General features: G+C 37.9%; 5 protein-coding genes, 1 long non-coding RNA gene and 1 other non-coding gene across 10 annotated transcripts; 3 read left to right on the forward strand and 4 right to left on the reverse strand.

Annotated features, from left to right (window-relative positions):
• Positions 1–877: 877 nt before the first annotated feature.
• On the reverse strand, positions 878–6,396 carry LOC137725526 (probable E3 ubiquitin ligase SUD1). The gene is made up of 9 exons (XM_068464245.1): positions 5,958–6,396; positions 4,520–5,212; positions 3,463–4,230; positions 3,159–3,370; positions 2,685–3,047; positions 2,222–2,382; positions 1,980–2,143; positions 1,742–1,888; positions 878–1,618 (listed from the first exon to the last, which is right to left on the reverse strand). The coding sequence occupies exons 1-9, from the start codon at positions 6,264–6,266 to the stop codon at positions 1,112–1,114; spliced, it is 3,324 nt and encodes a 1,107-aa protein (XP_068320346.1). The 5' UTR covers positions 6,267–6,396; the 3' UTR covers positions 878–1,111.
• Positions 6,397–6,652: 256 nt separating this feature from the next.
• TRNAM-CAU (transfer RNA methionine (anticodon CAU)) lies at positions 6,653–6,737 on the forward strand. Its single transcript is given in 2 exon segments — positions 6,653–6,690; positions 6,702–6,737. It is a non-coding gene; the product is annotated as a tRNA-Met (tRNA).
• Positions 6,738–14,799: 8,062 nt separating this feature from the next.
• LOC137725347 (filament-like plant protein 7) lies at positions 14,800–19,825 on the forward strand. 3 transcript variants are annotated; one of them, XM_068464001.1, is made up of 6 exons: positions 14,800–15,114; positions 16,123–16,233; positions 16,498–16,657; positions 16,801–18,802; positions 18,904–18,961; positions 19,078–19,825. In XM_068464001.1, the coding sequence occupies exons 2-6, from the start codon at positions 16,135–16,137 to the stop codon at positions 19,561–19,563; spliced, it is 2,805 nt and encodes a 934-aa protein (XP_068320102.1). In that variant the 5' UTR covers positions 14,800–15,114; positions 16,123–16,134; the 3' UTR covers positions 19,564–19,825. The 3 variants fall into 3 exon arrangements, with proteins under 3 accessions (XP_068320102.1, XP_068320104.1, XP_068320103.1); XM_068464003.1 differs by having other exon boundaries at positions 16,498–16,651; XM_068464002.1 differs by having other exon boundaries at positions 16,504–16,657.
• Positions 19,826–20,064: 239 nt separating this feature from the next.
• Positions 20,065–36,619, reverse strand: LOC137726728 (wax ester synthase/diacylglycerol acyltransferase 11-like). The gene is made up of 6 exons (XM_068465683.1): positions 35,753–36,619; positions 22,985–23,057; positions 22,728–22,795; positions 21,335–21,544; positions 20,407–20,544; positions 20,065–20,300 (listed from the first exon to the last, which is right to left on the reverse strand). Exons 1-6 carry the CDS (start codon positions 36,617–36,619, stop codon positions 20,145–20,147), a joined length of 1,512 nt encoding a protein of 503 aa, XP_068321784.1. The 3' UTR covers positions 20,065–20,144.
• An 8,352-nt stretch (positions 36,620–44,971) lies between these two features.
• Positions 44,972–45,481, forward strand: LOC137724942 (uncharacterized). The gene is made up of 2 exons (XM_068463577.1): positions 44,972–45,085; positions 45,245–45,481. The coding sequence occupies exons 1-2, from the start codon at positions 44,972–44,974 to the stop codon at positions 45,479–45,481; spliced, it is 351 nt and encodes a 116-aa protein (XP_068319678.1).
• Positions 45,482–65,709: 20,228 nt separating this feature from the next.
• On the reverse strand, positions 65,710–66,639 carry LOC137724342 (uncharacterized). Its single transcript, XR_011067370.1, has 3 exons — positions 66,287–66,639; positions 66,140–66,179; positions 65,710–66,048 (listed from the first exon to the last, which is right to left on the reverse strand). It is a non-coding gene; the product is annotated as an uncharacterized lncRNA (long non-coding RNA).
• A 43,774-nt stretch (positions 66,640–110,413) lies between these two features.
• LOC137725332 (wax ester synthase/diacylglycerol acyltransferase 11-like) lies at positions 110,414–112,958 on the reverse strand. Of its 2 annotated transcripts, XR_011067516.1 has the most exons (6): positions 112,086–112,958; positions 111,839–111,911; positions 111,688–111,755; positions 111,253–111,603; positions 110,913–111,141; positions 110,414–110,803 (listed from the first exon to the last, which is right to left on the reverse strand). XR_011067516.1 is itself a non-coding variant. In XM_068463977.1 (5 exons), the coding sequence occupies exons 1-5, from the start codon at positions 112,836–112,838 to the stop codon at positions 110,986–110,988; spliced, it is 1,401 nt and encodes a 466-aa protein (XP_068320078.1). In that variant the 5' UTR covers positions 112,839–112,958; the 3' UTR covers positions 110,414–110,985. The 2 variants fall into 2 exon arrangements, 1 of the variants encoding a protein (XP_068320078.1); XM_068463977.1 differs by having other exon boundaries at positions 110,414–111,141.
• Positions 112,959–144,179: the final 31,221 nt, after the last annotated feature.

Raw genomic sequence — 144,179 nt, forward strand, 5'->3', positions numbered from 1 at the left:
TGTAAATTTAAAATAACTGTGCAAGGGAGAGCAATTTTTATGACACGCGAACACCATCACGGTTGCTTACGTGTTAGTGATATAAGAACATGGGGAGACTAACGCATGTCTTTGTGTTATTGGCACGAGATGTTGTGTTAATATTGCACTCGTGTCATAAATCATTTATTATGCGAGGAGTCATAAATTCAGCTATCTTCATTTTCTCGATCCATTTTTGATCTATTGATTGTTGTCTTCATTTTCTTGTTCAGTTTTTGGTATATTTAGGGGTGGGCATAAGTATTCTTCTGTTGTAGTTCATCATTTATGAATGGTCATGCATGTATTTCGTTGTGTGATTCAATTACTATCTTTTAGTATAAAAATCCGTTTGACATTTTTTTTGTGCTCTAAATATATGCTTGCAAGATTCAAACAATTTATTATTCAGAACCATGAACTGGCGTGAACCGAACTGTAACCGTCCTGAATCGAACAATACAGTTTCAGAAATAAATTTAAGTGAACCACACCAAGCTGAACTATTGATATTTCTCGATTTCAGTTCAGATGTGAGGATGAAACCGGACCGAACCGAGACGTGCCCATATAACGACTGTTATCATTACTGTACGCTTGTATTCCAGTGAAGAAAGTGCGACACAATAAACGAAGAGTACAATACCAAATTATTACAATTAAACCTCAGATAAATTTCTATATTTTATGAAAAATAATTTCAATCCCAGTATTTTAGAAACGCATTGTCGATGTTTGTAATGCGAGGGGCAACAAAGCAATTTCATAACTAAAAATCAATTAGAGCATGACAGGCGAATAATTGATGGGTGTTAACACCTAACAATGGATGATAACTAAACGCGAGGTAAAAACATGAGTTTATAAGACAATTTTGCATTCATGTACTCTAATTTACTATTTTAAGAAAGCATTATATGCACAAACTCGAAGACAACTCTAACAACAGGATACCTGAATACCGTTTGTTACCATCCACATCCCACGGAGGCGACGTTCAAAACCAGTACTAAATCGGGACGTTTATATCTAAAGCTTCATAAACCGGCATCGATTAAGACCAAGGCCTCCTACTGATTTGTCTAAGAAATCAGGCATCAACTCGGTTAACGTGCCTTAGCCGGAGTCCTATATCAACTTCTCGGTCGTACCGGATTAGCCCGTTGGTCTCCAAGTTAGAGCCCTGCACTTCCGAGGATGTCCCTGCTTCGTTTTGCTTCTCTTCGACGGCTTCTCCAAAGTTATGAAGCCTACGACCAACCAGATACCGGTCGTCACGTATTGAGTTGTGAAGGTTGGTGAACCAGACATGGAATCTCTTGGCGCAAAAGCACAACAGGCTAAAGCAAAGGCATCCCAGCCAGGCAAACCGATAAACTGCTGAATTCACCACTAATGGGTAACCGAGAACAGGAAATAGCCCTCTGGCAAGTACGTAAGGCACACACAGGGCAGTCAACAACTTCATTATGATTGGGAATACAATCTCGCGAAGCACCCAAAGCCCTTGCAGCCTAGAGAAACCGTCTTCCCTCACCCTTTCGAACTTTACTCGCCATGTTTCATCCACCAGTGGCATCATGTGATCCAACATAACCTGCAGAAGTGCATAACAAGCACCAGCGATAAAAATAAAAACCAAACTACTTTGCGATAGAAAATCCTCAACGTAAAGAAGTTGCACAGATTATGCAACAGGTTATTTTATAAGACCACGTACCAGTCTAGTCCATATCTTGAGAAAAATAAGGCCCAATGCCCAGTCCTGGTAAAGCAAGAACACTGGGCTTTCATCAACAGGCACACGCATTGGCACGATCACCAGAAGCTCAAAGAGCAGCCCAATCAATACCGGAATGACAAAAATCTGAAACAATAAATGTATGTCAGAATGAAAACACATACGAACCTGATATAAAACACGGATTTATAGGAGTAAAAAACCAAATGATTCTTACCCATATTGACAAAAGTGCGGAACTCTTGATAACAATGGCACACCACTTCCAGATCTGGCCTAACAGAACTGCAACCCTCTTTGTTCGAATATGCTCAATTGAGTATCTTACTCCGGCCACAGCAGTCCATATTATGTAGCTTCCAATGATGAAAGCATACAAATCTAAAAAAAAGAAAGGGTATGAAAATTCAGCAGTTGTATCTCAGATGTATGAAACGTAATGTTTAGAAGAGAAATTACCATTGCACTTGATTCCATGTGTTATAGGGAGAAAAGGAATGACATTGAAAATTGCCCTTCCAAGTGAGGTTGGTACGACTATTAAGGCAGAGTTGAAGACAAGTAACGTCATCCAAGCCACAACCAACAAGAGTACAATGCGAAGCACAAAACTGTACCTTCTGAAAGACAAAAAGAAAAAGATATTAGTAACTAGAAGACGTAAAACTGGTTAACAAAATCAATTAAAACAACACAGTTCAAAGATGCAAGCAGGAATATGAAAAAAAAGGATGTCAAGACGTAAAATTGTTTAGTAAGAACAGCTGCAATTTTTTTACAAGTTTTCTATCTCAAAGCAGGAAAGCAAACCAAGAAAATTAGATTCAGGTAGGCACAATAAGGACAATTCTTGAAAATCAGCCTGCAATAATAAAAGATAGGATCCGAATGAAATCAATTTGTAAGGATTCTCTAAACTTACTCAGAATCAGATTGTTCATCTGTGTCATCCTCTTCTACGACAATTGAGTCCCCTGATGCAAGAATGCCCGCATTAGGATCATCAGCACCTGGAAGTGCCACCAAAGCCTGATCATGTACCCCTAGTTGAACCTGTACTCTATCCTGTCTACCTGGCTCTGCATTTCCATTTTCCTGAGCACCATTGTCCTCAGGTCTGGGCAATAAGAAATCCGTTAAACCAAGTGCCCAACCAACTGCCGTAAACCAATAACGGAGGAGGGATTTAATCGTTGTCCTTAATTTGAAATGCTCAATGGCGAATGGAATACATATTTGAAAAAGAAGCATGTCCGCAGGAATTTCAGTAAATGGGTCCGACACCCTGCCAATGGGAAAAAAGTAAGGCACAAGTTAGAGAACAATATAAAATATCAAAAATATCACAGCAGTTAGAGAATAATAAGTGACAAGGAAGAATAGAGGGTCATCTTACGAGATGTCAAGAGGAAAAATGGAAGGTGCCATCCGCATAGCTAGTTTAACTGGTAAAAACACCAGCATCACAATTAAACTCCCATACACCGCAACAGATAACAGGACCCTGCGAGCATGTTTGTGCACCGGATCATCAATAAGATCGCGGAAGGGATTGTAGTTTGGATCAGCTGGATCTCTAAGGAAATAAAGAACTCCATTACGCAGAACCTGCAGGAAGAACATAGGACAAAAAAATACATGTAAAACTGGTGTTTGGAAAAGCAAATTAGCCATACAACTAAAATGGCAAAGAACAATACCCCTCGAAGAAGACTGACGAATATGCTTATTTGTAGCATGTATACAATTCCAACAACCCAATGGACCAGTGAACTGGCTAAGGGAGATGCTGAGAAGAACTGAACCCTGTGAGACATGGACTTCCCAAACATCCTTATTGTGCAAACATCTAGCCACCATCCACACATCAATGGAAATACCCCCAGTTCAATGACTAGAAGAAATGCAACCTTAATCATAGTCATCAAATGCCTCATTGCTGCCAAGAACTGCCTGAAGAGAGATGGAATTGTCTCTGCCATAGAAGCAATACCATAGAACCTTCCCAAAGTCAATGGCTCACCCCTAGTGTACCGAATCAAAGCAACAATGCCAAGGTAGAAGAAAACTAGGGAGAATATAAACATGTATCCAATAGCAAGAGTTGTAACATCAGACAGCCTTGATGTCCCAAGCGTTGCCCCTTTCAGGAAGTCTGCTGAAAGTGGTGAACTTATATTGTTTGCTACCTCATTTAGTCCACTCATGTTTGCTTTCAGGGTCTCTTCAACCTGGCCGACCATACCGCTTTGTTGGCTTTCAGATGATAAATTTGTTACGGCCGTTAATGCATTCTTCAATGTCACATTTGCCAAGGAAAGGGCTGACTCTGTGAGTGGCATGACCGTTGACAATACTGGACGAGTAGCAGTGGAGAAAAGCCAAGACAAATGATAGAGTATTATCCGACCAATTGAGAAAGGCACAAAGATTACTACGCCAAGGAATATCATATTGCTGGCCAGAACCTGAAGAAAGAATTGGAACCATTCAATGTATTAATACAAATTACATAAAAAATCCTTAAACAACATAGACTCCTAAATGAGCCACTACCACTGAAAATTGACCTCAACCAATTAGCACACACAATACAGATGCATAAACAAGCTATAGTTGCCAGAGCAATCAGAAACAAAACGAGAAAGACAATAAAAAAGAGAGAACAACCTAAAAATAGAAATATAAGAGCATTAACTAATTATCAGAAAACATAATCTAAAGAAGAAGGAGAAAAAGAGCAAAACGAAAACTTACAGTGAATGCATTTTCAACTAAATGAAATACAGGTCCCTGCATGCCAACGAGCTCATCAAACGGTACATCCTCAGCGCCATCAGCATCATCCAGACCATCAAACATCTGTTCCACATGAGCCTCAAGACGAGCTGCCTGCATCTCCCACCGAGCAGCAACATTTTCTGCATTCCTTCTAATCATTTGACCTGCTCCAGCAATCCCTTGTGCTCCAGCAGCATCTTCCCCATTCACATCACCAACAAAGTTCCTGTTAGCTTGTCCAGGAGCTCTCCTTGCAGGACGGGCACCATTTCTTTCCCCTTCATCTTCTCTGTCAGCATCCTGTCCTCCTAGCTCACGTAAATGCCTGAAGTAATCCCTCAGAGAAGTGGCCCCGAGAAAAATAAACACAATGCTAGCAGAAAGTAGGAACCCATGCAGACAATCGGTAAGGATTACTGTAGTGGATAAATGACTAAGGAATAATCTCTGAGCTTCACCAAAACTCCTCACAAAAGCCAACCGCCATATCCAAAATGTAATAAAAGGTATAATGAGGAGCCAAACAGAAAGCACAAAACCAAGGCGCAGAAAGAATTGCAGAACATGGCAAGTTTTCATTGCCATCCCAACTACAAACTCTTGAAAAGGAAGCCTTGCAGGGGCATTCTCAGCATAAACCGGAGAGAACGAAAATGCATGCTTGCAAACCTGCAATGCATGTAAAGTAATCATGAGCTCCCGAGAACATAAAAATTATATCACCAATAAGCTTAAGCACAGATAGAATGACAATTTGAAAAAGATAAGAAACAATGTTGGAGCTCCCAATGAAATCCAACGCAACTTGTATCTTGATTAGATGCGTCATTAAAAATTATTCAAGGTCCAAGATAAATGATATAAGCTCAAAACAGTTCACAAACCTCCGCTAGGATATTAACACGTAGCAACTTCTGCCCTTCGAACCTGGGCGTAATGCTGGAGTTTAGCTTCTTACTAACACAATGATATTTTTTCTTCTCTAAACCATTGCCTCCCACCACACAATCCTAAACAAATTTCAAATATATCTTGCTCTTTCGTTTTCGTTTTCTATCTAGTAAACGGAAGCACTCCCATGCACACTAGCATACAATAATCTTGTGGTTCTCATATCATATGGTTGAGTTAAGACCCCCATAATACAATGATGAACTAACAGGAAAATGATTTCAGAGTTGAATAAAAAGCTCAACTTCGTTTTGATTACTCAAAACGACACCGCTTGACTCCCTTACCAATATCATAAACAAAAGGGGTAAAATAAACCCTAGAACCCTAATCTAATCAATTCCAAACTCTTATCTGAAAATTTTAGGGATTGCAGACACCAATTCAATCACCCACAGAGACCGAAATGGACAAAATTCAACAAAATCCAATCACAGAGAGAGAGAGAGAGAGAGAATTGAACCTCGCATTGGCGAGCATTGCTGTGATTGAGCCACTGCAGGAGGCAATCCTGGTGGACAAATTTGATGCTTCCGCTACAAGCGCACGGGTACCGGAGCGGGTTATCGGCGTCGCCCGGGTTTCTACAGATCCGGCACACGTCCTCCTCCTCTTCCTCATCGTCGTACTTGACCGCCACCGACGAAGACGAGGTCGTCGTCGTCGCCGCCGCCGCGGCGCTCGCTTCGTTCTCCTGAGACGACGACGTCTTGCCGGTATCGATTGGGATGTCCCGGTCAGCGGACGGCGGCAGGGCCGGGGCGATCTCCATGGGTCGGTCAGGGGTGGGTCGGAGTCCGCGTTGGGTATTGTCGATCGGTCCTCGGTGGGGGCGTTTGAAATGATGACGAAAGATGGGTGGGTTTTAGGGTCGTGGTGGGAAAAGATGGCGATGGGTAATCTTAGCGGGGAGTATATTTTATGTTCCGGCTTTGCCCCTGCGGGCCTTTATTTGATTTGGGGGTATGTCGGTGATTTTACGTTGGAGGTGTTCGTGGGGGTGACGTGGACGCGTGTGGAGGTAGAGGTCGTTTGGTACCGGGAAGTTTCGACGGTCCCCGAAACACATCACGTCAGGAGTGACGTGATTAACTTTGAAGGTTAAGGTTAACTTACAACAGGGTTGAAATTGGATATGGGTAGAAGATTGACAACATCGGGGTGGTGGCGCAGTTGGCTAGCGCGTAGGTCTCATAGCTTCTGAGTTATCCTGAGGTCGAGAGTTCGAGCCTCTCTCACCCCATCTCAACTTTTTTTTTTTAATTTACTTTTTTTAGCAAATTATATTTCATTTATTCTAGAAATCCTTCTGAGCTCACCCCCAATAAACTCACAAAAGATTTTTTTCTAAGGGGAGGGGGTGGGATTAGTCTCATAATGAACTAGCAATACTGTAGTTCAAATTTGCCTTTAGAGATAATCAAACCTAAGCTTCTCACTTACAAGTGAAGAGGAATATCACTAGACCATAATTAGGCCTGGCAAACAGATCGTGTTATTTCATTTATTCTAGAAATCCTTCTGAGCTCACCCCCAATAAACTCACAAAAGATTTTTTTTTCTAAGGGGAGGGGGTGGGGCTAGTCTCACAATGAACTAACAATAATGTAGTTCAAATTCGCATTTAGAGATAATCAAACCTAAGCCTCTCACTTACAAATGAAGAGGAATACCACTAGACCATAATTAGGTCTGGCAAATGGATCGTGTTCGTGTCATTTTTGTGTAACACTTGTTATCTTAACGGGTAAAGTGACTTGACCCGTTAAGAAAAATATATTTTTTTTCTTAAATTTGCACATACCACACATTGCCACATAAATATTACTTCAAAACATTAAAACACATTTATCGTTTAAGTACTATATCTACACTCGAAAATAACAGCATAATAAAAAAACATTCATACACTACTAGTCTATTACAAAATATTAAATGTGCAAGGATATGCAAAATGAAAATGTTTTTGTTTTTAAGGTTGTGAAGTCTTTCTCAAAAGTTTAAACCTTGTCAATGGAACTCAAAACTTGCATATTTACAAAATTCTTAATTTTCATCGATCATCATGAGAAAATTGTTTTGGAACTTTGGTTTGATCTATTGCCTTCAAGAGTTATGTTGATGAGGTTTTCAGTAAGGTTTTCCCAAGGTTCTAAAAAAATCTGGGCGCTAGTCGGGTGACGAGCTAGCACCTAGCGCCTAGGACGGATCTAGGCGGATTTAAGTTAATTTCTTGTATATGTTGTAAATAAATGTATATTACACATAAAAAATTATACTTATATGAAATTCATGGATAAGATAATAAAAGAATGATAAAGTAAAAAAAGAGTATCCAACAAGTCTAAAATTTAAAAACACATTAAGCACATATGTCATATAACTTAAGACATTTTGAATGATTATATCAAATTTTTTAAAAATAAAAGTAAAAATCTGAAGTAATGGCTTGGGTGGTTAATAATGAAACTACTAGAAAGCCATGCCAGTTATCCCTTAATGAAACCACGCCCATTGGTATCATCCCCGAAATCCTCTCTCTTTTATTTATGATTTTATTGGTGTCCTACTTTGAACTTTGGAGCCAAAACCGGTTAGAGCATGGGTCTTTTATTTATGATTTTATCTGGGTTGGTGACACTTTCAACTTTTGAGCACCAAAACCAGTCAGAGCATGCATCCTTCCCCATTTCATATCAATCAGTCTCATCTCTCTCACATATTTTCTCTCTCTCTCTGACACACAAACCCTAGGTTCTCGTGCACTTTCCACTCTCTCACATCACTCTCTCCCTCTCTCTCTCTAAACCTACACATTCAACCACCAATTCTTATCATCACTCACACATCACCATCATTTTTGTTTTTGAAAACCGGTTCTCTTCTCTCTCTCTCTCTCTCTCTCCCTTCGAACTCTCTGCCTTCTTTCTAAACCACCATAGCCAAAGAGAGCTCCAAGCACCATCACCACAAATTCCAATTAAATCGAGACCCCAAACCACCAAATGCAAGACTTGCGCAACCTGGGGATCCCTATGGTACCTTTGCATGTTAAATTCTGTGATGGAAAGTAGGAGAATCCAAGCAGGGGTTCTCGGTGAGAGTTGCTCTAATGGAATCGAGCTACAACCTTTGAAAATTGAGCTTCTGGCGTGGAGCTCCGGTGAGGGACCAGTCGAACTTGGGGTCCCATGAACTCGAATTAATCCCGTTCGAAACTCAGGTAACTTAACCCATGCTCTGCATGTTAATTTCAAGTTTAAATTCGAGTTTGTGATTTTGGGTTTCTGTTTGGAATTTCTTCCCAGGAAACCATTTCACTCTGCTTGGATAGCTACTTAGACCGCCTAGGCCGCCTCAGAGCGCCTAGGAGGCCGCCTCAGAGCGCCTAGGCGGGCGCCTAACAGCTCCCCGATTTTTCTTAACGATTCGAACTTAATCGCATCGGCACACCTCCGCCTAGCACCTAGGCGGCCGCCTAGGCCGATTTTTAGAACACTGGGTTTTCCACGTTAGAACTCTCTTCCGCATAAACTAAGTATAAAAAAAACCAAACATTAAAAACCATTCAAATTATGAGAAGTTTACCAAAATAATTATGAAAAGAAATAAAACAATAGTACTATACCATATAAAAATAAATTAGCTCATTTTCCAAATAGCCAATCTCGCGTGCACAACAAAGCTTGAACTGTTTCTAGTAACAATGAACAATGATATGGATCTAGTACTCTACCCCCAATACTAAATGCAAATTCTGATGCAATAGTTGAAATGGGAATTGTTAGCACACCTCATGCTAACTAAGAAAGTATCAAATAATAAAAACACTCCATTTGCCACCAAGAAAGAACATCTATGTCTACTTTTTTTATCTATTCTTTTATCCTCTAAATACTTCTGAAATTCATTTTTTTCAATCGAACTTGAACCATCGTAATTATTATCTAAATCCTACATCATAAAAAATAAAAACGAAAACGTAATAAGAATCATGCTTCATGTCAATTTCAAATATAATATCAACACTTTTTATAGTACTACTATTACAAATATATAAAGTAAATAAAAACAAACTTAGGTTACCTCAAAGAGAACATCTCCATATTTTGTTTGATGATAAGACACTGAATTCATTAGAGTATTTGAATTATCAAGATGCGAAAGTTTTTTCAAGTACACACCAAAAAGAACACTCAATTTGTCATTAACTTTTGTAAATTCGACTGAATTCACACCATGAAGCTTTGTGTAAGCCCAATCCACAGAATGCAATTTATAACAAGTGTCTAAGATGATTGCAATTGCCAAAATCAAACTGTACTCTGACCAATACTTCTCAAACTCCGTGTACATGTAAGTTCCAATCTTATTCATGAAACTTTCAGAGTCATCCATGGCTGCCTTAATTTGAAGTTGGATTACGAACACCTTAGGGAAGAACAATTTGTAACGGGAGTAAGTTTAGACTGGAGAGATTAGAGTGAATGAGAGAGAAGAGAAGGAAAGCCTCCAACCTAATGCACAATGGACGGCTGAGATTAAATCTCAGCCAATCCAATGGTCACCAATTTTTTTTAATTTAATATATATATATATATATATATATATAATTATTGTATTTTTTTTAGGGGTATAAAATTAATATTTTGCTTATTGTGTATCGTGGTATCCATGTGTATACCCAAACCAACTCGTTATCTTAATAGGTGCTTATCGAGTTACCTGATAACGACCCTATTCATTATCGTGTTGACCCGAACACCTGTTAATTTCGTGTCATGTCGGGTTATCGGGTCATGTCAGGAATTGTCAGGCCTAACCGTAATACTAAGTGGCAACTCCCAAAAGATATTATGCAACTGATTTTACAACAGCTCTCTATATCAGATTCCCTTTGATAATAAAATAGAGCATGTCAAATCCTAGGTGGATATATGACATCAAAAATCCTTCCAACCGAAATGTTATTTGCTGACTGGATTTCAAGCCTTCATGTTTAGGAGCCAAATTTGGCATCAACGTCAATTTTTTTTTTTTTTTTGTTATAATTTTATAGTGGATCCTTTATTCCACTAACATTTTAACCAATAAAATTTTCTTTCAACAATTTTTTAAATAAATATAACCATTTAAAGCTCTACATTAATTAAAAAAAAAAAACTAATATTTGACAACTCGGTTGGAGAAACACAAAATTTGACATAAGATTTCAGATTGCCACATCAGCCATTAATTGAATTTGACTCGAAGGGGGCTGTAGTCAATATAGGATAGGAGGATTTTAAAAGATTTTAAAAGTAATAGATTTGATAGGATTTGAAAACTCCTACAAACTCCATATGAATTTTTAAGGATTTCTATGGACTTGATTTATTATTTTGATTTTTAAGGATTTCTATGGACTTGATTTATTATTTTGATTGATTTTTATTGGTTACTATCAAAACATACTGAGATTTTGCATCAAAAGAAGGTCAACTTGTTGTTTGAGTGATTTTTCTTTTGTTTTTTTTGTGATCAACATCTTTCCTCCAACTTTTCTTCCCCCATTATTCGTAGCCATTTTTTTCCTCTTCAACCATCTTCTGCCGCTGTATATTTGGCATCGCCTTACTCCTCATTTTCGTGTTTTGTCAACCCACATCCAGTGGAGACCAACCAAATCTTAATTTATTGACGCATATAGATAATTGAAGAAGGAAACCACCAATGCCCATTCCTTGTTTATTATTTCTTAGAGAAAGACTATCATATATAGCCATTTTCTAACCAACACTTATTGAATTGCACCTAGCCAAATTAGTGCATACATTACTTTTCTCCTTCGGAGACAACTTATACAAGGTGTGGATACATTGCATAACTGAGATACTGTAACGACCCAAAATTTATTCAGAAGCAAAACACAGTGATAGGCCAAAAATGCAATCATGGTTAATCTTTACTCTATTATTCATGTTAAATCAACTTACTTGACAATTATGCAAACATTAAATTGGTTACTTTATGGCTGCATCTAACCTCCTTGTTAGACTGCATATGTACCCTTAAAGGGGATCAAACCATTCGTAGTTCACCGTTATACTTAAATCGTTTATCCTTTAAATATTCAAGTGGCGGACGTTACGATATTAGATTCAAAAAACCAAATCACATCAAACGAATGTCAAATATGAAATCAGAATATTGAATTTAGCTTAAAAAAAAAAAAAAGCAACAAAGGGAATAATTTTCATACATGGGTCATAGTGGCAGTTTCCGATGAATGGATACCCAATTTTCCGACTAACTCTAAAAAATGTCAAATTTCACATAATTGTAGTACACAACAAGGGGAATAATTTTCATAAATGGGCTGAAGTCCAATTCGGCCGAGAAGTGGCCTGAAAACACCACAATCCGACGGAAAACCCAAAAAAGGGTGAGCTTCGATTCAACATCCAACGGACTCTGACGCCTCAACCAAGGCTTGGGCCTTGATCCTGGGTTCATACGAAGTTCCTTAGTGGTGGTGATCAACTACGAGGCTTCCAGAATTGGAGGATCACCGTCGCTACACTAGCTAGTGCGCCGGATTTGGTCATCGGGAAAAGAAAGCTAAAACGGCTTGGGTTTTTCGTGGAACTAGGAGAGAATAGATCGGGGATGAGTTTCCAGGTGGTGGCTCGGTGCAATTCGAATTTCATGGCTTCCGTCGGGTCGGGTTGTGCAAGTAACCGGGTCGAGGGTGGATCCGCTTCCCTCCTTCTCCTTTCCCTCATTTCTTTTCTTTCTTACTCTTCCTATTCGCCTGTCCACTCTCTCATTTCCTTCCTTTCTCTTCTCCTCTCTCCACAACAGCCACACACGTGGCACCCCATATGACTGCTCAGCAAAGCTAGAGCCTTCTAAATAAATGGTCAAATGACCATTTTGCCTTTACCTTTTCTCGTTTATATCTCTTTCGTTATAACTCTGTTTGACGAACGGTTTTCGCCTACGCACTCATAGGATCGACCTCTATCCAAATATGCCAAGATATACAGCAAAACATATAAGGATAAAGTACATCCACGTATAAGGATAAACTAGGGGCATTTTCATCCTTTTAAACTTATCGAAACAATTATACGCCGTAAATATAAATGCGTTGTAACCCAAATACGACTACAAAATATTTAATGTTAAAATCCAGGAATGAGATTTCACATTTCTCCTCGTTTAAATTTCATAATCGTCAATTAATTTGAATTTCATAACTGTATCACATATTTAAAAATAATCAGAGTATTACAGATACCCTGGAGCTACATATTGTTAACTGAACTGAATCAGTTAAGTTCTTCTTATGAGATTACAAGTAAATATTGCAAATAAATGAATTTACCACTTTAACATCTCCTATATTCCTTGAACTTTGAAAGTAGATGGGTATACTGCCCTTTCTCCATTATATCTATTATTACTTCATAAGCTAAAGCAAGTTTTCCAGCATTTTGCAAATAACTTACTAAGTTGTTGTACACAATAAAATTCGGATCACAGCCTCTGGATTCCATAACTTTGAGCATGGAGCATGCTTCCTCAAACTTTATTGGCATACAAAGATCACGAATGATAGCATTGTATGTAAATACATTTGGAGTTAGCAAAACTATATCTACCATTCTTATATTCTTTTGTGGGTTGTATTTGACGTTTGATTGTGTTTCTGGTACTGGTTTGGAGAAGACGGGCTGTAAGTTAACATGGTGTTGAGACATGGCATAATTGGACTCAAAGAAGATAGGATTAATGACAGTGACGGGTGAGAAGTGAGGAATGAGGAGAGAGGGTTAGAAGAACATATAGATATGAAATCCTAGAGGGTGAGATGTGATTATTTTTGGTCGTTGTTATATACACTTCACATAAATTTATAATCACTCTAAAAAAATCAATAAAAATCTCAATTGGCTACCCATAAATTTGGATGTAATTTTAAAATCCTCTTAAATCCTATTTTGATTACACCATGATTTCAATGTCTTTTAAAATCTTCTTTTAAAATCCTAATTGACTACACTTTGATTTCAAAGTCCAATAAAATCTTATTAAATCCAGTATTAACTAATAATTTGATATTTCCATTAGAGATGGTCTTAGGTGAATGAATTTAAATTCTACCAAAATGTGTAATGTCCCAAGTGTATTCACTTCTTATAATTTAAAGTTCCAATTCAATATACTGGTCAAATTCAAGTTTGGCTTGAACTAATCTACATACTTCATTTTAATTCACACACAATTACTATTAATTTATGTCGTTTGATTCTCTTTAATTAATATAATTCAACAACAAAAGACGAAGTGGTGTATGAATAACACCAATTCATTCAAATTTTTGAAGTTCGAGGTCCCCTTCAGCCATTAATAACAATAAGAAATAACCTACACTCAAGAACCTACATATTATATCTTGAATTATCTTATAAAACAAAAATCACATTAACAACACAAAAAAATCTTAGTGGCAATGTAAGAGTCTAAGACAAGCTCAAAGCATTATATTAAATAATCATAAGTTTACCGAAATAAATGCAAAGATTATTAATTAATTAAATTTGGTAGGGACAAAAACAAGTAATGATTCGTCTAAGGACATCATCATTGTTCAAAGGTTTTGTACCTACTTTTGTTGCCTCACACATCCCACTAACTTAATAGCACGTACCAACTCCATACATTCACAAACACACAAACACACACACACACGCACACACAAACAATTGGATTGGATCCACCAAAACCTGGTAATCTGTTCGTGTCTTATTCTCCTTTAATTTGTCTTCTTCCCACCTCCACCATGCGTGACACTTGCCATTAATTTTTCTTTCCAATGATAGATTTTATTTTTTAAACAATGTTATTTACATTAAAGAGAGAATGAATGTTCTTAATTCACAATGAATTAATAATAATATAGTTCAAATTTGTTTTTGACGAGAATCGAACCTAAGATCTTTCACTTATAAATGTAGAAGAATACTATCAATGGAGTTTAAACTCATGCCGTCATAGAAGAGCTCTACACTTTTCCACCGTTGCTGTAAAGTGCCACGATAAATTTTATTAAACTAAATATTAGATTAACCATCCACAGAATTTGAACTCACGTCAAACATTCAAGCTCTAAACCATTTTACCACTATGGTAAAAGACCACTGGTCATGCCATTAATTAAGCGTCTTCTTCTTGTCCAACTCAAACGAGCACACTTAACTCACACAGCATTCAACCCATCTCTCTCTCTCTCTCTCTCTCTCTCTCTCTCTCTCTCTCTCTCTCTCTCCCCTGTTCTACCCGTGGCCCGTTGTTCTTTGACTTCTTTTTCTCTTTGGCTTTTCCTTTTTGCCCTTTTTCTTTTTACTCTCTCTTCCCTCTCTCTGTCATTGATTATCGTTACCGGGAGAGGTAAACTGTCGGTGGAGTGCGAGCATCCTATGATTCTATTGATTCATGAAGAAGAAACTCTCTCTTCATTTGTGATATTATAAGTCGTTGTTTTCTTCTCCTTTGACTTCCACAGTAAGGCATGGTGCAAACAGTTCTTGGAGCACCACTGTTTTAGCATTTTGGTCTCTCTTTTAATTGCCCAGGTGAGAACTTTTGGTTTCAGATAATTATTAACCTTCATTTTCTTCATGCGTGATCTTCCTTGCTCTTACCATGCTAAGAAATTTTAGATTTACTGCAAGAATTCTTGTTTCCTCAAATTTGGTGGTAATCTCACCATGGTTTAATCCTAATTTATTTGTTTTTAATTTTTAAAAATATTTTTGCAGCAGTAAAATGGTCTATTTGTTTAGATTGCTATAGAGTATATAGCAATTTGGTTATGAAAGCTAAAAATTCTGCCTTATTTTGTTGATCGGAGACGGAGAAATGCCACTGTTACCTTGTGGTTGATCACCCCTTGTTCCTTTTGAGAGGTTTTATGCCTCCATTATTTTACTTTTTTTTTTCTTCAGCTGCATGCAGCCTCAGCGGAATGTAAAATTTTGGAGCCTTCACTGGGAGAAAATTACGGTGCTTAAATCTTTGTTTTATGCTTTCCTTTTTGTGGTTATGATCATTAGTTGTTTCTAGCAGACGTGGGTTAGGCCAGATGGTCAGGGTTTGTGCCCCTTCTTGCACTCAAGTTGGAATCTTGGTCCCCCTATATCAGAATACTTCCGAATATCGGATAGTTAAAAGAACGGCAATTCAGTATTTCGAGTTTTTCTCCCTGCGTCACCAACAGCGTCTTAGTGAGGCAATCAATTCATTTCACCTTCATTTTTAAGGACACTGTTACTCTAATGCTTTGTTTCTAGCAGACGCAGGTTAGGCAAGTTGGTCAGGGATCGTGCCTCTTCTTGCACTCAAGTTCGAATCCTCCTCCCCATAGATCAGAATACTTTAGAATACCGGATAGTTTAAACAAGGGAAATTCAGAATTTCGAGTTTTTATCCCTGTGTTACCAACAGCGTCTTAGTTAGGCAATCAATTCATTTCACTTTCATTTTTAAGGACATTGTTTGTTACTCTAATGCTTTGTTTCTTTTATAAGTTACTGATAGTTTTCTACATGCTTAGTTGGTTCTCCGTTTCTGTTCTTGAATAGTGACCCGAAATCATGGACCACAAGGCTTGGCTTTGGAGGAAAAAATCTTCAGAGAAGACAATTCTTGCAGCTAACAAAGGTGCCACTCCTTTGGGAAGAATTGAAGAAGAGGTAACCAATCACTTTGCGTTTCGGATCAACCAATTTGTTTCCCGAGTATAATACCGTTTTGTTTCCCCCATTTTGTCTGTCTTGTGCGCAGCAATTGTCTGCGGATATGCAGCATATGTATTCATTTGATTTGTGCATCTGCTGTTTTTGTTTTGAGCCTTTTATAGTATACAATCCATCTATGTGCATATATTGGAGTAGTTTACTGGGGGAGCAAAGATGTTTTAATCTGATTATTGTACTACCGATGTTTTATCATGTTAGGTACAGACATTTTCATATCCAGCTGAGAAAGGAAGCGAAACAGAGAGATCAAGGAAAAATCTAAATGAGAAGTTAGCTTCAGTTCTCCTAGACCGCACTGTAAAAGAAGATCCTGTTCCAGAACATGCAAAACCGGAAGAAGAAGCTATAGCAGGTGATTGTAAGTTATTCTTCTCTTTCCACAGCTTACAAATCTTTCTTTACAAGCTTCGTTGTTTTTTATATCATCGGTAAAACCCCTATTTTTCTCATTGAATGCTCATTTTGAGTTTTTGCTGATTGTATAAATAACTATTGTTTCAGGTAGTGAGAAGGCAGGAGAGTCGGTTTTAAAGCAAGAATTAGAGGAACCTTTGAGGCAGGGAGTATCCACAAATGAAAGATCAACTCATTCAGATGATGCGTTGAACGAATGCATGCAGCAGCTAAAGTTTGTTCGGGAAGAACAGGAGCAAAGAGTACATGAAGCAGTTATGATGACATCAAGAGAGTATGAGAAGGCACAGAGAAAGTTAGAAGAGAAGTTGAGAGAGACAAGTGAACAGCTTACACACTTGGTTGCTGAAAATACTAATTTGAACAGAGCCCTTCGAGCAAAAGACAAATTGATCGAAGATTTGAATAGACACAAGTCTCAAACTGATGCAGAATTCAGTGCACTAATGGTTAGACTGGATTCCACAGAAAAGGAAAATGCTTTTCTAAGATATGAATTTCACATGCTTGAGAAGGAACTTGAGATCCGAAGTGAGGAGATGGAATACAACCGTCGGTCAGCTGCAGAATCGCATAAACAACATTTGGAGAGTGTGAGGATAATCGCAAAGTTAGAACAAGAATGTCAGAGACTTCATCTCCTTATGCGAAAGCGGCTGCCAGGTCCTACTGCTTTGGTGAATATGAAGAGTGAGGTTCAAATGCTGGGAAGGGATCAGACCGAGATGAGAAGAAGAAAGCAGAATCCCACAAGGGATATGGTTGTAAAAGATGCCAACATGGGAAGTTCTCCTGAAATTTCAAATAAGAAGATGAGTCCCGTGATTGAGCAATTACGAGATTTGGAAGAAGAAAACAAAACTCTTAGAGAAATTTTAACAAAGAAAAACGCCGAACTCCTTTCTTCAAGGACCACATATTCTCGAACAGCTTCCAGATTGTCACAGGCCGAGACTCAGCTTGGAGAGCTTTCTAAATTCCAGAAATCTATGGAGTTGGTACCATATAATGACATTTCACGATATTCAAGGTTTGACATTGGCAGCGATGATAGCTCGTCCGAATCTTGGGCTAGTGCTCTAATTTCAGAGTTGGAACATTTTAAAAACGAGAGACTTAAAAGTCCACAGGAATGTTCAGACATTAGCTTAATGGATGATTTTGTTGAGATGGAGAAATTGGCAATAGTTTCTGCTGGTAAACCTCCTAACAATGGGCATCAACATTGTTTTACCGGTAGGGAGCTTGTACCGCTTGAAGTCAATTCCAACAGTGACAAGAGAAAGCACGGCGCGTCAAAAGATTCAAGGTCCGAGAATTCTTTTGACTGGCTTCAGGTCGTTTTAAAAGCAATGTTGGAGCAAAAGAATGTTTCGAAACGAAGTTTAGATGAGCTATTTGAGGACATCAAAATTGCCTTGGGTTACATAAATCCACCAATCGACAATGGACCTCGTAGAAGTGCAGTCTCAAGGCCTAAAGCAGAATCTGATCCTGTAGATTCTTTTGGTGGAGCTTTGAGTATTGACACTTCAGTGGAAGACAGTGGCAGCCAACGTTGTCAAGATGCTTCAAGCATGAGGAATAAAATCAATAAGCAATTTGGTTGGCCTGAAGACCGACGAGATAATGGAGTGAAGGGTGCATCTGCGGAGCAGTTTTTGTGTCTGCCTTTAGCTGCTTCTTCAAATGAAACAAATGTTCCACTTCAATTGAATATGGTGCAGGATAAACTGCAAGAAGAAAACAGCAGATTGAAAGATGAACTAAAGAATATGGAAGCTAGCCTGCAGTCAGCAACCGAAAAGAATAAAGCGTTGGTCATACAACTTCAGGAATCACAACAAAGAATTGAAAGCTTAATGACAGAAGTGGAGAGTCTGAAAGAATCAGAGGGGGTGATGGTAGACCAGATCGAAAATCAGAAGTCGATTAATGAAGATCTTGATACTCAACTGACTGTTGCCAAAGCAAAGTTGAAACAAGTCTTCCAGAAGTTTTCTTCTTTAGAAGTTGAATTGGAGGATAAACATAACTGTTGTGAAGATTTAGAAGCAACATGTCTTGAGCTTCAGCTCCAGCTACAAAGGTAAGTTCCGGTCTCCTGATTTTTCTTTCTGCCGAAACTATGTAAAGCTTGTGTTGATTTGATTGATGAGATAACTCTGATTTGTGAAATGTTGAACTCAGTGCTGAGAAGGAGACTCTAACGCACGGCATAAACCAAGACGAAAAACAATCCCCATCCGTAAGTCCACGGGAATGTAGAAATCATCACTATCATTATATGAAAATAAGTAACCGAACACATTTGTAAACTATCTTTTAACTCGGCACAGCAATGTGACATGTTATATTTTGCAGGGATGGGAAATCACAACAGCTTCGGTGAAGCTGGCAGAGTGTCAAGAAACCATCCTAAACCTAGGAAAACAGATCAAGGCACTGACTACACCAAGGGAAGCACAACGTTTTGACAAGGTGTTCTCCACAACCAGCACTGCAGCCAATGCCACCAACAGTAACCTGAACAGGCGCTCTTCCCTGCTTGATCAAATGCTAGCTGAGGACAATCCCAAGTCTCCAAAAGATAATGAGACAACGGATGCAGATCTGCAGAAACCATCCCTTTTTCAGTCTGATAGTCACAATGCCTTGTCCACTCCTATCGCTCTGGTACATATGCCGGAAGGGCATCTAGGTTCAAGGGGTAAAGGTGGTAACAGCGCAGTTGGGAGTCTGGCTATTGTGCCGAGTAAGAAACAAGGAGGTTTTGGTTTGCTAAGGAGGCTACTGCTGCGAAGAAAGAAAGGAAGCACCAAGAAACCCCAATCCTTGGCGAAAGTATGATTGCCCAAGAGCCATCATGCCTACTGAGGCAAATATGTGACTTTACGTATGCTTTTCGGTTGTTTGACAACGCTTAGCGGGTTCCCGAGAGATTTGGTTTTTTTTTCTTGTGTAGGGTTAGTGAGAGAGTGAGAGAGAACTATGACACTGTAAGTATAGTTGATGTGTATGTCTTTGTAAGTGTGAAAGCCTGTAAGATTATCACTAATCTACCCCTATTCTTCAGTTATGAATTCAATCTAATCCTAAAGATGCATTATAATTATAATCTGAGTAAACCCATCTGTAATTCCATATTTTGTTTTTGGTCAAACGATGGATTGTGTTAGATTAAATGTTAGATTAGCCACTGACTGGTTCGAACCCACATCGTCATGCATGGCTCAACCTCTTTCCACCAATAGCATTAGCCGACCAATTAATCCGCGATTTCCAGTGGAAACGTTCACAAATAAACGTTAATATAGAAAAATTTGTCCATGCTAATGGGATGTAAAACTGTATCCCTTATCCATCACTGTGTTCAACCTCATACAACAATATAACATTCCATTAAACGTAGAGACGTTACGTCGTGCTTGTTAGGTTCTACCGATGGCTGCAGCTGCTTCCTTCATATCAAGCAAGGCCTCTTCAAAGCACCTGGCGAGAAATGCAGGGTCAGGGATGATATCTTTGGTCACCAAAATTTGCAAGTCTGCTCTTTCAACATAGCTCACCAAGTGCATTACAAGCGCCTACATTACCAGCCAGAAAAATCATTCATGTTCTATCACATATATATTCACATTGCATATATTTAAGTTAATCTTTGGGATTACACACACACACACACACACATACCTGGGGCAGGCTGGATGCATTAATTCTTAGGTAAGTTACAGGGTTGCCTCCAAGTGCAAGTTCTTCTTGCGGGCCAACTATATTTGAGATAGTAAAGCTAGCATTGCACACAAGCCTGTAAAGAAACCAGGTGGCAATCTGCAGTAGAATGGATATTAATAATATTAAAAAAAAAAAAATTAACCCACCCAATTTTGTTTGGTATTCTCGAATATTTAATTAATTGTTTCAAAAGGATAAAAAGTGCAATTTGTTAAGAGAAATTATAAGACCATCTCCTACTCTTGAGTTAAAATCTAAAATTTTAACTTATAAATAGTTTTTTTGCTCCAACTTTTTTGGATTTTTAAGATCGAGATTATTAAAAAATGAATTTAGGATAATTTTTTTCTTTAAAGTAACTTTAAAAAAAAATTATTATATAAACTATCATAATTTAATTTTATGAACATTTTAATATAAAAATATTTAGATTCTGATAAATATTGAAAAATTACTAAATTGACACAATTAAAATCGTGGAACAATATGAAAGAATATGAAACACATGAAATATATATATTTTAATTATTTTAGCAGGTGGATTTAAATTTGGACCATTAGATTTTTTTTCTTCTTATTGTTGAATTTGATCATATTATATCTTAGCCGTTTGATTCAACAAATCTATAAATATAAAACTAAAAAAAAACTCAGGGGAATTCTAGGTTAAATTTGCCCCATAAATGAGTTTTGGGTTAAAACTCATATTTGACCTAAAGGTTGGAGTAGGTCTCAAAGTGAGACTCGTTATGGACTGTCCGCCACCTCATATTTTTTGCACAATATTTTATATTGTTGGCACGAGAATTGTGCAAAAAATATAAAGTGAGGGAGAGTCTTGATTTTGAAAAAGTTTTCTTAACATTTCTCTTTTTGTTATCCTCACCTTTTGTCCAAAGTAGGTCATAAAAAAGCATGCAATTTTGTTTGAGAAATGAGCCTCCACAGATTTTTTCTTCCTGTCAAGCATCACCTTATTTCTCTTCAGATACTCAAGAGGATCAGTGCCGCTGCTCTTATGGCAATGAATAGGTAGGTGAAACATGCCGAATTTGTTACCCCAACTTGACCCAGAAGATTTCATCATATCGGATACCTGATCACATGTTCAAGCTTTTTAACTGTATAACTGTACAGCCAAATTCAGCAAATGATTTTTGTTCAAATTCAATCCAATTCCATTTTTGACAACGTTAATTCAAACCTCGTAAATGAGGGCCTTTTTAAAAATAATTATTCAATCAATACAAAAATTCGGAGCAACAATGTAAAACTTTCGGTTGCAATGCTTTAGATGATTTTTTTTTTTTGGTTTGGGGAGTATTTGGACATGATAGCTTAAAGGTGTTTTTAAGATTATATTTTGTGCAACTAATCTGAAATCATTTTTTTAATGGGTCAAACTTATGATTAGGCCAATTTCGATTATAAAGATCTTTAAATAGGCTGATCATGTTTTCTTTCTATTGTAATGAGTATTTTTCAAGTGCAAAGTTTTGAGCCAATACTTGGATGCCTTCCAAGTGAAGTGACCCTAAGAACAAAAATGTAACCCTTATTTTGATTGTTATAATGATTTTGTTGCTCGAAAATTTTCTATTAATTGAATAATTTATTTAAAAAGGCTTAATTAGAGTTGTAGAAAATGGAATTGAGATTGGTTTAGTGTGTAAGTTAGAGGTAAACAAATGAGTAAAAAATAAAATGTCTAAATACCCTTGTGTTTAACAGCCCTTTAACAGAATGGGTGAAGTGAGACCAAGACAGTCGAAAATGTCTGGTTCAAAAGGCAAAGTGAGAAAACTAATTTCAAAGGGTAAATTGAGACTAAATGGTAGTTTCAGAAGGCATTTCAATTAATAAGCCAAGTTTGTGAACTATTATATTATATCAGTTAGTGAACTATTATATTATATTAGTTGCTACTTGCAAGTTGTGTCCTTTACCAATCGAACCCGGCCAACGGTTTTGACTGAACCGATTTTCGACAACTGTATGGTAACAATTGGCTGGCAGTACGTGGTTTTCTAAAATTATTGTGTATATATGGCCGGCTGGTGGCAGCACAATAACTTAAACACGGTTTGCCAACCGACCTAGACCTATGTAATTAATTATAAAAAAATAACAAAAATGCTACTCTTACTATCTATTTGTACCATCTATCTGATAAAGATGAGACCTTAGCGTGACCTACTTGTATTTAGAAAGATGGTATAAATAGGTGGTATGTGTAACGTTACTCTAAAAATAAATATAAAATATATAAAGTTCCAAACCTCCATTCCAGGCTGCTGTCTTAAATTTACCATGGCCAGCCCAGTAATTCGAAGTCCCTCCGACAAAACTGACGAGAAGAACAATTGGGTTTAGATTAAGATACGTGATCGAATGCCATTGAACTGATATAATTCAAATGAGACGTTCAAGAAAATTGAGGACCGAAAATATGGGTTGCCTTTAAATTCTGATCCCTTTCGGTGTTGTACAAGAAAATTAAGGACTGCAAAAATGGATTGCCTTTAAATTATTATACCTTTTGGTGTATGGTGACTTAGGTATATTGATAGCCCAGATGAAACAACCGCAACAAGAACATCATTTATGGTCTGCATGGTGGCATAAAAAAAGGGTTATTTAGATATAGACCATTCCAACTCTTATTTCTTATATAAAAACTCACCTAATTATAAACATTCAAATAAAACTCAAATTTAAAAGTGATTGCCATGTAGGAAAGTAATTGACCTATTAATAAAAAATATTTACAACTTGTACCACAATATTCAAAATAAATTAATAAATATTATTGCTCACCTTAATTACAATGAACAAATAATTTATTGCATATTATTACCCCTAACACACACATATATACACATATATACGTTCAAATGTATATAGTACTACCATAAGCTCAATATATATATATATATATATATATATATAGTTTACCTATATATATATATAGTACTACTATACATTAAAAAAAAAACATATATATATGTATGTATGTATGCATGCACAGTACTACATATTTGATCAAACATATTATACTAATTAATCTACCTATATGTAAATTTACGATGAGCAAATAACATATATTTTGTAGGTATTTTATTTTGTGTGCATCATCATATATATTGGGCACATTTTATTATTATATGTACAAAATAATGGGTAAAATGGTATTGAATAAAATAATAATTTTTTTTTTTTATGTAGGTACATTATTTTGCATACATTGGGTTTGCTTTATTATGTAGGTAAATTATTTTGCATGTATTTTACATATAGTGGGGAAACTATTTTGCTTTTTTTTTAAGCAATCTAACATTTTAAAATTCAAATAGTAGGTGCACTGAATCAAATAACATTTTCTCTAGGTAAATTATTTTGCATGAATTTTTACGTATACCAGCCATGTTTTTTTTTTTTTGTTATATATGTGTGTGAAATAATTTACCTACATTTATATGTAAAATATAATTTGTTGACTTAACTAAGCATGTATTATTACATATATTAGGCATGTTTTGTTGTTATTATATATTAGGCAATAAATTTATTGTTTTTTTTTATTTTCGTAAACCATTAATTCTCCCTTACAATCTGTATGGAACTAATTGTGTACATCAAACATTCAAATAGGGGTGTTTTGGGCATCAAAAAATTTTAAATGTGTAAAGTCAAATATAATTAATGAATTTGCTGATGTGGAATCTAGCCAATAGGTTTTATTTGAGAAAAAAACTTATGACGGGTTTTATGTAGAGAAAATTAAATTTTAAGGGTTAAAGTCATATTTTCTGTAAATACTTATTTGGATTCAAATGAATGAGCTTTTATTTGCTCACATTTTGCAACACCAATTTATGTTAAGTATCTTATATAAGAAAATATTTTGGTAAAGACTTTTCGGTACATTTATGTTTTTGCATATTTTTTTATGTGCCACTAATTTATTACAATATTTAGGTGTGAACATTTTGGTAAACTAGTTTAGCATAATATGTTTAGATACGGACAATTCAGTACACTAGTTTAGTATAATATATTTATGTATGGACATTTCGGTATACTAGTTTAGTATAATATATATATATATATGTATGTATAGGTACGGACATTTTGGTAGACTAGTTTAGTATAATATGTTTGTTAACTACATTGGAGAAGTAGTAGAGATGAACAATTATAAAATCAAGAAATGAAGTTTTACAGAGAGAAGAGAAATGTGAGAAAGAAATGAATGAAGCTTTTGTATTAAACTCAATGAACTCACTGTACTATCTGTTTACAATAGCTATATATAGCTAACTAGAGGACTAACTAACTCTTTCAACTAACTATTACATCAACCAATCCTTTACTACTGTTTTGATGAGCTGGCAGAGATGAGTTGGCAGTGATATATTCAACAATGTTTTGGTAGAGACATTTTGGTACACTAGTTTAGTATAATATATTTAAGTGCAGACATTTTGGTACACTAGTTTGGTATAATATGTTTAGGTACAAACTTTTCGGTACACTTATGTTTTTGTATATTTTCTTATGTGCCACTTATTAATTATAATATAGTTAGGTAGCGACATTCCAGTACACAAATTCAGTAAAATATATTATGATACAGATATTTAGTTACACTAATTATAGGAGTAAAACAAAATTAATGAATTAAAATGTGTCCAATAATAAAATTAAAATTTAAGTAGAGACATTAAATAAGATATTCATTAAATATATAAACAAAAGTATAATATAAGTTTGAATTAAGTACGTAGAAAAATGACTAAAATTATTATGTAATTTAACAACAAATTTTTATTAAATTTTAATTTTCTTTAAAGATTAAAGTTTAAAATCTCTAAAAACAATTACTTACAAAATCTTCAAACAAACAACTCATTAATCAAGGTGGACTAATTTCATCCTAAAAAGACACACCACGATGACGAAAAACGGAAGCGAGTCGCCCTATGCGCCACCATGTTTGCTTACATTAAACAAACAAGAAAAAAATGAAAACAAATATAAGTTTGTGGTTTGTATATGTAAAAATACATTGCTGTAGTTAGACATTAGGCACATTCAAACATTAATTATTATTTTTTCATAACCAACCTACCTTGGTTCAGTCATGCATAGGGATGAAAATTCAAACCGTTAAACTCGATAACCGCGCATAAATAATTGAACGAATGGGCGGATTTGAAGATATGTGGAAAAAATGTCGATAATATTCGGTGACAATTTCAAATATGACTATAGGGGTCCTCGATCCGTATCTGTCACCAAATCTACCCCGAATAATATATATTATACATACAATATAACATAATATATTTTATTATTTATATATATGTATATTTATAAGTATTGAAATTATTTGATAATTTGTTTCGTCTTCTCTTGTAGTGGCTATTAAGAATATTTGCCTTCATCATCCCTTTTCTTTTTCATTGGACCAATTTACCTTACTTTATTATCATAAATACTTCCAAAAAGTATTGTTATATTTTTTATATATGGATATTTAATGATCGAACCTATATCTATTAATTTATAACATGTAACGAATAATTTTTTGCATTGATGAAGATGGATATAACCATTAACTAGTGAGGAATCCGTTACCCGGTGATTATGATTATGGATAAAAAAAATTAAGGACTTTTCACATATAAAATGTTGGCAACTTAACACTATAGAGAAAATTGTTACGAGCGCCATGATTTAGAAAAATAAAAAGTAAATATATCCAAAAACAAACAATTGGTCACGGTGTTTTTACTCATGTAAGTATATATATATATATATATATATGTTTTTTTTAATGTATAGTAGTACTATATATATATATATATATATAGGTAAACTATATATATATATTGAGCTTATGGTAGTACTATATACATTTGAACGTATATATGTGTATATGACACACCCCGTCCCGAAGGAGGGCATGCTGGCCGTCACGTGAGAGTGACGTAACCATTTGCACAGTTCGGAAGCTTTAAAGATATACAACTTCTAAAATGAAACACCCGAAAGGTGAGTCCTAATTTTTGTCCATTCTGTCAGAACACCGTTGAATTTCCTCGTAGTCACCACACCTTTGCAATTCTTGAACCTGGAGGGGCGCAAAACAAAATTGAGTGGGTCAGCAAAACGAACGTATTCAAAACCTTCTTTTCTCTTTTGCATATACTAACCCCTCGCTGTAAAACAAGTATAGTTTCCCAGAAAATAACATATATACGTATGTATAGATATGCCAGTCATGCTCAAAGATATATCAATCATGCTTGCAATATGCCATTCATGCTCGAGAATATGCCACAACAGAATCTCATAATCAAATGTAAATGCTCAAGCATAATTCACATCAATAACATATAATCTGGCAGCCGGGAGTCACCTAACGTGACATGTACCGCTGCATATAGAGCTCCAATCTCAACTCATCATCTGAATCTGCACACGAGTTGGAACCACCTAACGTGGTCTGCACGACAAGTTGGGTGTAATATATATGTATGCTCTAGTGCTACGATCACGTGAAGCTGGCGATAAATCGCGGGTCACCTACAAGTCGGAACCACCTAATGTGATCTCTACGACAGGCTTGCACCTAACTTGGATCCAAGACGAGCATGCGGTGCTGGTGAACATACACGTGAAGGCTGTGCCCTGGCCCTGGACGGGAGCACTAACACCGGGGGTGCAGATTATGAGCTCTCTAAACCTCTCAAACTACCATTGCATAATAAACAGGAATGCATAACCACATGAATACCGCTTACCTGGCACTTACCTGTGCCTCCTCAGCACCATGCAACAGTATGCATAATTATGGTAATGCACATATTAAAATATGATGCATATATGACAGGATATATAATTCGTATTTCTTTTAAAATACGTTTTCTGGGAAATATGTCAAGCATACGTGTATATATATATATACTGAAAAATAACTGCCCACTCACTGATCACATCGACGTCTCATAGGTCCCTGAACCTCCCCTAGCTTGGTTACATTCTTCCTCTGTAATATTTTCACCTATACAAAAAGTAACCAAATTGACGTTATTTAACGCACATACACCAAACATTCGTCCATAACTTTCTCATACGTTACTCAATTTGGGTGTATGAATATACCACGGTGATCTACACGACGTCACGAACGCGTGACAATTTTCAGAACTCAATTTGGAGCTCTCACGCGCCCCCACGCGCACTGTTCACGCGCTGCCCACGCGCGCGTCTTCTTCCTCGCGTCGCCGGACTGGTTTCGCCGGAGATGGTGTTTTGCCGGAATTTCTGGGTAAACTTCAAAGTGTCATAACTTCTTCATTTCTTAACCATTTTCGACGTACTATATATCAAATTGAAGGTATTGACGAGACGAACACATCCATACCTTTCTCGACCCCTAACTCGCCGTGGTTTCGCCGGAAAAAGCCCCGACAGCTCCGGCCAAACTTTGAACTTGTCATTCTCCGTGTTCCTATGTCCATTTTTCACGTAATTTATACCAAAATGAAGCCCTAAACATAATCTACCACGTTGGACTAGTTTTAGGGCCTAAAAACAACGGAATCAAACTTTTCCAAAAATACGAAAATTCGGCCAAACTTACAGTTCGTGATCCCGACGTCCAAATCCTTCAAACGAAGCACTCCGAGCTTCCTTAGGACCTCACCAAGCTTCCTACAAGCTTCAAAACCCCAGAAAACATCAAGTTTTACGTGTGCATGAACAGTGCACACGCACAGTGAAATTGAAATCCATGTTTTCCGAAGTGAAACTCACCTGAAATTGGTACCATCGTGTTCGTGTGGTCTTCAGGAGTACGATGGTGGTCTTAGATCCTTCGTTGGCATAGTTTTGGGGTGGTTTGTGGGTGGTCTGTGTGAGTTCGAAGGAGAGAGAGAGAACTCTCAGAGAATGAGAGATTTGTGAGGGAGGAGAGAGAGAGACAAGGTACGGGAATGAGGGAGAGATTTGAGGGAGGTGGGATCCTACCCAATCCCCAAATCATCAAGTTACAACATATTTTACGCCCCTTAGTCCCGTTTAAGGGCATTTTCATAACTTCACGTCCTCGGAATTAAAATTCCGGGACGGGTTGTGACAACCTTCCCTCCTTATAGAATTTCGTCCCCGAAATTCCAACAACCAACTTAATCATCTAAACTCATACAATAGCTTCGAATAAATCTCTCTTAATACATTCTTTTTCCAATCCAAAGTCGTCCTTGGTTCCTCAACCAGTTTAATCCGGATTAATTCTCAACAGTTGCACCGGAACTCCATGTGACGAATCTGCCACCTAGTGACAACGCATCGAAATATAATACATTATGCACCTTAGCAAATTCTGAAGACATCACCACTTGTATGCAACTTCATCGATTCCTTTAGTGGTCAAAAACGGTCTGATGTGTTTAAGACTTATTTTGTCTCCTTTCCAAATCTCACTATTTCTTTTCGTGATGAAATTTCTAAAAATGTTGAATCATGAAACACATCATGCTCTTACAATAACTCTGGAAGTAATTCAAGCAACTTCACCTACTCTTCGATGATCACATAAGGTCCGATGTACTTAGGACTTAATTTGCTTTCCTTTCCAAGCCGAATCATACTTTTCTAAAGTGAAAACTTCAAAATTATAAGATCATCTACGTTAAACACTCGATTAGTGACATGTTCAACTATTAATCTCTTTTGCCATTCCTGGCTACTCTCAGGTTAAACTTAATCACCTGAATAATTTGAGAAGACTCATCCATAGTTTTAGGGCCTACCAAAACTCTTTCGTGATCGAATCTTCTCTATCCAGAAATATTTCTTCCACAAATCAACAAAAATTGACACATTTCATGGTCCTTATGGCGTTACTTTAGAAACTGTGCAACCAACATACTTAAGAAACTCAGCAGTTCCGTAACCCAAATCTCTTCTCCATAAAACATATAAGTACTGTTGCACTGTGGTTGTTACTCAACACTGGAGTAAATGTACTAACTTGGTACATTGATCAACTATCACTTCAAGTTCAATCATAACCATCCTATTCTCGAACTCAGCAATCTTTCTTTTTCCCTTCTTTCTTTGCCTTGGTTAATTCTTAATTTTCGTCGTTAACCATTTGAGTCTTGAGTACGACCTTACTAAAAAGACTTAACTTGAAAATTAGCAATTACAACTTCTTCTCAATCTTTCATTCTCAACTTTACTTCAGTTGATTTCCAATCCACAAGAAGACAATCTTGGCAAGCGTGCCAGACATTAATTCTTACCACCGTCTTTTCACCAAGTGCATCAGCTAGAACAATTTTACGATCACCCTGGTCGTACAATCATGTTCATTAAACAATTCAATCCACCTTCCCTGCCTTATATCAAAATCCTTCCAAGTAATGGATATTGGAGACTTTTTGGATTCGTAAAAAAAAAACTTGCATTCTTACCAAATATAATGTCTTCATAACTTCACAGCAAGGATGGTAATCATGACTTCCAAATCACCAGTAGGGTAATTCATTTCATGAGGTTCCTTTTGTCGTGAAACGTATGTAATCACCCTAACATTTGCATCAACATGCATCCAATACCATTCAAGAAATATCACTAAAAATTTATGATTACCACTATCTTCTGGGAGTACTAAAATACGTGCATGAGTGAGGAATACTTCAACTGTTGAAACCTTTACTCATAATTATCATCCCACTCAAACTTAACCTCTTTTCTCGTCAATGGCAAGGCAATGACTGAAAAAATCTTTCACGAACCGTCCATGATAGCTTGTTAAGCTAGGATAACTCTGAATCCCAATCACGATTCGTGGTTGTTCTAAATTCTCAATTTCTGCTACCTTTTAAGAATTCACTTGAATACCTGAAGCAGATATAACATATCTCAAAAATGCTACTTGATTCATCCAACCTTGGCATTTGCTAAACTTAGCATACAATCGACGTTCCCTCGATCTTTGCAATACCAATTTAAGATGTTTAGCATACTTTGCTCTAGTCTTATCAATCCTTTCAATAGCAATAACAACAAATCGGTCTAGATATCATTGGAATACTTTATTCGTCAAATTCATAAAGTAGTAGATGCATTCGTCACTCCGAATGGCATCACCAAACTTGAAATGACCTTAACGAATCCTGAAAGTTATCATAAGGGCATCCTCATCGATAATCTTCAACTAATAATATCCAGACCTCAAGTCCATCTTAGAAAATATACAACCACCTAGAAGCTGATCAAACAACCATCAATGTGAGGTTAGGAATAACGGTTTTCAATTGTTACTCGATTCAACTGCTTATAATCAAAGCACAGCCTTAATGTCCATTTTCTTTCTCACCAATAAACTGGGGTTCCCCCAACGTAATGTACTAGGTTGAATAAAAACCTTTATCAACCAATTTCCAATTCTCTTAGTTCAAAAGGCAACATTCTATAATATAAGGTTTGTACCTGGAGACAAATCCATAGTGAACTCTACATCTTTAACTGGCGGCAATCTAGGTAAATTCTCAGGGAAAACGTCAGGTAAATGTTTGACTACTCCCACTTCTTCCACACTACTAGAAGTGACATCACTTAGCACCACATGAGATAAATATCCTTGGCAGCCTTTTGATAATAATCTCTTTGCTCTCACAGCATAAATAACGGCCTGCCTTACTCCACTTTGCATACTTACAAAAGTAATCTCTAGTCATCCAGACCGATGGAAAATAATTGGTTTCCCGGAAATAAAGTATATACTCATATACGTAATATATCTTGCACACATTCAGTACCACCTCGCGTGGTCTGCAACTCATTACTGTAAATAACATAATATGCTCTAGAATAACATCGAATCTACAATCTAATGGAACAAAAGTAGCTAGCAACGATACATACTCTACTAATATCGAGCACTCTGAATAAGTACGATACTAACATAGGATAACCTATCGGTTTACTTGCTTAACGAATCCACGAATAAGTTATTAATATTACGGTCTGCAGCCCGCAATACTGATAAATCATCGTTGTCTCGATAAGTAAGCAACAACTCTCGAGGGTGTAATATTACTATTTTGCCACTCATTAGAAAATACATACACACGTCTCAACCGCGTTTAAATACTACTTTCTAGGCCATAACAATAATAACGTAAAATTTCTACATTAACAACAAATAGACTTTAGCTAAGTCATTAAGAATAATTATCGTACTCCTAATCAAATCCGAATAATTCTGAGTATCTTGCAGTGATGTGTGGTTAACACATCCCTGGGCTTGTTGTTGTCTCCCACAACCTCTATTAGTGTAAATACTTCGCTCGTGTACACCACGGCCTAACTGACCATAATTAATATATCCAGGAACTTGCTGGATCGGCGCCAGTTGTGGCAAAGAAGACTGCTAGGGCTTCTGTTGGCTTTGGACATAATTTGTAGTTCTATGTCCCATCTATCCACTTGTAAAGCGTCCAATGCTTTCTCGCCTACATTCTCAAAGGTGTCCATTATTGTACCTACAGCACAAAGGTACATTTCCTTTACCAAAATCACCTTGTCTCTGAGATCTGGGATTACCAATACATCTATCACTTCGCCTCTGGTCAATGGCATTAAAACCTTTGCCAAAAGAACTAGAATTAGCTTCACTTCTTTTGAAGTTCTGAATCTTTCAAGGTTCTCGAGATGACTGGCCTTTATCCTTGTCATCATTCCTCTGATTCCCATTCCTTTATTCTTCTTCATCATTATCGCTGGACATAATCTCAGAGTCCTTAAGGCTCAACAACATCTTGTATACTCCTGATAAGAATTACAATGGATAGTGGTCACCCAAAATACCACTGCCTTATGCCACCCAGCCTAAAACAATATAACACTTCAATCAAAATAGCAGCAATATTCAAATGGGACGAGGCAAGTCTGAGAACTTTTTATAATACTCATTGATCGTCAGCTTTCCTTGTCTCACATTTGCAAACTCTTGCTTTCTACCATCATAAGATGCCAAAGGAAATAATTCTTTTCTTTAAACAAGTCCTTAAACAATTCTCAATCGGCTGTTTCCTTCGGTGACAACGAATTATACTCCTGTTTCCACCAGGATACAAGTTCATAACTCAAACCAGGTAGTCGTCTTGACTTACCTTCAAAAGACAGATTTCCTTAACTTGCATAATCTAAAACATCTTTTCCAATCGGTTAATCCATCACTTTGTTCCCTTAGGTTCATCATTTCATAAGGTGATTCAAATTCAACTCATAACCCATCTTAAAATGTCCCTTTTAGATAATATACTGAATCACCAAAATAATAATAGTTTCCCTTAATAGCTAAATCAGGGAGACTAAATTCCTCTAACTACGTGGTTTGCTACGAGGCGGTGTAGTTCTGACAGAATTCACTAGAACTTCTCAAGATGTCCAAGATTGAAACTTAGGCTCTGATACCAACTTGACACACCCCGTCCCGAAGGAGGGCATGCTGGCCGTCACGTGAGAGTGACGTAACCATTTGCACAGTTCGGAAGCTTTAAAGATATACAACTTCTAAAATGAAACACCCGAAAGGTGAGTCCTAATTTTTGTCCATTCTGTCAGAACACCGTTGAATTTCCTCGTAGTCACCACACCTTTGCAATTCTTGAACCTGGAGGGGCGCAAAACAAAATTGAGTGGGTCAGCAAAACGAACGTATTCAAAACCTTCTTTTCTCTTTTGCATATACTAACCCCTCGCTGTAAAACAAGTATAGTTTCCCAGAAAATAACATATATACGTATGTATAGATATGCCAGTCATGCTCAAAGATATATCAATCATGCTTGCAATATGCCATTCATGCTCGAGAATATGCCACAACAGAATCTCATAATCAAATGTAAATGCTCAAGCATAATTCACATCAATAACATATAATCTGGCAGCCGGGAGTCACCTAACGTGACATGTACCGCTGCATATAGAGCTCCAATCTCAACTCATCATCTGAATCTGCACACGAGTTGGAACCACCTAACGTGGTCTGCACGACAAGTTGGGTGTAATATATATGTATGCTCTAGTGCTACGATCACGTGAAGCTGGCGATAAATCGCGGGTCACCTACAAGTCGGAACCACCTAATGTGATCTCTACGACAGGCTTGCACCTAACTTGGATCCAAGACGAGCATGCGGTGCTGGTGAACATACACGTGAAGGCTGTGCCCTGGCCCTGGACGGGAGCACTAACACCGGGGGTGCAGATTATGAGCTCTCTAAACCTCTCAAACTACCATTGCATAATAAACAGGAATGCATAACCACATGAATACCGCTTACCTGGCACTTACCTGTGCCTCCTCAGCACCATGCAACAGTATGCATAATTATGGTAATGCACATATTAAAATATGATGCATATATGACAGGATATATAATTCGTATTTCTTTTAAAATACGTTTTCTGGGAAATATGTCAAGCATACGTATATATATATATATACTGAAAAATAACTGCCCACTCACTGATCACATCGACGTCTCATAGGTCCCTGAACCTCCCCTAGCTTGGTTACATTCTTCCTCTGTAATATTTTCACCTATACAAAAAGTAACCAAATTGACGTTATTTAACGCACATACACCAAACATTCGTCCATAACTTTCTCATACGTTACTCAATTTGGGTGTATGAATATACCACGGTGATCTACACGACGTCACGAACGCGTGACAATTTTCAGAACTCAATTTGGAGCTCTCACGCGCCCCCACGCGCACTGTTCACGCGCTGCCCACGCGCGCGTCTTCTTCCTCGCGTCGCCGGACTGGTTTCGCCGGAGATGGTGTTTTGCCGGAATTTCTGGGTAAACTTCAAAGTGTCATAACTTCTTCATTTCTTAACCATTTTCGACGTACTATATATCAAATTGAAGGTATTGACGAGACGAACACATCCATACCTTTCTCGACCCCTAACTCGCCGTGGTTTCGCCGGAAAAAGCCCCGACAGCTCCGGCCAAACTTTGAACTTGTCATTCTCCGTGTTCCTATGTCCATTTTTCACGTAATTTATACCAAAATGAAGCCCTAAACATAATCTACCACGTTGGACTAGTTTTAGGGCCTAAAAACAACGGAATCAAACTTTTCCAAAAATACGAAAATTCGGCCAAACTTACAGTTCGTGATCCCGACGTCCAAATCCTTCAAACGAAGCACTCCGAGCTTCCTTAGGACCTCACCAAGCTTCCTACAAGCTTCAAAACCCCAGAAAACATCAAGTTTTACGTGTGCATGAACAGTGCACACGCACAGTGAAATTGAAATCCATGTTTTCCGAAGTGAAACTCACCTGAAATTGGTACCATCGTGTTCGTGTGGTCTTCAGGAGTACGATGGTGGTCTTAGATCCTTCGTTGGCATAGTTTTGGGGTGGTTTGTGGGTGGTCTGTGTGAGTTCGAAGGAGAGAGAGAGAACTCTCAGAGAATGAGAGATTTGTGAGGGAGGAGAGAGAGAGACAAGGTACGGGAATGAGGGAGAGATTTGAGGGAGGTGGGATCCTACCCAATCCCCAAATCATCAAGTTACAACATATTTTACGCCCCTTAGTCCCGTTTAAGGGCATTTTCATAACTTCACGTCCTCGGAATTAAAATTCCGGGACGGGTTGTGACAGTATATATGTGTGTGTTAGGGGTAATAATATGCAATAAATTATTTGTTCATTGTAATTAAGGTGAGCAATAATATTTATTAATTTATTTTGAATATTGTGGTACAAGTTGTAAATATTTTGTATTAATAGGTCAATTACTTTCCTACATAGCAATCACTTTTAAATTTGGGTTTTATTTGGATGTTTATAATTAGGTGAGTTTTTATATAAGAAATAAGAGTTGGAAGGGTCTATACCCCAAAATTTACAATATTTTTCATATAATTTAATTCATGGACACCATAAAATTATACAAAAGAAAGGAGATTAAATGCATATGTGACATTAAATAGAGTCTAGAAGTTAAAATTAATTTATCCAATTTATATACAATATTTTTATCCAATTCGTGTAAAATATATTTTACACTTTCGTCTTATTTAATGATTAAAATTTAATTTTCTATTGTTTTTTAGGATGAGTGGCCCTTTTTACTTCGGGAATTTTTTTCAAGTGATTTACCCGGAAAGAAGATTTTTTCAGGGCCACAGCTTTTACGTACCGTACTCTATGTACTCGACTTGTTTCGTTTGCTTATCGAATGAAATCACTTACCGCATTTGGAACAGTTTTTTTGACGAGCTTCATGTCGTGAAGGCCAAACCTAGCCGTGGCCAACTTCCTTGGCCACAGCTCAACTCCACTGCCGCCACTTATCTCAGTTTTCCGGTCAGAAAGCCACAAGCTCCTCATCAGAAACTCCACCACAAATACCATGTTAAACCACAGCATCTCCACAAACTCTAGCAACCAAACCCACGACCTCTTCCCACCAGTGAAACCTACTAGTCTCTTTGATCTCTTCCCACCAGCAGAAGGCAAAGTTGGTATGTTAATATTCTTTTCTTCACCATTCACCAATTTCACCTCCTTCACAAACCCACCACCTAAACCCTTTTCTTCGTCATCTTTTTGGTCAACTTTCCTGAAACTCGCCAAGAACAGTGACATGAGCGACATCCCATCTCCCAATGCATGGTGGATTCGGAAGACGCAGCAGTTATGGGCCATGAGAAGGTGAAGTTCCCAGAGGGGTTTGTCGACGTCGGTGCCTAGTATTCCAGCACAGGTGGTGGAAAGGTCGGCCAAGTAGGCATTGACAGCAGTCTCGTGGTCAACGGATGGTGATGTGGTGAGGACAGGATTGTTGATGACGACAATGTGGCGGTCGAGGTCGACGCTGGGGGTGGTCTTATGCCAGTGCTGGGGGCCGTTGGATTGGCGAAGCAAGAGGCTTGAGAAACGTGGGTGGGAGAGTAGGAGAGAGGTTTTGAGGTGGGACTTGACGGCATCTATGTTTATAGGGTTTGTGAAGCCCATGGCGCAGTGGATTATTTGGTTCATTTCAGGTTGGAGGAAGAACCGACCTAATGGGGTTAGAGGCTCGTTGAATTCGGAGGAGTCAGCTGCCGACGAACCCATGAGAGAGAGAGAGAGAGAGAGAGAGAGAGAGAGAGAGAGAGTGGAGGGAGGTTTTGATGCCCGTGCCCAGCTGCTAACAAAAGACTGAATTATGCACTGACCACTAGCTTTTAGGGCCGATTGACATATATAGAAGCGAAGTGTAGAAATAGAGAAGTTTTTCGGGGGACCGGGTAGACAAGAAGCTGGAGTTCCGCACCTATTGCAAACTTACATCTAGAAAAGTAATTTTTATTCAACCATGCTGTGAGTGCCTTTCCCTCCTCTGTGAGAGTTAATTTCTTTTGTTTAGTTGTTTTGTTCCATCTCTCAACCATTATTATCCCTAATAGTTCTATTTATTGCTTCTGGAGTTGTGGTGCGTATTTCACTTTTCCTCTATGAGCTTCCCTTGGTGATTAATTGCACCTCACCAATTTTAATGAAGGGGGTTGGGGAAAGTGGTTAGCCACCTCCTTTACCCGCATTAAATGAAGATTTGGGTATTACAACTATTTGTAGATTGCAACTTTTCAGCGATCTTAATTCTTCTGCTGCGGCTAAAAGGTATTGCGCACTGAATCTCCTGTTTGTAGTTGCTTTATTTTCTTATCACACAGCGAACTGCAAAGAAGGGATCTGGGGGGACACTGTTTCTGTTAGGAGGTTACAAGAGTTACCATAGTTAAGTCTATTCAAGAACAATACATTATTGTTTAGCTGTTATGTTGTTATTAGCTTTTATTAGGATATAATTAGCTTTCCATTTCATTGTAACCACTAGGCAGATAGCTTAAAGTTTATGTATAAATATGGGCTGTAATCCCTCAAATGAATAGATTGAATACACATTTTCTACATGGTATCAGAGCCTAATTTTTTTTTTTCGACATGGCTTCAAGTAGTGCATCGGCTTTATCCCCTATCTCTATCCCCAATATCTCTCATCTTGTCTCTGTCAAACTTTCTGATACAAACTATCTTGTGCGGGAAAGCCAAGTCAAACCTTTCTTGCTAGGCCAAAATCTTTGGCGCTTTGTTGATGGCTCTTTTCCCTGTCCTCCATCCATTTTGGCCTTTTCTTCAAGTGATGACAAAACCACTACTCCTACACCTACGCCTAATCCTGACTACATCTCTTGGTTTCAAACAGATCAAAGTCTAATTAGTATCCTTCGTGCCTCACTGTCTGAAACCGTCCTTCCTCAAGTCATTGGGTTCTCCACCTCAAAAGATATATGGGACTGTCTCCAGCAAAATTTCTCTCAACAGTCACTTGCCAATGCTGCACAACTGAAATTTCGTCTATTCTCTCTTACCAAAGGCTCCAAACCCGTTTCTGATTACCTTGCTCAAGCTAAAAGTTTGGCTAATGAACTCACTGCTATCCACGAACCTGTGTCCAATTCTGACTTGGTTACTTACGTACTTCGTGGTCTGGGACCTGATTACCAGATGCTTGTGACGGCTCTTCTCAATTTCCCGCCCCTTCCACCTTCTTCTGACCTTCGCACCAAATTGCTTGCTTTTGAGGGGCAACAAGCCTTTGCGGCTCAACTCAATTCTACACCCTCCCATGCTGCCATGATCACCACACGTCCGCCCCGTGGTCAGCGTCCATTCCGTCTGCGTGATCCCTCAGGCCATAGGCCACCATTTCATTCTTTTCAGGGCCTTGCACCGAACATCTCTCGGCAACAGCGCCCTCCCTTCAACGCTTCAAGTCTTCTCAGTCCCCCTCCACCTCGTCAGGCGGTTCAGTGTTGGCATTGCCACCAATATGGACATGTTCAAGCCAAATGTCCTTACTCTCGTCCCTTTGCCGGCATGCGTGTTGCTCCCTCTTCAGATCCTAACTGGTATTGGGATTCCGATGCTACAAATCACATGACTCATGATGCTAAGTTGTTTCCTTCCGGTATATCCTCTGCACCCCGTGACAATGTTGTTATTGGTAATAGTGACACCCTCCCCATCACTCAGTCTGGTAAAGTTTCGTTTTCCTCTGGTACTTATGTCTTTCGTCTCTCTGATGTTCTTCGTGTTCCTTCTCTTCATAAACATCTTTTATCGGTCGCTCAATTTACACGTGATATGCATGTCAGTATTACTTTCTTTTCTTGGGGTTATCACATTCGTGACTTACAAACTGGTGTTATTCTTTTTCAGGGCCTACGTAAAGATGGCCTTTATCCCGTCTTTCCTACCTTCCTAACTGGGCCCAAGACCGCTTTTTCTTCCGTTGCTGATTCTTCATCTCTTTGGCATCATCGTTTTGGTCATCCTTCTAACAACGTGCTTGCTTCACTAGTTTTTAAGTCATTTTTAGGTTCTACTTCTCGTTTACGGCATTCAAATTGTAGCCATTGTGCCTTATCTAAATCAATAAAACTTTCTTTTTCGCCTCATGAACACCGTTCTCTTGCACTTTTTGATTTAATCCATTCAGATGTGTGGATGTCTCCTGTCCTGTCTGTCTCTGGTTATCGTTATTATGTCTTGTTTACTGATGATTCTACTCGATATTCGTGGATTTTCCCCATGCGTCTTAAGTCAAAAGTTTTTGGACATTTTTCTACTTTTGTTTTATATGTTAAAACTCAATTCTCTTTGTCTATTAAACAATTCCAGAGTGATGGGGGTAAGGAATATGACAACCTACAGTTTAAGCAATTTTGTGCAACCAATGGCATCGTGCACCGTTTTTCTTGTCCTCATACACCCCAACAGAATGGATTGGCTGAGCGCAAACATCGTCATATTGCTGATATGGGTCGTACACTTTTACATACTGCTCACATGCCTCACAACTTATGGGCTGAATCCTTATGCACGACAGTCTATTTAATTAATAGACTTCCGTCACCTGTTCTTCAAGGGATCTCACCATACCAATCCTTATTTGGTCATACTCCAGACTATAAATTTCTTCGCATTTTTGGGTGCATGTGTTATCCATATCTTGGAAATTATGTATCTAACAAATTACAACCTCGTTCTCTCCAGTGTGTTTTTGTTGGTTACAATGCTCAACATCGTGGATATCGATGCGTACATCCACCAACTGGACGCCTATATATTTCACGTCATGTTATTTTTCATGAAGATCAATTTTATTATGCTGCTGTCTCTACACCTGTTTCATCTCCACCGCTTGCCATTGTTCCTGTGGACTTGTCATTTGTTCCATCTTCTCAGCCACCACGTGCACTTGTCCCTGGGACATCACTCTTGCAGCAAGCATTGACTGTTGCACCTTCTAGTTGTCTTCCTGCCGAAACTTCATCCTCACCTACGGATGCCGCAGCACACCTACCACCTGTTGCCTTTGACACTCCAGCTGTCCTCCCACCCGCACCTGCAGCCTTTGACCTGCCAACACCGACAGAAATTCCTGAGCACAGCGACCTGCTTGACCAGCCACTCTCTGCATCGCGACTTTCCATGCTGCCACCTGTTATTGCCGCGTCATCTACAGACCATGCTTCTTCCGATGTTGCTCCACCACCTCGCAGTCCAGTTGTCACTCGTTCCAAATCTGGTATTTTAAAGCCCAATCCTAAATACCAGGCCAACTTCTCTACTTGATATCCTGTCCCTCATGTTTTTGCTGCCTTAGTGGACATGAATATTGAACCAACGTGCTACACACAAGCATCTCGCTCTCCTGAGTGGAAACAGGCCATGCTCGAAGAATATAATGCACTTATTCATCAGGGGACTTGGTCCTTGGTACCTCCCAATAATTCACTCAATACGGTTGGTTGCAAATGGGTTTTCAAAATTAAGCGGCGATCCGATGGCACCCTTGAACGGTACAAGGCACGTCTTGTTGCTAAAGGTTTCCATCAACAATCTGGAGTTGATTATTTTGATAGTTTCAGCCCCGTCGTCAAGCCTACGACGATTCGTACCGTTCTCTGTCTGGCTGTTTCTTTCCAATGGTCCATTCGGCAACTCGATGTCAAAAATGCATTCTTGCATGGCTCTCTCTCTGAGGAAGTTTACATGATCCAACCCCCGGGGTTTATTGATCCTGATCGTCCTCACCATGTGTGCAAACTTCATAAGGCCATCTACGGTCTCAAGCAGGCTCCACGAGCATGGTTTCAACGATTTAGTTCTTTCCTTTTACAGTTTAGTTTCTATCAAAGTCGGGCTGACAACTCCATGTTTGTTTATCAGGCCAATTCTCATATGTTGATTTTGTTATTGTATGTGGATGATATTATTCTCACGGGGAGTGATTCTTCTCATATTCACAACTTTATTCGCACACTGGGAGCGGAATTTGACATCAAAGATTTGGGGCGTTTGCATTATTTTCTTGGCATGGAGGTTAATTATCACACAGATTTGCTCCATCTTACTTAAAACAAATACACAGTTGATTTTTTCAAACGCATCAATCTCTTGGACTGTAAACCTGTTTCCACACCCATGGCTTCGAAAGGTACACTTTCTCGTACTGATGGTACTCCACTTGCCGATCCTACACTTTATCGACACATTGTTGGTGCCCTCCAATACCTTACCATGACCTGTCCCGATTTCTCATATGCGGTTCAACATGTTGCTCAATTTATGGGATCCCCAGTGATGTTCATTTTGAATCTGTTAAGCGAATATTACGTTATCTCAAAGGCACCCTTGGGTTTGGTCTTCCTATTCATAGGTCTCCTGATTGTTCCTTCCTCATTGCCTATTCCGATGCCGATTGGGCAGGATGTCCTGATACAAGACGGTCCACCTCCGGCTACTGCATATTTTTGGGATCTAATCTCATCTCATGGAGTGCCAAGAAACAGCCCACAGTTTCTCGTTCCAGTACAGAGGCCGAGTATCGAGCCCTCGCTTATGCATGTGCAGACACTATATGGATTCAACATCTTTTAAGTGAACTTCGTTGTCCACTCACCCATCCTGTCTTACTAAATTGTGACAACTTGTCCACCACACACTTAGCTGCTAATCCCGTGTTTCATGCTCGCACAAAACACATTGGGATTAATTATCATTTTGTTCGTGAACGAGTTGCTTCTGGCAGTCATAAGGTTCGCTTTATCCCATCCTCGTTTCAACTTGCAGATGTCTTCACCAAAGGCTTACCCGTTGCACAGTTTGCACGTCTTATTTCCAAACTTGTCACCTCTCCGGCGTCCAATTTGCGGGGGAGTGTTAGGAGGTTACAAGAGTTACCATAGTTAAGTCTATTCAAGAACGATACATTATTGTTTAGCTGTTATGTTGTTATTAGCTTTTATTAGGATATAATTAGCTTTCCGTTTCATTGTAACCACTAGGTAGATAGCTTAAAGTTTATGTATAAATATGGGCTGTAATCCCTCAAATGAATAGATTGAATACACATTTTCTACAGTTTCGAGTATTCGAATATCAAGTTTAGTCTCAGGAGAGCTCTGATTCAAAACTGCAAAAGACCAATGGAGTGGTTAGAAGTGGAGGATTTGGTGGTGCATCTGGACCAATCTCTGGAGCTTACAACTATGGAAAACGGGATCAAGTTGGTGGGGGTGGCTCTGACAAGTAAGACTTTGAATAAGTGTGGGGTCAGAAATATATTGCGCTTAGCTTGGAAGGATCTGTGGAATATTGAAGTCAAATGGGTCTGTGATAATACCTATATCATTACAGCATAGGATGGAACTATAGTGTTAAAGATCCTGAACCAGGTACCTTAAGTTGTCATGAAACAGAATTTTTTTGTGAAGCGATGGCCACCAGAACTAGCATTGGAGGAGATTAAAATGGCGTTGGTTCCATTTTGGATCCAAATTCGGGGAGTCCCCTTATCTCTCAGCACAGAACTAAATGTGAGACGTTTAGCATGAGAGCTAGGGGAGTTCGTGGAATTGGAGGACCTTGCAAAAACTAGAGGATTTTTGCGTGTCAAGATAATTGTTGATACTGAGAAGCCTCTGGTTCCTGGATGCTGGATCCCTAGGGATAATAACAAAGACATGTGGATTGAATTTCGATTTGAAAGACTACAAGACTTCTGTTATCGCTGTGGGAGGATTGGCCACGCCAACAATGAATGCTCTTTTCATCCTGAGAGGGGGAATGTTGTTACCTATGGAGAGTGGACTAGAACTGCTCCAATATGTGACGAGGTGGAGGTTCATTGAACATCTTCAGTCAATGTTGGGGAAATGAGAGTTGTTGGAGCTAAAAGGGGAGGCCCAGGGACCAGGTCTTAGAGGAGCGTAAGGGCCACGAAGGGGATGAGAATTGGAAGTTCTATGGGAGGTTTGTAGGTCCCTCCACACTAGGAAGAGACACACACTTTAAGGAGTGGGAACAGGAAATGGCATAGAGTTCGGAGTAGATCGGACATTCACGATAGAGCCATGGTCCAATGGAGATCTAAGGAACATGTTCCCCATGTGACTCATCACGTGGCCATGAGCTTGTGACAATTGGGCATTTTGCCCAATCCTTTCTCTGCTTCTCAAAGCCCAATAGCTTTAAGTCAAGCCATGAGGATCCAAGAGATAAGTAAGGAGAGAGTCCAAACTTCTGCGGGTTTGGGGGTTGAGAGTAGCCCAGGACAGCTGATTCCCCTAAATACCCATAATCAAACTAGGATGCTGATGAATCTTGATTTACCCCAACCTGATTCTTCAGTATTTGGGTCAGTACAATACATTGTCAACCTGCCACTTAGGTGACATGATGACAATATTATATAGAGGGGTTCAAAGAGGGAATTTTATCTGCTAGAGCACGATGCCTATAAAAAGTCTAAGGTGGGAGAGGGTAGTTTGGAAGGGCTTAATCAAGCTTGGACTTATTTTTAGGAATATGACGAGGAATGGAAGCTGTTTAAATGCTGACCAAGCTACATCTGCTGAAAAGGATGTGGTTATGGTTCCAGTGGAGTACTAGGAACTATGGCAGAATCTTGATGCAAGGTCTGAAATACAGAGTAGTAGGAGGAAGGCAAAAGGAAATGATAGGAGGAAGGCAAAAGGAAATGATGTATCTTCATAGGGTGATGGCGGCTGGCCCTCAACAGCCGTAAATGAACCATGATTTACTTACTGTGGAACTGCCGTGGTCTTGGGTCGAACACGGTAGTTCGAGCCCTTCATGGGCTTATTCGTAAATACAAACCCTCAATGATCTTTCTCTCCGAAACAAAAATGAAATATCATAGAATTGATGGAGTTAGACGTCGTATGGGGTATTCATATGGTTTTCATGTTGCGCCTATTGGACGGGCGGGAGGTTTGAGCATGTGGTGGGATGATTCGCTAGAGGTAGAGGTTGGATTTTCTTCTAAAAATATTATTAATGCTCGTATTAGGTTAATGGGTGAGGAGTGCTGGGCTCGGGTCACTTGGCTCTATGGAACTACTTATAGGATTGAGAAGACTGACTTTTGGGGCTGGATGCAGAATAGGTTTGGCCTTTCCAACCTCCCTTGGCTTTGTGGTGGTGACTTACGAATTTCTTTGGGACTATGAGAAGGTTGGGGGAGCAAAAGTATTATATAACAGACCACAATTCCTTGAGGATTTCATGAGTAGTGCAGAGTTACTAGACTTAGATTTTAATGGGCCTCGTTTCACTTGGCGGGGCACAAGGAATGGGCAATTAGTGGAGGAAAAATTAGATCGTGGTCTTTCCAATAGGCTTTGGCTGGACAAATGGCCTAACACTTCCGTCACTCATGGCACGGTTATTGGATCCAACCACTATCCTCTGATCATTCAATGCCAATCTTGATATCAAAGGTTGAAAAAACTTTTTCGCTTTGAAGCTTTCTGGGCTAAGGAGAATCGATGCAAGGAGATTGCTGATAGTTGTTGGAGACGTCCGTGTGGTGATGGGATCTCACGGTGGCTGAAAAAGATGAATATGTATCGCACACAACTTATTAATTGGAGTCGTCATGAGTTTAAGGTGTGTGGGAGGGAGATTGATTACCTTGTCCATAAGCTGGATGAATTGCAACTTGACTGGAAGTCAAATTGGGAGGAAATCAAGGTGATGTCTGATAGACTTGATAGGTTATGGGAGTTAGAAGAAAGCTACTGGCATCAGAGATCTAGGGTCAGGTGGCTTCAGGAAGGGGATGCCAATACAACGTTTTTTCATCAGTCTACGCTTCAAAGACGTCAAAGAAATAGTGTGTTGAAGATAAAGGATGATTTAGGTGATTGGGTGGATAACCATGGGGCGATTCGAAACCTGGCGGATGAGCATTTTACCACTGTTTTTACCTCATCTGGGCCTCGAGATTGGCAACTGGTGTTAGATTGCATTCATTGTTCTGTGACTGGAGAGATGAATGAGGTGTTGGTGGGTCTGATTACGGAAGAGGACATTAAACTTGCTTCCCACTAGATGGGGGTACTGAAAGCTCCGGGTCCGGATGGCTTCCAAGGTTTATTTTATCATTCATTCTGGGATACATTGGTATCGGAGGTCAATGCAGTGGTGTGGGATATTGTAAATGGGGTAAGCTCTTCTCAAAGACTCAATTCCACCCATATTGTTTTAATCCTAAAGATGCAATTTAGGCCTATCAGTTTATGCAACTATTCTTATAAGATTATGTCTAAAGTGTTAGCAAATCGTATCAAGGTTATCCTTCCTAACATTATTTCTCTCATGCAGAATGCGTTTGTAGCGGGGAGACAAATACAGGATAATATTGGAATTGCTCATGAAATGTTCCATTTTCTGAAGCTCCGGAAAACGAAATGTAAATTTGAGATGCATAAGGCATATAATAGAGTGGAGTGGGACTTCTTGGAAGCGATGATGGAGAAAATGGGTTTTTGTTCCCAGTGGAGATATCTCATGATGGGGTGTGTGAAATCTGTTGATTTTGCTATGATTCTAAATGGATAGCCGGGTTGGAGATTTGTCCCTTCAAGGGGTATTCATCAGGGCGACCTGTTATCCCCGTATCTATTTCTCCTAGATAGCGAGGTACTATCTAGGCTAATCCAAGTGGCGATTGATAGGCGAGAACTTATGGGCATTAGGATGAATCATGCTGGCACGATTATCTCACACTTATTTTTTGCTAATGATACTTTGCTATTCCTCAGGGCAGATTGGCAAAACTGTTGTAATCTTGTTAAGGTCATTGATGATTATTGTTTGGCTTCAGGTCATCAAGTGAATATTCAGAAGTCTTGTGTTTTCTTTGGTGCTAACATCCCATGAGGTTTCTCTGTGGAGCTTAGTCATGTTCTTGGCATTCACATGGTCGATGACCTGGGGATGTATTTGGGCTTGCCGTCTATCTGGAACCATTCTAAGAGGGAGGGTCTTGCATATGTAAAGGGGAGGATCTTAGAAAAAATTCAAGGTTGGAAATTATGTACTCTATTACAAGCTGGTAAAGAGGTTATGATCAAAGCTGTGTTACAGGCTGTTCCTACGTACCCTATGAATTTGTTTAGATTTCCCACTACTCTGTGCTCAGAGCTGGACTATTTAATTGCTGATTTTTGGTGGGGGAAGCAGGGAGGGGTTAGGGGGATACATTGGGTTTCTTGGGACTTTTTGGGATTGCTGAAGCATTTGGGAGGTTTGGGCTTCCGTAATTTTTCTGAGTTTAATGATGCACTTCTGGCTAAACAGTGTTGGAGGCTGATGATGGATCCAAACTCATTATGGGCTCAAGTTCTTAAAGCCCGATATTTCCCAAACTGTTCACTTCTTGAGGCCACTCGTGGGGGACGTGCCTCTTGGGGATGGTCAAGTTTATTGGTGGGTTGTGACATTCTTCTCCAAGGTGCCCACTGGCAAATTTTAAATAGGGTAATGTTAGAGTTTGGAATGATAGATGGCTTCATTTTTTCCCTCTCAGGCACCTTATTCCTCCAGGCAACGTGCGGGTCTCTAGGAACTTATGTGTAAGCTTTTTAATCTGTGGGTCGTCTAGGTCTTGGAACATTGACTTTCTTAAGCCCTTCATTTCTAACGATGAGTGTCAGTCAATTTATGCTACTGGTATTGGTGATCTTATGCGTCCTGATAGATTGGTGTGGTTGAGCTCGAGGAATGGAGTCTATACTATGAGATTGGGCTATCACTGGGTGCATTCTCGGGTGCTGCCAGTGGTATCTACGGTTTCGTCCTCTTCGTTTATGATCCCTTCTTATGTTTGGAAGGCTATTTGGAAGGTTAGGGCACCCTTGAAAATCCACTGCTTTTTATGGAGGCGTTAACTCGTGCTTTGGCTACTTTGGATGCTCTGTTTCGGCGGAAATGCTCCCCTACTCCTTTTTGTCCTATATGCAATGATGAAGATGAATCTGTTGAACATATGCTGTTTTTGTGCCCGTGGGTTAGTACTATTTGGTTTGGGGGATCCCTAAATTACTTGGTGGATAGAACTGGCTTCTCGACGTTAGTGAATTGGTTTTATTCTCTGTTGAATTCACTTATGGGATCAAAGGACACTACTATTTGGTTGCTGTCTTATGTTGCCTTCACTTGTTGGTTTATTTGGAAGGCTCGATGTAATTTTCTTTATAATCAGACAGCTATCAACCCACAAACAATTATTATGTCTATCTCCTCATCGGTTGCTGTTTATTTGGAGGTGTCCCGTCCACTTATGGGGATCTCTCTGACTCGGCAGGTTTCCCCTTTGGGTTTGGTTCGTTGGTCTCCGCCTTGTTCCCTGTTTACCAAGATTAATGTTGATGCGAGCTGGGATGTTACTTCGGCTGTGGGTTATGTGGGGATTGTGGCCAGATGTGTTGAGGGAAGGTTTGTTGGGGCTCAGAAGCTGTTGATTTCTATTTCGTGTGTTGTTATGGAAGAAGCTCTTGCCATTTTATTTGGGTGTGAATTTGCTTGCTCGTTGGACTTGGACAAAATTATAGTTGAATTGGATTCTAAAGAGAACATTTCTGCTTTGGCTAATGATTTGTCCTCTAGCAGCTAGGAGGCTTATACTATGTTGACTAGAATCCTAAGGTTTCAGGAGCTGCCGCTGGTCTTGGGTTCCGAAATCGGCCAATATGACGGTGGACCGTTTGGCGTCGAGACGTAACACGGAGATGTGCGGTTCTACTTGGATTAACCATCCCCCATCTTCGTTGGTCTATATTCTGAACAAGGATGGCCTCCTATGTCCTCCTTAAATTTTTTGGGGTAGTGAAGGGGGCGACGCTTGGCACTTGGTGCAGCGTCTTTAGCATTTGTTCCCCTCTTCTCTGCTTTCTATTTGTTTCCTTTGGTTGTTGCCTCTTGGTAGGCCTCCCTATGTTTTTGGCTCCGACCTTGGTTTTAATATAACCTCATTTTATCAAAAAAAAAAACTTACATCTAGAATATCATATTTTTAAATGGAATAGTGCTAAACTTACCATTTAGCAGTATCATTATTTGTGTTATCTTTTGAATAGAGGTAGAGCTCGCCAATACATGTGCAAAGTTCTAAAAGACATTAAGCACAAATCGGACGGTGAACTGGGGCTTAGCGCCTAGGCGAAACTTAAGCAGAAGCCTAGGTGGACTAAACGGATTTGAGTAAATTTATTGTATACCATATAATTTAATTCAATTTACCATATAATATATAGATAAATATTGAATAACATGTTATTTAGGAAAAAAAAACAATATATATGTAAGGAGAATTTTAAGCACATAATTATGGAAGAGGATCCGTTTCAAACCTTAGTGTTCAGAGCTTTCTCATCAAGTAATTTGGGCCGCTAATTGGTGTGCGAGTCAAATTAGGATCGTCAGTTGTGTGTGGTGGGCCAGTAAAATAAATTAATAGAAACCGTTGGATTTAATTTGTACAGTCCAGATTGTTTGATGAGAAAGCTCTAGACACTAAGGTCCTGAGCGAATCCTCTTCCCACAATTATTAGGTGCGTAAAAAAGAATAAAAAATAAAGGATAACAGAGGATTGGTTTTCGTGAAAGGACAAGGATTGTCTGCCCTCCCACTTCCCGTGCCTTTCCGTGCCCACCTGTTTGTGTGGTCATGGTTAAGCCACGTCAACATTTTATATTACTATTCATTTTTGTTTTAAACTCTCTATAAAAAAAAATATAAAATGTTGATGTGGTTTAATCGTGATCACACAAAATAAGAGGGCATGGAAGAGCACTGGAAGTAGGTGGGCAGACAATCCTTATCCTTTGTGAAAATAGGTGAGAAGAGAACATCATGATGTGAAGTTTCAAAAATATATAAAATAAGGAAAAGAAAAGATAGTGGTCCCACCATTTGAAAAGGAGATAAAGGAGGACAAACGTGGGTCACGCAAACAAAAAATAAGAGAAAGCATCTTCTTCCTCGCGCGAACGTCGAACGCTCGCCGCTGCAACAATTTTTTTCCAAATTCTGGCGCTCTGCACATACCCCCACTTAGTCTCCGTCCAGCCCCGCCTAGCTCCGTCTAGGACCGCCTAATCCCATCCAGGTGTCTGCCTAATGTATTTCCCATTTTGTGATCAGCTAAGAGCAAATCGGATCGGTATCCGATTGTCCAGTGCCTAGGCGCCGTCCAGGCTGATTTTTAGAACGGTGAACATGTGGGTCTCATTTCTCTTAAAATGATAGTATAAATGATGATACAAATTGATGGTAAGAATAACATTTTTGTTTTAAATGACACCATCCTTAAAACTTATTTTTCTAAAAGTAACTAATCAAAATGTGACTTTAGCGTTTGAAATTTAATTTTCTCCACATACAAATTGACATAATTTTTTATTCGAATAAAACCTAGTGATTAGACTCTGCATAAGTAAATTCATTAATTATGTTTCACTTTATAGATTATACACCTTTTGAACGCCTAAAATATCTCTATTTAAATGTTTGATGTACACAATTAATTCTATGTGGATTAATGATTTTACAAGAGAAAAAAAGTTTTATGTTATAAATTCATTGTCTAATATATAAAACATAAAACCTGCCTAGCAAATAATTTCCTTATGTGCATGTTTTAGCACATTACTCATTGTCTAATATGTCTAATAGTTGACTTATGCCTAATAAATGTATTACACATATGGGCATGTTTTAGCTCATTATTCTTTTTATAGATAATTATTTTGCATGCATTATTAATTTATGTGCAAATAATTAACTTTATTTTTATGTAAAATATCGATAAATTAATTTCAATCAAATAATATTTATTTTGCAGATAGATTATTTCACATGTCGTGAAAATATTATTTAATAAATGTGATTGTGCACATCTTAGTTAAATTGGGTTTTAGATTACACATTATTCTAGTGATTCTTTCCTATTAGACTTTGCATTACTTGGTCTCGTCTCTTCTTTCCTTGGACCCAAGTTTCTATCGTCTAGTGACACACCTCGACCACAATAACACAAGTTACAAGGCCAAAGCATGCTGGCTGTCATGAAATTGACCATATGACCCCATTAAGAGATGACGTCATAAGGCAACTCATTGATGTAAGCCATATTAAGATATTTATGATGTGCAAGAATTTAAACAAAACATTCATTATTAAATAAAAGGAGAAACAAGGTTATCATCCATCTTTCTTCTATTGCATTGATTAAAACCTTTAATTTTTTTTTTAATTTTTGATCAAGGTCCCTAACTTTTAATGAACGTCATTATTTCAATTATAAATTATTTACATATCAACATAATTAAATTTTATTTCTAAATGTAATGTTAGAAACATTACATTTGGTATATTTATATTTATGATTAAACATTGTATCATATATTTCTATTTTTTGTTTGTACCATTTTTAATTGGCAACCCCTCTTTAATTTGTACCAATTTTCTTTTTAGTTTTAATTTGTACCCATATATTAATTTCATTTTGTGCCCATTTATTTTAAATTTTTATTTATAGTCATAATTTATTTATAATGTACCCATTTTTCTTTATAAATGTACCACATGGTTATATGTAAAATGTAACAATTTTTGTAAATGTACCATTTTTTGATGTAAAATGTACCCATTTTTAATGTAAGATCTATTTATTTTTATTTATAATGTATACATATTTATAATAAAATGTACCTTTTTTTAATTTTTTTGAACACTATAGGTACATTCGTTTGACATTTATTATTTCAAAGTTATATTGTTACCTGTTTTTATCTATTTATTCAATCAAAATTTTTGAGCATTTTCATTTTTATTGTAATCATTTTTAATTTATATGCCATATAATATGGGATTTTAAATCTCATTACATGTCAAATAATTAATATCAAATATATGGAAATACATATTAACAACAATAATGAGGTGTATAAAGTCAAGGGACTTTGATAAAAAATTGAATACCATTAAGGTTTTAGTCAAAGAATGTTAGTGGCTAGGGACCGGATCCAAAGTCTCCCTTAATAAAATCCAAAGTTGCTACAAATTTCACTTATCAACCTCCCCACTTGGGGACACCAGTTTAGAATAAGATTCTATTATTATCACATCACATCAGAGTAGCTAGAAGTTTCACACAACATTAAACACATAAGAGTGCAGTGCCATGCATAATTGAAAGTATGATCATGCAATTATTACCAACTAGCATAAACTACGGCAAGGGAATCATCAACTAAAGTCCATAAGATGGATGCCTCACTGCCAAGCCCACTCATCACCTCTGGGGTTCTCCTTATTCTCGCTACGTTTTGAGGGGTTGAAAAACAAAGTGTGAGGGGATCATGTTTATCTAGTTAAAAATCATTCAAATATAATAATCTCATTTTGAAAATCACATATTTAGTGAAAACTACATACATATAATATGTTACAATAATAGTATAGTGTTTATCACATCGCTCGTCATATGAAAGAAAGGAATATCAATTACAAATCAAAGTAAATCAAATGTATAGCAAGCAAGTGGAGTGGCATCTACCCGATCAATGATTAGTGTCTACTAGCGTTTCTAGCCTATACTAGAAGAATAAGTACCTACAAATAATCTAGGGTTGTAACTAGCTATACGTTATGTCTGATGACTATGTGATGAAAATAAATCACCAATAGCGTCAAAATATCTTTTAAGTTTAACTAGATATAAGTCTCCTCTAAGACTTAACGATAAAATCACATGCATCAACATATATATATATATATATATACATATATATCATAATAGTTTGAAAACATTTAGTTTCGAAGGGATCCTGTGATTCTAGCCTATACTAGAATAATAAGTACCTACAAATAATCTAGGGTTGTAACTAGCTATATGTTATGTCTAATGACTATATGATGAAAATAAATCACCAATAGCATCAAAATATCATTTAAGTTTAACTAGATATAAGTCTCCTATAAGACTTAACGATAAAATCACATGCATCAACATATATATATATATATATCATAATAGTTTGAAAACATTTAGTTTCGAAGGGATCCACTCACAGGTAAGAAGAGCACCCTTCCTTAACAGGCTTCTTGCCTAACACCTTATATATATATATATATATATATATATATCATAATAGTTTGAAAACATTTAGTTTCGAAGGGATCCACTCACAGGTAAGAAGAGCACCCTTCCTTAATAGGCTTCTTGCCTAACACCTTTCTTGTCTTTAAATCGCATGTTAAATAATTATAAAGCTAACATAAGCTTTAAAGTGAAATATAAGAACAACCATCTAAAACAACTATTTAGACATTGAATTTGCATAAACAGAGGAGCACCACGTGATTCAAAACATCGAAAAACCTACGGATAGGTCTCGGGTCATGCACGCACGGTCGTGCACCGACTACGCGCCACTGTGGTGGTGTCGCGCGCTGTCGTGTGGCTGCCATCGCGGTTCAGTAAGTAAAGGTGCACCTAGCCGTTACCCGTGACACCGCAGGTGCTGAAAAGAGTTAACGGAATATACCTGCTGGAGGAGAATATGTCGTTAAACCAAATGACACAGTTGACGTCGTCGTTAAATCCAACAGAGATCGTTGTTGATCTTCACCGGGTGTCGGCACCGGAAACTGCAAAAACGTAGAACACGATCTAGTTGGGTTTTTCAGTTCAAATTCGACGGATTTCGGTCTCAACATGAACCAAAACTAATCCCAGAGGTCCATAAACTTACCCAAACACGAAATAGGGCAAATAGGAGTCGAATCCACCTCGGATTCGATGGAAACTCGTTAGATTCTAGAAACGAAGAACATAGATGATGCATGTTAAAATCTTTGAGTTTCTCCCACATGTAAGGGAGTATCTAATTACTTGGAATTGGTTCCGAGCAAATCCGTGCACAAGCAGCCACAAACTCGCCGGAGTTTGCTTGGTGAAGATGACCGATAACTGGATACATACACAGAGGAACATGCACAGTTACAAACCCAATATTTCAAGTTAAATTCAATAGCAAAACACCATTCCAGCAAGATAGAAGGAACGACATTCAAAGATTTCCTAGACATCTCACCTGGGTTTGAGTTTAAAGCTTCGAAGCTCTCGACATTAATGGCAGAACATCTCACGATGCTCCGATGGTGCATGCAAGGGCAGGGCTGGGTTCCTCATGTCCTAAAGATAGAATATGTGATTATGAAGGTTGGTTTAGGCGGAATCGAAGTAGGTGGTGGTGGTTCCCTCTCGGAGACGAATGGAGAGTGCATGGAGAAATAACACTGAGAGTTAGAGGAGAGTTTCAGAAAATGAGGGGAAGAGAGAGACGGAGTGGGCTAAATCTCACTTAAAATTTTAAGTGAAATTACCAAATTGTCCTGCTCAATTCCAATTATTTCAATTTAGCCCTCGAGGCTTCGATTTCACATTCACATACACGAAAGTATAAGAAATTGGATTACAAGTCGAGGCTCGATAATTAATTAAGACACCCACTCAGGGGTAAAATAGTCGTTTCATAAGTCTTGAAATAAAATATAAGATTTTAAGAAAAGGTTTGTAACATCTAGTGCTGGGGAGTTGTCGTTCTACGAGAGGGAACATTTCCCCTAGGATATACTTAGGGGAGTATGTGATATGTGTATTATGCACTGGTCAAGTTGACTCTCTGTGTTGGTCTAAAATTTCTCGAACTTCCTTTTCTTTGCTAGGCGATAGTACACGACCTTTGGTCTTGGCTTGGCGGGAGTGCTTGTGTTTTTCGGTTTTCCAGTTGACACAATGGTCTTCATCCTATTCTTCTTCAACTACTCAACTCGGGAGTAGCTGGTTGCCTCTTTGAACGGATCCTTAAATCTCTCATGAGGGTTCCTAGGTTAGATGGAAATAGAAATCACCGCTAGCAAATCCTCCCATAAGAGCATTATGAGCCATCACACCCTTTAAACCTAGCATACTCGTTGTTGAAATGAGATATATAATTGCTCAAGGATTCTCTTAGGCCTTGCTTTATCGAGGCAAGATCGGTCGACTTGTAGTGCCTTTTTGAAATAATCATATAAGTGTCAAGGAAAAGTTTTGAGTTAGGAGAAAAAGTGGATCGATTCCGATGCGATCGACTTAAGCCACTACTTGGCTACCCCTCTTTAGACTGGTCTGGAAGATATGAAACGTGGTGACATCGTTATTCCATCTTTCTTCAACAACATAAATGAAGCTGTCTAGATGGTCTTACGGGTCAGTAAGCTCTTTATAGCTTTGCATCTTGAGAGCTTAGGTATCACCACTCATTGGTTCCGCAATCAGAGCCTTTGAGAATGGAAGAGGAATTTCCTCTTTTGAGTAGTCTAGATTTATGGGCTTTATATTCATTAACCTATCGCAGATGCTCTTCATCTCCTCACCTGTTACTTCCTTCAGAGTGATCTACAGGTCAGGGTGGTCGTAGAGGTTCTCGCTTGGATCCTGCGTTGTTGGCTCGATAATCTGCACCTTCTTTTCCCGTGTGTCATTTTTTGCTCAGATTTTTTAACGGGTTATGAATTCATATGCGCCCTTACCCGCTCTGAACATCCAGTGGGAGGTGGGGTGGATTCACAGGGTTCAGACCATCTGGGTTATTTGCCTCATGTCAGGAGATGCTATCTATCCTCTTGTGGCCTGGCTAATCTGCACCATGAGGTTAGCGTGCTTTTCTTGGTGAAGTGTTTTGGACATGGATAAGGTTTCCACCTCATTCATTTCTCCAATGCCGCCCAAAATGGCACCCATCTTATCCTCCAAGTTGGCCATCTTGGTCGACCACTGTGAAGAAAATGTGCCCTAAAGCTAATCATGAAATGATACTGTACGAACATTTCAATTTGAAGAGATCTTTCTCTTTCATACATATATCCTAAATGTGCCCGATCATAGGATTTTCAATTAGGTATTAACAATCTGGATAGATCAATACATACTATGTCTTCTCTTTAGAGAGTGATTAGTCTCGAGTTATTTGTGTGAATGACATGTAGGTGCCAAATAGAAAGTGAGTTCACTGAACACGGTCAACCAAGAGTTCTCATACTCATGTCATATGAGAACTCACTAGTTGGGATTATGCAAAGTAGTCAATTGACCTAAGACATTGTAGTTGTTTGGTGGTTATGTCCTTAATCTTTGACTATGTTAAAAGCATTCCATTAGAGAGTGTCCACGACATATTTGAGGTTAAGCTACTTAATCATGCATGCTTGTGAATGCACAACAAGGGATCTCTAACCTTCAAACCATTGAGGAAGAATACTCTATGATATAATTAAATGTCTCTAGCCAGAGCACATTAATGAGATTTAGTAAGTACGTTCCAAGTGTCATTTAAAGTAATCATATTGACAAGAGAATCACTTTGGATAGTAGACATGAATAAATTATCAACCAAACAATGTGATCTAGAGTTGATATAAGGAAAGGATGTATTACGTTGTAAGTTTAAACTAAATAGGTTTTCCAACCAATTCTACTTAGCTTGGGTAGCCATGACATACTACTTGGTGTCACTCATGGTTTGTGCAAGTCTTGAACATTAACAATAACTAATCTTTAACAAAAGGAGAATTGAAAGTTAGTTTTAATTCAGTAAGGATTGTTAAGAGCTATAATTATCCCCTTGCTGATTGGAACCTAATGGATCGCACACCGTGTACGGATGAATGGTCAAGATGAATTAATTAGTTAATTGATCATACGAATAGTTTTAGGTTTTAACTTAGTTTTTGGGCTTAGTGGCCGAAATGAGTTTTGATCCACAAGACGTATTGAGTTTAAGTTGTATGACAACTAAAACAAAATGGAAAATTAGTCCACTATCTAAAAAGAGGATGGCCATGCTAAAGGAATTGCCTTAATTTTAAGCTCACTTGTGAGTGGGTATAAAAAAAAAGTTATAGACAAAGGCTCATTAGGTTTTTCTTTGGACATAAACATTTCCTTGCTTTTTCTCACTAAGGAGGCATGCCCTTAGGGGTAAGTCATCCATCTTGTTGTCACAGTACATCCTTGGTGTGGAGACTCAGAGGTTTTCAAATTTGGAAGCTTTGGAGATCCTTTTAATCAAATCCTCAAGAAGCAAAGGAGAAGCAAAGGAGCAAAGTTTCAAGGAGAGAAGATCCAAAACACAAAGAAGCATTCATGGAGTTTGGAGTGAACATGAAAGCCCTCCACTTGGGTGATAACCTTGTGTAAACAAAGATGAGTTACAAGGGGACGTAAACTCAAATCTCCCTCTTCTTGAATTTGTAAAAAATCTTGAATCACCAACATTAAGCCTTGAATTTCATCAGATTTGGAATTGTTTTTTGAGTTCATACCATCTTTAATTGTTAATTTTATGCATGTGCTACTCAAATGTTCAAAAGTTAGTCAAAAGTTTTTCTAAACCCTCTCTCATTCTCCTACTTGTCATGATACTCAGAGGAATGTGTATGATTGCTTCACATGGGGGATACTTAGGCTTGCTTAGTAGATTACAACATGAAATTGTATGTGTTTCGCATAAACGGCACCAAATTGTAAAATGCTAAAAAAATGAAAGGTTAACAAAGACTAATATGGTTGGCTCGAGACTGAAACTGTGATAACTTGGAAACAAGTATTAAGTGGTCCACCTTTAAGACTGGGCTATATCCAACATGGTGCTTGTATAAATATATTGAAAATAGGTTACATGAAGTGCTCGGTAATAGTCTAATCTTTATATCCTTTCTTCCTGTCTGACCGTTTATAAGAGGTACTCATCCCTCTTATATAGGCCCTTAGTGAACCTCAAAAGTCTTGGCCTCAAGTACTCCACCACTCTTGCATTTAATGAACAAGTATGTAGACATGACTTGCTAGTTACTTCTCCATTCTTAGCTGATACATGGTAACAAAGTGACATTAGTTAGGTTTAATTGCATGTTTTCTTGGGCCAACGTATACCAAGCACCTTGCTCGGCCCTGATGAATCAACGTTACTCTATCCTGAGAGCTTGGTTGGTCAGCCCTTACATCCTTTCATAGGCATCTACCTTTGTTGATGGATAACATATGGCTTAGGGTTGGTGCTCGAGTAGGCTTGCCCTTAAGACTTTGTGCTATAAAGTTGTTAGTTTGCCAATCTGCCGCTAGTAGTCGGAAAACACTTTAGGAAGAGGTGCTCAACTTCTTTGTTGATGGAAAAATAGAGCGTTGAGTGGTCATTCGTAGTGCTTGGAGCTGCCTTTTGTAGTTCTATTAGGCCTTAGTCCTCCTTTCTTTCTTTAGGCCTTTATTAAGCCTTTCTCAGGCCTGTACTATTTTTGGGGTCGAAAAGTTCCCTACATTAATACAATAAAAACAAAATTCAAAAATTTCTTACAAATTTTCTAAATTTCATTTCTCTCTGACAAACTTCACATATTTTAGAAATTGCACGAATTCCTGCCAATTTCATATATAATTTTCCTACAAATTTTACATATTCCTACAATGCACTACAAATTTCACAAATTCAGAGAAAAAAAATAGAGTTAATAATCACCTAAAGTTGAATGGATGAGAGAGAGAGCGAGTAGAGAGAACTTTTGACAACTCGAACTGTAACTACAAGAAAACATGGATTTGATGAAGGAATTTTTTGTGGCGCGCAAAAATTTATCACATTTGGGTAAAATAAGTGACGCTTTTTAAGAAACCGTCACATAATAATATTCATGGGATACCAAAATACTTTGCGTCACATAAACTTTTGAATTCGCCACAAACTATTGGGTAGGAAATTTTACCGCTTAATGAAATTTAATATGCGATGAATCTTTAAAATTCATCACATAACAAAAAAAAGGCCACGTTATGCCATTTGTCACATATAGTATTAAAATAAAAAATAAAAATATACCAAAGAAATAATATCAAAACCCTAAAGTGTAAAACCTATTTCACTTAGTTGTCTATTCTCACCCATTCCGGCCGTCTTCAGCTCATCTTTGCTTACTGTCTCACCCTAACTCCGACGACCAACCACTGGTGGTTGCCAACGACGGCGACAATCACTCTCCTTCGTCTTCCTTTCTCTGCCACTCTCTCAGTATCATCTGTTGCTCATTCTCTAACTCTCTTCTCTCTTTAACATAACAGGACCCGAATTGGGGAAAGAGAGATTCGGTTTTCTATCAAGTTCGTCAGGCGACAACAAGGTACTTATTTGTTTCCCTACATTTCTTTAATTGTCTTTTGGATTTTCTTCTTCAATTCGTTATTTGGTTGCTAAGCTTAGACACCCAGTTATCAATTTCCTTTCTCTTTCGAAAATCAATGAATAATGGGTGAAACTGTATGGTTTTAACCAGATCCACCGAATGTGAAACTTTAATTTTAATTTGCTACTATTTCATTGCCTTGGATTTTTGTGACTGCTAGTGGTGACAAAAAAAAGTAATGAGCAGATGGACATGGGAAGTACATAACTTTGTGGATGAATGTTAAGAGTGTACGATCACCTTCATACGCTCAACCCAATCTGATAGGATTGAAGTTTCTTTTCAAAGTTTTTCTATTATTTTTTTTTCTAAATTTGGTTTTGAATTTGTAGGTACTGGCCTCCAGCAGCCCTTTGCCTGCACATCCGCACTCTGCAGCCTCTAATTTGGGTAAATTTGGTTTTGATTTTTCTAGATCTATATGTATTTGTGCCTGACTGTTTAATTCTATGATTGAGGATTTTTAACTAGATTTATTATTACATATGGAGGATTTTAATCAATTTTTCTATTTGCTTTTTACTTTTCCGTATTTTTCTTTTTATTGTGAATTGTAGGATGAAATTATTTTTCTAGAATGCTTATATTTTTCTTGTAGGATGAAATTATTTTCTAGAATGCTTCTGTTTTTCATGCAGGATGAAAACATACATAATTGTTTAAGTTACCAATACTTGACTCTCGTATGAGTGATGCGTAGATGCCGATCAATTCTTGGCTCTCGTATGAGTGATGCGTAGTATAACAAGGTAGAACTAATCGGTATCTACTAATGGCAATCCACATATGTATGGATTAAATAGTTCTACCTTGTTATACTACACATCACTCATACGAGAGTCAATAATTGATCGGTACTTAATAATGAAGGAACTTGTGCTTTATATTTGTTTTTTTTTTAGATCACTAATTAATCCATACATATGTGGATTGCCAGTGCCAATGGAGACAAAGTTGTGTTAGTTGGAATTTGAAAAGCCAGAAACAGCTGACCGCAAAAGCATATTCGTGTGTATGCTTTATTCGTCTGTCGTCAACCATGTCTACTAGTATATATATGGCAAGATACTTAACAAAAAGTGACTCAAAGCATCTCGATGACAATAGATAGCCAAAAAACAGCTAGCCAAAGTGGTACTCAAGCTTCATATCTTGGTCTACAAAAAAATGTTGTTAGTTCCATCACCGCCTATTACCAAGAGAAATTTGTTATTGTGATTGGAACACGAGTGTTACATAACGTGTTTTTATATAAGTGATAGAAAATTTTAATAATACACATATCTCACCATTTGTGTAGTTACATGTGGTGTACCATTTCGTGTTCTGGCCACACTGAAAAGTCTCTCTATTACCGACAAGTTTTCTTGTAAAACATGCAGACAAAGTCACAGCTTTAACGTGAGAGGATATTATATTTGGAGGGACCACATCTATTATATATAAAGAGAATGGAAAATGTGAATAGTGATTTGGTGTCACCATGCTTCAACAATTGGACAAAAAAGCCCCCAAAACAAAAAACTTCCAAAACATTCCAAAATAATGCATCAAATAAGGTAAGGACATTTTTATCATTTTAATAGTATTTTTTTTAATAATTAATTTTCTTCGTGGTTTGTTTGTTTGTTTGTTTTAATTTTTTTTTAATTTTTTAATTTTTAATTTTAATTAGTACCTCACAATAGGCTAGTAATAATGTGATTCAAATTTTCTCTTTTTAAACATGTTCAAAACATCTTAAGAGGCATGTAATGCTGGTTATAAAAGAAAGTCATTCGCACATGGATAATAATGTGATTAAATTAGTTATCAAATGATTGTTTTCTTTTTATTTTTTAACAAACAATATTATCTACATTAAGGAGAGGGGGAGGGGGGGGTGAGCTTAGCCTTACAATGGGCTAGTAATAATATGATTCAATCAGTTGTTTATTAAATATTATTTTCTTTATTTTTAAACACGTTCAAAACATCTTAAGAAACGTGTAATGCCGGTTATAAAAAAGTCTTTTGCACGTGGATAATAATGTGATTAAATTAGTTGTCAAATGATTGTTTTTAAAAATAAAAAAAAAAACAAACGATATTATCTATACTAAGAGGGAGGGGGTGGGTTTAGCCTTACAATGAGCTAGCAATAATATGATTCAATCAATTGTTTATTAAATATTATTTTCTCTATTCTTAATGTAAATTCTATAGAGACTGATTTTATTATGTGAATTTAGTTGCTGTAATTAGTTTATGAGAGATTTTTTCTAGCATAATCTAAAATTATTCATTTACTTTAAATATTTGACTTTCCTTTTGTCAATTTATGCATATAAATACATTTAAAATGTGTAAGTTGTGCGTAGCATGCTGTGATTCAAAAAATGCCTTCTGCGCGCCTGAGCGCGTGCATGAAGGCTATTAATTATAATGGGGCTCAATTGGTAGTTTCTTTTCTTTCGTATATAATATATATGTGTTCTTACTTTGTCCACTCATTTTTGTCCCATATATATATATATATATTTTGTTTTTTGTGCATAATTGTTCATGTGTCACAAATTTGGCCATTCAGGCAGATTTTTTAATTATCAATTTTGGCGTGCTGTGAAAAAGGAAGATAACAATATATACAGTGATATGTGACATTTGAGAATAATTCATAGGCAAAGGGTCCATCTGAAAAGAGGACCACATAACCTAACACTTATCCTATAATACTAGTTTGTGTATGGTTCAATTTTAGTAGGTTGAGTCTGCATGTCCTAACTTAATTCAACTTGCTATTCGATACCTAACCTCAAATCTAAATTACTAATTCCTATTGGATTAGGTGTTGAGTTTCTAATTATGTGTCTCGGTTCGAAACTCTCATTTTCTCTCAATTAATGTAATAGTTTTGAACTCTTCCCTCACTCCTTAATAATAGTAATTTTTTCTTTTTTTTGAAAAGGACATGATAGAATGCATGTGAGGTAAGTTTTTTTGAGGTAAGTTTTTATCTAACATTGGAAAGTTGAATCTTGTATTATGAGAAAAGTTTGGTCTATTTTCAATTAGTTTTGGAGTGCAACTTCAACTTTCTTCATGTAAGAGAAAGAAAAAAGAAACAAAGAGGCAATAATGAGTGATGGATTGCCCTGTCATTCTTAGTCAACCAACTGCGTCTCAAGTTCAAACCCTTCTCCCTTCACTAGCGTAGATTAGTAGAGTTTTGTAATATACTTCAATATTTTTCTTTCTTGTGTTTTTTGGGAATTTACATTTGGATCATTTCAGATGTTTGGTTAACTCAATTTTTTTATATTAATTTTCAATTACAGGTTGGTACTTGGTTGCTTGACTTCTAAACCCTTTTGTTAGCTCATATGAGTAATTGTGTGTGTGATGTATTCTCTTTTGTTGTGATGGATTTTGGTTTGAGATTTTAGTTGGGATTCTTGTTTCTCACTAAGTCTACTTGCTTTGCTTTATATATAAATTAGTTGTCATTTGGGATTTGAATATTTGGGTCTCACTGTTTTTCAGGAATGGTCCCCTTGTGTTCGGTTAGGTCCACTAATCTATATATATCTATATATATATATATAAGGGGAGAAGACCCAATAGGTGAAGAATTTCAAAATGCCAAAAAAATTCTTTTGCTTTCTTCACAATCAAACCTTCAAAAGTTCAAAAAACAAGGACAAATTGGTAAAAAAAAAAAAAAAAACCATAACTGAACAAAAAAAGGGTATTGGAAAAGAATAAATTTGAAAAAAAAAAAAAAAAAAAAAACAAAACAAAAGCATTATAGTTATTGAATACGAATCCGCATCGGATCCTCTTTGTGAGGTTTCCGGAGATCTGTCAATCGTATCCGTTCATTATACATCATGCAGTCATAAATCATATTAAATTTATTTATTTAAAATCAAACATAAATAATACTTGACAAAAACTGACCGCATGATGTACGATGAATATACATGATTCACGAATCCTCAAGATCCTCACAAAGAGGATCTGGAGAGGATCCTGTTGGATAGTTATCCTCTAAAATTTAGTAGTTTTGTGGTTTAAAAAGTAAAACAAAGAAAAAAGTGCATCCAGTTCCTCATATATCTTATCTATATATCTATATATAAAACTAGAACAACAAAATGGTGAAGCATTTTGAAATGCCAAAAATGCCACTCTGTTTTTTTTACAATCAAGTCCAAAAAAGAGTTTAGCCCACCTCCTCCTCTTTAGTGTAGAAAACATCGTTTGTTAAAAAAAAAGTCCAAAAAAATAGGACAAACTGGTAAAAACTTATAGGGTAAATTACATAATACCCCCTCAGGTTTGAGGTCTATTACAAGCCTATACAACATCTTTAAAACATTTCACTTTCATACCTCACGTACTATTTTATTTTAAAATAATACCTTCGTTAGATTTTCCATCCATTGGTCTGTTAAATGTTGACGTGGCTGCCACATTTGTCCTGATGTGGCTACCGGCTGCCACGTGGTAGAGTTTTGTTTTTTGATACATTAAAAATATTATAATATTAACCCTATTAAAAAGAAAAAAAAAACCAAAAAAACCCAAATCTAGATATCCTTCCCCGCAACCCCACATCCCATCCCCACCCCCTTACCCATATCTTTCTTCCCGTCCGTCCATCCCCTCCACCCCTCCATCCATCCCCTCCACCCGAGCACCCCTCAATGCGGGTCCCACCTTAACCTCTCTCTCCTTCCCTCTCTCTCCTGCCTCACCTCCCCCAACCTCCTGCCATGTTTCTCGACTTTGACGACTCCTCGGGGGGCCAACCACCCAAACCCTTCTCCTCGACCCCCAAAGCCCACCGCTTTCTCCGACTCCACTACCACTGCTGCCCACCTCCAAAACTTCTCTGTTGACTCTGACTTTTTCGACGACCTGGGCAGGACTCTCTACGGGTTTAGGGGTTAGGTTATTAGGGTTTCGAAGTGGGGATTTTGTAAATGGGTTGGTTGGTGGGTAGAATTAGGTATGGAAGTGCTTCAATGGGGATGAACCACGAGCTGAGATGTGGATTTTGTAAATGGGAGTTGCAGAGAGGTGAGGGGGAAGGAAGGGGATCTGGGTTCGAGTATTTTTTGTTTTGTTTTTTTTGTTTTTTCAATAGGGTTAATATTATAATATTTTCAATATATAAAAAATTATTATTTTTGCCACGTGGCAATCACATCAGCACAAATGTGGCAGCCATGTCAGCATTTAACAGACCAACGAATGAAAAATCTAACGGAGATATTATTTTGAAATAAAATAGTACGTGAGGTATGAAAGTGAAATGTTTTAAAAATGTTTTATGGGGTTGTAATAAACTTCAAACTTGATGGGATATTATGTAATTTACCCGAACTTATAACCGAACATTTCCTATATTGAGAGCAAGAAATAAAAATAAATAAATAAAACGGAAATTAAACCGAATACTGGTAAAACAAGTCCACGTAATTGATAACTGACGAATGTAGTATTGGTAACTGGTCTTGATTTAAAATAAAAAAAATGAAAACACAAAGAGACAGATGCGGGAAAAACACCAATAAAAAACAAAATAAAAAAAATATTGGAAACTGAGGAAAGAAACGTGGGAGAGAGACTGCTGTTTTCAAACTACTTTCAGTTTACAGGCTCTCGTGTTATTGCTAATGGAATGAAAAAAGGAAAAAAAAAAGAGAGACCTAATACGTTTAGAATAGAACTGCTATTTGGCAGTTGCAGGCTTGAAGCGTATGAAGGAAACAGTTTTGTAGAACGATAAATGAGAACGTGCATGAAAATAAAAGCAAACATGGGAGAGGAAGCAGTTTTGCGGGACATGTAAATAAAACACAAAAGAAAATAACCTCAAGAGAACAAATTGAAATTGTTGTGCTAGAGCCTGGAGGAGAAGATCAAATTGGCGAAAAACCAACAACAACTGGTCGTTCTGTAATTATGAATTACTAGCCTCTCTGCACGCACTAACGTGCGTGCGAGAGGCATTTTTGCATCACGGGCGCTACGCGCCTCAAAGATGTGTTGTTTGAGATATTCTTATATTTCTTAAGTGATTATTTTATAAATTGTGTTTGTGTCCATCACAACAATTTCTTATTATTTTCAATTTTTTATTATGTTCAATCATCTAACTTAGTCTTTTTGCACCTGCCCATTGTACCCAAAAATGAAATTTATGAATTGTACACTAACCAATCCATCTTTTTTTTTTTTTTTTTTTTTTTTTTTTTTTTTTTTGCTTGCTAATTATTATGGTGTCTTTTTTTTTTTTTTTTGTTTGGCTGATAGAATTTGATTTCAAGAAATGAGCTACGCTTGATCATTATTATGACTTTGGTAATTAAGTTACTCAGTCTAGTTAGAATTTTGTTATCTCCATCAGTACCATTTTACCCTTATATATTGTACAAAAGAAGATCAAGAGTTAGGTTCCTTAAACTCTCATATAAAAAATAAAAAAATATGCTTAATTATTTAATGTTGTATAGAAAATATGAAATGATCAATATATTTTGTAACATGAGGATTAGTGGCTGTATTAAAAGGGTGCACAACAACATTTTTTTATTATGGTGGACAAAAAGTTATTATGGGCAATATTTGGCGTCATTCGAGCAGGTTGGCAGATCATTTGTTCAATGGTTGTGTGAATGAGATAGTTGATGCAGTTAGAGGAGTGAGTACATAATTATGGGTGTGCCATTTTGGGTTGGGACTGAGATGTTCAACATTAGAGCATGGCCCAGGCTACGTAGTTCCAATTGCTTGAGTTGAAGAAAGGTTGATGAGATAATGGTGTCACCGTACAATCATCCCATCATTCCAAAGTGATAATGGTGTTATCGCATGCCATATTGTCATATTACCACATTTGTTGAATAATTTAGGAGCATATATTCCATTCAATTTGCACATATGTGAGTAATCTCTCATACATTTTTTACTATTTTTTCTTTAAAACAACAACGAAGATAAAATGGGAAAACATATACTATTTATATAAAAAAAAATATGAAAATATGACGTGTAATTTGATTTCTAAATACATATTGACAACACTTAATGTCCTTATGTCACATCCCGGCCCAGGCGGGACCACTTTCCGGGCCCGACTCCACTACCGTAGCACGATATTGTCCGCTTTGGGCTTACCATTCCCTCACGGTTTTGTTTTTGGGAACTCACGAGCAACTTCCCAGTGGGTCACCCATCATGGGATTGCTCTAGCCCCCTTCTCGCTTAACTTCGGAGTTCCGACGGAACCCGAAGCCAGTGAGCTTCCAAAAGGCCTCGTGCTAGGTAGGGATGTGAATATACATTTAAGGATCACTCCCCTGAGTGATGTGGGATGTCACACCTTAAATCAAAATGATTCAGATTCATAAGTTTTCAATCAAAGTTATAGGCTAGCTAGGGATGAACTCCTAATATATGAAGCAAAGCAAAATATGGACAACATGTACATATGTAAACATAGCGCCTGCGTGTGAAATCAAAGCCATGCTTGCCACCCATTTGCTTGCACTTGATGCTTTAGATTTTCATGGTTAATCTGCAAGCAATAATGATAAAATAAGAAGTCTAACTATAATGCACAATCCCAACTATAAAGATTGTAAGCAACTTAACCTAAATACCTTTAAGTTTGACAATTTTCTCATGGCAATACTTTTACTCCAGTTACTTGTAGAATACTGAAAGATAAATATATTTGTCAAGTTTGAGGTAACAAATTGTAACCATATTTACAAAATTAAATAATAAGAAATATTACCTTAATCTTGTACTTCAACCTTTGTACTTTGAGACGGGTGTGATGCTTGTAAAACTGACAAAAAATGCAATTTTATTTATATTTGAAAATTGAATGCAATTTGAATTTATAGTATACTTTTGTATGAAAATAAGAGAAGACTTACCGTATTTAGAAAAGTTGTTTGGCCACTGTTAATCTTTTTTCTGCACCCATAAATTGTTTTATTTTATTTTATAATTTGAGATAATTAATTTGTAGAATGATATAGAGAATGCCATTAAAAATAAATAGGTAAGAAATGGTGTTGTACCTTATTTGTTGGACTTTATTCCAAATACGTATGATCTGAGGAGTTGTTGAAGGTTTTAATTCTTCCACAGCTTTTTTCATGCACCACCTATATATTGAAGGTATATATAATGTTAGATTTCTTGTAACAAATTTGTATATAATTTAGGATACATACTGCTCATGCTTCTTCTTTTTCCACTCTTTGAGAATCAGTTGGCTTAGATCAGTAGTTTTTACTCCGACAGATATCTCCCAACCAGGTGTAAAAATAGAGACACGTCTGTTTGAGATCTTATCAATAGGTTCCTTCTTCATTTTTTGTGGGTATTCTTGTAAATATCCTAAGAATGAAAACAAATAATTTTTAAAATTACCATAACACACGTATTGACACACCCCGACCGAGATCAGGGCGTGCTGGCCGCCACGCGGAGGTGACGTAACCATGTGCACGTGCGGAAACTAATAAAATAGTAATATAAAAGTACGAATAAAAAAAAACTAATATAAAAGTACGAATAAAAAAAAACTAGCAACATAAGGTGATAAAACAAGTGCTAGCGTAAGTGAGACGCTAAGTTCAGAGCAATAAGTCTACAACAGTCCAAAAGAAAATGATACGACAACAGTACACCCGAAGGTGACCCTACGCTGGTGAGTGTTTGTCAGAAATGCCGGGAAAGCCCTCTGGGAAACCACGGAACCTGCTAGACAACTAGAACCTGGAGGGGCGCAAAACAAAAGCGTGACTGGGCAAAAACAAAGCTTTTCGAAAACCATTTAGTAAAATACATTCTAACCCCTCGCCGTAAAACCTGTATACTTCCCAGAAAATAAACATATATACATATGTATAGATATGCCAATCATGTTCAAGAATATGCCATGCCAGAACCTCAGAATGAAATGCAAGTGCTCAGGTATAAATCATAACAATAACATATAATCTGGCAGCCGGAGTCACCTAACGTGACTTGTACGGCTGCATATAGAGCTCAAATCTCAAACTCAATAACTAAACCTGCCCACGAGTCGGAACCACCTAAAGTGGTCTGTACGACAGGCCTGGGTGTAATACATATATACGCTTTAGTGCTACGATCACGTGAAGGCTGTGCGAATAATCGCAGGTCACCTACGAGTCGGAACCACCTAATGTGGTCTGTACGACAGGACTGTGCACCTAACTTGGATCCAAGCTGAGCGTGTGGTGCGGGAGGTGAACATCACGTGAAGGACTGTGCCCTACTCTGGGCGGGAGCATTAACACCGGGGGTGCAGGTTATGAGCTCTCTAAGCATCTCAAACCACTACTGAATGTAAATATGAATAACACTTACCTGACACTTACCTGTGCGTCCACAGCACCCAATTATGCATATGTATATATATATATATATATGAAACCACTAGTGCAACCAACGATGCATGAATAACGATAATGCGATGCATGGCATATAACCAATAAACATTTAAATCAATTCTGGGAAAATACAGTATATAGGTATATACGGAAAACCAAAAGCCCACTCACTGGTATGTGGAAGGGTCGTAGCCCCCCTGCCTCGAGTGACCACGCTTGTCCTCGGGATACGTATCACCTATATGCGAAACAACTATAAATACGTAAATTTTTAAAGCACATAACCAACTTCTTGTAATAACTTCTCATACATTGCTCAAATTGGATAAATGAATATACCAACGTGCTCTACACAACCTCAGGATCACACCCAAATTTTTAGAAAAATTTTCCACCGCCGCACGCGCCCCCACGCGCCGGCCACCCGCAGGCACGTGCCTGGCACGCTGATGGCGTCAACTGACACCGTAAGGAATATTCCGTCAGACTTGACGGAATATTCCGTCTCCTTCGACGGCGCCGGAAAACTGGAAAAACTTCAAACGTTGATATCTCGTCCGTTTTTCACCCAAATTTCACGAAATTACTACCAAATTAAAGCTTAGACCTAGGAGAACACCAATATACCACTTTTAAGGGTTAAAAACCACGAGATCTCACCTGTCACCACACTCCAATTCCGGCCAACTTCGAACACGGCGATTCCGACGTCCAATTCCTTCAAACGAACTACTCCGAGACTCCTTGGGACCTCACCAAGCTACCTACAAGCTTCATTTTCCCTAAAACGTGAGAATTTACGTTTGCATGAATAGTACCTCAAAACTGACTTCGTGAAATCGACGTGAAAATGGTGGTTTTCATACCTGAAAATGGTACTGCTGTACTCCTCTCAGCCTCACGAGCTCGACTATGGTCTTGGTTCCCTCGATCTGTGGGTGTTTGCTGGGTTTTGGGTGTGTGTCCGTACGTTATCAAGGGAAATGAGAGGAAAGGGGGCTCGGGAGAGAGACAGGGAAAGAGACAGAGGGTTAGGGAGAGTGACAGTGTGAGTGTGTGGCCCAACACATGCCAACACCACACAAAACAACCAATAAACATAAAAGAAACGAACTAGGGGCAAAATTGTCATTTCACACGTACGCTTTCGATATTTTCGGGACGGGATGTCACACATATAGCACATTAAGATAATCAAAAGTGAAACTCATAATCTGACTGAAATTTTAAAAAACACACAATGAAGATTTCAAAGGAAGAAGTTAAAAGAACCCATATGAAGCTAAACCTGGATATTCATACAATTACATATTATGCTTACATGAAAATGTGTAAAATGAGTACAACCATGCAGGAAAAAAAGTGAAAAAAAGAAGCTTACACCTAGATTAATTTCCTTTTTACGCCTGGGGAGAGGGAGTGGGAGAAGAATGGCAAAGTTAAAAAGCTAAAAAATTGAAATAAAGAAGAATGATGACTCGGGTGTTGCTTAATACCCGTTTTATCCTATGTTGGAGTGTGAGAGTCTGTAAAACCAAGCAACAACTGTTGATAGCAGTTGTATAACTGAGAGGAAAATTAACATTTGAATTTGGATATGGGAAAATAAGTAGGAACGGAAAAAATGGGATTATACGAACAGGGAAGTTAGTGCTTGTAGTGGGCAAGCTTCACGGTTTTTTGCAAAACCCACGGCAACCTCTACCCCTTTCTTTCTCCCACGTTGGTTTCGTTTTTTTTATTTATTTATTTTTTAATTATTTTTTTTTTTAATCTATATATCATTTTATAAGATATTAGTATCTCCTCCTAGAATGGATAGAAATTTGTTGGAGACATCCTAATCCGTCTAAATTAGTTGGACCATATGCATATGTTAGTATAATGTATTAGATACTTTTTTTAATATAGATATTAATATTTTCTCCTAAAATGGAGGAGAAGTTATTCCGTTCTTGTTGTTTTATTTGTTTTTTTTCCCCAACATAACAAATTCGAATTTTTCTGTTTAATATCTCTCTCCTAAAATAGAAAGCAGTTATTCACCATGTGGCCTTTTTTTAACTTTATTTTTTAATATTTATCCCCTAAAATGATGTTCTCGACTTTATCTATATATATGAAGGCTAAATAGGTGAAGCATTTCAAAATGCCAAGAAAGTCCCTTATTTTTCTTCGCAACCAAACCCAAAAAAATTCAAAAAATAAGGATAAACTGGTAAAAAAACAATAACCGCACAGAAATATGTACTGAAAAACCACCACGTTCAGGACGGTCAGATTTCTACATAGCAGTTTCCGTTCAATTTTCAAACCCCCCCCCCAACCTTTTATCATAACTTCTTCGCTTCATTTGTTCAGTTACAAAATTCTGATCTCCATAGATCAATCAACCTCCTTCCCAATTCGAGCACTGTTTTTCTCTTCTTTCTAATACTTCATCTTCGTTTCATATCAGCTTGCTCTGACTCAGCCATTCCTGTCGGTTTGGAATCGCCATCACCACTGCGTACCAGAAAGACGGAGGAGATACGTTTTTCATCGAAGAAAGCATTTCATGTACGTCCCTCGGTGTGTTCGATAAGGTTTCTCAAGCTCTCTAAAATGCCGGCCTCAGCCAACTGTCTCTGGTTCAAGTGCCAAGTTCAGTCCTAACCCTAATTTTTTCTTTCATTCCTCAATTTTTTTCCATCCGAGCAATGAAAAATTGAACTGGGTTTTCAGATTGTTGATCCCAATTTGTGAAATCGCTTCAAAGTTTGAATTTTTTTTTTATTACTGTGTTTTGCATTTTTGGAATTTTTGGCTGCTAGCATACTATCTATACTTTCAAGGAAGGTAACTTTGTTCAAAGTGTGTACAATATATATAGCCACTAATTGAAAATAAAAAATTAACAGGTAGCATCGGGCGTAGAATTATTTTACCATCATGGCACACCCATAATTATGTACTCACTCCTCTAACTGCATCAACTATCCCATTCACACAACCATTGAACAAATGATCTGCCAACCTGCTCGAATGACGTCAAATATTGCCCATAATACCTTTTTGTCCACCATAATAAAAAAATGTTGTTGTGCACCCTTTTAGTACAACCACTAATCCTCATGTTACAAAATATATTGATCATTTCATATTTTCTATACAACATTAAATAATTAAGCATATTTTTTTTATTTTTTTATATGAGAGTTTAAGGAACCTAACTCTTGATCTTCTTCTGTACAATATATAAGGGTAAAATGGTACTGATGGAGATAACAAAATTCTAACTAGACTGAGTAACTTAATTACCAAAGTCATAATAATGATCAAGCATAGCTCATTTCGTGAAATCAAATTCTATCAGCCAAAAAAAAAAAAAAAAGACACCATAATAATTAGCAAGCAAAAAAAAAAAAAAAAAAAAAAAGGTGGATTGGTTAGTGTACAATTCATAAATTTCATTTTTGGGTACAATGGGCAGGTGCAAAAAGACTAAGTTAGATGCTTGAACATAATAAAAAATTGCAAATAATAAGAAATTGTTGTGATGGACACAAACACAATTTATAAAATAATCACTTAAGAAATATAAGAATATCTAAAACAACACATCTTTGAGGCGCGTAGCGCCCGTGATGCAAAAATGTCTCTCGCACGCACGTTAGTGCATGCAGAGAGGCTAGTTTTTTAATTTGTTTTTGTTGCCTTTATCATTTATCTCTCCCTCCTCTCCATAATTGCGATCTTTTAGAGGATAATTATCATGATTTTTTATCTCCTCCTAAAATGGATAGAAATTAGTTGAAACATCCTAATCCGTCTAAATTAGTCGGACCATATGCAGATATTAGTATAATTTATTAGATTTTTTTTAATATAGATATTAATATTTTCTCCTAAAATGGAGGAGAAGTTATTCCGTTCTTGTTTTGCTTTTTTTTTTTTCCAACATAACAAATTTTAATTTTTCTGTTTAATATCTCTCTCCTAAAATGGAGAGCAGTTATTCACCATGTGGCCTTTTTTTCACTTTATTTTTTAATATTTCTCTCCTAAAATGGTGTTCTCCACTTTATTTTTTAATTGATTTGTTTTTATTAAAGTGTTGATTTTTGTTTTTTTGTTCGGTTATGGTTTTTTTTACCAATTTGTCCTAGCTTTTTGAACTTTTAAAGGTTTGATTGTGTAGATAACAAAGGGACTTTCTTGGCATTTTGAAATGCTTCACCAATTTGGCCTTCTCCCTTTATATATATAGAATAGATACACTGAAAAGAAAATTCAATGAGAAAAACGTAAGAAAAGTAAGTATTCAAACTCTTCAATGGAAAAGGAGAAGGCATGGAGAATTACCGTTTCACTCTGTTCTGGGCTTCAGAGAGTGAGGGAGGTCTTCATTGCAACAACTTTATTTCCATCACTATAAACCAAAGCATAAACCCTATAAACTTCCATTATCGATAGAAGGGATTAAATATGAACCTGTGCACTGAAAAATTTAACATCTAAATCTATTTTTCATGAAAATTGAAAGGAAAATAGACGACTGAAATGGAAGAAAGACAAAAGCCCAATCACATACTTGAAGGCAACACAACATATATAGCTGTAAACATACCTTTGCCAACCTTCTCTTTCAGCTTTAGGAACCGGAATTGCATTTACTATAAAACCAAATTGCAATGAAAACCTAATCAGGGGAACCCTTGATCAAAACAACATCCATCCTAAACGTGGTGATTCAGTTTTGGCAGCAACAACCTTCCTTGAAAGTATAGACAGTATGCTAGCAGCCAAAAATTCCAAAAACGCAAAACACAGTAATAAAAAAAATTCAAACTTTGAAGCGATTTCACAAATTGGGATCAACAATCTGAAAACCCAGTTCAATTTTTCATTGCTCGGAAGGAAAAAAATTGAGGAATGAAAGAAAAAATTAGGGTTAGGACTGAACTTGGCACTTGAACCAGAGACGATTGGCTGAGGCCGGCATTTTAGAGAGCTTGAGAAACCTTATCGAACACACCGAGGGACGTCCATGAAATGCTTTCTTCGATGAAAAACGTATCTCCTCCGTCTTTCTGGTACGCAGTGGTGATGGCGATTCCAAACCGACAGGAATGGCTGAGTCAGAGCAAGCTGATATGAAACGAAGATGAAGTATTAGAAAGAAGAGAAAAGCAGTGCTCGAATTGGGAAGGAGGTTGATCGATCTATGGAGATCAGAATTTTGTAAATGAACAAATGAAGCGAAGAAGTTATGATAAAAGGTTGTGGGGGGGGGGGGGTTTGAAAATTGAACGGAAACTGCTATGTAGAAATCTGACCGTCCTGAACGTGGTGGTTTTTCAGTACATATTTATTTGCGGTTATTGTTTTTTTACCAGTTTATCCTCATTTTTTGAATTTTTTTGGGTTTGGTTGCGAAGAAAAATAAGGGACTTTCTTGGCATTTTGGAATGCTTCACCTATTTAGCCTTCTCCCTTTATATATATAGATTAAATTTGTGTGTTTTGTTCTCCCTCACAATGCTTCTTATTCCTTAATCTTCTCATGCATTTTCACAGGATTATTGAAAATTCTGCACGTTAATTGTAGTGGTTTGATTGTGGTTTTTGTTCTCTGCAGGTTTTTTTTTTCTCTTAACATATCAAATAAATCAATTGATAGGTTAGGCTTTCATTTTTTTTATTTTTCTTCACAGGACTTTTAAGGACATCCTCAAGTCACAGTGATGGAATCAAAGTCTTCAGGTTTGGATGTTTTTTTCCTTCTCTTTTAGAGTAATTTTTCGGGTTCGTTTCCCCAGTCCCCCCAAATAACAATAACAAATTGGCTTCTTCATATTTTCAGATTATCTTGGGGTTGGCAGACAAGGGGTTGCTTGCATTGAAACCTCGCCGTCCGGTTTCTCCTTTCTTATGAAATTTTATCCCTTTCCTATAGCTAGTTCGTGAAGGGTGTTTTCAAATTGAGGTTTGAGATAACCCTACCACAATTATGTATGAAATAAATTGGATCTATTAAAAACTCATATTTTGGATGTGTTGTTAGGAAGAAACGTCTAAACTCCGAATTTGTATGGAACGTATTCATTATAGAATAAACTAATTGTATGTGTTATTGCTTTTAGTACTAAATTGACTTCTTTGCCTCCTACAAGCCATAGCTTTGATAATAAATTAAGAATAATGTTTGATTTAGGGTTTTTTTTTTTTTTTTTTTGTCGAAATGTCTGATTTAGTTTAACTCTTTTCATTTGATAATTCCCTTGCCCTTGGTTTGAGATATAAAGTATTTCATTTCAGTCATCAAGTCACCTTTTAACTTCTATTCTGTTGATTTTTGTCTGCAGTTACACAAAAATATGCAGATCTGCTTTCAAATTGAGAGGCCTAAGGACAATCTCTGTTCATAGAAAAAAAAGTTGGACAAGGGCATGGGTATGGGAACATGATTGGTTGTTATATTGCTTTGGGACGTTTTGATATTTTAGAGATTAATCAGTTTGTGGAGATTTTGCTTATCACATTTTGCTTTGTATTTGAACCGAAGCACTAGAATTGAACTTACTTTTAAATTATAGAACTTCGAAAAGCGATCACGGTTAGGATTAAAGAGGGCCAAGTATATATGTCGAGAAACTAGACATTGCAAGTATATCAATTCTAATTTGTATTACTGCTAAACTATATATATCAAATGTAATTAGAAATTAAATCAAATACAAACTACATGGGGATGAAGCAAGTTATATATAGGGGAGAGCCGAAAAATACTTGACGAATCAAATACTGCACAAATTTGTGATAAGTTGATGAGTAAAGATGACTGCCTTTTGTCAAGCAGTTTTTGACCTTTCTGCATTCTTTTTGATAGTTTTTTTTCCTTTCTATTTTGTCAGATTAGATATATAGGTGCACTGATAAATAAATAAATAAATAATAAAAAAATAAAAATAAAAAAGCATTTTTGCATTTTGCTGCACGTGATGATGTTGATGATATACAATGTTCAATGACCGAACCCTATGCCCTATACTACAGCTAAAAATGAAGCATAATTATACAATAACTACACACAAAACATTGAAAGTATACATGTGTGCAGCAAGAATGAATGGTAAAAATGCCATGTTCCTTTTAACATTGCCAATTAGCGAGCTTTTTGGAGGGAGTACACATACGAATGCACAATACATTTAAAGAATATCTTGATAATTACAATGAAAAAAAGATTAACACAATACACCTTTAGGGGAGCGTAGCATCCGTGATGCAAAAATGACGTGCATGCAGAGAGGCAAATATGGAAAAAATAGGTCCAACTAGGTTGGCCAGCAAATAACTTGTGTGAATCCATTTCTGTCATTTGCAGGTCAATCATGGTATTCCCGGTAAAGTGGTTTAATAACTTAAATAGGTGTTAATATTTATACCTTTTGGTCAAGCGTACTGTAGAAGGGATATATCTTGTGTATGAACACCTTTTTTCTTGCCAAAATGTTTTCTGTAAGTTATGCGTTTGAACAACATTTGGGTTACCTAACCATTTTGTTTGAGTGAAACAGTTCTTGATATGTCTACTGGAATGGATTACAAAATCAAAAGTCGTGATGCAGCTGGAGCTTTAAAGATTGAACCTATTTAAAGGGCTAGTTTCTTCTATGTTGCCTATTATTGATGCTATAGATTTTGTAGCAGACAACTCCAATTCAATATTTTAGTTATGATATTATCTTTTTCAAGCTACAGTTGGGATGTATTGTAGGTTACTGTGGACATGTTAATGTAAAAACTACCCATATTTGAATTATAAGAATTATTTCGTTGAGTTTCATAGTATGTACTTGCCATTTACAGAATTACATTAAGCTGAAATGCTAGTTTAATTAATAAAATGATAAAATATAAAAGAATAAATGGATTAAAATATAATATAAACAATTTCAAGGAGCATGTGACGATATACCTATTCATCACATAAATTTAGGATTTATGATGATTATAATGTCATAAATTGAGTGAAGATTGGCATTTGGGCTTGAAAATATGTGAGGAATCGGGCACCACATATACTAATAACAGGTGACGAATCACAAATTCGTCACATATACTATCAGTGACGTCACATAGGTGATGAGCTTTGTGACAATCGAAATTTGTCATATATACTATTATGTGACGAATTTGTAGTATTCAATGATGCTTTGCCATCATCACTGAAGCCCTGTTTTCTTGTAGTGTGTCTGATTGCTGATATCGAGAACAAGAGAGGACAGTGAGCGAAAGGGATGAGAGAGAGGGAGAGTGGGCAAAGAGGGTAGAGAGAGCACATACAAAGAGAGATCATAAAGCTTTAGGAGAGAAAATGCGCTGCAAGGAGGTAGAAGAAGAACGCTCTCAGCGTTATAAGATATACACGGCGAACCCATTCGTCAAGCAAAGGTTTGAAAATTTGACACATGTATTTTGACTTAAGGGCAAACTAACCAATTTGTTGGGTAAAGATTACACAGAAATGGCCGCCCAGTTTAATTTTTAGGTTAAAAATGGTGGGAAAAGACTTTTGCTTGACGAAATTTAAAGTATTTCGATGAGCAAACTCTTTAACCTGGAAGGAAATTTGATTCTTTTGGGAAAAAATTGGAGAAACTAAAACTTTGCTAGACGAATTTAATATTGTTGCCCAATTAGGTAAGTTAGGCTGACAACAGTGGTAAATTTCGTCAGTCGAAAATGAAAAATTCAAATTTTTTCTATTTTTAAAATTTATTTTCAAAAGGTTAAAAATCCTCAAATTTGTTGATCAGGTTATGAGAATAAACTATATCCTTGTATTAACTAAGAGTATTATGAACTTGTTGGCATTCCAGTCTATTTCGATAACATAAATCTTACTAAGACTTTGGAAGGAGAGCAAAGTAGTTGTTAGGGTTAGGGTAAGGGATTTGAGATAAATTTGGGAGTAACTTATATTGGTGCATCAAATTGAAAATCTCCAAAAGGTAATCGAAAACACAAAAAGATAGGAACCAAAAATCCAATATGAGACTAAGCTCAGTACCACCACTACCGAAAATTGGATATTGGGGCCACCGTCTACTCTCCATTCAAGAGAGAGATACAAGGAAGACCACTCCACTGAGATGGAGAGAGAAAGATAAGAGACGAGAGAAGAAGGAAGACAAGAGAGGGGGCTACCAGCGATCGATCAGCTAAAGAAAGAAAAAGTATAAGCTTTACTGTAACAAAAAGATGTAGTGGTCGGATGTAGTGGTCGGTGGCTACGGAGGGTTTCCTTAGATTGAGGAAACAAAGAAAAAGTATAAGCTTTACTGTAACAAAAAGATGTGCGTTACTCGTGCCTAAGAGCAACTCCAGCGTTGGAGCCCTTCCCCTAGGCAATGCACTATTCAATCCACCTAATGAACAGTAACTACCCTTAATGAACAGTAATAGCCCTGGCAATAGCATTTGCATCTCCACCGTTACACTTCAATAGCCTTGGCAATAGGCAATAAAATATTAGTATTTTTTTATTTATAAAATAATACAAAATAATTTTAATTGTAATATCGGATAAGATTTTTAATCGTTCTCGTTGCGCCACGTGTCATTATCCGAAGTATTATTAAATAATACAAAATAATTTTATTTGTAATTTCGGATAAGATTTTTAATCGTTGTCGTTACGCCACTTGTCAAAAAATCCGAAAAGACAATTATTGGGGATGGATTTCCAATAAATTTTTTAATCGTACTCGTTATGCCACGTGTCATTATTTGAAAATACAATTATTGGTGATGGATTTCTGATAAGATTATTAACCAATCACGTTGCGCCACGTGTCATAATCTGTTCACAATCTTTGAGGATAGATTTCCATCAGATTTGTAACGAATGACGGCATGCCACGTGGCATTATGTACAACCTAATCCTTTCTGAATCCTCTATATAATCCACCATCCATCCTCACAAATCTCACACCAATTTTCTCAAGATCTCTATCATTATTCATAGTTTCTGCTTTCTTATTCACAAAAATTTGTAACATTATTCATAATTTCTGTTTCTTTCTTACAATGTCTTCTTCTTCCTCAAGGATGATGTGGGAACTCAATCAGGAAGAGGAAGAATTGTTTAACGAATCAGAAGCAATGTTCAATCACCAGGGGGCAAGAAATGAGAGGGAAGAGGATGAGGAGCGTAAAAAGAGAGATGACGAAGTGAGAATGGGCAGAGCCTCACATTCATGTCGAGTCGTCCAAGCTATGGCTCAGATCTGCAGGCCCAGCCGTTCTGGAAACCTTGATAGAAGCAGGCAACGACGAGGTATAGAACTCTTGGATGATTATTTTGTTCCTAATAGTGCATTCCCTGATATGTACTTTAGACGTCGTTTTAGAATGGAACGACATTTGTTCAACAAAATCATGATTGCTGTTTGTAACCATGATTCTTACTTCGTGCAAAAGAAAAATGCTTTTGGTGCTATGGGTCTACTGCCTAAGCAAAAAATTACTGTTGCCTTGCAGATGCTTGCATATGGAGCATCTGCAGACCAAGTGGATGAGATAACGAGGATGGGGAAATCAACCATTCTTGAGTCTCTGATGAGGTTTTGCGGAGCAATCGAATCTATCTACACCGCTGAGTACCTCCGCAAACCTACAAATATGGACTTGGAACAGCTGTTGAAGAAGGCGGAGATGCGTGACTTTCCTGGGATGATTGGAAGCATTGATTGTATGCACTGGACGTGGAAAAACTGTCTAAGTGCATGGCAAGGCTCTTACGGGGACAGAAAATGAGCAAAAAGTATCATTCTGAAGGTGGTGGCATCTTTTGATACATGGATTTGGCACGCCTTTTTCGGGGTCCCGGGAGCTCAAAATGACATCAACGTCCTTGCCTAATCCCCAATGTTCAACGATGTCCTGCAAGGAAAGGCACTAAAAGTGACGTATGAGGTCAACGGACGTATGTACGACGGGCCATACTACCTAGCTGACGGCATTTACCCGCGATGGTCAACATTTGTCAAAACAGTGCCACGTCAGCGGAGTGCAAAGGAAAAACACTTTGCAAGCTGTCAAGAGGGGTGCAGGAAGGATGTGGAGCGTTGTTTCGGTATCCTCCAAGCTCGCTGGGCGATCGTCAGGGGTGCTGCTAGATTGTTTGATGTAGAGTCGCTTCGATCCATCATGATGACGTACATCATTCTTCACAACATGATTGTGGAAGATGAGTACGATTATGAAGCCGTTGATGAATATGAGCCAGACACGATGAACAATTCAAGAACACGTATATATTGTGCTCATGACGCCACCGATGAGCCCGTGCAACATGAACCATTACAAAGGGATGGACGTTACAATGAAAGGCTCATTCAACGATATACTGCATTTACAATTTTTTTTTAAATTTTTATTCAATTAATTAATCTCTGCCGTTGGATATAAAAAAATTTGAATTCCAACACACCAGATTGTGCCACGTGTCACGACGGTAACTTTTCTTAATTTTAAAACTATTTTATTTATAAAGCATATTAATATCCACCGTTGATCTCAGATCGAACGGTGGATATTAAATAAGATTTTTTTTTATTTTTTTTGACCGTTGAGATCGAACGGTCTAAATTAAATAACCGTTGAGATCTAACGGACCGTGGGAAGCCACGTGGCTTCCCAACGGTAACTGACAAAGGTTTTATTTTCTTCTGATTTTGTGTCAGCGACGCGCCCCCATGCACGAGTGGGTTGCACGCGCCTGATACAAAAAAAAATTAATATTGCATGACGTCAGGCTAACGTTAGCGCTTACGTCACATGGCCTCAGGCTCTCGGGTTGGCTATTCCCCACGGGCCCAGAGCTCGGGCCTGCACTTTCGCTCGGGCTAGCCCATGCTGAAGCTGATCCACCGGCTCTCGGGCCCTTGTTCTGTTCACTGTCCCCTGAGCTATAGCCCACGCTGGGCTTGCTCTAAGCACGATCAGCTAAAGAAATCAGTTTCATCACCCAACATTATCGACATATTAAAACCCAAACGCAATTTTACTGTTCATTAACAGTAAAGTGGCGAAACTGCCCCTCAAAATTTTCGGCCTCTTCGTTTTCTATCTGCCTTTCTATAGTGATATGATGCTTTTGCCCTTCAAGTTCTACGTGTCTTCCATCGGTGGATGTTTTGGCCTTGGTTGTTCTAGACATTTCCTTTTCTTTCCGCTTTCCTCTCTCGCATACCTTGGGTTTCCTCGTTTTTGCAGTTTGTTTCTCTTCGTCTGCCGTTCTGTTTTCTGTCGTCCTCTTTCTTTGTTGGTTTTGTTGTTTAAAATCTTGAGCCTTTTGCTTTGTTGTTCTTCAATTACCTGTTAGAATCGTTAATTTATGCTTCTTTTTGGTTGGGTTCGAAATATTTTTTTCGCTCATTTTAACGGTCATTTACAACTTGTAAATTACAAGTGAGTTTTGCATGTTTATCACGGTGAGGGTTTTGATTTTGCATTTTTTTTTTGGGGTGCTTTTTGTTGATATCTGATGTATTTTGGTTTTAGATTTCAGAGATTTGTACCCATTTTGGATTCGATTGGGATTTGGTTGGAACCGATCCAATCCGGCATTTCCAGGTCAGTTTTGCATGTTTATGGGTTTTTTGCGTTTGCTCGATTTGTTTTTGTGGATGGCTTATGCGTTTTCCTTTTCAGTTGCAGGAAATGGTGCCTTTCAAACTTTGTAATTTTTTGTTGCGGTTTTTTGGAGCTACTGTGTTAAAGGTATATGGCGCGCTTATTTTTTTTTCGTTTGTTTTTTTATTTTTTATTTTATTATTATTATTATTACTTTTTATTGAGAGGTTTTTTTCATTGTGTTTTTGTTAGGAGTTTGTTGTCCCATTTTTGTGATGGAATTGGAATGAAAAGCGATTGGAGGGTGTTAAAAATTTCTTGATAGGGGAAGGTCGCGTTGTTCAGATTTTGCAGGTAGGATATTAGGGTGAAGGAAAAATGGGAGAGAGTATGGGAGACAAATTTAGGATTAGAGATAGGAAAACTAGCCAAAAATAATATGACAGAGGAATGGGTTGGGTTAATTTAGACTTGATTTTTTTATTTTTTATTTTTTGACTGATTTGGAATTTTGTTTGGGTTTGGGGGTTCTCATTTCTATCAGGACCTTTATGGCTAGACTGTATATATATACATATTTTTTTTTGCTAATTCTTACGTTGTTCTTGGAATTTTGTGTGCTAGAGTTTTTGAATTTTATCTTGATCTTTTTGTTTTTCTAGTTATGAAACGCTTTGATCTGTGATTGCCAAGTTAGCTTGAAAGGGACTGGCATTGCATTGGACTTAAACCAAATTTGAAAAATGCAGTTTATGCACAGTTAACCCAAATATATTAAGTTAGCTCGAAAGGGACTGGTATTGCATTGGACTTAAAACAAATTTGAAAAATGCAGTTTATGCACAGTTGACCCAAATATATTACAACATATTGGTTAAGATCGTTTGTGTTGTGATGATTTCGAAGGTTTGAATATTATGTAATTAGAAATGCGTTAGTTTTTTTTTTTGGGTTAAAATTGTCACTGTTATAGTGTATAATTGTGTGTTTTCACACGAGCAATTTAATTATTAGTGCATGAAAATAACAGATGTATTCATTTCGATTTAAGTGTTATTGGAAAATAACTTATTGATATTGGTTAATCAAAGTGTTGATGTTATGATGCGTTTTAAAATGTAAGTTGTGGATTCATTTTTTATGGTAGATGTTAAATTGTTAGTGTGTAAAAACAGAAAATGTTTTTGTTTTGCTTTAAGTGATGTTGCAAAGTTGGAGATTGATGTTACTGTTCTAAAAATCCCACCTAGTGCCGCCTAGGTGCTAGGCAGCTGATCATTGTTCCGATTAATACCTAGGCGTTTGAAAATTAAAAAAAGATGCCTAGACCTACTAAGGCACCCATCTAGACTGCCTAGGCACCCGCCCAGCCTGCCAAGGCTGGAATTCACTTAAATAGAAAATAGATCATTTTCATTTTGCATTTTATTTTTTCAATAAATTAAGAGAATTGTTGAATACTTAAGTGAACACACATTATATGTTTGTTTCCTATGTTTTCATTATGTTGCAATAGCTCATAATATATATATATATATATATATATATATATATATATCATTATATTTTGTAGTTTATGATGAAATTATATATATTTTAAGTATAAATACATACTTATTTACACGAAATATAATATATTTAATTAAATTCGCATAGTTCCCCAGGTGCTAGGCCCCACCCCGCCGTGTGACTAGCGTCTAAGGTCTTTTAGAACCTATCTTGTTAGTTATAGTTTTCATGATCGTGCAAGCTTAAATATGTGTTGGTCACCTCCATTATAAAGAGTGACAAGTATATTTTAGATAGTTTTGGATAGAACATCATAGATTTGGTATTCAAAATTAATATATTGTTAGAAAACTAGGTATTTACTAAGAGTATTCAGTGTTGATGATAAGGATTAGTCAGTGCGTGGTCTAATGTGTTTAAATTCTTTTTTTTTTTCATGAATTTTTGTTATTCTTTTTTGTTTAGTTTGTGTGAATTCATTTTAAAGTTTGTTGATCAGGAAGTGTAAAAAATGAACAATTTTTCTAGATGTGTTTTTTTGGGCTTCGATTAACAAAAATATCTTTGTTGATCGATCTTATCTCTGGCTAGTCATTGTTTTTGACACACTCCGATCGAAAGCAAGATGTGTTGGCCGTCACACGAGGGTGACGTAGCCATGTGCACAGTGCGGAAGCAATAATAATAATAGAAATGCAAATAAATAAAAACCAAACTAACTAGAGCACTAGCTAAGAATAAGTGCAAGACGAAACTAAGTGTGAATTCACAACCAGAGCATAAGTAGTCTAAGTGCAGTCCAGCAAGACAAATACTAATTAGACAACACCCAAAGATGATCATACAATGGTGATAATCTGTCAGAGTTGCCGTGGATTCCTTGCGAGCCACCAAAAAGCACTCCTAATTAGAACCTTGAGGGGCGCAAAACAGAAAGTGTGAGTGCGCAAAAACAAAGTTTTTCAAAATCATTTCATTTCTCAAAAGTTCTAACCCCTCGTCGTAAAACTTGTATAATTTCCCAGAAAATATAATATATGCTATATCAGAATTCATGCTCAGGATGAAAATCCATAGAAATATACCATGCCAATGTATCTCAATGAAATGTCATAAGTAATTCAATTAAAATATATCAATGCCATATATCATATCAGCCGGATCCACCTAACGTGATCCGCACAGCTGAGTCTATAGCTCATAACCAATTCAACCATATCAAATCCTACACACGAGTCGGAACCACCTAAATTGGTCTGTACAACAAGACTAGGTGTAAAATAAATATGTTCTAGTGCTACGATCATGTGAAGAGTGTGCGAATGATCGCGGGTTACCTATGAGTCATAACCACCTATAATGGTCTGTACGACAAGTCTGTGTATCTAATTTGGATCCAAGGTGAGCATATGATACGGAAGGTGAACATCACGTGAATGACTGTGCCCTAACTCTGAGTGGAAGCACTAACATCGGGGTGCTCTCAATGCATCACATCATATCTTGCATAACTAAAGCAATCTCATATCTTTAATTTATGAACTTACCTGACATTTACCTATGCGTCCGCAACACCAATTATAAATATATGCAACTACATAAATAAAATAGGTAGATACTTTGCATGGCATTTCAAAACGTATAATCATTCAAATTCATTTTTTGGGAAAAATCTCAATTATATAGGTACATACGGAAAACCAAAAGGCCACTCACTGGCATGTCGAAGGATTGCAGCCCTCGAGCCTCGATTGATTGCGCTCGTCCTTTGGATATGTCTCACATATATGCGAAACAACTATATAAATGTTAATTTAAAGCACATAAACAAAACTAGCTAATAACTTCTCATACAATGCTCAAATGGGGTGTTTGAATATACCAACGTGATATACTCAACCTCATGAACATCTCCATATTTTTAAAATAATTTTTGGACCACCCACGCGCCCCCACGCGCGGTCAAACCCTAACTGAGCTTAACGGTCGTTAGGAATATTCCGTTAAAACCTTAATAAAAGTTAACGGCATTACCTGACGTCGTTAGAAAATTTCGTTAGACTTGACGAAATATTCGCCTTCGTCTTCCTTGGTTAGCCGGAGACCGTCACCAGCGCCATTGCGATTGCTAGTTTCTAGAAAATATTCAAACCTTGATTTCTCACTCATTTCTTAACCAAAATTCATGAAATTTGTCTCAAAATGAAACTTAGAGTGAGTAGAACACACCAACATTCTTCCCCGAGCTTCTTGTGGATGTTCTAAAACTTCTTAGGACCTCAAAACTCCTTGAAAAGTCCACAATTACGATCACATGAACATTGCTCAAAATCGGGGTTCTTAGTTTCTCGGGAAAATGAAAGCTACACGTCCAATGAAAGGTATGGATGGATTCCTAAGCTCACAAGGAACACAAAAGTAGGCTCCTCGACATCGATCCGTGAAGAAATGGTTTGGTTTGAGGTTTGTTCGTACAGTTGTACGGACCTTCAGAAAAATCCGAGAGAAGGAGATAAATAAGGGTCAACGGGGTTGTTTGGGTGTGTGTGGTCCTAGTTGGCAACAAAACAACCAACCACAAACTAGGAAAAATTTAGTTCTATTTGGGTCCAAACAATTAGGACTGAACATGAATTGGACCACAACCAAAACATATCACCCACAACACCAACTAACGTCCAAGGGCAATTTAGTCTTTTCACACCATTGATAAAAATAATTCGAGACGGGTTGTGACAGTTTTGGTGTTATAAATATTTAAGGCTGCAATTTTCTGTCTTTGTGATATTAAAATTTTCTCTCATAATTGCAGGTTTTTGAAAAAATTGACCTTCGCAGACTATCTAAAAATAGATAAGGGCTGTTGCTCATTGGTATAAAGATAGAATAACAAAGGTATAAATAAATGTCTGGGATTTTATGATTTTATTATATTTTGTAATGGGTGGTTTCACTGTGGATTAATTACTGAAATTATTATCGATTGTTCTAATTTCATGTTTTTCCTTTTGGTTAATGTGTGTTTTACAAGGATTTTCTGTGAATCCGTTTTATCAGTGTTGGTGTGAAACTGATTGGATTCTAAAACTGTTTTGGTTTGGTTTTCAACTAATTTGTTAAAAAACGCTAACATTTTATTGTTATAATGTGATTAAACTCATATGTTTTCATTTTGGTGCAAAGTTATGGTAGTTCTGTTTTCTTTGAATATCAGTTTGCTGTGACCAGTTGTCATTGTGTTGGTAAGAAACTTTTTAAGTTTTAAAACTATTTTAACTCAGTTTTGTAGTTGCTTGATATAAAAATAATAATGTTTTTTTTTTTTTTTCAATTGTATTAATAGATTTTTTTTTCTACTTTTTTTATATCTTCACTTTTTGTTTGGTTGCTTTTATGTCCTTTGACATTTGTTTTCCTAAGTTATTGAATCATTTGATGTTAATGTTGATTGAGGTGTTTTCGTTTCGCTATAAACCTTTAACAATTTTTTCTTTTTAATTATTGCTTTGCTAGAACCAGTGCTAATTTTGAATTATTCATTTTTTAAGTATAGTTTTTGCATCTTAGATCAATTGATTGATGTAAAAACCTGCACTATAGTGGCTGATTTTTTAAATACATTGGACAATATAATTGTTTTGGTTAATAATATTTTTTTTTACCTGTACGTTTTATCATGTGTTTATTAATTTTGTTTTTGTTTTGTTTTTTTTCCTTCTTTTTCATCCTCTTTCGTAGTTATTTGTTTAACAACTGTTTATAATAATTTGTTTCCAACATCTATTACCAGCAAGTCAGATGGTATTCAATATGTTCTTGAAAATGTTAATTGCGATGAAATAGATCGTGTTGCATTTGTTCAAAATGTTTTTGACCCGTATAATAAAAAGGGGAAAAAGGTTGTTAGTCTCTCAAATGAATTTCAAAACATGACTGATAAAACTTTGGATGATAAGAATTTCAATCTTACAAATAAAGGTCAAGCGTTTTTTTCAAAGAAACTGAACCCCAGTAAGTTTTTAATTTTATCTAATGATTTTTTTAATATAAAATTTTAATTTCTATGTTTGCTTCATGTCATTCTGTGCTTATACCAATTTTTTGCTTTTTTTTTTTTCGTATCTTTTGGTGTAGGAATTATTAAGGATTATGTTGATTTGGGAGATAAGAATTATAGATGTAATTATTGTGGTGCTTATTTTTGGTTAAAAGAACCTCTGAAACAAACATGTAGAAAAAATGAACCTGTTTTTACTGTTTGTTGCCAACAATGAAATATTAAATTGTCAACTTCAAAACCAACCCCAACTTTTTTAGATTCATTGCTTGATCCAAATGGAGGTCAAATAAGTTTGTCACTTCGAGAAAATATTAGAGCTTACAATTTCCATGTTTTCTTCTTTTACTTCTATAGGTGCAAAAGTTGATCACTTAATTAATGATGGATCAAGTCCTTACATTTTCAATATCAGTGGTCAAGTTTGTCATTTAATGGGTATTGGAAAAATTAGGTGTAACTGCTTTATTAAATCACATAGAAAATTAAGAAATAAGTCATGCAATTATAAATCAAAGTAATGCATGCACATGAGTAATCAATGTTAAATGAACATGACATAATGGATCAGAAAAACCTGAAAATATGGTCAAGGCAAGTGTTGGATACTTTGTCCTTAAGACAAGTTTATGCCCCACTATGGTGCTCATGGTTGATTGGCGTTTGTTTCCCAACATACAACGATCACATCCTTGTAATAGTAGCACTCCAAATCACAAGGTTTCATGAACCACGATTGTTTTGAAAACCCTCTCATATGGATTTAATAAGACTATCTAATATATAGTGCACTCTATGTATGATTATGTAAGATAATAAAAAAGTTATTTTATGTTTATAGGGGGTTTCCCTATTTATAGAATTTGATATATCTCTTTGGAAAGCGTGTGACAATTTATGAAGAGTCAAAAGCTACAACTTTTCATTAAGATAGACACATATTTCTACCAAAATGCATCACTTCTAATTTTCATTCAATTAATTAATTTAATTAATCAAAATAATATTAAATTTTCCAACAATCTCCCACATGAATGGAAATTGACTCAACGCAAATGACAATGCAGACGCTAGAGAGAGAATTTAGTAGGAAAAGTACCGCATCGGGATATGTGGCTTTTGGCTTTGAACCTTTCGTAGTGAATTGCTATTGGATTTACTTGGCTAATCAGTAAACACGATGTCTTGAACTGCTTAGCTGTTTGTGTAAATCAAGACAATAGTAATCACACAATACTCTTGTAGACACCTGTTGTTGCTTGATTGTGTTCATTTTGGTCCTGAACAATTCTCAGTTTCGCATGAGTGCTTTAGAGAATTACGCCCTTTAGAAAATTCTCATGGGAACGGTCCCATTCCTCACTCAAGATAGGTGACTTCCCATTAAGAGTATCTTGCAATACCCCATTTGTTATCTCCAAGTATAGGATTAAAAGCAAAACTTATCCTAAACACGTTGCAGATAGCACTGTTTCATCATAGGACATGGGTAGGAGATTATCTCCTCAGTGCTCCCATTGAATCATCGACAATTCGGTTCTCTTTGAACCTAGATCTTAGGATCTCTAGTTAGCTAGGTTGGGTTGCCATTATGGCTATTTTTAAGACATAGGCTTTTAACCCATTCCCCTCGATGATACAACTTACTCTCTAGTCAAACCTTTAATTAATTGGATCCACTAGATTGATGACTGTCTCTTATGATGCGCACTTCCATATATGAAATTATATTTCATTCGAGAGTAGTTATTTTCCAATGTAATTCCTCCAAACATGTGTTCAGATTTGACAAGTAATTTGCTAACACTTGAGTAAACTCCCCACAATTAAGGTATTTGCTAGACGAACTTCAACTTTTCAATACCTTAAAATTTCAATCATAAGAGATAATCGTTATCTCTTTCTAGAACCAAATTACTTTGACATTCTTTTTAAGTATATTCCATTTCTCAAAAATAGGTAAGCCACTCCCCCACAATTTACACACATTGTGGTTGCTTTAATGCTATTAATAATTTATTTTCATACTATTAAGAAGTAAGAACATGTGAAAGATATGTTCTCCGTCTATCTTCACTTGCCAAGCCTTTTAGCCTCACCAGCCCTTCTACTTAGGGAATTGGCACTTTATTTTAGAGGCACCTTCATGATTCTTAGCACTTCGAACTTTCTAAGTTCTCATGGATACCGCCTTGCTTTAGATCTCTCAATTATATCAAAGTAGACATTGGCCTCCACAATTCAATTGTCATTCTTTCCAAGACGATTCTAACTCATCCAAAGTGAGTTCTAAATCTATATTTGACTAAGAACCGTATGTATTTATATTGCCACAATGCGAAGTCCAATTCATCAACTTTCCCATGACTAACACATACAAGGACAAGACACCGTTATGACTATTGTCGTATTTCTGATTGCCTTCTTGTTACTAGTACTCATGCCAGTATTAATCTAAAACACACTAATGTAGTAATGCAGACCACATCTTTCCCCGTGGCAAACAATGGTCAAAATTGTTCTCGTCTTGCACACTCACGTTTTCCATGTGTAGGCCTGTAAGTTGGCCAACTCATCGCCTTGTGATGACTATCATCCACAAATTGATCATTGTGATCATGTTACATCAGAACATCTATACGCATGAAGCACCGCTTCAAGCATTTATGGAAGTCTTTCGGTTCTGCACCAAACATCTTATGATGGCACTACGATCTAGAGTAATATACATCCAAAACAAAACAACTTAATTTTCGTTTCGAAACAGAATGGCCATTAATGAGGATTGCATCATTGCTTTATTGAATTGCCCTGCTTGCTCTAGTGGATATTCACAGGACCCTAAACATCGGAGCTCTTCCCAGACAGCACCATCTCTATAAGCGAATGGTTGTAGTCTGGAAAATGACTAAATGATCCATACAAAGTTTGCTTTTTCACAAGAAGGTGTCTGCATTTAGAATGCAAATAACACATCGCTTGAAAGATACCAATTCAAATCAACATATATTTTGCAAGAACTTACAAATATCATGCATATCACTTACTAAGCCATTGACAAAATAGAAATGCATGGGTTAGTTATAGATGCATAAAAATTAAATTAAATATTTAAACAGAACATATGAGTTCATACACACCACACGAGTCATCTTTGAATATGAGTCAGTATAGATATATATGCAAATTACCAAAATAGAACCAACGTTAATCGTTTCTCATATTTCATAATGTACAATCGGACATCCCGCTCATAGAAATTGGTACATCAATATTATATGCATCCTGGGGTTTAATGTGTCTAATAATTAACATATTGGTGGCATAAGCCAATATGTAAATCAAATCTATGAAAGAAAACCAAGCAAAGCATTTCACATAACATTTTAGAAAATTAAACCAATAAACTTGTCTTAATATTATTGGAAAAGTTAAGTCTAATTGCTATATTAAATCACATAGAAAATTAAGAAATAAGTCATGCAATTATAAATCAAAGTAATGCATGCACATGAGTAACCAACGTTAAATAAATATGACATAATGAATTAGAAAATCCTGAAAATACGGTCGAGGCAAGTGTTGGACACTTTGTCTTTAAGTCAAGTTTACATCCCATTACGATGTTCATGGTTGATCGGCACTTGTCTCCCAAGATACAATAATCATGTCCTTGTAATAGTAGCACTTCAAATCACAAGGCTTCATGAACCACGATTGTGTTGAAAACCCTCTCATATGGACTCCATGAGACTCTCTAATATTTAATGCACTCTATGTATGATTATGTAAAACAATGAAAAGTTATTTTATGTTTATATGGGGTTTCCCTATTTATAGAATTTGAGATACTTCTTTGGAAAGCATGTGACCATTCATGAAGAGTCAAAAGCTACAACTCTTCGTTAGGATAGACACATATTTCTACCAAAAGACATAACTTCTAATTTCCGTTCAATTAATTAATTTAATATAATAAAAATAATAATAAATTTTCCAACAATGGGTTCTCTTTTACCTACTAAAATGAGGCTCCAAAATTTGCTCAGCTGTATATTTATGACACATACAATGAAGTGCAAAATCATTTAAAGGTTTTTAACTGTGATGAAAATAATAAAAGACTTGATCCAAGAATTGTTGAAGGTTTGATTAAAATGTTTGACACAACAAATGAATTGGTTCATCTTTTTCGACAAGCAAGAGATAAGTTTGAAACTGAAGGCCTCATTTCTTTGAAAATGACATTGTTAGGAAGAGAACCAAATGATGGCAAACAGTACGACGAACCTACAACTGATGAAATAGGTAGTTTAATAATCGGTGATATAGGTCTCTCTGATTCTAATGGAGATATCACTATAGAGTCTAAAAGTGATGGATTAAAATGTATTACAAAGTTAAATCCTTTATGACTTTACAATATCCTACTCTTTTTCCATATGGTGAAGATGGTTATAGACCGGACTTAAAATGGAATGAAAAATCTAGAGGCATGAAAAGCAAAGGACAAAGAGTACCCATGAGGGATTTTATCACTTATTACATTCAAGAACGAGATCCATTCTTAAGTACATTGTTAAGAGGCGACATACTTTTTCAACAATATTTGGTTGATTCTTATTCAACAGTTGAAGATGATAGATTGGATTACATTAAACAAAATCAAAAAAAATTTAAGGACTAAAGTTTACAAAGGAATTTATGATGCAGTATCAAGAGGTGATAATGATGCAAAAAATTTAGGTAAAAAAATTATATTACTTGCTTCATATGCAGGGAAGTACTAGATATATGATTAATAATTATCATGATACAATGGCTATTTGTAGAGAATATGGACACCTTGATTTGTTTATAACATTTACCTATACTGTCAAATGGCCTGAAATTATAAGAGAATTTGAAAAAACACTAGGATTCAAACCTGAAGATAGGCCTAATATCATTTCTAGAATATTTAAAATGAAACTTAATTATATGCTTGATTTTATAAAATATGGAAGGCCTTTGGGAGATTTCAAGCAAGTGAGTTTCAATAACTTATTCTTTTAACTAATCCATTTGTTTTTATTTATTTATTTTTTTTATGAAACAAATTTTTTTTTTTTTGTCTTTTCAATGTATTCTTACAAATAGATGTTTTCACAATCGAATTTCAAAATAGATGTTTGCCTCATTCTCATAAGCTAATATGGTTAAAATCTAATTTCAAATGTTTTCTTCCATCTCATATAAATTCAATTATCTTAGCTAAAATACTAGATAAAATTCTTAATCAATAGCTTTATGAAATTGTTAATGAATTTATGATTCATGGGCCATGTGGTTATATTAATCAAAAGTCTCCTTGCATGCGGGAAAATAAGTGTTCAAATTTTTTTCCTAAACCACATAAAACGAGACAATTTTTGAACTTAGTGGTCGAATCGAGCTGTGTTGGCCGACACCTGGAAGGTGACGAAGCTATAAAGTATGATGATGTGGAAAAAGTGAATAAATTTAAACCTAAAAGTGCCTAAGTACATGAGTGCGTGGTGAGTGGGTATGGACCCATTTCACACCGAGCATAAGTAAAGTATAGCAAGGTCAGATAAGGCTTATACCATCTTAGGAAGCCACCTGTACTAGGATATGCCAAGAATCCTCGTCAATACGGAAACTTTGCTACTAGAACCTGGAGGGACGCAAAATAGAAAATGTGAGTGGGCAAACACTAAGCTTTTCAAAACCGTTTCACTTATCAAAGATAACAACCCTTCGCCGTAAACCTGTATAATTTCCCAGAAAATAGCATGCATATCTATCTCAAAACCATACTAAAAATAGTAAATCCACAAATATGCCATGTCAAATATCTCAGCAAAGAAATAAGTAAGCCAGGTGAAATAAATCAATATAAGATGGTAAGTCAGTCGGAGTCACCTAATGTGACCTGTACGGCTAAGCCTATCACTCCTCTGCTAGTTCCCTGCACACGAGTCGGAACCACCTAAAGTGATCTATACAACAGGCTGGGTGTAAATAAATACGCTTAAGTGCTACAATCACGTGAAGGCTGTGCAAAGTATCGCAAGTCACCTACGAGTCGGAACCACCTAATGTGGTATGTACGATAGGCTGGCACTTGCCTTGGATCCAAGGTGAACGTGTGGTGCAGGAGGTGAACGATCACATGAAGGCTAGGCCCTGTCCTCGGGCGGAGCACTATCACTGAGTTGCAGGACAATGAGCTATAAATTCATCTCAACACAATCATACTCACTACCATCACTACTATCAATAGATACTCACCTGAAGCTTACCTGAGCATCCGCAGTGTTAAGCAACCATATATATAACCATACTAATGCATAATCAAGCATAGAGAGCATTTGACATGGCATTCCAAAATACAAAACCATTTAAATAAGTTTTCTGGGAAAAAGACAAGTATGTATGTGTGTGACCGACTCACCTGGAGTTCACGCTAAAACTCCCTAGCACACACATAGAGGCGTCACGAACGATCGGCGCCTAGAACAATTATCAAATCATATCTCAGAATTCTTATTGATAGAATAAGTAACTTACATAAAACACTTCCCTACGTAGTTCAATCCGGAAGATCCGCATCACAGATTTCCAATCCCTTACTTCCAAAGATCCACATTATATTTCTAAAATGACATCCTAAAGTTCCATTACGATCCAACGGTCGGATCTCTGCTAATTGCCAAAACCAAGTGGCAGTTAACATTTTATTTTATGAACTTACAAATCCAATTCGGGAAGATCCGTATATCGGATTCCCGATCCATAACTTCCTATGATCCTCAGATCTTATGTACTATAACATAACAAAGTTTGGTGACGATCCAACGGTCGGATCATCGATTCATGTTTTAACCAAATAACGTATCGTAGAGAATTTAGGTTCCAACCATCAACCTATGTCATACAATTACCAAAACTGAACTCAAGGCATCTAATTTAGTCTAAGAATAACATCAATGGCCCCCTGGCCACGCACTGCCGTGGGTGGCGATCGGCCGCCCCGACTCGCCGGAAAATCCAATTATTGCCAAAAATTACAAAAATTTATAGGAATGAATATCTCAATGAGTAGAGTAACTTTCATACCTGTGACCACGCACCGCCGTGGGTGGCGATCGGCCGCCCCGACTCGTCAGAAAATCCAACTATTGCCAAAAATTACCAAAATTTACAGGAATGAATATCTCAATGAGTAGAGTAACTTTCATACCTGTGACCAAGGCCAATTAGGCCGGGAAAAGGTTCAATTTCATTAAAACCTGTTGGAAACCCTATACTTGGGTGTTTTCGATTCGACCTCCAAACTTGCTTCGACGTCTCCACCACTACCTGGGCTTTGTTCCTGGGTTCTAGGGGAGTGTTTTGGTAGTGGTAATTGAAGGAGATGGTTTCACAATTGGTAGATCACGAGCAAGGATTCCCATGGCACCCACAGTGCAAATTTCCCAGTTTCAAGGCCAAACTCTATCCAATTTGGGGTGGAATAGGTAGAGGGAAGAATTCTAGGATGATTCCAAGTGATGAGGGGTTCTAATTTGCTGGAGAACCATCGGAAAATGCACTGGAAATAATGGTGCCGCCGAGTCGGCTCAAAATGGAAAACCAGGTAAAGGGATCCGGTGTATCCCTCTCCCTCATTTCCCCTCCTGTTTCCTTCTTCTGGTTGGTCACTCACCTTCCTCTCTCCTCTCCCCATTCAGCCACTCTTTCTCGGTTCCTCATGCTCTCTTCCTCTCTTCTCCTTTGCTGCCATCAAGCAGCCTCCTCCACCCCCCAATTTTTTTTTCTCTTCTTCTTCAACTTTAAAATAACTAAAAGATATTAATATAAAGATTATAAATACATATATATATATATATATAATATAAATAGTAACTAAAACAAAAGTACTGCTCGGGTTTACAGTTCCGTAAAACTTTAACTGTAACTCCACATCTTCTTCTGCTTGCACCTACGAGCCCATATTGTCGAGTACTTCAGGAATACACTAAAGGAATATTTCATACACCTCACTATACGTTGATCAACGAAAGTCAATATCCTCACCTTTAAGGGCATTTCTGTAAAATCATGCTTTTAAAATTTGAAAAAAAACATAAAATTAGGGACGGGTCATCACAAAGAAGATTTATCAGCTACTGTAAATATTGCATCAACTCCTCAACTGAGACAACTTTTTGTTACAATAGTTTTATTTTGTGATGTAGCAAATCCTCAAATTCTTTTTGATGCACATTGGAAAAACATGTATGATGACATTTCGTAGAATTGCAAAAAAAATTTCCAATTCCTGATATAATTATACCAAAAGATGAGTTAAAAATTTAGTGCTATTCGAGCTGGAATTGTTTTTTTAACAATGCTTCTACTTCTCTAGACAAGTATCATTTCCTAATGCCTGATGAAAGTAAAATGCTAAAGATTAAAAACAGACTTTTAAGAGAAGAATTAAATTATGATTGTCAAGAATTATACAAAAAACATGCAATTTTAAAATCACAGCTTAATGAAGATTTAAAATATGTATATGATCATGTTATAGAAACTGTAAATACAAAAAAATATGGTTTATTTTTTGCCTTTGGTCATGGAGGTACTAGAAAATCTTTTTTGTGGGATGCAATCATAAGTAGACTTAGAAGACAAAATTGTTTTGGTTGTAGCGTCATCAAGAATAGCATCATTGCTATTACCAGGTGGTAAAACAACTAATTCTAGATTCAAAATTTCATTGGTTATTATTGATTCTTCAATTTGTCCAATAAAGGAAAAAACTCATCTTGCTAAATTAATTGAGAAAATATATTTAATTATATGGGATGAAGCACCTATGAATCATACACATTTGAAGCATTAGATAAAACTTTTTCTGATATTTTATCACATTTACATACTCTTGATAAAAATCTTCCTTTTGGTGGTAAACCTCTTTTACTAGGTGGTTATTTTAGACAAATATTACCTGTTATTCCTGGAGGAACCAAAGACGATATAATAAATGCTTCTTTGAATAGCTCTTACTTATGGCGACATTTTAAAATTTTTCGATTAAAAGAAACATGAGATTGTCAAGAAATGATTTGAGCATTGACGGAAAAAAAAGAAAATCAGTGATTTTGCAACATGGATTTTACAAATAGGTGATGGCAAAATTTAGTAGTATCAATAAACACAGATAATACATACAATGCTGATACATCTTTGGTTCAAATACCTGAAGATTTAATAATTCATTCTTCTACAAACCCAATTTCTTCAATGTTTGTTGCAACTTTCCCTAATTTTGAAAATTGTTTTAACAGTTTAGTTTATTTAAGAGAATGAGCTATTATAACACCTCGCAACACAACTGTATCGAAAATAAACATCTATATAATTAATTTGTTGCATGGACAACAATATATGGTTTTAAGTCATGAGTCTATATGTTCTTCAAGTGGAAATATTGAAAATCTTAAAATGTTGTATCCTACAGAGTTTCTAAATAAACTTGATTTCAATGGTTTGCCGACACATGACCTAATTTTGAAAATAGGAATGCCAATTATGTTGTTATGAAATTTAAATCAATCTTATGGTTTATGTAATGAAACTAGATTGATTGTGACTCAACTTTTTAACAGGGTTATTGAAGCTAAAATATTTGCTAGAAGCAATATTGGACATAAAGTTTTTATACCCAGAAGAACTCTTACAACAACTGAAAGTAAGTGGCCTTTCATTTTTAAAAGACGTCAATTCCAGTTAGACCATGTTATGCAATGACTATTTACAAAAGCCAATGATAGCCTTTAAAACAAGTTGACTTATATCTTCCTGAACCTATATTCACTTATGGACAATTATATGTTGCATTATCCAGAGTTACGTCAAGAGAGGGTCTAAAAATATTGATAGAAAATGGAGAAAACAGTGCAAATAATTACACCCTTAACATAGTGTTTACAGATGTATTACAAAATTTGGAATAAGATTACGTCAGTTTTGTAAATCTGTCAATCCATCACATTTTCCTTTTTCGTTTTTCCCCTCTGTGTTTACGTTTTACCTTTCTGATTATGTATGTTTTCTATCCTTGTTAAGTTGCTGTGTATAAATATCTTATATAATTCTCTCTTCAATTTCACAAAACAATACTTTCAAACACTTGAAGCTTTCGTCTCCAATGTTGGAAACTCCCTCTTTTAAAGACAGTTTTACCAAACAACACTTTTCAAAATTTGGAATTTCCGTATCTGATATTTGAAACCCTCCGTGTTAAAGAAAGCCCAAAAAAGAAAGTTTTTATTTATAAATTTGTAGCAACCAATCCCTCTAAAGAAAAAAAGATGGAAATGATGATTTTCTCTCAAATCATGAGTTGTGAAATACCTCAACAAAACATCTCTATAAGGCCTAGCGAAACCAAATCAAAGAGGTCTGATCCATCTCACTACATCATTGATTCCATTTTTATATTATTATTATTATTATTATATATATATATATATATATTTTTTTTTTTATAGACTAACAACTGATTGACAGCATTAATACCCAATTTGACCAAACGATGCATTAGCATACTTGGTACCCACTTTCTTAATGCATTTTCATAGCTCCTCCCCTTCTTTTCACTCTTTATACTACTTTTACTTTTCGCTCTTTTATGTACAGCAGTTTTTTTCGTTATGTTTTTTTTTTTCTTTCCAAATCTATCAATTTTGTGCTCTTTCATTTTAGATGTAACAAATGGAATGTCTATTTTGGTAAGTCTAATCAAACATTTAACTCGATGGTAAAAAAATACAACTCACAGCTATAGACCCAGCAGCAGATAAATCATTGCAAAAATTAGTGACATAAATCAACGATTTAAATATACAGACACTGTTAAAAGGATTTGTTTAGTTTAAATAGATTCCTCATTATTATTTTTCTTTTTTCATTTTTAACTAAAGCATAACAATCCGGTCCATAGAAGTGATAAAGAAGCTGGTAAACAGCCTGAAATAGGCAATGATGAACAACTAAGTCATGATGTAAACAAAGAGTTGTATGGAGAGGTGTGAGGCAGTTTCGTTACAAATTTTTCTTAGCTTATATTTAAACCCTAACAGGTCTGGGCAACAATTTTGTGATGTGCAGTTGATCATTCAATTATAATATTCTGTGTCCTTCCAAATTTGAAAAACGAAGGATAGTCCTTTTTATTTGCTGAGAAAAAGATGAAATATAGACAGACATATCAATTATATAAACAAATTAGCATAGTTCTTCCTGGTGCTATATAGATTGAGTTGCTCATTTGTTTCCTCATTGTTCAACCTGTTTTTTTTATAATACCTGTTTGTGTTGTTTTCTTCATATATATACTAGCATATGGACACACACAAAGTGTGTGAGAAATTTTTTTATTTTTGTTTTTGAAATAGAAGGAGAGAGGAGGAGAGTGATAGAGAATGATAGAGAATGTGAAAGTGGGAAGTTTTTATTTTTTTTTATTTTATTTTTTATTTTTTAATTAGGAATATGTTATGATTACATGTAGGTGAGGCTTTGATAAAAAACAGCAAAATTTGGTTGTGTGAAATTACATTTCTGCTCCATATTTCTTATTTATGTTCTGTTTTAATTGGAAGGTTAAACTGATAATTTTATAAAGTTTTGGTTGATAATGAGTGTTTTATTAATTAGTGGAGATAACTGTTTTGTGTAGCTCTTAATAACTGTACTATTCAAATTTACTTTTCCTCGTGACTTGGAAGGGAATTAGATCGCTACCAATAATGCAGCTAACCACATTTAGCACTTCAGTTTGTAAAATATGTTCAGATTAGAACAACATTAATACAACCAAGAAGACAAATAACTTATATCAACAAATTAACGTAGTTCATCCTAATACTATAAAAGTTACGTTGATGATTTATTCACTCAGTGTTTAGTTTTTTATTTTTTATTTTTTTATTTTTTTATTTCTGTTTTGTGCGGTTTTGTATGATTACAGGTTCCAAAAGAGAAACATGACTCTTTTTTATCATGTGATTAGAATGTTGTATGATTTATTCACTCAGTGTTCAGTTTTTTATTTTTTATCATATAATTTTCTCCCCGAGTGTGTGAAAATGACGAATATGCCCTCGTTGGCTAAGTGACGTGCCGTATGTGTGTAGATTTAAATTATTTTTCTCGCTATCGTAATTAAATCGTACTTGACGTCACGAGCGCGTTGATGCGAGTTAGGGCTGAATCGGAGTAGTAACGAAAAAGGTTACGAACAATTGAATGTGTAACTAGGTAGAATTAAGTTGTCTTTCTTTTGAATGTTGATCCAAACTCAACCCTTATCTACCCAATTATTTAGGCCCTTATATTCCGTGGCCCAATCAGAAAATATGTATTTTCTTCTTCTGCCCAATCAGACAAGCACACATACACATACACATACACTTTCCTTCTCTCTCCTTCTTGACTCTTCTCCTTTTTTCTTCCTTTGCACCGTGACACACCCACACCCAAACCCATCAAAACCTCATAGATTGAACGTGAGCTTTACATCATCGTATTCCCCTTGACCTCATGAACTCAGTGATACCACTTAACCGTTGAATGGACGAGTGTAACCCGAGAAACCAGAAGCTCCGACAAGGAGCAAGTTTACTCTGTCATGATCCCGGCGAGTTTACGGAGTCTTAGGAACTAGAAAATTCCCCACGCAACTTCCCTAGAACTAAGGAGCAAGTTTGGAGTTGTTTTGACGTCGGATCACACGGTTTTGAGAAGTCCCAGTTTTGGCCGGAATTGTCGAGGGATTTTCTGACAGTTTTCCGTTGGATTTTGGACTTCCAATAGGTACAAATGTGTTCTACTCTTCGAGACCTTCAAATCCATATAAATATCATGGATTTTGGTTAAGAAATGAAGTAGATATAAAGCCTTGAAAATTTTCCGGAAACCAGCGAGTGCAGACGGTGGCCGGAGGCGGCGGAAGGCGGAGACTGATGGGTGATCGGAGAAGAAGAAGGTATATTCCATTAACTTTAACGGAATATTCTAACAGTGTTAGGTACCATTTAACGGAATGTGCCGCCTATTTTGACGGAATATTCCTAACGCCGTTAAGGTTTTCGTCAGTGTGCCGTGTTCATGCTTACGCGTGGCCGTGCCTTGGTGGGTTCGTATCATCGAGTAGATCACGTTCGTATATTCAAACCTTACATTTGAGCAAACTATGAGGAGTTATTTCTGGATTTTGTATATGTGCTAATTAATTAACTTAAAAATAGTTGTATTGCATATAGGTGAGACGTACCCCGAGGATGATCGTGGACAAGCGAAGTTAGGGGGCTACGATCCTGCTACTTATCATTGAGTGGGCATTATACACACACACACACACACACACACATACGGTTTCCAGAAACATTTTTATATGGAATTATGCTTTGCTTGCCATGTTGTAAATAAGTTACATTTTAAATATTTTTGTGAATTGTATTGTGTGATGTTGAGGAGACTCAGGTAAGCTTCTAGTGAGTTTTATGTGATTGAATGGGTTGTATTGCATTGGTATGCATACATTTATTTAGAGCTCATCATGGTTGCACCCCGATATTAGTGCTCCTGCCCGGGGCCAGGCTAGCCTTCACGTGATTGTTCACCTTCTGCACTGCACGCTCACCTTGGATCCAAGTTTGGTGCCAGCCTGTCGTACAGACCACAATAGGTGGTTCTAACTTGTAGGTGACCTGCAATTTATCGCACAACTTTCACGTGATCATAGCACTTGAGTGTATATATTTATACCCAACCTGTCTTTTAGGTCACACTAGGTGACTCCGACTAGTGTGCTAGCCTAGATTGATGAGCTATAGATCCAATCGTATAGGTCACACAAGGTGAGTCCGACTGACATACTATTTTATATTAGTTGCACATCTGGTTTACATCTTTTAATGCTAAAATATTATGACATGGCATATCTCAATTTTCGCTGGTCTTGTGCATTGGTTTTCATACCAATGTATTAGTATTTTCTGGAAACTATACGGGTTTTATGGAGAGGGGTTATTATGTTCATAAAGATAAATACGTTTTCAACCGATTTGTTTTTGCCCACTCACCATTCTGTTTTGCGCCCCTCCAGGTTCTAGGTAGTTGTTTATCTTTGGTGGCTCACGAGGACTACTCGGCAGTTCTGACGGTCCATTAGATACTGTAGGGATCCTTTCTCGGTTTGTATAATTATCGTTGAGTTAGTTCGTGTGACAGCCCGTCCCAAAAATATCAAAACGTACGTGTGAAAAGACATTTTTACCCCTAGCTCGTTCTTTTTTACGTTATTGGTTGTTTTGTGTGGTGTGGCATGTGTTGGGCCACACACACACACTGTCACTCTCCCAGATCCCCTGTCCCTTTCCCTGTCTCTCTCCCGTGCTCCCATTCCTTCCTCTTCCTTCGAACGTACGGACACACCCCCAAACCCATCAAACCTTAGCAGATCGAGGGAACCAAGACCACTGTCGAGCTCGTGAGGTTGAGGGGAGTGCAGCTGTACCATTTTCAGGTAAGATTATCACCGTTTTCACGTTGATTTCACAAGGTCCGATTTGGGGTACTATTCATGCGAACGTAATTTCTTACGTTTTATGAAATTTGAAGCTCGTAGCTAGCTTAGTGGGGTCCCAAGGAGTCTCGGAGTAGCTCGTTTGACGGAAGTGGACATCGGGATCGCCGTGTTCGAAGTTGGCCGGATTTGGAGTTTGGTGACAGGTGAGATCTCGTGATTTTTAAGTCTTAAAAGTGGTATATTTATGTTCTCCTAGTTCTAGGCGTCATTTTGGTACAAAAACCGTGAAAATTGGTTGAAAAATGGAGGAGTTAGGACGTTTTAAAGATTTTCCAGTTTTCCAGCGCCGGCGACGTCGTCGGAGGTTCGCCGGGGAAGGAGACGGAATATTCCGTCAAGTCTGACGGAATGTTTCTGACGCCGTTAACGGAATCCATTAGAACTAACGGAATATTCCTTACGGCGTTAGTTGACGCCGTCAGCGTGCCAGGCACGTGCCTGCGCGTGGGGGCGCGTGCGGCGGTGGAAAATTTTTCTAAAAATTTGGGTGTGATCCTGAGGTTGTGTAGAGCACGTTGGTATATTCATTTGTCCAATTTGAGCAATGTATGAGAAGTTATTACGAGAAGTTGGTTATGTGCTTTAAAATTGACGTTTTTATAGTTGTTTCGCATATAGGTGATACGTATCCCGAGGACGAGCGTGGTCACTCGAGGCAGGGGGGCTACGACCCTTCCACATACCAGTGAGTGGGCTTTTGGTTTTCCGTATATACCTATATACTATATTTTCCCCAGAAATTGATTAAATGGTTATCAGTTATATGCCATGCATTACATTATCGTTGTCATGCATCGTTGGTTGCATTAGTAGTTGCATATATATATATATATATATATACATATATATATATATATATATATATATATGCATATTGGGTGTTGTGGACGCACAGGTAAGTGCCAGGTAAGTGTTATTCATGTTTATATTTCAGTAGTGGTTTGAGATGCTTAGAGAGCTCATAACCTGCACCCCCGGTGTTAGTGCTCCCGCCCAGAGTAGGGCACAGTCCTTCACGTGATGTTCACCTCCCGCACCACACGCTCAGCTTGGATCCAAGTTAGGTGCACAGTCCTGTCATACAGACCACTTTAGGTGGTTCCGACTCGTGGGCAGGTTCAGTTATCGAGTTTGAGATTTGAGCTCTATATGCAGCTGTACAAGTCACGTTAGGTGACTCCGGCTGCCAGATTATATGTGATTGATATGATTTATACCTGAGCACTTGCATTTCATTATGAGATTTTGACATGGCATATTCTTGAGCATGATTGGCATATCTATATACATACGTATATACGTTTATTTTCTGGGAAGTATACAGGTTTTACGGCGAGGGGTTAGAATGTGTTTTCTAAATGGTTTTAGAAAAGCTTTGTTTTTGCCCACTCACGCTTTTGTTTTGCGCCCCTCCAGGTTCTAGTTGCTTAGCTGTTTCGGTGGTTTCCCAGAGGGTTTTTCCGGCATTTCTGACAGACGCTCACCAGCGTAGGGTCACCCTCGGGTGTACTATTGTCGTATCATTTTTCTTTGGACTGCTGTAGGCTTAATGCTCTGAACTTAGCGTCTCACTTACGCTAGCACATGTTTTTAGTACTTTGTATGCTAGTTTTAATTATTCGTACTTTTTATATTACTATTTTATTAGCTTCCGCACGTGCACATGGTTACGTCACCTCCGTGTGACGGCCAGCACGCCCTGATCTCGGTCGGGGTGTGTCAGTTCGACTGCACTTTCGTGTTACCTATGCTCTGATATATGTGTATCATATACTTGATCACTTTCGCACACTTATATATGATCTCTAGTTAAATAAGTTTAGTTTTGGTTTTTATTTGTTCACATTTTCTTATTATTATTATCACTTCTATTGCGCACTTGGTTACGTCATCCTCACGTGACGACCAGTATGCCTCGACTTCGATTAGGGTTTGTCAAAATTTTGCTCAGAGTTCCCTTTCCCAATACCTTAAGAAGAAATTATGTCACTATTGATATTGCAGCTATCCAGCTTCCAAAACTTACAAGGCATGCTACATTTTATACTTCTTTAATAGATTTTATTCAGGCCATGTGAATATTAGAACAATAGCAATACAACCACCATCCATATGATTGTAAATAGATTTCAACATATATATAAATAGTACTCTATAGGTCATATATATTTAAAACTTAACATATTTTAAATAGTTTTTAAACCTGCAACATCGCATGGGTGCCACTATTAATCTTTTACTATATTGATACATTGAGGCAAACGAGCCAATTCCTAAGAATTCTAGATTAAGCCTAATTTAAAAATATGGATAACATGCCCATTTAAAGGTGTAAATACAAATATAATCATCATCTCTCTGGAACTTGGATACGCAATCAGAATGAATGGTTCAAATGGAATGATATTTTTTTTTGTTTTATTTTGAAGAAACAATATTATCTATACTAAGAAAATGGGATAAGTTAAGTCTCACAATGAGCTAGTAATAATGTAGTTCAAATTCACATTTAGCGAGAACTAAATCTAAGACCTTTCATTTATAAATGAAGAGGAATACTACTAGATTATAATACTAAGTGACTCAAATGTAATGATTTATGAGTGTGGTGCTGCTGTCGCAACCATATTATAATATCACGTAGTTCCATTTGCATTAGGTGATCGTATCGTACCAATTTTAATTCGCAGTTTGACATCCATTAAATGTTCGTAAATCTTGGTTCACATCACATGAACCTTTTAAAATTAAACGTGACAACTACTAGGAATTTTCTTGATTGTCAAATTACGATTAGCATCCACCTTAAGTAGGCTTGATTTAGAATCCTTAGGAATTGGCTCGTTTGCCACAATGTATCAATATAGTAAAAGATATTGGTGATGAAAGTGATTTCTTTAATTTTTTTTAGGGATTGTTATTAGCACTCCAAAGATCTCATTTTACACTCCTCACAAGTATATCTTTTTTTCTTCTAATTATAGAAAGTTTGAAGTGCCAAATAAGATTTTTAGAGTGCTAAACAATTTCCATTTTTTTATTATATAAAATCGAGCTGATCGGGCTTAGGCACCATAACACAAATCCCTTTGTTATTTTATTCTCTCTCTTTAAAAAGGAGAATAACTGGTGTCAAGTTACGGTTATTCACCCCTTCCGGGCCTAGAGAGATTATGGGAAATTTCACCCTACTTGGGGCCAGGGTCGAGCAAACTCATCAGTTTGGAGCATTGAACCCGTACTTTCCACATTTTTTTTTTGTTTATTGGGAAGCCGCAGTTCGTGTTCTTACCACTGTGCCACTTGCTGTGGTTCACGAACCCTTTTGTCACAGTAAGTTCATGTACTTTTTCTTTGTTTCCTCAATCAAAGAAAGGGTTAAAATTTTCTCATTTAGTATTAGATGGTTGAATTGAATTGAATCGGATAAAACACTACTTTTAAGGTAGGTTAAATTAAGAAATGAAATATTGTGACTAACTTGGAAGTAGGAGATGAAATACAGAAGCCCTCTAGAGAAAAAAACGTTGTTGCCTAAAGAGTAAAAGAAAGAAACTCTCTCTAGTGGGATCAGTGGTAGCCCTTTTCTTTTCTTCCCTTTTCTTTCTTCTCTCCCCTTCTATCTCCATGGAGTGATCTTCCTTCTTTCTCTATCTTGAGTAGGGAATAGACAGCGGTAAGCCCCAATCCAAAATTTTCGGTGAAGGTGGACCTGAGCTTTGTCTCATATTGGGTTCTTGGTTCCCACCCTTTTGTTTTTCCGATCACTTCTTTGAGTTTTTAGATTGCTGTACTAGATAACTCCCAAATTTATCTCAAATCCTTAACCCTAAACCCTAACAACTACTTAGCTCTCCTTCTAGAGTCTTAGTAAGATTTATTTTGTCGAAGTAGACTGCAACTCTAGCAAGTTTGGAATACTTCTTAAATAACACGCAAGGGCATAGTTTATTCTTATAACTCTGAATAATCAAACAATCATTTTGCCACTTATGTTTTGAGAATTGTCACTTTGATGAGACAATTTTTCTACCATGAGGGGGAGATAAGAATGTTAACATTTCTGAAGAATGGGGCGAATTAGCATGGATGTTTCCCCAATGTCTCATCTTGATCCTCGTACAACACAAGTATGATAAGTAAGTTCGATATATCTTAACTTTTAGAATGTTGCTCCATACACATTCCCCTAAATGTTTGCCCGAATGTCGTACGAATGTTGCTCCACAACTAACTTTTAGATGTGCAAAGGTCGTCGTACGAATGTTTGCCCGATGACTATTCAAATTCTGTCAGGCAAATAATGTTTACCCGATGAAAACTTTCTTCGCGCGCAAAATGCATTGATTAACTTGGGACAACAAACCGAACTTTTACCATTGCATACGTCACCCCAACAACGTACCGCCGAAGCTCCTACTCCCGTTGGCACGCAGCTTCTTCCCAAGCTTTTTCTCGCTGACACATGGTATCTAACTCCATCTCCACCTACTGTAGTCTAGAAGATGTCCCACTTGGAGGCTGACAACTAGATGAAGAAAAACCCCCAAGGTCTTGAACCCAACCTACTCCTAGTCGAGGAGCTCTCGGCTTTTTGGTCGTCCAACCTAGTCTATCAACAACTGTGGAGACACATCCAGATGAAGTGTTAGCTGCTCTAGTAGCATGTTCGGTTGCTGCTAGCAGAGGTTGGTGAGGTCTTTCTTCGTGACATAGAAGCCTACAAAAAAAAAAAAAAAATCAATTAAATTTATCGATATTATTTTAAAATTTGTAAGTGTAATGTAATTTTGAAATTAAAATTTTGAACAAAATACTTAAATAAATGTTGTCAGCCACTTGGTTGCCATAATCGGCATGTGTATCCCCCAGGTGTCAACTTCTGGAAAGTAAGGGGTCGAGAACTAGAGTGTTGGATTACCCTTATTTGCCGTCGATTTTCGTTATGAATAAAAAATTTAATTAAATTCAAAAGAAATTAAATTAAAAAACAAAAAATTGAAATAAAATTTAAAAAACATACAAAAAATTATGGGCTATGAAAATCATTAGGAGTTAGTGCCACTTGTCTATCCTTTCCATAAACTCACGGGGTGGATTAATCATAACATTTGGCGGAGATTCACAAGTCTGATAGTACATGTGCAGCTCGTACTTCCACTCCTTGTATCGCTCAGTCCACACCTAACTTGAACAATATCCGACACTTCCAAATCCATCTAAAAGTTTACCTGAAACAGACAAAACAAGTGTATTAATTTAAAAATACACTAAATAAGTAAAAGTAGTAAAAATAATAAATTGAACAAAAAAGCACACTAACCAAGATCTCTTTCTTCATCGCCTACTGCACCTAAGGCGCCAACTTCCTCCATGTAGGGGTGAGCATAAGTCACTTTGTGCAGATGACGGCTCTCATGTCATGAGTCAACAAGCTATTGACTTTGCGCTCGCTAATGTCTTTGGTCGTAAACGACTACGACTTTGGCTTGTGTTATGCTGGTGATTCGGTTCGAGGACAAGCCTTTACAAATTCCGTACACTTTCACCTTCGTCCCACCCCTGGCTGGGAGTTTTGTGCCTCCCTCGGGGGCATGGCACTGAATGGGCATCGACTTTAATGACGTCACCACAGGTGTTGGGGCTGGCAAAGCACTAGGCCATTTTTGGTTTTGAATACAACGGGTAAATCGAGCTCCCAGACCGATGAAGCTGATGGAGTGGACTCAGTAGCCGACTCGATGATGGTTGCCTGGGTACCTTTGGTCATCGCCAATGGAATATCCCTCATCTTTGTTGCCGGTTCATTCTGACCCAAACGCAGAGCAGATGCCATTGGTGATGAACCACAATGACATTTGTGAAAAGAAAAAAATTTCACAATAAAGATACACTAATTTAGAAAATTCATATAAATTTCTAAAATTTATAAGATTCCTAGAAAATAGAAAAAATAATCACAATAAAGAAACACTAATTTAGCAAATTCATATAAAATTTCTAAAATTTATAAGATTCCTAAAAAATAAATAATTCCTAAAATTCCTCTATTATTTCCAATATATCCAATATTTCCTAAAAATTTCTAGTTTTTCGACAGCTTCTTAACATTTCTAATATTTCTAGGAATTAAAATTTTCTAAAATGACGATATTTCATAAAATTCATACAAAATTACAAAACAATTCCTAAAACTTCCCGTACGCTCCCAGCCTCGTCCCTCCCCACCCCGTCCCCCCCCACCCCCACCCATTCACACATCTGTTGTCATATATAAGTCAAATTCACACATGTAATATAAAAATTCACAAATTAAAAAAAAAAGAAAAAAAAAGTGAGGGATAACATACCTTCATTCAAGCTCGAGAGTGAGAGAGAGATGGTGATAGAGAGGGTAAAGTGAAAATTGAGAAACAGCGCGAGGAAGAAGAAGAAGAAGGGTCTCTGCCTGTTATAAAATATCAGATCTTTTCCCAACGAACCAATTCGGAAGGCAAATGTTTAAAGAATGTTACACGTGTATTATAACCTGCTAAATTTGTCAGGCAAAATAACCAATTTGTCGAGCAAAGCTTACACAGAATTGTCCCAAATTTTTGGAAAAAAAAAAGTGGTGGAAATTTATAATCAAATTCATAGCATATGATATGTTCCAGGGGCGACTTTTGAATTTCAGGGAGAAAAGATAGTTCACAAGTCAAAGTAGAATGATTTTTGAGTTAGGGTGCAACGTAGAATCAAACTCGAGTTCCGGGGGTGTAGCTAAAAATAAGCTTTAATGTTAACGCATAGTGGAACTTTATTATCAGATCCATTAACACATGTGACATAGTCTTATTGGATTGTGGGCCCCATTTATGTTTCAGGGGGTGACTTTTTGATTTTCAGGTAGAAGAGAGAATCCACAAGTCAAAGTAGAACGATTTTTAGTTTCATAGAGTAAAGTGGCTACTTTTGAGTTGTATAGGGTAAAGTGAGATGAAAATTGAGTTCCAGTGGGCGTAGTTAAAATAAGTCTTAATTTGGACTCAATTCCTTGAAAATTAAAAGTCCCTCACCTAAAAATAGTCTTAAGAAATTCTATACTTAATTGTTAAAGATATACCATGCAAACACTACTAATTAATGAACTAGTTGAAGGAAAACTTTGAATATGTTAAGTTCATGGAGCAACATATATGCATGCATGTAACAATTAAATGGTGGAAGGATGCTTGTATGCACTAAAAAACAAAATTTGGACCAAGAAATATAAACCCTAGCAGTTGTGAACCAAAGACTCAACTCAAATTCACAAAGAGAGTTAAGATTTGTTATACCTTTGAAGTTCATCTTTTCCTTGCAAAGGATAATCACCTTAAGCGAGGGCCTTCATCCATCTCCTTGAGTTGGACTCCATAGACTTCTAGCTTTTGACACCAAGGATGATTAAGGCCCAATGTGTTTTAAGTTGTCACACAACTTAAGTTAATGAGTTTGACTATTCACATCCTATTGGGCTTTGAGGCCCAACACTAACTTAAGGTCTAAAATGAACTTATTCATTTGATTAATTAACATATTAAATAATCCTAGCAATAAAACAATTAAACCAATTAACTTCCCTTACTCAACTCCATTATATCCATCAATCATTACCTTATACGATGCACAATCCATTACGTTCTAGTTTGTGAGGCAATAGTGATTAGAACTCTTACTGTGAAGCCAAAAATAATCAAGAAAAATATGAAGGCGACATGTTGATTTTTGGGTGAAAAAAACAAGATTACCCTCAAGACACATCGGGATTTCTACGCGCAAGCAGTGGGCAATCATCCCTCAATCAAGTGAAAAGTGCCCAAAATAGGTATTTATTCAAAACCTATTTCATCCATCCTCATCAAATCTTCTCCACAAGGTAACCCCCAAATCATTCCTTTCTAATTATATTAATTAGCTAATTAATTGATTTATTACCTAATTAATTATTAATTAGCTAACAAATCATGAATCTCACCCAAAAAATCATCCAAGTGCCCAGTCCTTCTCCTCCCAAAGGGGCCGGCCACACCCCTATATAAACACCCTCATTTTCTCCAAAACCTAAGTTCTACACTCTTGCTAAATTCTCTAAATTCTCCAAACACTTTCCCTTCAAAATTCTAACTTTGGCATCGGAGGTTCTTCGGCCAAAGCCCCCCTCCATTCATCGTGGGCACGTGAGCCTCTTGGCCTTGACCTAAGGTGTTGTTTGTTTTGTAGGTGCAATTTTTTCCAAGAACAAGCAGGAAGAAATTTGCATCCACACTTACTAATGGATTGTGAATTGAAAGTTGCTTTCAATTCTCCCTTGGTGATTATTACTCATAAGAGCTTTCATAAACCATGAGTGATGCCTAGCAGTATGTCATGGCTACCCAAGCTAAGTAGAAGAGGTTGGAGAACTTATTAAGTATGTGATTACATTGCAATACAGTCTTTCTTCAAACCAATACTCTTGATCACATTGTTTGGTTGTTAGTTTATTCATGTCTACTATCCAATGTGATTTTTTTGTTTATATGATTACCTTGAAAGTGATTTGGAACATACTTTGTAAATCATACCCATACTTTGGTCAGAGATTCTTAATCATGTCATAGAGTATCCCCTTCAACAGCTTGAAGGTTATAGATCCCTTGTTGTGCATTCACATGCCTACATTATTAAGTAGCTTAACCCCAACTATATATGTCGTGGACACTCTCTAATTGAATGCCTTTAACATAGTCAAATATTAAGGACTTAACCATAAGACAACTATGATGCCTCAAGTCAAAGGACTACTTTGCATTATTCCAACTAGTGAGTTCTCACATGACATGAGTATGGGAAGTCCGGGTTGATCGCATTTAGTGGACTCATTCTCTATTGAGCACCTACATATTTGTCTTGGTGTCTTTCATACCAATGATTCAAGACTAGTCACTCTTCAGAGAGAAGACATAGTATGTATTGGTCTATTCGGATTGTCAATCCCAATTGACAATCCTCTGATCAGGAACTTTTAGCATATATATAGAAAGGTCTTGTGAGTCTAACTACTTTAGATTACATTTTGTTGTTAATTATATATTCTTTGGGCTTATCATTTAAATGTATAAAAGTTAATGAGACGGCTTTAAACAATAATCTTTGTCCTTATATTAAACTGAGTTAGTTTAATATGTGAAATGTTGGTAAAGTATGATCTCATAATTGGCTTTAGAACACATTTCCAACACTAGTCAAGCACTACTAAAATACAATTAAAACATTAGAAATGCAATGCAAAGATACTAAAAAAAATGACCTTCAAAATGACCTCTTAAAAGTTTCCTCAAATATATTGCATCTCTTCATTTTCATGATTGGCCACTGAGTACTACAGTCTAGTGGTATTCCTCTTCATTTGTAAGTGAGAGGTCCTAGGTTCGATTCTCGCTAAATGCGAAATTGAACTACATTATTGCTATTGCTAGCCCATTGTGAGGCTAAGCCTACTCCCCCTTAGTGTAGATAATATCGTTTGTTAAAAAAAATAAAAAATAAAAAAAGTAAAAGTGTCTCTCCCTGCCAATTTTAACAGATTTTCAAAACGACCCCTCTTGAAAGTTTCCTAAATGAGTTGCATCAAGTCATTTTCAAAGTGACCCTCTAATTTAGTAGTGCAATCTAACAAATTTCACTTAAGTTCCATATAACTTTAAAATATTTCATCCAAACATAGTGGCGAATAAAAAGATTTTTTTAGCAAAATTGTACCTGAGATTTGCATAACTTATCACTTTGGTCCCTTATTTAATGGTGATTTTTCACGAAATGACCAAAATAATTAATGATGAACAATCTCAAGGACCAATTCTATCGATTTCAAATCTTAGAGACTAAGGTGAGGAGTTATGCAACAATTTTGGCTAGAAAGCCGAATAAAAATAACACTAAAAATACAATTCCAATCTTATAAAATAATAATTTTAGTGTTTTATTTTTCTTTAAAAAAGAAATAAAAATTACAAAGAAAATCCACGACAGCAACCCCCACTAAAGGAGAACCCCCACTAAAGGAGTCAATCTGCCAAGCACACAAAGCTTCATAAGGCCAAACTTGTAAACATTCAAGGTATGACCTCTGGCTACACTTTGCATCCGCCACAAAATTTGCTTCACAGAAAATGTGCATAAACTGAATTTCATCAAAATAGCTAGTGTAGGACTAGATGTTTTGTAAGACGGTTTTGAAGCGCCAAGAAGTTGCACACCTTCCCAAAGAAGCCTTTTGAACCGTTTATGCCACGCAAAATGCAAACCATCCAACCAAGTCTTGACCTTCTGCAATAACAACACCATCATCACCAGAATTGCGATCACCAGCATATAAAGGAAAACCAGAAGCTGTTTTATAATCTACATTTTCTATTTTTTCTTTTGATACATATACCTAGACCAGTTTTGTAATCTACACTCTAATGAAATCTCCCTGCTTTTCATATTAAACGCCTGTATAGAGCTCCTTATGTTCTGTGGATAGCTGCAACTGCTTCCTTCATATCAATCAAGGCCTCCTCAAAGCACTTTGCGAGAAACGCCGGGTCCGGGATGATATCTTTGGCCACCAAAATTTGCATATCTGCTCCTCCAGCATAGCTCATCATGTGCATTGTGAGTGCCTGAATTAACAACCAGCAAAAAAATTCAAGTTACACGTTTAATCGCTTATCTGCTCTGTTCGACAATCAATATGCCTAGAAGAAACTTAAGTGATTTCAGAGAGCTGTTACATGAGGCAGGCCGGAATTATTCACTCTTAGGTAAGTAATTGGGTTGCCTCCAAGTGTGATTTCTTCTTGGGGGCCAAGTACATTCGAGATAGTGAAGGTAGTGTGGCAAACAATCCTGTAATTAAGCCAGCTAGCAACCTTTGCTCCGAAGTAGGTCATTACAAAAAGTCCGATTGCGTATGAAAAATGAGCCTCCAGAGATTGCTTCTTCCTGTCAAGCATCGCCTTGGCTCTCCTCAAATAAGCTAAAGGGTCACCACCGCTTTTATGAAAGTAAACCGGTAGGAGCATCATGCCGAATTTGTTACCCCAACCCGACCCCGAATTTTCTTTCATCAAATCGGATAGTTCCTAATCGGATTCGTTCAAGTCGAAATTTCAATAATTTCATAAGAAAACGTATAAAAGGTTAAAAGCTACAACATAGAAACAAACCTGCAGTCCAGCTTCCCTTCTTAAATTGACCATGCCTAGCCCCGTCATTCGAGTCCCGTCACGCAAACCTGACGAGAAAAAAAAGGAACAATTGTGTTCATCCATCTTTTTAATGTTAATTGCACGCGCACTAGATTCAGATTTTAATTACCGTTTGGATTTCGGTGATATAGATATCTTGATAGCCCTGAGGAGATCACCCCTATAAGAACATCATTGATGGTCTGCATTGCAATTTGGCATACAATTCAGTCACAACCCTTGTTGTTCTTTATGTGCAGATGAAGACCAAAGTTTTGTTTACCAAATTTAGAAATATTGGTTCACCAAAGGAAAAAAAAAAAAAAAAATTAGAAACAAAACAAGACAAGAAGCAGAAGCATTTACAAACCAATTACCGCATCTGGAACAGAGTTCTTGATTAGCTTCATGTCCTGAAGCCGGAACCGAGCAGTGGCCAGCTTCCTCGGCCAGAGCTCAACCCCATCGCCGCCGCTAATCTCCGTCTTGCCGTCGCAAACCCACAAGCTCCTCATCACAAACTCCACAACAAATATCAAGCTAAACCACATCATACCCCAAAACCCAATCACCATAGCCCACCAACCCTGTCCCTTACTCGCTCTGTTTCTCTTCCCAGGAAAAGTCGGGATCTTTTCTTCGTTTCCAGCTCTTCTGCAACCAGCCACCAATAAGGCCATGAGCGACACGCCATCGCCGAGGGCGTGGTGGATTCGAACAACGCCGCACTTGTGGGCCATGAGGAGGTGGAATTCCCAGAGCGGCTTGTCGGCGGGGAGGCCGGTGCCAGTGCAGAGTTCGGCCAAGTAGTCGTTGACTGCTGTCTCGTGGTCAACGGGTGATGTGGTGAGGGGTTCGTGGAGGACGATGACGTGGCGGTCGATGTCGACGTGGGGGGTCTTCCGCCAGTGCTCGCGGCCGTCGGAGTCGTGGACGAGGAGGCTGGAGAATCTGGGGTTGGAGAGGAGGGGAGAGTTTTGGAGGGTCGATTTGATTAAGTCGATGTTTATGGGGTTTTGGAATCCGATGGCACAGTTGATTATTTGGTTCATTTCGGGCTGGAGGAAGAGGCGGCCTGCCGGGGTGACTGGCTCGTCGGCGGAAGGGTCACCGGCTGCCGACGAAGCCATGAGAGAGAAACAGAGGAGAGAGAGAGAGGATGAGATGAGGGTTATGTTTGAGCGCCCATAATATCGACGTTAGTGATGGGAATTCGCTCAAATTCTATGACAAATATCTGAACAGCATCCGTCTCTTTGAAATTTTGGCATAGCCAAAAGGAAATATTTCGTTAGTATTAAATGAAGGGAATTATTATTGTCATTTTAAAAATTTTATTTTGCTTTCTAATTTTTTTTATAATTAGAAAGAAAAATACATTTATGAAGGGGGTAGAATGAAATTTTTGGAATGTTAATAACATTTCTCTAAATGAAATTCCTTTTACTTGTCGCTTTCAATGCTACGTTTTAACTTTTAAATTCAATTTTCTTAATTATTTAGAGATTTATTTTCAAATCTTAACTATTCGTATGTATACCAATCGGGGATATATGTACCATTGAAAAAATTGAACTTTTAGTGCCAAAAGCATAGTGCCGGTTTTTTAAGAGCTTTTTTTCGTCAAGGGTTTTTAAGAGCTAGTCCGTAAACATTTTGTAAAAGTTTTTCGTTTCTTATATAAATAAAAGTGCGTTGGCAAATTATTATTTTAAACAAACTTAGAAAATAAAAAAACGCAGAAAAAGATATTTAACCTAAGTTATGTTAACATCAAAATTGATACATCCTCTACTTTCTAAAAAAATTCAAAACAATAGATAATAAAACATACATCATACAACAAAGAGTTTTATAAAATAAAATTATGTATGTAAGCACCACCATCACCACCACTGCCACCACCACTGTCACCACCACCGCCACCACCACACAACATTCTTCACTGCCATCACCTACATCACCATGGCTATCACCACCTCCACCGTCTCATCATTGTCATCACCACTATTGTCAATACCACCACATCCTCCACTGTCATACCATCGCCACCCTGGTCACTAGCACCTTCGCAATCTCAGCATGGTCACCATCGGAACAATTGCCTTTGGCATTGCCACCACGTCCACCACCTCACTACCACAAGCATTAGCATCACTGTGGATGCAAATTTCCGCCTTTTCTTGATTGATGAATCTACACCTGCAAAATAATAACACCTAAGATTAAGGCCAAAAGCCTCACACACCTACGATGAATGGGGGGCTTTGGCTGAAGAATCTCCGATGCCTAAGTTAGAATTCTATAAAGAATGTGTTTGCCCACAAAAAGCCTTTTTAGGGAGTAGCTAAGGCCTCTCCGAATTTTAGAGATAAATGGAGTATTTATAGGAGAAAATGAGGAGGTGGGCCGACCCTCTAGGGTTTAGAGGTGGCCAACCCTAGGGATGAAATTTGGGTGAGAATATTCTAAGATATTTGTGTAAATAAATATCTTAGAATAATTAGGTAAATATCATAAATAAATGGGATTAGGATAACTTACGTGAAATAGGTCTTCTCTGATTAGGAATGTATTTATGAAAAGAATAAGGGATTATTCTATCATAAATACCTTTGACTTTTTCTATAGGCAGGGGTGCCTTGAGCAGTCGTTGATCTCTGCTTGCTTTACCTTAGCTGCGTGTGGTGAATGAGGCTGCTTCCTGCTCATTTAATAAGGGCAGTCTTGTCTTTATTGGGAAATAATTCACATGTCAGCTCCATGATTTTTGGGATTATTTTTGGCTCCACAAATGCCCCCACAACTGCTGGGCTGCTCGCAGGAAAGGGCAGGAGGTGTAGAAATCCAAAGATGTAATGGAGTTTGTGTCCCAATTTGATGTAAATTCCCTCTTTAATTTGGAATTTAAATTCTTCAAGGAAAGGCAATGTGATTGCCACCAAAACCTATTTAAGTCTGCGTCAAGTAGAGGGTTAAATAAATTTGGCGTGCAATTGAAACCCTGCAAGAAAGAGAGAAAGCCAGAGGATATTTGTTCCCCCTTCCCTGACAATCTTCGTCGTTTGCCCGTGCAAAGAATTGTGTTCCGTTGGTTTTCTTATTCTCCAAGGTAAGAAAAAAAATTAATTTTCTCTTTCTTCTTCATTTGTTCGGAGCCTCAAGGCTCGAATTTTGGCTCCATGGGCTTTTATGTTGCTGCTGCCGTAGTAGCTGGGTCGACTTGGCACGTTGTTAGGGCTGGCGCGGATGAGTCGACTCAATGCGTTAGGCTAGGCGTGGAGGAGGAAGGTCAATGCTGGGCTTGGGCTCGTGCAATGTTGAGAGATACATGAGAGAAAGGGACGCGAGAGGCGCCAACCCCCTTCAGGTGAATTGGGTTGCTAGGCCATTTGAACCGAGGGTGATAAGAGGTAGCATGCCTCCTGCCTATTAGGTCGAGAGAGAAAGACCTGGCGTGCTGGGTCCGTAGGGTAGCTAGTTGGGCTGCAGTCTGGTGCGTTGCTCCTTGCAATTTTTTTTTCTTCAAATAGTCTTCCAATAATATTTCTTTGCGCTGTTGTAGGATTTTCGAACATGACTTCCTTAAGCCACAAGAATGATGAATTTATTCCGTCATTGCATTATCAGGGTGGATCTGCAAGTGAACTAGGCTACTTCAAGGCTACTCATGTCATGGTAGGTTTTGATGAGCAGTTCAGGGACTTCCTCGAGATGTTTGAGCACGTAATTCCGTCTGCGGTTCACGTGAAGCAGGCCAAGAATGGTAGCAGCTGTGAGCTGTGTGGTTCTAGGAAAGCTATCAAGCTTCACCTCTACTACTTTGTGTTGGGGTTCAATTTTCCCATGCCTCAGTTTTTCCAAGAGGTGATCTGCTCCATGAAGTGTGCTCTTACTCAGTGCTTTTGAAATGTGGTCCGTGTGATGGTGGGGTTCCATAACTTGAGCGGGTTTTTTTACTTGGACCTGATTGCCAACGAGTTTTGGTACTTCTTTGACATAGGTCACATCGATGGTGTTGGGTAGCTGAGGGCTCGCCATAGGCTCTTCGATCACTCGAGCAAAGGGGGATTATGACTGGTATAGGGAGACCTTTGAGATTAGCGGATAGTGGGAATCCGACTCCTCGCCTGGGCTGTGTTTTCCAACTGCCTTCATCAATGGTAAGTAAGCTGCTTAGTCTCTAAGCTACTTTATATTTTTGCTGAGTTACCTTCTGATTTGTCATCCTCTGTTTATGTAGATTCAGAATTTGGTTCAACTCCCAAGATTTCTCCAAACATGAAGAAGGTGCGCATCGCTTTGAGGATCCCTGCTGAATACTATGAATTGCGTTGGCTGCTTAGTCTTCTTCATAGCGAGAAAGGTGGGCTACCCTCATTAGAAGAGATTAGGAGGTTCAAGGGTGAGGCGTTTGCTCATCCGATCGCTACTGTGGCGCTTGTTACAAGTGAAAGTGGGAGAAAGAAATATTCGTCGCCTGCTTGAGAGCTGTCAATGGAGATAAAGCCGAAGACTGTTATTGACTTGACTTCTTCTGTTATTGACTTGACTTCCTATGTTATTGACTTGATTTCGTCCATTACTGGAAGGCTCGTTATTAACTTGACTTCTTCTAATGGGAAGAAAGAGGTTGCTCCGAGGGTTGCTAGACCAATTGCTGACAAGATTGCATAGCAGAAGAGTTCTGTCATGCCCTCTATGACTAGTTTTATTCTGAGGCAGCCTGTGCCCAACTCTGATCTGATTCTAGAGGTGCGTGCAGTGGCGAAGAGCGAGGATGGTGATTCCACAGCCAAGGCAATGCTAGGGCTAGCTCTTCTTATTAAGAAAGAAACGTCTGCTCGCATGAGTAGCCATGATTAGCAATGGATAAATACCCATTGGTTATGGGTAATCGCGGTTACCCGCTCATTTAAATTAAACGGTTATGGTTATGGGTATAACTGTTTACCTGCGAAATTTAAATGGGCGGTTATGGGTATTAACCGTGGTTATAAACGGATAACCATTTACCCATTTATTTTATATATGTAAAATTAACACAAACCATGTTCCTTATCGGACAAAACTCAGATCAATGCTATTGACTATAGTGCATGATTTCTGTAGCTAATATAATTTAGTTTTCCTTAACTACTTTAAATGATTTATGTAGCTAATATAATTTAGTTTTCCTTAACCACTTTAAATTTCATGGTCCATTATATATATTTATGTTAATATTTTATATTCCAAGTTAAATAACCCAATAATACTGTTTTTTAATAGTTTTCGTAACCCAAGAATAGTTAGCAAATTTTATATTACCTTCATTGTTAACAGTTAAAAATATCATCCGTAAACCATTATTTCAATTATTGGAATGGTATAAGGACTTAAAAAATTAAAATGCAGAAATGTATGATGAATGTACCTATAACGGTGTTTAGTTGTTAGAAAAAGAAAATTATGACAAATTTTTCCTTTTTAATTTTCAAGTTGTTAAAAAAACACGTAGACGGGTGAAAAAGGAGTAAATGGTAAAAAAGAAAGGATAAATGGGTAAACGGGTATTAAACGGTTACGGTTAAATGGGTACGCGGTTATAGGTATGGTTAACCGTTTATAAACAGTTATGGGTATGGGTATAACCGTTTAGGCAATTACCCAATGGGTAAACGATTATGCGGGTATGAGAATAAACGGTTATCGATAAATAACCGCGGTTACCCGCCCGGCATAACCGTTGCCCATCCCTAGCCATGATTAGCCTGCTAAACCAGCCTTAGGGGAGTTTTCCGAGATCTATGCGTTATTGAAGCCCGATTTGCTTAAGGACACAGAGGTATGTGCCAAGTTTGTTGATGGCGTGAGCAAAGTTGTTGACTTTAATTTCTTTGCGATGCATGAAGTTTAGTCGCAAAGAGGTTCCCTAGTTGCTATGATGCAGAAATCTATGATCTTGGTAACCGAGTACACTCGTATAGAGCAGGATGATGCCAATTCTGCTAGGGAAATAGCGCCAACCATGGTATCAGAGGCTTGCTCAGCTGATGATAAAATTAAAAAGTTGAAGTTTGAACTTGCCTTTTTGAAGGGATTTGATATCTTTGCACCCACTGCTCAATAGCTTGAGATTGCTCACCAAGATATCAATGACTTGAAGGCTTAGCTTGAAGCGATCTGGGGGAAGTATGGCGTTACAGAGAAGGAGATTAAAGTCTAAGCGTTGCTAGTGCATGACCTTGAGAGTGCCATTTTAGAATTTTCATCTACCCATGATGCCAAGGATGTAGAGCTACTCGCTATGCATAATGACATTGTTGGACTCAAGAAGGTGGTTGGTAGACTTGTGTCTAAGGAAATTGAGCTGTAAGAAGCATTGTCTGCCAGCAAGAACTTGAAGAAGGAACTAGATGAGTTGCAGAATGCTCGTACTGACCTGATTGAGGATAATAAATAGCTAAGGAGTGAGAAGTCTAGTCTTGAGGTTGTCCTTGCCCAAGGTCAAGCTGACATCTACAAGCTTAGCTATATTGATCATTTCATTTGCATATCGTCTGACTATGCCTTCTCTGATAAGGACCTCGAGATTTTTGCTACTTTTTCTGAGGATCTGTTTAAGTTTCCCTTTGAGAGTGTCGTCGGTGGAGCAGCTGAGGATTAGGTTGCCTAGGTAGGTACGACCGAAGGTGGTGCCGCCCAGGTAGGGGCGGTTGATGATAGTACTGCCCGAGATGGGGCAGTTGTAAGTGAAACGCAGGAAGTTGATGCTGCTGGGAGCGATGTAGCTGCTAAAGATGTCCAAGCTACTGATGAGTAGTCTTTTTAGATAAACTTTAGGATTTACTTTCTTTTCATTTCTTGCTTGCTTTTTCCTTTGCTGTTGGCCTTCGTGCCCGTTTACCAATTTGTTAGAAATTAATAAACCGTTTTTCTTCGCTTTACTTCATCTTTGTCTCTTTGCCTTGCTTTAAGCTTTTACTATAGAATGAACAATTGAGCAGGCTACTTTGAAGAAAGCAGTTAAGCCCGCCTCTATTACTTTAGGCGACAACTTCGGGTTGTTAGGAGCGAATCTTTGCCTGCTTGAGGCATCTTTTTGAAAATTTTAACTTGCAGGGCCGATTGACCTCTGTGGTTGTATGTCTCGTATCGGTGGTTCACTAGATCTTAATCACAAGGTCATTAGCAAAGCATGCTGCTTTTTAATAAGCAGACGGGCTTACACGACCTATTTGACTGTTGATCTAGGCTTAGGACCTCTACAAAGCTGTTAACTAGAGAGTCAGCAGCCAGACGCTTTACTTACAGAAGCAGGTGAGTCTCCATGACTTCTTGGTTGTTAACTTTGATATTCTAAATCGTTGAACTGCTGAGCTTTATCTTGTGTTGTTGCCCCCTGACCATTGGCTGCTTAGTTTGGTCATCCTTTCTTAAATCCTTTAAGCTGTGTGGCCTGCATCACAACATAGTAAAGATTGCTGGGACACAAAATTCGCTACCCTTTCGCATCAAAAGTACATGGTTTTGTGGAATTTCGTGGGCAGTGGTTCGAAAGAACACTTTGCACTTTATGTAACCAATTCTATAGGCTGCATAGCAAGTAGCACATCACTTTAAGAATCAGTGCAAACCCAAGTGGTTGTTCTACGCTAGGCAGTGTATGTGCGAGATAACCTGTTAACCTTTCACAAGATTGTGCGGTTTTATAGGTTTAGGCGGCTAATTGCTCGAAGGGTGTACTACGACAGTCTTCTAGAAACCGTAGGTTGCTTGGTGAATTGGCAATGACTTTAGATTCCCAAGGATCTTTTAGAATTCGTAGGCTTCTCGTTGAATTCGTAGAGGGTTTAGGTTCCTAGGTATTTTCCAGAAACTGTTAGCTGCTCGTTGAATAAACAGGGACTTTAGGTTCCCAGGTATCTTCCAAAAATTGTAGGTTGCTCGTTCAATTAGCAGCGGCTTTAGGTTTCTAGGGATGCCTTTAGTTACACAAAGTCAACCTGACTCATCCACGTCTAGATATTCAGAGTGCGAAGTTTACCCTCTTCTATTGAGAGAGCAAGGTTGGTCCTCGGAGGGGCACAATTCTTGCGATAGGACCTTGATTAGGCGTGATCTTCAATGTGAGTAGGAGTAGATAATTGTTGTAGATACGTAGTTGAGCCAAGTGGTATATAGCTTCGGAAATCTTCATTGAAAATAAGATGAAGGATATCGAACTTAGCTGAAAGGTAGAATTGCATAGCAGCTGAGTAGTCTTTGGCTTTTGAGGTAGTACTCGTCGAGCTGCTTGAGTCTTCGAATTTTATTTCGTCATGCATAGTACTTTTGCAGGTTGTAGGCATTCCACTACTTGTCGATCTTTTTGTCGTTCATGGTGGTGAGGGTGTAGCTATCATTGCCGCCTGCTCTGCTGATTTTGTAGTGACTTTCCTAGATAGGATTCATCTTTTTAGATCATTCTCATCGGGCAGTGATGAATGCTTTTCTTAGGACTAGATCTCCAGGCTGAAACTGCCGGGTCTTTGCCCTTCTATTGTAGCTAGAAATGAGCTGCTTCTGTAGTCTACATTGTGAGTGATAACCTTCTCGCGTTTTTCCTTTGCCAGATCTAGATATTTGGCCATCTCTTTTTTGTTCTGCTCTAAAGTTGGTAGTATGGTGTTGATGCTTAACACGATGTATTGGGAGGGATGATTGCTTTTGACCAAATGCTAATGAGAAAGGAGTTTCATCGATTGCTTATCACTTGGTTGTGCGATATGCCCATAAGACACTAGGAAGTTCGTCTGGCCAATTTCCCTACTTGTATGTGAAGGATTTCTTGAGTCAGTCCAAGATTATTTTATAGGATGCCTTCGTTTGCATGTTGCCTTGGGGATATCTAGGCATAGACATGTCCTGCTTGATGCCATATCTTTGGAAGAACTTCGCCAAGTCTTTGCCTATAAATTGCGGGCTATTGTCGGTAACGATAGATTATAGGATGCTAAATCAATAGATGATGTTATTCCATATGAAGCGCTCTATGTCTGATTGAGTAGTGGTGGTCATGAGCTCGTCTTCTACCCTCTTGATGAAGTAGTTGGTACACATGTAGTAGAGTGTCGCCTTTATTTGGAGTGTTTTAGATTCCAATCTCTATACAGAGAGTGTCCCATTGACTAGGTAGTAGATTATGAGATCTTGCCAGCTTGTGGTTGTGTTGACTTGTAACACCTCGACTGCTAGTTCTTCTTCTGTACTCGACTTTCGCAAATACTCGATTAGGATAGAGCATCTGAACTGTTAGCCCAAAACGGAGCTTAAGGCTGCTAGAACTGTTAGCCCAAAACGGAGCTTAAGGCTGCCAAGGTGTCTGTATGAGCATTGTCTGCCCGTGGCATCTGTGTGAGGGTGGAAGTTTGAAATGCCTTAAGTTCCTTGGATGTTTTGCTGTATACTCCCCGGTAGTCTGGCTAGTGATACGCTAAGAATTAAAATGGATTGCAAGTTTGTTAACTGCCAAATCTTGTGCCATTTGGAGGCCTACTAATAAGGGCTCGTACTCTCTTCGTTGTTTGATGCCTTAAAGCCTAGAGTGATTGCCTACTCGAGCATTGAGCCGTCTGGGGTGATGAGAACCAAGCCTGCTCTAGAACCCTTGTAGTTGGATGAACTGTCGATGTGTAAGCGCAAAAAGTCTTTGTTAGAAATGGTTGGTTCGGCATGCATGCTTGCGGCGTCTTTTGGCTATGTCTTTACGTCTTCTAGGCCAGAAGTGAACTCTACTATGAAGTTTACCAAGGCCTGAGCTTTTATCGCCGTGTGGGGTCGGTAAACAAGCCGCATTGGCTAAGTTCTAACGCCCACTTCATCCCTTGTTAAGAAGTGTCTAGACCATGTATGATAGATCGTAAGGGATACTGAGTCATGACGATGATCGTATGTGCGTGAAAATATGGTCTAAGCTTTCGAGCTACAACAATTAGCGCTAAAATCAGCTTTTCGATCCTCGGGTATCTTATTTCAGCATCGAGGAAAGCTTTAGAAGTGTAGAATATTGCCAGTTGGGTCCCCAGGTCTTCTCGTATGAGGGCAGAGCTTACTGCTACGTTTTGAAATGCTTTCTCGCACTTGTTGTCCCACTTGTCTTTTTATGCCTTCTTGGTAGCTTTGAAAAAAAGCTTACATCGATCAGTTGAGCGTGAGAGGAAGCAGTGGAGTGCAGCTAAGCTCAATCGTGAGCCAATTCTTGGCGTCATCTTCTATCAGTGTGTCTTTCTAAAAGCCATCATCTTGATCTTCCTGCTGTAGTTGCTATTTGGTAGTAGGCTCGTCCTCTTCAACCTCGGTAGCTCCTACGGGGTGAATGACTTCTTCTTTGACTCCTTCAACATTTGTACCGTGCTTTATAAGGATGTGGTCTGGTCAGACTTGATCTTTCTGACTTCTTCTTCTGGGATGCGGAATCAAATTTTCTGGTACTCGATAGAGGTCTTCTTTGAGACTACTAGTGATGTTCTTATATCGAGTGTTATGTTGCCAGTATCAGTTGAATTTGGTGAGTACCTTTACTTAGCATATTATCGTGCTTTCTAGGCCCATCTTCTGAATAACGGATAACTGAAGTATATTTACTGTACTGCCATTATCCACCATCATTTTGTCGACTATAGCATGTGCTAGCTGAACGGACATTACCAGAGCATCGACGTGTAGGAAGTCAACTCCCTCAGCATCCTGGTTGGTGAAACCAACGATGCGTCTAGGTTTGGTGTTAGTTGGCTGAACTTGGGAGTTCGTTATAGCTAGCTGGATCTTCTTCTTCTTGGAGTTGTTTGTGGCCCTCAAGTACTCAGACTCGGCAAAGATTTCGTTGATTTTGATAATCTTGGCAGACAACTCTTCATCTGAGTCTGCGTTGTTCCTAGGCTGCGCAACTGGCTTGTCCAGGTATCTGTCATATTTACTTTCTTTCACCAGCTTATCTAGGTATTCCTTCCAGGTATAATAAGTATTGGTCATGTGACTGAGACCTCGATGGAATGCACAATGCTTAGAGTGATCCAATTTAGAGGTGTCTCGTCTAGATTGTCTTAGTAGCCTAAACCAAGGCTCAGTCTTAAGGTTGTGGGGAATCTGGTTGATCGAGATCGAGAACTTCATATAGTTTTAGGTGGCTTGACCTCCTCTTGTTGGGAACCGGTCTCTGTGCTTGGCCTCTTGCCTGCTTCAGTTGTTAGACTGTTTCTTGTCCACCTTCTTCTGGGCTACGTTGGACTCATTCTATGGCTGCTCAAGTGCCTTGTTTGCTCGTTGGGCCTCATCCTAAAACACATGCTTCTCTGCCAGGGCAAATGAGTTTGCTAGATTCAAGTCTTCCTTCATGATCAATTCTCCAAATAGAGGATGATTTGTTGGGAATCCATTTTGGAATGCTATGTTGGCAATCGAGTCGTTGCAGGAGACTATCTTCGCCTTCTCCGCCTTTAACCTCTTGATATCGTTGCGGAGTGACTCTTTTGGATTCTTTTTGATGTTGAAGAGTTGATCGGACTTCTTCTTGATCGAGAGATAGAATAAGTATTCCTTAGTGAAAACTATGGAAATCTTATCAAAACTTCGGATGGATTATGGAGGCAGAGTATGGAACCCATCCTACGCCTCGCCCTGCAAAGTAGTCGTGGATACAAATTTCTACCTTCTTCTTCTTGGACAAAATTGCACCTACAAAACAATTAACACTTTTGGTCAAGGCCAAGAGCCTCACGCGCCCACGATGAATTTGGGGGGGGGGGGGGGGGGGGAGGGGGGCTTTGGCCGAAGAACCTCCAATGCCAAAGTTAGAATTTGAGGGAAAAGTGTTTAGAGAATTTAGAGAATTTTTCTAGAGTGTAGAACTTAGGTTTTTGGAGAAAATGAGGTGGTATTTATAAGGGTGTGGCCCGCCTATTTGGGAGAGATGGGAATGGGCCACTAGTGGTTATTTGGGTGTAATTCACAATTAATTAGCTAATTAATAAATTAATTGAGTAATAAATCAATTAATTAGCCAATTAATATAATTTGAAAGAAATAATTTGGGAGTTACCTTGTGGGGAGGATTTGATGAGGATGGATGAAATAGGTTTTGAATAATTACTTATTTTGACCACTTTTGACCTTGATTGAGGGATGATTGTTTGCTGCTTGAGCGTAGAAATCTTAGTGTGCCTTAAGGGTAATCTTGTCATTTTTGCCCAAAAATCCACATGTCGCTTCCATAGTTTCCTTGATTATTTTTGGCTCCACAAATGCTGCCACATCTGTTGGGCTGCTCGTAGGAAAAGGTAGCAGGTGTAGAGATCTTCTTGCTTTAGGAAACATATGATTGTTTCCTATTTTGATGTAGATTCCCTCTTTAATTGGAAATTAGATCCTTCTAGGAAAAGGAAATAAATTTCTATCAAAGCTTATTTAAGTCCACCTTAAGTGGATTATGAAATCAACTTTGGAGAGTGATTTATTTTTCCTACAAGAAATAAAGCTTAGGGGATATTTGTTCCATCTCTTCTAGCAATCTTCTACATCTTGCCCATGTAAAGGATCGTATTTCATTGCTTACTTCATCTTCACGTCACTTCAAGGTAAGAAAAAATTAATTTTTTGTCTTCTTAATTTTTTGCGAGTCTCGGGGCTTGAATTTTGGATGAACGGGGGTCGATGAGTCATGAAAAAGTGGCTGCCGTGGGTTTCGCGTGATGGTGGCTTGGCTCGGGCTGAGGGCTGGCAGCGTGGGTTTGGCGTGCGGCTGGTTGGCGCTTTGTTTTTTATTTTTTTATTTTTTATTTTTTTGAAGGGTGGGCTTGGGCCTGTGCCTGGGGAAAATGAGAGAGTGGCTGAGATGTTGTGCCCTCCTTCCTTTTTTTATTTTTTTATTTTTTATTTCTTTATTTTTTAAGCAATCGTCTAACGAATCTTTCTTGCATTGTTGTAGAATTTCTTCGAACATGTCTTCCTTGAGCCACAAGAATGATGATAGGGTGCCGCCATTGTATCGCCAAGGCGAGTCTTTAAGCAAGGTTGGCTACTTTAAGTTTGCTCACTTCAAAATTAGCTTTGATAACTTGGATGGTAGCAGCCCTGAGCCATGTGGTGGGGCTCGGAGGGCCATCAAGTTCCACCTCTAGTACTTTGTGTTGGGATTTACTTTTCCTATGCCTCGTTTCTTCCAGGAAGTACTTTACTCTATGAACTGTGCCCCCGTTCAATGTTCTCCAAATGCGCTCCGTGTGCTGGTGGGATTCCTTAATCTAAGCCAATTCTTTGACTTAACTCTAATCGTCAACGAATTTTGGTACTTTTTTTACATTGGCCACATCGAGGGATTTGGGCAGCTGCGGTCTCGCCACAGGCTCTTCGATCATTCGAGCAAGGGAGATCATGACTGGGCCAAAGAAACTTTGGAGATAAGTGGAGAATAGGAGTGTGATTCTTCCCCCAAGCTGCATGTTCCAACGTTCTTCATATCTGCTAAATAGGCTGCTTAATCTCTTAGCTGCTTTGTATTTATGCTAAACTGCTCTCTAATTTTCTAATTGTCTCCCACTGCTTTTGTAGATTTGAAGTTTGGCTCAATTTCTAAGACTTCTCCGGACATGAAGAAAGTGCATGTTGCTCTGGGTATCCTTTCTGAGTACCATGAGTGGTGTTGGCCGCTTAGTCCTCTTTGTAGAGAGAAAGGTGGGCTACCTCCAAGAAATGAGATAAATCGGATCAAGGTGGAGGCATTAGCTCATTCGGTCACCGTTCTGGAGCCTGCTGTAAGTGAAGGTGTGAAAAAGAGACCTTCTCCGCCTGCTCAAGAGACGTCTGCTGCGAAAAAGCTAAAGACTTATTCTGTTGCTAAGAAGAAGGAGCCTGCTCGTGCTAGCAGCTGTGAGAAATCCACCAAGTCTATTTCTAGGGAAGCTGCTGAGATTTGCATGCTTTTGAGACCAAACCTGCTTGAGGACATGGACGTGTGTGCTAAATTTGTCGATGGCGTCAAAGGGGTTGTTGACCAAAGTTCCTTCGTGAAGCATATGATCGAGTATAGAAAGATTGCTCTGCTGGCCATGATGCGGAAAATGGCGATTCTAGCAGCCAAGTCTATGTTCCTTGATCAAGAGGATACCATGGCTGCCAAGGAGGTGGCAAGAATTGTGGTAGCCGAAACTTACTCCTCGGCCGAGAAACTAAAAAAGTTGGAATCTGAGTTTGCTGCTTTGAAGGGGTCTAATATTTCTGCCCTTACTTCTCTGCAGCTTAAGACCGCTCGCTTAGAGATCATGGATTTGAAGACTAGGTTTGACACAATCCAAGTAAATTATGAAAGTGCAGAGAAGAAGATTGGGTGTTACATACCTTAGATTCAAAACCTTGAGCGTGCCGTCTTTGAGCTCCGCTCTGCTACTTACGCAAAGGATGAAGAACTGATTACTGCTTATAACCAAGTGATCCACTTCAAGAAGGTTGTCGATAGGCTTGAGCCTCAAGTGTCGGAACTCCAAGGTGCTTTGAAGATCAACGATAGTCTGAAGAAAAAAGTGGAGGAGCTACAATGGGTCCGTGCTTGTCTACTCGAGGAGAATGACCAGTTCAAGAGTGAGAAGGCTGGGTTCGAGGCTTCGCTTACTCAGAGTCAAGCTAACTTCTACAAGATGGGTTATGTAGACTATCTCTTTCAGTAACTGTCTAACTTTGAGTTTTCTAGTAAAGACTTCGAGACCTTCTCCATTTCTCTAGAAGACTTGCTCGCCTTCACTTTTGAGGCTTTTATTGGTGAAGTGGTCGGAGAGATTGGTGCTCAGGTTGGGGCAGCTAAGGGTAGAGCGCCGGATAGTGCCGTTGTTGAGAGTATCATAGCTGCTAAAGATGTGGCGACCGAGTAGTCGTGGAATGTCCAAGCTACTAAAGAATAGTCTTCTAGGTAGCCTTTAGGATTTTCTTTGTTTTCCTTGTTACTCTTGCTTTGCTTGAACTCCTTCGGTTTTTTGCTAGTTTTTTTTTTATCAATTTGCCTAGAAAAATTAATAAACTTGTTTACTTCACTTTTCTCTATCTTCGCTGGTAGGCATGATACATTTCTCTAAGTAGACAGACCCACGTAGCCTATGAAGTCGTAGGTGTTGGTGTAGAACTTTGCAAAGTTGTTAGCCATAGGGTTGGCAGCCAGACACCTTACTTATAGAAGCAGATAAGTCCACGTAACCACTAGACTATTAACCTTGGCTTTCTCTAATTTCGTAGGTTGCATAACAAGTATCACAACACTTTAAGACTTGGTGCAGGTTATTCTGCGCTTGGCAGAGGTGAAGTTTATCGACTACATAGCATGTCGATAGTGGATAAAGCTTCGTATATACATGTTAGCTTGTTTAACCTTTCACAAGAATGTGCACTTGTATAAGTTTAGTGCGACTCAAGTCGTAGGCAATCTTCCAGAAACCGTAGGCTACCTTAGTGCACTCAGTAACAGCTTTAGGGTTCCAGGGTAGCCGTCTATAGGACGTATTGCGTTACGTTCCCCATCCGTTTCTAGGGCCCGATTCTTCGCGGATTGGGCCAAGAGACCTAAAATCCTTTAGTTAGCTAAGCCTTGAAAAAGGCCATTGTGGCTACTTCTAGGAATCTCGGCATAAGCCATCATGAATCTAGTTATACTAGGGCAGCCCAGCTTATCCACGTCTGGATATTCGGAGTGTAGAGTTTATCCTCCTACTTTGGAGAGCAGATCTATGTGGGTGTGCGGGAATTGGTTTACCCTATCGCACTGGAGAGCATGCTTTATCCCTCGAGGGGGGGTGCAATTCCTGCAGTGAATCCCTCGGGGGTGCAATTCATGCAGGAGTGATCAGTTGTTGTAGACATGTAGTTGAGCCAAGTTATAAATTGCTTCTAAATTTCTCATTGAAAAATGAGTGAAACGAACGAGAACTTAGCTGTAAAGTAGAGACTGCATAATAACTGGATAATCCTCGACTTACTAGGTGGTGCCCGTTGAGCTGCTTGAGTTCTTCGGGCTTTATTGTAGCAGGTGGTCAAACATGGTACTTCCTCAGATTGTAAGCGTTCCACTGCTTTTCGATCTTTTTGTTGTTCACGGTGGTGAGAGTGTAATTACCCTTGCAGCCTACTCTGCTGATCCTGTACGGACCTTCCCTGATGGGATCCATCGTTTTGGAGCCTTCTTTGTGGGGTAGTGATGAAGGCTTTTCTTAGGACTAGATATCCTGGTTAGAACTGCTGGATCTTAGCCCTTTTGTTGTAGCTGGAGAGGAGTTGATGTTGGTAGGCTGTGATGCGGATGATGGTCTGCTCGCCCGTTTCCTCTGGCAGTTCTAAGCTTGTGGCCATCTCCTTGCTATTATAATGCTTGGCAGTAGAGTGCTAATACTTGGCACGATGACATTGGGAGGAATGATTGCTTTTAAACCAAATGCCAAAGAGAAAGGAGTCTCATTGGTTGCTCGTCTTTTTGTGGTACGATATGCCCATAAACATCCGGGGAATTCGTCTGGCCATTTTCCCTTCTTGTCGAAGAGAAATTTCTTGAGGCAGTCAATGATCATCTTGTTGAATGGTTCGGCATGCCCGTTGCCTTAAGGATATCTTGGCGTAGATATGTGCTGCTTGATGCCATACTTTTGGAAGAACTTTGCCAAATTTTGGCCCATAAATTGAGGGTTGTTGTCAGTGATGATGAATTGAGGGATGCTAAATCGGCAAATGATGTTCCTCCATATGAAGTGCTTTATGTTCGTCTAAGACGTGGTTGTCATGGGCTTTGCTTCTACCCATTTGATGAAGTAATCAGTTGCCATGATCATCATGTTTTTGCCCCCAGTAGCGGGCGAAATTGGCCCTACTAGGTTGATTGCCCACTGCATGAATGGCCAAAGACTCGTCTGTGGGTATAGTTTGCTGGCAGGCAATGCTGGTACCGACTTGTAGCGTTGGCAACGATCACACTTTCGTACTAACTCCTTAGCATCTTAGTGCATGGTAAGCTAATAGTAGCCTATCTTAAGAGCCTTCTATGCTAAGGATCAGTTTCTGTTGTGATTTGCATAAACACCTTCGTGGATTGAGCTTAGAACCTTTAGATAATTTGGAGGTGCTAGGCAGTGAAGATGTGGTCCGATGTAAAATCTTCAAACGAGAATGCCGTTCCACATGTAGTAGCTTGTTGCCTTTATTTGAAGCTTTCTAGACTCCAATATTTTTATGGGGAGTGTGTCATTGACCAGGTAGTCTATAATAAAACTTTGCCAGTTGGTAGTTATACTAACTTGTGACACTTTCGCTGCTGGCTTTACCTATATGCTTGGCTTGTCTAGATACTCCACCAGGATAGAGCGTTTGAGTTGGTGGTCGAGGGCAGAGCCTCGACCGACTAGTGTGTTTGCATGGGCGTTGTCTGCCTGCAAAACTTAAGTGAGAGTGTAAGTCTGAAATGCCTCAAGTTCCTTGCGTACCTTCTCTAGGTATTACACCATCCTTGGATGTTTTACAGTGTACTCCCAAGTAGTCTGGTTGGTGATTAGCTGGGAATCGCAATGAATTGCGAGCTTTTTCACCGCCAAGCCTTTTGTTATTTGGAGGCCTGTTAGTAAGGCCTCGTACTCTGCTTCGTTGTTGGATGCTTTGAAGCCTAGAGTGATTGTCTGCTCGAGCATTGAACCGTCTGAGGTGAGAAGAACCATGCCTGCTCCTGAGCCTTTGTAGTTGGATGCAACGTCGACATGCAAATGCCAGAAGTCTCCATTGGGTGGAGCAGAAGTGACTAAGGTGTGCTCTCGACTGCTTTCGGGGTGTCGTTGGACCTCTCTGTTATGTCGCTTTGGCTAGGCGTGATTCTGCTATGACTTGGACCTTTATTGCCGTGCGGGGTTGGAAAACAAAACCGTATTGGTAAGTTCCAACGCCCATTTCATCACTCGTTGAGAAGCATCTGGACCATGTAGGATTGATCGTAGAGGATGTTGAGTCATGACAATGACTGTATGAGCTTGAAAGTATGTTATGAGCTTCCGAGTCGTAACAACTAGCGCCAAAATTAATTTTTTGATCTTCGGGTATCTAGCTTCCACATCGGGAAAAGCTTTAGAAGTGTAGAATACCGGCAGTTAGGCCCCAGCTCTTCTTGTATGAGGGCAAAGCTCATTACTACTTCGGAGATTGCCAAGTAAATGTATAAGTCCTCTGCTGCTTCCAGCTTGGATAAAAGGAGAAGTGATGTGAGATACTGTTTCAGGTCTTGGAAAGCTTTTGTGATGTGAGATACTGCTTCAGGTCTTGGAAAGCTCTTTTGTACTTGTCGTCCCATTTGTCTCGTTGTGCCTTCTTGATGACCTTGAAAAAGGGCTTGCATCGATCGGTAGACCGCGAAAAGAAACGTTTGAGGGCGGTTGCTCGTCCAGTCGAGCTTTGGATCTCCTGCAAGGTAGTTGAAGATTTCATCTCTAAGATCGCTCATATTTGCTTGGGATGTGCTTCGTTTCCTCGTTAGGTTACTAGGTACCCTAAGAATCTGCTTGAAGATACTCCGAATATGCATTTGGTGGGGTTGAGCTTCATCTTGTACTTTCTAAGGATGTTGAAAGTTTCTGCCAGGTAGCCGATATGGTCTAACCGTTGCTTGCCCTTTACCATGATGTTGTTGACATAGACCTCCATGGTTACTCTAATTTTCTTATTGGACATCATGTTTACTAATCGTTGGTAAGTGGCTCATGCGTTCTTGAGGCCAAATGGCGTGACCTTGTAGCAGTAGGTGCTTTACTCAATCACGAACGCGATTTTCTCCTTGTCGGGTTGGTACATGGCTATTTGGTTGTAACCGGTGTATGTGTCCAAGAAGCTAATTATCTGGTTCCCAGAAGTTAAATCTACAAATAGATCAATTTGGGGAAGCGGATAAAGATCTTTTGGGCATGCTTTGTTGAGGTCGTTGTAGTCTCCGCAAACCCTAAATTTGCCCTTCTCTTTCTTCATGGCTAACACGACGTTGGCAAGGTATGCTGAATGTGCTATTTCTTTTATGAATTCGGCCTCCAATAGCTTGTTAATTTCTATTTCGATGATTACCACTTGCTTAGGTGTGTCTTCATTTTTGGATCACCAGTTTGGCAGTAGGGTCAACGTGCAGTTTGTGGCAAGCTACCTCGGGATTAATGTAGGGCATGTCGGAAGGTGACCATGCAAAGATATAACGATTTTCTGTAAGGAAATTCATGAGTTCTTCCTTTTTTACTAGGCTTAGACGTGAGCCAATTCTAGCCATCTTTTTCTTGCTGTTGAGGATCAAGAATGATGTCCTCAGCGTCTTCTTCGGGTTTCCATCATATCTCGTCTGCTTGGGCACCACCTTCTTGATCCGTCAGCTGTAATTGCTATTGGGTTGCTTCTTCGTCCTTTCGGACCTCGGTAGCTGCTACAAGGGTAAAGGTCTTATTCTTTGATTCTTTCAATACTTGCACAGTGCATCGTCATATTTGATTTCTCCGACTTCTTCTCCCGGGATACGGAATCGAATTTTTTGGTACTTCACAAAAGTGATGGCATCCAGCTTGATTAACTAAGGTCTCCCAAGAATCCCATTGTAGGGAGATAGGTCACTTACGATCGTGAATGTCTGCTTTGAGACAACTGCTGGTTTTTCACGTCAAGTGTGATGTGACCGATGGAAGTCGAGGTGTGTCCGTTGAATCCGGTGAGTACCTCCGCTCGAGGTATGATTGTGCTTTCTAAGCCTATCTTTTGAATAACTGAGAGCTCAAGTAGGTTGACTGCACTTCCATTATTAACCATCATTATATCGATTATAACATTGGCTAGTTGGACAGATACTACTAGTGCATCGTCATGTGGGAAGTCGACACCTTCTGTATCTTGCTCGATAAAGCCAATGATGGGTCCAGGTTGGGTGTTGAGTGCTTGGACCTGTGAGAGTAGTAGAGCCTGCTCGATCTTTCTCTTTTTGGAGTTATTGGTGGCCCCTAAGTGCTCGGATTCGGCAAAGATGCCATTGAATTGAACTGTCTTAGTTGACGGCTCTTCGTCATCGTCTGCGTTCCTTCTAGGCTGCATAGCTGGCTTGTCTAAGTATTTGTTGACCTTGCCTTTTTTCACGAGCTTCTCCAGGTAGTTCTTCCAAGTATAGCAGTCGTCGGTTGTGTGACCGGGTCTTCAGTGTAATGCGTAATACTTGGTGTGATCTAATTTGGAAGTATCTCCCTTTGATTATTTCAGCAGCTTGAACCATGGCTCATTTTTAATGTCGCGAAGGATTTGGTGGATCGGGATTGAGAACTTCGAGTAGTTCTTGGTTGTCGAGCCTTCCTTAGCTATAGGTTATGCGTGATTTATACGCACACAAATTAAACCCTTTTTTCGTCAAATTATAGTATATGTATAAGTAGGGATCGTTCTGGACCGGGGATTAGGAGGGATTGTTAATCACTTGGATTTGACTCAAAAACGTAAAAACACAATATAAAACACTAAACTAGACTCAAAGAATGCAAAACTAAACTTTAAAACACTAAAACAAACCAAAAGACTCAAACATCACCCAAAACACTCAAAACTGCCTTAAAAGCACTTTCTGGGCAGTTTTGAACACTTTGGTGAATTTGGACGAATTTGGGAAATAAACTTAATCAAAACACTTATAAACACAAACTAAGACACTTTCTAACTAAATTGGACACTAAAGTAAAGGGGGATTAAGGTTTTGACGGAAATTGAAATAACGAAACAAGTTAATAAACTAGACAGAATGTAAAGATGAAATTGATGAAATGGAATGAATGGATGCTAGCCAAGGGGTTCATCTCCACACATGTTACACTTGCATAATAAAACGATTTCCAATTGCATTTCAATAAACCATGAATTCTCAACACCCCGGGTTAATTAGGTCCGCTTAAATTAACCGTCAAGTTTTCCTTAAGTTAATGAATTGGATGATTGCATACGACAACCCAAAGCATTCCCCACAAGTTCCCTACATGAATTGCATAATAGAGATACAAGCAAGAATCATTAAGTTCTTTGAAAACTATAAGTGTTGACGAGGCATTCGTTACTATGATTGCATGAAACTTATGCCAAGAATTTATTTAACGCGATTGTTTATAAGCAACCTCCACTACTTGTGAATATAAGTTCATAACTATTAGGTGAAACTCACTTATATTCTAGCGTCATATTCATGCATGAAAATTAAGCGTGCACTCTCAATAAACATACATAAATAGGTTATCAATAAAACAGTTAAACAAATTGAATTCACAACTTATGAAACGTAATTAGAAGTAATCAAATCAAAATACAAGTATAAACATATATTTCGAATCACCCCCTAGCTAAGGGGGGTTTAGTTCTTCATAACATTGAAATCAAAGAAACACCTAAACATTCCAACAACTCAAACTTGAATTGTATGAACGTTTAAGCACTCTTTTCTTCCATTCCTCAAACATACAAAACAAAGAGAATTGAATTTAAACATTGAAATCAAAGAAACACCTAAACATTCCAACAACTCAAACTTGAATTGTATGAACGTTTAGGCCCTCTTCTCTTCCTCTTTATTGTAGCACAAGGTCTAAGGATAGTTTGATGGTGTGAATGGTTTGGGGAGTGATGGAAATGGAAGAGGAGTGGTGTTTGGATTTGTAGGGAAACTCACGGCCAAGGGGATGTTTCTTGGTGTGAATGGATGATTTTCTGAAATGTGGAAGAATGAATGAGAATGAATGCAATGGATGCTTATTTATAGGTGAAATGGGGGGGAACATGACAGCTAGGAGGGAATGTGGCTGCATGTTTGAATGATTAAAGGATGCATGTGGGTTGGAATTGCATGTGCAATGAATATGTGGCTGCATGTGCAAGGGGACAATCTGAAAATGCATGTGAAAAAGCATGTGTTGGCTGCAATGATGAAATGGATGGGAGTGCATGTGGCTTAATTAATTAAAGGGAGTGCATGTGCAATGTTTTAAAGGATGAAATGCATGTGAATATGATGGAAATCTGATATGGTGATGGGAGATGCATGTGGCTGATTTATGCATGTGATTAAAGGGAGTGCATGTGCTGAAATGATAAAGGGGGAAGTGCATGTGGGTTGGAAATATAAAAGGGGAATGCATGTGGCTGCAAGGTGTGGTGAATGATGATGAATGCATGTGGATTAAAGAGTGAATGGTGGCTGCAAAGTGAATGAATAATGAAATGGGAAAGCATGTGCAAGGTTTTGGTGTGAATGATTGAATGTGCATGTGGCTGCAATGGATTAGGAATCCTTCAATTTCGTCCATCCTCTTGGCTCCAAGCATATGATATCCATTCCAATCTCTAATTTGCTCCAAAATGCATCTTTTTGCTTCCTTAGCCATATGAACCTAAAAACACACGAAAATGGCTTAAACTACTAAAACAACTATGAATTAACAATATAAATGCACGAAAACAAGCTAAGTAAGTCGCCTAAATATGCTCCTATCAATAGGTCGGTTCCTACGCTTGGCCTCCTGCTTACTTCTATTGTACTATTTCCCATCATCCTTTTTTTGAGCCACTGTCGACTCGTTTCGAGGTTGCTCAAGTCCCTTGTTTGCTTACCGAGCCTCGTCCCAAAGTGTATATTTCTCTGCTAGAGGTTAGTCTTCTTTCATGGTCAATTCTCCAAACAATGGGTGGTTTGCTATGAGTCATTTTTGGAAGGCTGCGCTTGCTATTGAGTGGTCGCATTTGACTGGATCGTGGTAGTAAGGTGTGAAACCAATCTTACGCCTCGCTTTGTAAAGTAGTGGCAAATATCTTATACATAAGGGCATCGTTGTTCCGATAAAGGACCATCGTGCTTCGGTAGTGCTTCAAGTGCCTCACCATATCTTAATCTCCTTTGAAAAATATGAAATGTGGCATGCTAAGCTTGCATGAAGGCTTTGCCTGCTTAATCCCATTCGTGAAGGATGGTCTGCTCATGTTGGTTATGTTCCGTCGTAATGCTTCATCGGTGACTTCATTGCGTTGGAAATTGCATAATCGTTTCTTTAAGAGCCTCTCTACCTCTTCCTGAATCTGCCTTTGTTAGGGTAGCGGAGCTCTCGGCGCTCCTGTTCTTGACTTGCTAGTCTAGGCTGTTCTTTTACATGCTCTGCTCGTCTATGCCACGACAGCGGTGTATGTGGTCCGTTCCTAGGCGAGGGTTTTCTTCGCAAGCTGCCGGTTAAACTTGAGCCTGATTGAGTGACTGTTTCTCTCCGTCTATCGTGCTGCCTACCCTGATGTGATGTGGGTGATGCTCATTGCGGGCTTAGTCGTGAATGAATGCTTTGCCTAGAAGGCTGCTCTTGTTGATTATCGAATTATGGCGTCTACCGTGAGTGTATGCTTGTCCGTGGGTGTAGTCGAGAATGCATGTTCTGCCGCGCGCTAAGACGGGAGTATACGCTATCTTGGGGACCCAATCGGGAGTGTACACTGCACAAACACTCAAGTCGTGACTGGTCGAGTGGCTGCTTGCCAGGATGCTGCCAGAGAGCTTCCTCGTCTGCCCTTGTCCTACTTCGGGACACCTTGTCTGAGGCACGTTGGATGTCTGTACGTTGCTGATAGGTGCATATTTATGCGACTTTGTTAGCCTATTTCTTTGCATTTACTTAGTCAGTTTATATTTATTAGAGTGTTTTAAGCTATTTTCATGTGTTTGTAGGTCCAAATGGCAAAAGTGGCAAGAAAAGGCAATTTGGAGCATTTTAGAGCGGTTTTGGGCTTGGAATGGATAGCACTTGCATGGAGTGAGGTGGATGGACGTTTTTGAAGATCAAAAGTGGCTAGGAATATGCTAAAGAGTTGAAGAAATTGATTCAAGACATAGAAGATAAGGAATCAGCTAAAGAGAATGAACATTATCTAAAACCTTATCAAGTCTTGTTTTATCTCAACCTTATCCAATCTTATCTTATCTAACATTATCCAAACTAATTTGATCATATCCTAATCCTATCCTACCATATTTCCAGCTGCATAGGGGAATTATTTTCACATTAGAACACCTAATATCAAAATTCTAGAAGCCTAAAAAGGTGCCGCACCACCCTTTCCTTATTCTCCCTGGTTTCTGCCATGTAATTAGCCTTTTCCTTGTGGGATTGGAGTGTGTAATCCTTCTCCAACACAACCTTTCCATGCCCCCTAGCTTTATAAATACCCACATATGCCACATAATTGAGGGAAGAGCCATAAAAAGCCTGAAATCAGAAAAACACACTTTGTGCCGCAACTTTGTAAGGAAGAAAAGCTTGGAGCCATGCCTGCCATTCAAGACCTTTGGATTGCTGGAGTGTTTTTAGGTGTATTCTATCCTTAGTTTTAGTTCATTGTTTATTTTAATTTGGTTTTCAATTATGATGGACATGTGGAACTAATTTTGTTTTAGTTAGAGGTGAATTCAAAGCCATGAACATATATGTGATATGAATTGATTACATCCAGTTATTGTTTCATAAATCGTGAATGCAATTTACTTATTTGTTTGATTGATAACTTATTCTTGTATGTTGATTAAGGAGGCCTACTTAGTTTGCATGCATGAATTTGATGCTAAAATATAAGGGAATTTCACCTAATAGTTATGAACTTATATTTATAAGTAGTGGAAGTTGCTAGCCACGGTCGCATTAAGTAAATTCCTGGTAGAAGTATCATGCAGTTCATAGTTACGAATGCCATGTCAATGCTTATGATTTTCATAGAACTTAATGATCTTTAATATGTATCTCTATCATGCAGTTCATATAGGGAACTTGATGAAAATAATTTGATTATGTCCCTGAGTCCAATTTAATGAATTTAGGAAAATCTGATGGTTAATTTGTGCAGTTCACGATTAACTTGGGGCATTGTCATTCATGGTTTATAGGAATAATAACTGGAAATCGATTTGTGTTGCATATGTGTCATGTGTGGAGAATGACCCTCTAGCTAGCCTTTCACCCCTTAAGTCACCTTAATTTCGTGCAACCTTTAGTTAGTTTTGCAACTTATTAGTTTTAAGTCAATTTTCATCCAAACAAACCTGCCTTTCATGTTTTGAGTTAATTTTGTTAGATTTTCGTCCAAATCACCCCTTAGTGCTTGTTTTGAGTTGTTTGAGTCAGTTTAGTTTGTTTTGAGTCAGTTTAGCTTAGTTTTATGTTATTTGAGTCTAGTTTTCAGTTTTTGAGTCAAGTTAGTGTAAATTAGCATCCATCCTAATCCCCGGCCTAGAATGATCCCTATTTTCATATATTACAACTATAAAAAAGAGGGTTTAAGTTTGTGTGCTATTTTATATCACATTAGTTGCAAGAGCTGTTTCACCAAGGTCGTCTGTTGTGCAAAGGCGTTCGTCAACTCTATAACTTGTTGAGACAAGTGTTGTTCGCCATTTGGATTGGAAGAGCTTGGAAAGAATGGGTCTCCTTGAGCAGTGGAAGTGTGGTAAACTCCAGGCGAGAGATTTGAGTTGGGAAATGTCAAATTTGTGGAGAAATGTAGTGAAAATGCCCTCGGTCAATCGTCGGCCCAGAAATTTGAAGCCGTGACGGTTGAACTAATCTTGGACTGATTTGGCCACGGGAGTGAGTTGCTCGGCATGTGGCTCACGTGGGTGTGAGGCTAGGGCTCGGCTTGGCAATGCGTTGGGCTTGGGCAGCTCGGCTAGGGCTTGGTCCCTTGAAGGTTGAAATGGCACGGCTTGGGCCGTGGCCTTGGCGCCATGGGTTTTGCCGAGGGTGGCCACTGTGGATAATCACGGTCCTAATCCTTGAACATTAGAATTTCCGTTCGTCGAGGTTTCCGAATCTCTTGCCATTGTACTTTTCTTTTATGTTTTATAGAACAATTTTTAAAAATAAAAAATTTCAAGAATAAGAATGTAGGAAAAATCTACAAATGAACAAGAAAACGAAAAACCTTGGATGCGAGAGTCTTCTACGAGTGTGACTCAACTCTCAATGAAAGCACCAATTTGTGGATGCAAATTTTCGCCTTCTTCTTCTTGGACAAAATTGCACCTACAAAACGATTAACACTTTTGATCAAGGCCAAGAGCCTCACGCGCCCACGATGAATGGGGGGGCTTTTGGCCAAAGAACCTCCAATGCCAAAGTTAGAATTCGAGGGAAAAGTGTTTAGAAAATTTGGAGAATTTTTCCAGAGTGTAGAACTTAGGTTTTTGGAGAAAATGAGGTGGTATTTATAAGAGTATGGCCGGCCCCTTTAGGAAAGATAGGAACCGGCCACTTTAGTGGTTTTTTTTTTTGTGTAATTCACAATTAATTAGCTACTTAATAAATTAATTGAGTAATAAATCAATCATTTAGCCACTTAATATAATTTGAAAGAAATAATTTGGGAGTTACCTTGTGGGGAAGATTTGATGAGATGGACGAAATAGGTTTTGAATAATTACCTATTTTGACCACTTTTGACCTTAATTGAGGGATGATTGTCTGCTACATGCATGTAGAAATCCCGGTGTGCCTTAAGGGTAACCTTGTCACTTTTGCCCAAAAATCCACATGTCGCTTCCATATTTTCCTTGATTATTTTTGGCTCCACAGTAGTGGCAAATTTCTTGCACATTAAGGCATCGTTGACCCTGTAGAGGATCATCGCGCTGCTATAGTGCTTCAAGTGCCTTTCTAGGTCTCTATCTCCCTTGAATAGGGTGAAATGTAACGTATTGAACTTACACAAAGGCTTTGTCTGCTTGAACTCGTTTGTGAAAGGTGATCTGCCAATGTGAGCCACGTCCCTGCGAAGGGGTTTGTCTGTGGTCTCGATGCCCTAGAATTTGCATAATCGTTTAGTCAAGAGTCTTTTTACTTCTTCTTGAGTTTGCCTTTGTTAGGGCAGCAGGGCTTTCGACTGCCCTGATCATGAACTGCCGGTCTCAGCTGCTCTTTCCTATGCTCGGCTCGTGTATAACGCGGCTGCTGTGCATATAGTACGTTCCTGGCAGGCGAGTGAATTACTCGTAGGCTGCAATTCAACTTGAGCCAGATTATGCGACTGCTTCTACTAGTCCGCCATGCTGCCAGCTCCGACTTGAGGTGAAGGTTGTCTATGTGGATTATCGGAGTGTGGCCCCAACCATAAATGTATATTCATCCGAGGGTCTATTCGAGAGTGCACACTCTTTCGCGCGCTAAGACAAGAGTCTACACTATCTCGGGGGCCCATGCAGAAGTTTATACTATTAGAATGCTTGGTTCGTGGCTGGTCGAGGGGTTGTTTGCTGGGACGTTGTTAGATAGAAATGTAATTGCTTGCCTTTGTCTTACTTCTAAACACCTCGTCCAAGGCACGCTACATCTCGGTGCTCTGCAAGAGTTGACTTACCAAGGTAATCTACTGTGCAAGGGCGTTTGCCAGTTTGGTGACTTATCGGGATAGGTGTTGTTCACCATTTGGAGTGGAAGAGTTGGGACGGTAGACGTCTGCTTGAGTTTTGGAAGTGTAATGGACTCCGGGTACAAAGCTTGAGCCAGGATGGGTTAGATCTGCGATAACGTGGGGTGAAAATACCCTTGGTTTAGCCGTCGACCATGGGATCTGGATCTAGGTTAGTTGAACTGGTATGGGACCATGTTAGACCGTTTAGAGAGCTGTGGGAGTAGGTCGGGCGCACGGGTACTGGGCTGGCTCGATTAGCATGGTTTGGAAGACTGCCGTTAAGGGTGAAGGTTACCCTGTGGGCCACTACAGCGACGGCAACCGCTGCTGGCATGGCCACGGTGCCTTGTGGTGGAAAAGGTGCAGTCCTTGCCACGGTAAGCCTCAAAGAGCGACGTTGTGGAGCCACGTAGCAATCTCCATCGATTGGTCCATGTCCTTCAACGTAGGAGGTCCTATTGGTTGTGGTTTCTAAATTTTCTGCCATTGTAGTCGTGGATCTACGAATGAAGGAAGTTGAAAGCAAGAGTCTTCTTTGGGTCTTTAGATCAAAGCTCTCGATAAAAAAACCAATTTGTGGATGCAAATTTCCGCCTTTCCTTCATTGACAAATTTGCACCTGTAAAATAATAACACCTAAGATTAAGGCCAAAAGCCTCACGCGCCCACGATGAATGAGTGATGAATGAGTGAGGGGGGCTTTGGCCAAAGAATCTCCGATGCCAAAGTTAGAATTCTGTAAAGAATATGTTTGAGGGAAGCAAAAGCCTCTCCGAATTTTGGAGTTAAATTGAGTATTTATAGGAGAAAGGGAGGAGATGGGCCTGCCTTTTAGGGTTTGGAGGTGGCCGGCCCTAGGGTGGAATTTGGGTGACAATATTCTAAGATATATGTGTAAACAAATATCTTAGAATAATTAGGTAAGTATCTTAAATAAATGGGATTAGAATAACTTACTTGAAAAAAGGTCTTCTCTGATTAGGAATGTATTTATGATAAGAATAATGGATTATTCTATCATAAATACCTTTGACTTTTCCTATGGGCAAGGGAGCCTTGAGTAGTCGTTGATCTCTGTCTACTCGACCTCAGCTGTGCGTGGTGAATGAGGCTGCTCCCTGCTCATTTAATAGGAGTAGTCTTGTCTTTCTTGAAAAATAATCCACGTGTCAGCTCTATGATTTTTGGGATTATTTTTGGCTCCACAATAATGACAATCACCTTCCACCACCCCATTCTCCACTGCCATTACCCTTATTATGGACACCACCATTGACAAAAAGAAAAAAATTGAAGAAATTTTTCCTTCTTTTTCACCTAAAGAAAACTTGGTTCATTGCATTAGGGCCTGAGAAAATGACTAACTTAGGGCTTGTTTGGTACCTTATTTTAGTACAAATTTTTACAGTCAAAAACACTTTTTGAGTTTTAGGTCTTAAATTCTTGTTTGGTATGACTATTTTAAAAGACTGAATTCAAAACCAATTTAAAAACATAGGCTATTTCTTAAAAACAATAAAAGTAAGTTTCTAAAGCATCTCCAAAAAAAAAAAGGACAAAAGTCCCGAATAGAAATTCAATGGTAAAAAAAAAAGCAACAAATTTTTTTAAACTGATGCTTCATTTCTGATGTGGAATAGTCTAGGCTAGTGCTGCCTAACTTGACATTGCTTTCAAATTGAGCTTTTGAGGTTTTTAATAGATGGGCTCATGAAATATTAAACTTTGTGCTAACTGTAACGATACGAGTGACTATCAGTATTTCTACTTATTAGTTCAATAAATATACCTTAAACGTAGATGAAAATTAATTTTGTATTTAACATATCATTTGAAACAAAAGATTATACAAAACGTCAATTTTCCACATAAACAATCAAATTTAATTTTTATGTTTAAAATTTGACATCTCTTTTAGATATGCTCTTAGAGTTTTTTTTCGTATCTCTTTCTCCACACCGCCTTTTTCTGCTATCTCATCACCCTACTCTTTTTTCTCTCTCCTTGCCTCATCGCCCTCTCTATCTCTGATAAGAGTATATTTATGCAACTTTGTTAGCTTATTTCCTTGCATTTAGTTAGTTAGTTTCTATTTATTATAGTGATTTAAGCTATTTTCGTGTGTTTGTAGGTTCAATTGGCTAAAGTGGCAAGAAAAGGCAATTTGGAGCATTTTAGAGCAGTTTTGGGCTTGGAATGGATAGTACATGCATGGAGCAAGGTGGATGGACGAATTTGAAATTCAAGAAGGGCTAAGAATATGCTAATGAGATGGAAGAATTAATTCAAGACAAGGAAGATTTGGAGTTCAACAAAGAAAGAAAGACACTTGAGCCAAACTACCTTATTTTGTCTTGGTTAATCCTAATCCTTCACTACCTAAGTTCCAGCTGTTAGGGGGGTCCCTAATTAATTTAGGACACCAAAATAAATGATTCTAGAAGGCCTAATCCCATTCCTAAAGGGAGCCGCACCTTTCCTTCTAGAAGCCCTTTCCCTTGCCGCAAATCCCTTTCCCTTTCCCTCTAGGATCCTGCCGCATCCTATTTCCCTTTTCCCCCTTGGATTCTGATTTTAATTAGCCTTTTTCCTTGTGGATTTGGATTGCAAATCCTTCTTCAAAATTAATTAGGGTTTCTTCCTTTAAATAAATATAGTCTGCCACACCACAAAAAAATACCATTCATCCATCCTTCAACACAATTCAAAACACTCATCCATCTCTGACCATAACCCAATTTCATACACAAACACCTTTGTGCCGCAACCTTGCAAGGAGAAAAGGAGAGGAAACCCTTGGAGTCGTGCCTGCCATTCAAAGTTTGGATTGTTGGAACGTTCTTAGGTGTATTCTATCTTTTGTTTTCAATGTTTAAATTCAATTGTACTTGTTTAATTGCAAGCATGAGGAGCTAAACTCGTTTTGGCTAAAGGAGAATTCAAAGCCATGAACATATATGTGATATGAATTGATTTCATCCAATTATTGTTTCGTAAAACATGAATGTGATTTGCTTAACTGCTTGATTGATAACTTATTCTTGTATGTTGATTAAGGATGTATACTTAGTTTGCATGCAGGAATTTGATGCTAAAATATAAGGGATTTTCACCTAATCGTTATAAACTTATATTTGCAAGTAGTGGAGATCGCTAGTCAAGTTTGTGTTAAGTAAATTCCTGACAAGAGTATCATGCTTTTCATAGTTACGAATGTCATGTCAATGCTTATGATTTCCATAGAACTTAATGGTCTTTGATATGTATCTCTATCATGTTGTTTATATAGGGAACTTGATAAGAATAATTTAATTGCGTCGCTGAGTCCAATTCAATGAAATTAGGGAAATCTGATGGTTAATTTGTGTAGCTCACGATTAACTTGGGACATTGTCATTCATGGTTTATTGGAATAATAATTGGAAATCGATTTGTATGCATATGTGTCATGTGTGGAGAAGAACCCTTTAGCTAGCCTAACACCCATCAATTCACCCAAATTCGTATCAATTTACTTTGCTTTCTGCAATTTGTTTGTTTGAGTTTTAAATTCGTCAAAACCAATTCCCCTCTTTATATTTCGTATTTACTTAATTAGAACCTATTTAGATTTGTTTCTTTTAGTGTTTTGAGTCAAAGTCAAGTTAAAATTCGTCCAAAATCACTCTTAGTTTCTGTTTTGAGTCAATTTGCTTGTTTTGTACTGTTTTGAGTCATTCTAGTTTGTTTTGAGTCTAGTTTAGTGTTTTAGAGTTTAAACAGGGAGATTAGCATCCCTTCTAATCCCCGGCCTATAACGATCCCTACTTATTCATACTACAACTACATAAAAAGGGTTTAAGTTTGTGTGCTATTTTATATCACATCAAATTTTTGGCGTCATTGCCAAGGATTAGCAATTTTGCTAATCCCCTTTGTTTCTGTTTGTATCTCTTAGTTTTAGTTTCTAATTTTTGTTTTGTTTTGTTTTGTTGATTTTAGGTACTAGTTTATGACTCGAAGTTCTCAACCTGTTCGTGCACATATCTTGGAGTTTGACGACGATTTTGAGCAAACTTTGAGAAGAAAGAGGAAGGAGCCAAAACCTAATCCACCCAGTTCTAGCTCTGAATCTAAGTTTGACAAAGAAGAAGAGGAAGAGGAAGAACAACTTATGGCTGCGGATAATCGAACAATCAAGGAACTTTCAGCATCGGGATTAGACAATGCCGTACCCCTATGCATTCAATATCCTAGGGCAACTCAAGACAAGACCGATGAGTTCGAATTGAAGTCTAGCTTGCTGCATCATATTCCCAAATACCATGGGTTGTCCATGGAAGATCCAGACAAGCACTTGAAGGAATTCGAAGTGGTATGTTCAAGCATGACCCCAATCAACGTGGATGGCAACATTTTGAAGATGAAAGCTTTTCCATTCTCTCTTTTGGAAAAAGCTAAGGATTGGTTATATAAATTGGCACTTGGAACCGTCACCTCTTGGGAAAGCATGAAAAGAGCATTCTTAGAGAAAATTTTCCCAACTTCAAGAGTCATTCTTTTGAGGAAGAAGATTAGTGGAATTCAACAAAACCAAGGAGAATCATTTCCAACCTATTATGAGTGTTTCAAGACTCTAGTTGCATCATGCCCTTAACATCAAATGAAGGAAGAGCTTCTAATTCAATATTTCTACGAAAGACTTCTTCCAATTGAGAGATAAATGCTAGATGCTTCGACAGGAGGTGCTTTGGTTGACAAAACACCAATTGATGCCAAGACCTTAATTGCTAATCGAACCTTGAATACACAACAATACGAGAGAGTGATAGGAGCATATTTATGCGACTTAATTGGCTTGTTCTCGTGCATTTACATTGTGTTTCCTTAGTTATTTTAGTCCTTTATGCTTCTTTTGTGTGTTTTTAGGTTCATATGGCTAAGGAAGCAAAATGGTGCATTTTGGAGCAAAAATTAGACTTGGAATGGATAGCTTATGTTGGAGCAAAAGAAATGGATGAAATTGAAGACCAAATTGAGTT

This window comes from Pyrus communis, chromosome 2, assembly GCF_963583255.1.
Source record: "Pyrus communis chromosome 2, drPyrComm1.1, whole genome shotgun sequence".
Taxonomy (NCBI): domain Eukaryota; kingdom Viridiplantae; phylum Streptophyta; class Magnoliopsida; order Rosales; family Rosaceae; genus Pyrus; species Pyrus communis.

What these genes read in the sequence shown, in the direction of transcription:
- LOC137726728 (XM_068465683.1), bottom strand. Translation starts at nt 36,619, where the DNA reads ATGGGTTCGTCGGCAGCTGACTCCTCCGAATTCAACGAGCCTCTAACC. An exon ending in AAAAAACTGTTCCAAATGCG is followed by an intron (nt 23,058 to 35,752) that starts GTAAGTGATTTC and finishes GCCACCATGCAG; the next exon opens with ACCATAAATGATGTTCTTGT. An exon ending in ATGCATCCAGCCTGCCCCAG is followed by an intron (nt 20,301 to 20,406) that starts GTATGTGTGTGT and finishes CTGGTAATGTAG; the next exon opens with GCGCTTGTAATGCACTTGGT.
- LOC137725332 (XM_068463977.1), bottom strand. Translation starts at nt 112,838, where the DNA reads ATGGCTTCGTCGGCAGCCGGTGACCCTTCCGCCGACGAGCCAGTCACC. An exon ending in AGAACTCTGTTCCAGATGCG is followed by an intron (nt 111,912 to 112,085) that starts GTAATTGGTTTG and finishes ATTGCAATGCAG; the next exon opens with ACCATCAATGATGTTCTTAT. An exon ending in ATAATTCCGGCCTGCCTCAT is followed by an intron (nt 111,142 to 111,252) that starts GTAACAGCTCTC and finishes TTGTTAATTCAG; the next exon opens with GCACTCACAATGCACATGAT.
- LOC137725347 (XM_068464001.1), top strand. Translation starts at nt 16,135, where the DNA reads ATGGACCACAAGGCTTGGCTTTGGAGGAAAAAATCTTCAGAGAAGACA. An exon ending in TGGGAAGAATTGAAGAAGAG is followed by an intron (nt 16,234 to 16,497) that starts GTAACCAATCAC and finishes TTATCATGTTAG; the next exon opens with GTACAGACATTTTCATATCC. An exon ending in CTTCAGCTCCAGCTACAAAG is followed by an intron (nt 18,803 to 18,903) that starts GTAAGTTCCGGT and finishes TGTTGAACTCAG; the next exon opens with TGCTGAGAAGGAGACTCTAA.
- LOC137724942 (XM_068463577.1), top strand. Translation starts at nt 44,972, where the DNA reads ATGGGGGTACTGAAAGCTCCGGGTCCGGATGGCTTCCAAGGTTTATTT. An exon ending in TGTGGGATATTGTAAATGGG is followed by an intron (nt 45,086 to 45,244) that starts GTAAGCTCTTCT and finishes TCTCTCATGCAG; the next exon opens with AATGCGTTTGTAGCGGGGAG.
- LOC137725526 (XM_068464245.1), bottom strand. Translation starts at nt 6,266, where the DNA reads ATGGAGATCGCCCCGGCCCTGCCGCCGTCCGCTGACCGGGACATCCCA. An exon ending in GCAATGCTCGCCAATGCGAG is followed by an intron (nt 5,213 to 5,957) that starts GTTCAATTCTCT and finishes CATGCATTGCAG; the next exon opens with GTTTGCAAGCATGCATTTTC. An exon ending in CCGCACTTTTGTCAATATGG is followed by an intron (nt 1,889 to 1,979) that starts GTAAGAATCATT and finishes TTATTGTTTCAG; the next exon opens with ATTTTTGTCATTCCGGTATT.